We start from the raw sequence: 144,179 nt of genomic DNA on the forward strand, positions 1-144,179 counted from the left end.
AGGCTTAAATTGAAAAAAGTAGGGAAAAGCACTAGGCCACTCAGGTATGAACTAAATCATATTCCTGATGAATATACAGTAGAGGTGACAAATAGATTTAAGGAACTGGATCTGATAGACAGAGTGCCTGAAGAACTATGGATGGAAGTTCGCAACATTGTACAAGAGGTAGCAACTAAAACCATCCCAAAGAAAAAGAAATGCAAGAAAGCAAAATGGCTGTCTGAGGAAGCTTTGCAAATAGCTGAGGAAAGAAGGGAAGCGAAAGGCAAAGGAGAAAGAGAAAGATACACCCAATTGAATGCAGAATTCCAGAGAGTAGCTAGAAGAGATAAGAATGCCTTCTTAAATGAACAGTGCAAAGAAATAGAAGAAAACAACAGAACAGGGAGGACCAGAGATCTCTTCAAGAAAATTGGAGATATGAAGGGAACGTTTCATGCAAAGATGGGCATGATAAAGGACCAAAATGGCAGAGACCTAACAGAGGCAGAAGAGATTAAGAAGAGATGGCAAAACTACACAGAAGAACTATACAAGAATGAGCTTAACATCCCAGATAACCACAATGAGATGGTCACTGACCTCGAACCAGACATCCTAGAATGTGAAGTGAAATGGGCCTTAGAAAATCTGAGCAACAACAAAGCTAGTGGAGGTGACAGTATTCCAGCTGAGCTATTCAAAATCTTAAAAGACGATGCAGTAAAAGTGCTACACTCAATTTGCCAGCAAATTTGGAAAACTCAACAGTGGCCACAGGATTGGAAAAGGTCAGTTTACATTCCAATTCCAAAGAAAGGCAATGCCAAAGAATGTTCAAACTATCGCACCATTGCACTCATTTCACATGCTAGTAAAGTTATGCTTAAAATCCTACAAGCTAGACTCCAGCAGTATGTGGATCGAGAACTACCAGAAGTACAGGCAGGATTTCGAAGAGGCAGAGGAACTAGAGATCAAATTGCCAACATACGCTGGATCATGGAGAAAGCTAGGGAGTTCCAGAAAAACATCTACTTCTGCTTCATTGACTATGCAAAAGCCTTTGATTGTGTGGATCACAACAAATTGTGGCAAGTTCTTAAAGAGATGGGAGTACCAGACCATCTCATTTGTCTCTTGAGAAACCTATATGCGGGTCAAGAAGCAACAGTGAGAACCGAACACGGAACCACTGATTGGTTCAAAATTGGAAAAGGAGTCCGGCAAGGCTGTATACTGTCGCCCTGCCTATTTAACTTATATGCAGAGCACATCATGAGAAAGGCAGGGCTAGATGAATCAAAAGTTGGAATTAAGATTGCCGGGAGAAATATCAACAACCTAAGATATGCAGATGATACCACTCTAATGGCAGAAAGTGAAGAGGAACTAAAGAGCCTCTTGATGCGGGTGAAGAAGGAGAGTGCAAAAGTTGGCTTGAAACTCAACATTAAGAAAACCAAAATCATGGCATCCGGCCCTCTCAATTCCTGGCAAATAGATGGGGAAGAAATGGAGGTAGTGACAGATTTTATTTTTCTGGGCTCCAAGATCACCTCAGATGGGGACTGCAGCCAAGAAATTAAAAGACGCTTGCTCCTGGGGAGGAAAGCTATGGCAAATCTAGACAGCATTCTAAAAAGCAGAGACATCACCCTGCCAACAAAAGTGCGTATAGTCCAGGCCATGATTTTCCCAGTTGCAATGTATGGCTGTGAAAGTTGGACCATAAGAAAGGCTGAGCGCAAAAGAATTGAGGCCTTTGAACTATGGTGCTGGAGAAGACTCCTGCGAGTCCCTTGGACTGCAAGGCGTTCAAACCGGTCAGTCCTAGAAGAGATCAACCCCGACTGCTCTTTAGAAGGCCAGATCCTGAAGTTGAAACTCAAGTACTTTGGCCACCTAATGAGAAGGAAGGATTCACTGGAGAAGAGCCTAATGCTGGGAAAGATTGAGGGCAATAGAAGAAGGGGACGACAGAGAATGAGATGGCTGGATGGAGTCACTGAAGCAGTAGGTGTGAATTTAAATGGACTCCAGAAGATAGTAGAGGACAGGAAGACCTGGAGGAATGTTGTCTATGGGGTCGCGATGGGTCGGACACGACTTCGCAATTAACAACAACAACAACAACTTTCAATCTCTATTGAGACCCTGGGATAAATGTGAGAGAATGAATCAGAATCAGAATAGAGCTGGAAATGACCTTGGAGGTTTTCTTGTCCAGCCCCCTGCTCAAACAGGAGGCCCTATACCATTTCAGACAAGTGGCTATCCAGTCTCTTCTTAAACTTCCAGTGATGAAGCACCCACAGAGTCTGAAGGCAAGGTGTTCCACTGGTTAATTGTCCTCACTGATAATTCTCCTTAATTCCAGGTTGCTTCTCTCCTTGATTAGTTTCCATCCATTGTTTCTTCTCTTGCCTTCTAGTGCTTTGGAAAATAAATTGATCCTCTCCTCCTTGTGGCAGCCTCTCAAATACTGGAATACTATCATGTCTCCCCTAATCCCTCTTTTCTCTAGGCTGGCCATACCTTGCAATCATTCTTCATATGTTTTAGTCTCCAAGCCTTTAATCATCTTACTCATTCTTCTTTGCACTTTTTCCAAAATCTCAACATCTTTTTGTAATGTGGTGACCAAAACTGGATGCAGTATTCCAGGTGTGGCTTTACTAAGATTTTATAAAGTGGTACTAATACTCAGTTTATACAACCAAGGGTTGTATTAGCTTTTTTGGCTGCTGCCACACACTGCTGGCTCACGTTTAAGTGATCACCTACTTAGGACTCAAAGGTCCCTCTCACAGTTACTGTTTTTGATCCAGGTTTCACCTAATCTGTGCTTATACCTTTGGTTTTTCTTGCCCAGGTGTAAAATCTTGCCTTTCTCCATATTAAATTTCATTTTGTTGGATAAGGCCCATTGTTCAAGTCTGTCAAGATCTTTTTGGATTCTGAGCTTGTCTTCTGGGGTGTTGCTATTTCTGCCAGCTTAGTGTCATCTGCAAATTTGATGAGATCCCCTTCTATTCCCTCATTTAAATTATTTATGAAGATATTGAAGAGTAATGGGCCTAAGACAGAACCTTGTGGTAGCCCATTGCTTACTTTTCTCCATGTAGATGTACTATCATTAAGGACTACTCGTTGAGTACAGTTTGTCAGCCAGTTACAAATCCATCTGGTGGTGATGCTGTCTGTCCCACATTTTTTTACCTTACCATGAAGTAGATTGTGGTCTACTTTGTCAAATGCCTTCCTGAAGTCTAAATATACTATGTCCACAGCATTTTGCTGTCTACTAATTTAGTCACTTTGTCAAAGAATGAAATAAAATTGGTTTGGCATGATTTGTTTTTAACAAACATGTGCTGGCTACTAATTATAACTTTAATTGTTTCTAGATGTTCACAGATCTGTTTTTTTATTATTTTTGCCAGTATCTTCTCAGGTATTAATGTTAGGCTGATTGGTCTGTAGTTTCCTGAGTCTGTCCCCCCCCCCTTTTTTTTCTGAAGATCAAAATATCAGCTCTTTTCCAATCCCCTGGTAGTTCCCAAGTGTTCCAAGATTTTTTAAAGATATGATACAATGATTCTGAAATAACATCTGCCAGCTCCTCCAGAACTCTGGGATGTAATCCATCAGGGCCCGATGATTTATATTCATCAACTAATAAACTAATCAAGGAGAGATGCAACCTGGAATTAAGGAGAAACTTCCTAACAGTGAAGACAATTAACCAGTGGAACAGCTTGCCTTCAGACTCTGTGGGTGCTTCATCACTAGAGGTTTTTAAAAAGAGACTGGACAGTCACTTGTATGAAGTGCAATACTAATTGAAATTACTTAAAAAGCACTAATAAGGCTAGCAGATAATGATGTGAGATTTATTCTGAAAGAAAGTCAGTCGCAAAGATTAAAGGTTCTAAAATAGACCCTCCTAAATATGAGCATTTGCAGAAGGTGTTTGAGACGTTGTATCTAGGAGTACTTTTTTTAACCATTAGGAAAAATTGTGAGAGCGCTGTAGATGTAGGGGAATATTCTTTATATGCTGTCATTGTGTCTGTTCCTATATCCTATTATTATTTAAATGAGTTTCTGTGTTTATTTGCTTATTCAATTTATAAAGCAACCCATTTCACAGCAAAGAGTCTGGGTAACATACAAAGATTAAAATCATCATAACAATATAACTACATGACATATTAGCTAATTAATAACCTCTAAAACAAAATCACATCATCTGCATAGCTCACCTAACTGCCTGGCCCCAAAGTCTGGAGGAACATCCAGATCCTAGAAACCCTACAAAAACTAAATTTATCTGGATCTCTGGATGAATAAATGCTGTTCCATAGGGCAGGTGTAGCCACAGGGATGGCATACTCAGGATCCAATAGGATAATATTGTTTGATGGAAGGGATATGAAACATTCCTCCATGCTAAACATGATAAGATAGGCAAAGGCAATGGAGGACAGGCAAAGGCAATGGAGAAGAAGTTGTCCAACAAATAGCCTGGTTCTATACCATATGAAGATTTTGAGGTTTTACCAGCAAATTGAATTAAATTTGATAGCTTACTAGTGCTTTGTGGATGTATCATGAAATGCCAATAACTGTCCCTGAAACTTATTCTGGATCAGCCTTAGCTTCTAAATACTTTAAATAGTCCCTTTCAAAGTGATAAGTGACGAAGCATAAGTCACTGGTAGCAAGAACTGCTGGGGCAAGAATAAGCAACTGGTACAAGAGAAGAACCTGTACAAAGCCTCTCCCTGCTATCATCACCGTAACTGCTATCTGCTTTTTGATCAGGATCTATGAGTCCATAAGGATGCAGTTCTGACTAGAAAGTTCACCCTTCATCAGACATGAGATGAAAAATCTCCAGAAGCATCCCACACAAAGCAAAATGCTTTGGTTGAACTTTCCACTATTAAAAAAAAACTGTTTGGAACAGGCCCTGGGAGAAAGAGAGCCTTTGTACATCATAACTCCTACTCCTTATTTCCTGAGATGGTCTGGAAGGCTCAATGGTATTAAAGCAGTGGTTCTCAACCTTCCTAATGCTGCGACCCTTTAATACAGTTCCTCATGTTGTGGTGACCCCCAACCCCCCATCCAGCTGGCTGGGGGGGGGCAGGAAGGCCGTTCCACCCAGCCTGGTTGGAGAAGCACCATTCCTCTCTCTCTTTCTCTCTTTCTCTCTTTCCTCTCTTTCTTTCCTCTCTTTATCTTTCTCTTTCCACTCTCTGTTCTCTCTCTTTCCTCTTTCTCTCTCTCTTTCCTTTCTCTTTTCCTGTTTCTCTTTCCTCTCTCTCTTTCTCTTTCCTCTTTCTCATTCTTTTATTTTTCTCTCTTTCTCTTTCCTCTTTCCTCTTTCTTCTCTCTCTCCCTCTTTCCTCTCTTTCCCTCTTTCCTCTTTTTCTCTTTTCTCTCCCTGTTTCTCTCTCTCTTTCTCTCTCTCTCTTTCTCTTTCCTCTTTCTCTTTCTCTCTCTCCCTTTCTTTCTCTCTTTCCTCTCTCTCTTTCTCTCTATCTTTCCCCTCTCTTTTCCTCTGTTTCTCTCTCTTTCCTCTCTCTCTTTCTCTCTCTCTCTTATGACAGCATCGTCAGGATCCCCGCCGCCCCCGGCCCGGCCTCCGCCGCATCCTCAGCTGAACAGGCGGGGAGGGGGAGCAGGATTGGAGGCAGCAGTTCTGGTGGCAGTGGCCACTGCTGCATCGTCAGGGGTTCCTGCCACCCCCGGCCCAGCCGCCGTCCCTGCTGGGACTCTGCGCTGCCCAGCCTCATCCTCAGTCCATAGATGGAGCTGTGGGGGGGGGGGCTGGAGCCATGTGGCCCACCAACCCCTCTGCCAGCCCGGCTGCTCTCTCTCAGGCACCCCAATTCCTCCTGGCGCCTGCCTGAGCTGTCTTGGGGGCAGCAGGAAGAAGGAGAGAAGGGTGAAAAAAACCGCTGCTGCCACCCAACTGGGACTCCGCGCTGCCCAGCCTCACCCTCCACCTATCCGATGGAGCCACGGTGGGGGCTGGTGCCGCATGGCCCCTGCCAGCCCCTCTGCCAGCCTGGCTGCTTCCCCCCCAGGCACCCCTTTTGTCCCAGCACCCGCCCAAGCCATTTTGGGGGCAGTAGGAGGAAGAAGGGGAGGAGGAAGAGGATGGCAAGGAAGCTGCCACCAGCACTGGGCCCCAGGAGGCAGATCTCCTCTTCTACCTTTGCTGAATCTCCTTCTTCCTTCCCAGCAGCCTGGACTCTGGCGCGTCTTCCTGGCCAGCCGGTCCAATGGTCGGGCCGCGGCTTGCAGGAGGGCTGGCCGCTCAGCGGAGCCTCCAGTAGGCCACTCCCAGCAGGGATCCCGGGGCTTCCCCAGGTGGCTCCAAGGCCACAAGGCCCTGGCTGCACTTCTCCCAGGGGGTGAGGCACCCGGGCGCAGGGCCAATCAGGAGCCCTGTAGGAGGTAAGTCCGCCTGAGAGAGAGAGAGAAGGGAAGCAAAAGAGCCTCTCTGTCTCTCTGTCTGAAAATGGCGGAGGAGGCCATGCAGAGACGGATGCGAAGTGGTGTCTCAGTTCCTAAGACCATAAGAAATATGTGTTTTCTGATGGTCTTAGGCAACCCCTGTGAAAGGGTCGTTCGACCCCCAAAAGAGTTGTGACCCATAGGTTGAGAACTGCTGTATTAAAGGCTGCTCAGAGATCATGGTCAGCCAAGATGGATGCACTACCCTCATCCTGAACCTACCAAGCATGATCAGTGTCATCTCAGGACTATGGCCAGGCCTGAATTCTGACTGAAACATGATTCTGTTTAAGAGACAAAAGGAACATCTCACCCTCACACTCTTTTCAAGACATAGTTTAGATTTGAGACTTTCCTATCTTAATTTATTTATAAATAAATATAGTTTTTACTTCATTTATTTAATGCAATCAGTATTTGCTATAAATGTCAGGTATCATTCACTATCCATTCAAATTCATATTCTGTATCCAAGGTAATTATATTATGATTAGGATATTTTAGTTTCTTAGCACTTTTTAGCACCTTGTTTATATCAGGAGTATATCTTCTAACAAGGAAATCTGTTGAATTAAAATTTCCAGCCTCTTAAAATGGTGATGTGAACATGGTGGTGTTAATGCTATGCATTGACATCAGGCACAAGTAAGTTGCAGGTTTGCATCATTCTGTCAAGATGCAGATTTCATCACTAACCTTTCTCTACATACCCCAATGGACAGAATGTCTGTGCCCAAAGATTTGAAAAAATGATTGTACCACTTTTGACAATTGATTATTCTGATATTAATATTCTTTGCAGAGAATGTTGATTAGTCCATAGTAAAGTTTGCAAAGAAAAGTTATTTGATAGCTAAAGTTTTAAAGATCTATTTGCTGAAAAATGTGAAGGAAAGAGATGGCTTTACTGATCAATCCAAAGAAATAAAATATCTGATACTTTGACAAATTGCTAAATTCCTGAATAAGGCAGTAATTGAAAAATAATAATTATGGTATTATCAATTCATTATTATTTGTAGTCATTATTAAAAATTAATAATAGTATGCTTGTCCAAACTGAATGTAATTTTGAGGTTTGAGAGTTACATTCTGTGCCACATTATTCTGTTATACAATCTTTCTTGTAATTTGCAAAATACATATATCTAAATACAATATGTAGTACATTTATGCATGTATGCATGTATCTATGCAGAGATATAGAGAGACAATATGTTTGGGTTAATCATGGACAGTTAAGCAGTTAAGTGCTGAAACTAGAAATAGCTGAGATAAAAAACTGTTAACATGAATTGTGGCTTGGGAAGAGGGAAATATAAAATATGATGCTTAGTCTCCTTCTGTTTCTTAAGATATTCCTGAATTCACGTTTGTGCTTTTTATTAGTTTTGCATTCTAGTAAGGCTTACACTTTCATTTGTCAGAAACTGACAACTATCATTCATGGCTCTTAAAACTACTTCAATATACACATCACAGATTCTAATTAGAGCAGCACTTGGGTATCTAAATTCTAAATGTTTCATAAGTTCACGCTGGAATCTTCCAAAATAATATAAAAATGCTTTGAAACTCCAGGAAGAGATCACCTTGTATGAACCTTGCAAACAAGTTTTCACATTTTAAGAAAACTTCCAGGCTTCATGGTTGGGGAAATAAAAATTGTATTATTGAAAAGAGATAACAGCATTTTTCTAAAATAATGCAGGAATCAGTTGTACTGAGATAAGTTACTTTTAGCTAACGTAATGATCAGAAAAAAAAACTTTCTAGTTTCAGATTTGTTCAATATGATATGAAAACTCAAATCTTTGGCTTCATTCCTATCCAAATAAGCTGAAGTTGGAATACATTTTTTTTTTTCTGCATCTCCAAGTCTGGCTTGCTAAAAACAAAACAAAACAAAACTACCAATGGAGAAGTCATACTGAGCAATTCATAGATGGGACATATCTGGTTTCTCCTATCAGACATCTGACACAGGGTAATATCCAAACTCAGTCTGAGTGTCCAATGACCATATCGTTTATATATTTATTGAGAGAGAAAGAGAGAAATGTGGATGATTTGCTAAAGATTTGAAGCAATTAAATGTTACACTCTTGTTAAAAGCCTTCAGTCAAGAGGCACATACCACTTCATGAGATAACCTATTCAAGTGATGAATAGTTCTTATAATGAAGAAATTGGTTCCAACATGTGATCTAAATCTTCTTTGATTTTACCCCTTTTAGTTCAGATCTTGTCTTCTATGATGCAATCTAATGGCTCTTTGGTATAATATTTTTTAAAAAATATTTCTACTTCCTAATATATATCTCCTTAGTTTTTTTATCTTCAGGCTACACATGTCTAGAACCTGGTTTCCAGAACTATTTTGGTAAGTATCCTTTGAACTCACTTGAATTAAGAGGAATTCTTGTATTTTTTAGACTATGATGCTTAGAACTGGATAAAATATTCCAAGTGGTAACTGATTAAGGCCCAGAAAAATGGAGCAATTTCTCATCAGCTGGACTTTGTGTTCCTGTTAAGGATCTCAAAATAGTATTTGACTGTTTTAGTGATTACATCACACTGTTGACTGTAATTTAACTTGTGTTCAACTTTCATTAGCACTCAGATACTTTTCACAACTTATGCTTGTGCCCTACGTTTTTCCATAGATGGTGTTTAAGTTTTTAAATTAGATAACTTTTATTCTGTAAATTTAGGCACACTATTCAACATGTCTAGTCCCTTTCTGAAAAAATCTCCTGTTCCAAAGTATTAGCCACTCCTCTTAATTTTATGTTATCTCTCTATAGATAGATAGATAGATAGATAGATAGATAGATAGATAGATAGATAGATAGATAGATAGATATTTTCTGAGGTTTTCGTGGGTGTTTGTATATAGGTCTTTGATTATTCGGGTTTTCTCCCGCATAAAATTGGAAGTGTCTTGGCGATGTTTCAACGAAGTCCCATTCATCATCTTCAGGCTGGTGTTTTCAGCTTCGTGCTTCGAGGAGCAATTTTACGCGGGAGAAAACTCGAATAACCAAAGACCTACGTGGATAGATAGATATAGATATAGATAGATATATCACCTATCTTAAAGAGCACAAAGGCAAAGACAGAGACCTTTGGTACTTTCCAAGCAGAGGGGTAATTTTAGACAACTCTCTAGGTACATTCACTCATCTGATTTGTTTGCTTAAAATGTTTATTTATTTAGCAATTCATCTTTTATCAAACTCTGGGCAGCTATCAAACAATAGTTAAAACAACTGTTCAAAATTTAACATTTTATTAATAAGTCAAAGTACACCATATCCCTGACATTCCAATTATCTATTAAATTAGTAAAGCTGTCAAAAAAGGAAATAAGGTTACACTTCACTTTTTTAAAGATAGGAACATTTGCTTTTTTCAAATTATCTGAGGCTTCACCAGTTCTCCAGGAGTTCTCAAAGATTAATATTAACAGTTCTGCAATCACATCCTCTAGCTTTTCAGTACCTATATGTAATTTCATTTGGCCAGGGAAAGTATGTATGTATGTTATGTATGTATGAATGTATGTATGTATGTATGTATGTGTGTATGTATGTATGTATGATCAGACTGCCTATATCCTGGCTTTATTATTTTTATAAGTATACTAGCAAACATATCTTACACACCTTCCTTATACAATTTTCCCCACAACAACAACCCTGTGAGGTGAGTTGGACTGAGAGACAGTGACTGGCCCAAAATCAACTAGCTGGGTTTCATGGCCAAGGCTTGACCTGAACTCATAGTTTCTTGCTTTGTATTAAAAAACTTTATATAGAGAATTGTAACTGTTTATTGTTATGACATATATTTTTTTCATATTTTCACTTTTTTTCAGTACTTTTTATGTTTTTTCCTTTTTCTTTGACAATGTATGTGTGTCCATTACTATTATCTTTCTGTTTTGCTCCCTTTCTCTCTCTCTATCTCTGTCACTCTTTGTGTATCTCTCTCTCTCTCTCATTATTAATTAAAAAGTAATTTAGCCAGGGAGTTTATTTAAATTACTTAAGTATTCTTTCACCCTCTGCATGCTTTTCCTGAGTAACATCCCCATCCTTCCTCTTGCACAGATATGGCCAACAATGTAAAAAGAAAGAAAGAAAGAAAGAAAGAAAGAAAGAAAGAAAGAAAGAAAGAAAGAAAGAAAGAAAGAAAGAAAGAAAGAAAGAAAGAAAGAGGCATTCTGCTTTCTCATTGTCACACTTTAACAATTCAATCAAGACATAAATGATCTTTGCATTTTTTATGTATCCTTCCCTCTCAACAAAGTTCTCTTTTCTTTTCTCCTTTCTCTTTTGTTCTTGGGCATTTCTCACAAGCCCCAGAATTTCCTGATCTTTAGCTCAGAAATATATAACTATTTCCTTGTATCCTCCGTTGATTATGCAGCCACCCTTCTATTTCCTCTATATGTCATTTTTGGTTTTGGTTTTTTGTTCAGCAACTTAGAAAACCCTGTATTGATACATACTATTCTTTCATTTTCTTCCATTCTAATAGGAATTTGCAGTCATGCTTCAATGTCTAGCTTGGTACAATGTCTAGCTTCCCCATCCTTCTCAAGCTGTAGGATCTGACTTGCCTTCCCCATGCATTCACCAAAATCTGCCCTTCTAAAATTCAATAAGCAAATTTGACTCTTCTCTACTTCTCTTCATTTTGATACCATTGGCATAAGGATAATATGAGTTCTTTAGTAATTGGTCAGCCCTATAAACTGAATTCATTAATATAAGAAAATCATCTTTTTCCAAGATTCAAGTCACCTGGAATCTTTCAATTGTGTTTCATTTATTTTTCCAAGTTTGGACTTGTAGATCTTGTTCTTAATAACCACCAACCCAAAAGGCATGTCTTTAAAATATAAGTGCATGATGCAGAAAAGCTCAGTGTCAGTTTATCTGATTTCTTGCCCAAACAAAGAAGGCAAGATAGTTGTAATTTAACAAAAGTTGTGATAAAATAATAAAGAAAAAGATCAGTTTCAAGCTACTAGTGGTTTCTTCTGAAGCTGTCAGCCTGAGCTCCTTGACCTGGACTTGTCTCCTTTTGCCATTCAAACAATCAGGATTCCCTCCCCTTTTATTTTATTTTCATCATCTCAATAAATGAGGTCAAGCACTGTGACTGAAAAATAATTGCTTAGGGAGGATCTTTCAAATCAGTTCCTTTCTTAATTTTCCCAGTTGTTGATATTAATTATTCAGATTAGTTGTTGAGACAGATTTCCACCTATGCAAACTGCTACTTGAAATTAGGGTCATTCTGATCAAATTAAAATACTTCACTACCAGCCTATTTAATTAGAATGCTAAGGATCCTCAGCTTTTATCCTCTTTCTTTCTTGAAAGATAGTACAGCAAATTAAACCCTATTGTCAGAACCTTGACTTGTTATGTTATGCCAAGTAATTTCAAAAGGAAAATCTGGTGGAAAGTGATGAATTAGGGCTTATCAAAAAATTCAGATCTATTGACCATGCTCCATATCAAATTAATGAGGCTTTTTTTAAAAAAATATTATCCCACTGATGGCAATTAGCTTAATAGTGCCATGATATTTGACTTAGCATCATCATTGGTTTTTGAATGGTCAATGCAATTTTTACCCTTATGTTTTAATGTAGTTATAATGATCTGTACTTCTTGTGCTCCATTTCCTTCTGACTTCAGTGTGTCTCTTTCTCCCTCCCCCCCACACTATTTTTCAACAGACTAACATTCCATGCATGTGCAAACAAGAGGCATTTGCATCTTAGCTGTTGTATCTTCTAATTTTGATGGATGGTGATGAGTGTTAATGTCTTTACCTATAATGGCAAGACTTTAGGTATTCAAGTGTTTATAACAGATTTCCAGGATAGACTATTTAAATGAGTGCATATTGGGAAAGTTGATTTCATTCAAATGTAAGCATGAATCAACATATATATTTCAGGCCTGTACTATGTTTCAAATTCAAAGATAAAAAGTATATCAGAACATGCAGGTGTGCAAATACAGCATTAGTCTGCCACTTCATGCAATATACATACGTACATACATTCACATTGTGTTCTACTCACTCCAAAGCATCTTTCTATTGTCAAATCTGAATCACTGCACAGATGCATCTTGTAGCAAAATCAAAGCATCAAAAGTATAGCTTGTCAAAGTATAAAAAGTATAGAAAATGTGCATATTAATAGAATACACACAGAAAGATGTATATTTATGGAGAATAGACAATCCAGATCTAATTATGCTTTGTATGTACACTTTTCTTTAACTTTATCTTATTAACAGACAAAATTAATAGAAGAGAAGGTAATAGAAAAGATAACAGAGATCATACTTTAAAAATAAACACAATTATTGTTGCATAAGACTTCATGGATTAAAATCCCCTTAATAAAAATCATGGTAAATAGTCTTAAATGTCTGTAAAGAAAGTTGTTTGAATTTAAGGAAGGGAAGAGGGAATAGTAACAGGAAAAAGTACAGAAAGATATTCTAACATACTGTAATTGTTGGGCTAGAATATATAAGATTTAATACTGATGAATTCTTTTTATCATACTATATGAACTCTGAATGCAAAAATGCAAAAACTGAACTATTGCTTTGTTAATGTTTAGAATTAAAATTAGGTTATTCAGTGTCTCCCCTGTCCTCTTTTTTCATGTATACGACAGGTAGACATCAACACAATACATAGGTCCATTGACACAAATACATGGATTTTATGATATTACTAGGAGTTAAGGTCAATTCAAACAATACAGATAGTCTTTGAGATATGACCACAATCAAGCCCCAAATTTATGTTGCTAAGCAAGATAGCTGTTAAGTGTGTTTTATTACCTTTCTTGCCACAGTTAAGTGAATCACTGCACTTGTTAAGTTACTAACACTAACAGTTGTTAAGCGAATCTGGCTTCTCCATTGACTTTGCTTGTAATTAAGCAAAGGTGATTACATGATCCCGAGGCATAAGTACATGCCAGTTCCAAGTGTCCAAATTTTGATCATATCCATAGGGATACCACAAAAGCCACAAGTGTAAAAAACTGTCATAAGTCACTTTTTTGCAGTGCTGTTGTAACTTTGAATGGTCACTAAACAAATAGTTGTAAGTCAAGGACTACCTGTATATCATACCATGCCAGATCTCATGTCAGAATACCACAGGACTTAACACCTCCCCAAAGTTCTTTCTCAGGATCACACCCCTTGCATTAAACCAAAACAGATTTTTATTGCAGCCATAAGATCAGCAATCAAATATACAAATAAACAAAGCATATGCTTACATAGTGTGACTGATTGCCTGATAAGTAAAAGCTTATAGAATAATACATGTATTCTCCGTGAATGAATCCGTGAGTAATATTATAAGTGATCTCCATAACATTAAGAATAACAAATATACAATAATCAACTCTTTATACATAGAAAACAAAAAAGATGTATTACAGAACTACAACTTTTATCTTGATGAAATTATAATGTTAAATATTTAGCATAGTTCAAAGACATAAAAACCTTCAGTATAAATAGCAGAACAGTTATCATCATAGTACATACACTGTAATTAACACTGAGGTCTTAGATATCTTGACTCTATTCCAGTGGTTCTCAACCTGTGGGTCGGGACCCCATTTGGGGTCGAATGACCATTTCACGGGGGTCGCAAAACAACACAGTCTGCTATTTTTTTCCCCTTTTCCTTAGTTGTGCTACTCCCTTTTATTCTATTGGCTTTTGAAAGCCAATAGAATAGACTCTCTTGAATAGAGTCTAATTCTATTGGCTTTCAAAAGCCAATAGGAATTGTCCAGGCTGTCTCTGCCCTGCTGAGCCCGCCAAAAGTCCCATTCTGTAAACGGTGCTGCACCAGTTGAGTAGTCCTCGACTTATGACCGGTTGAGTAGTCCTCGACTTACGATCAGTTGGGGGTCGCAGCATTAAAAAGGTTGAGAACCACTGCTCTATTCCATCTCACGTGTCTTGACTTTTTTCTAAAGTTGGGCTGAGTAACAGCAAATAGCAATTTATTATGTACTGTATCTTCAGTTATATAGATGGTACTGTTTTTTTTTGCAATGGCAAGAAAAAGTTATGTATCTGTATATGACATTGTATCAAGTAATTTGGTTCTGGAAAAGTTCAAGTTCCTTTGCAGGAACCAATTTCAATTTCTCATGACAACTGAGAAGCACATACAGAAAATATTGTAAGCCTTATGCTGAGACTTTTACCAGGATGCTGTAATGATACTATAATAAATCACATTCTCCATACGTTTCAAGGAATCTAAAATATTGAATTGGTTCTATAGGGTCTCTTCTTCTTTTGTTTATTTTGTTGACGACACTTCCAGATGTCAGCACTTGAAAGAAGAGAGGCTTTTTGTTCAGGAAAATGTGCATACTATGGTATAAACAATGCAGAGATGTTATAGCTTTAGGAGTGGAAAGGGGTGGGAATTTTAAAGAAAAGGATAACCAAATTTGGACTGGGATGAGGACATTATAGGAAAATAAGTATTTAATATGTTTAGACATTGAGAATGTTTCTCTATCACTACCATATTTGTTTACCTGTTTATGTGTTAACCAAAAGCTTAATCCTTATAATGTCTTGATTTTTTTGAGAAAGGGGCTGCATTTGAGTTGCTGAACTGAAGGGCCTGTCACCCACTGATGTCGAATACAGATAGTCTTCAATTTACAACCAATCATTTAGTGACCATTCAGAGTTACAATGGCACTGAAAAGTGACTTATGAACCTTTTTCACACATACAACTGTTGCAGCATCTCCATGGTCATATGCTCAAAATTTGGATGCTTGGTAACTGGTTCATATTTATGATGGTTGTAGTGTCCTGGGGTGATGTGATATCTTTTTGTGACCTTCTGACAAGCAAGTTCAATGAGAAAGCCAGATTCACTTAACAGCTGTGTTACTAACTTAAAAACTGCAGTGATTCACTTAACAACTGTGGCAAGAAATATTGTAAAATGGGACAAAACTCACAATAAATTTCTCACTTAGCAACAGAAAGTTTGGGCTCAGTTGTGGTTGTAAATTGAGGACTACCTGTAATATAATTGTAATTGCTGGTGTAAGTTGTTTCCTGTTATAAGTTTTATGTAAACACTGGATTTTAAGATGGAGTTTATTTTTATTATTCAACTTTATATATTTATTTTTCCTTTGACCACTCACAACTATATTTGCTAGGATTAAATTAATTAGAAGCATTAGTTAATGAAACTTGCAATTATTTTTATGTGATAAAAAGCAGATAAACACAATTTTGTGTTACCTGAGAATGAATGAAAACTTATCTGGGAGACTGATCATTAATGTACATTGCTATCTTAATGATGCTGGAAACCTGTTCTTGGATTTACTAGATCAATCCATTTCTTACATTTCTTCTTGTCCTATACATTAAAAACAAATACAAGTTCCTTTTTTTCCCTCTAGATAATGAAAATAACCTTGGTTATAGAATGGCAACTGCATTTTTCTATAAACATTTATGAATGTATAATGTTAAAGGATATTTTCCGTCAATCACTGGAATATCTCTTGTTCATTTCAGTATTGTGACTAGTGCTCATTACTTAAGTCTTAAGACCATGTTTGTATTTTATAAACCATTATTGCTAACTGTTATCACTGAAACTTGCATGAAAATTAATACTTCAGAATTAGCTTAAATAAATAAGTTATATTTAGAAAACATTATGCTGCAAAAATGTTGGCCAGGAATATTCTTCAGGGATTTTAGCCACTCATCTAGGGTTAATAGAGAAATTAATTTCATTAGTTACATATTATTAGATTTATAATAAATATAGGAAGTAATAGGGTTAGGAGATAGTGACTGGCCAAAAGTTGCCCATTTATCTTCTATGACTCTGTATGGATTGGATGTTATATTTTTCTGGTCCTATATCATTACATCATGCTCTTTATCCACATTCAGTTTGCAATTTTCAGATGAAGATAGCAAACAGGCATTGGTAACAAAAACTTCGCCTTTCAGAATTTCCCAACATAGTCTGCAACTAAAGTCATTTCTGTTAATAATAAGGAATATAACACATGATTTTTTTCCTTATTTGAAAGAAACTGCTTTCCAAGATAAAATCTCTCTAGAAGACTTTACTGTAAAGTTACAATAATTTTGTAGTAATTGTTCAAGAGACAGGCTATTTTTAGGATGACAAGATGAAAAAGAATAATGGAAGCATGAAAAGGTTTAAAAATCAATTTGGTCCTTTAACATTTCAAATATTTTTTTTCAATACCTAAATCATGTTGAAGCTTTGCCTGAGAGGCCAATTTTACATATTTTAATTACCATAAAAAGTTAGAATAAACATTAATAACCACCCCATCCCCCTATCTGTTAGACATGCTTTGGGCTACTAATTAAGAGCATCCCCTGATAATGATTGAAATGCATACCATGTACACAAGCTTTTAAAAAGCACTCTGAATTAGCTTCAACATGGTGATATGTGTCTAATACTGTATTTCACTGACATTTGGAAAGGCAATTGAAGGGGGCAGTATGTTGCCCAAATAACTGCATCATTCAAAAACTGTTCCAAGCTCCAGCTGATGGTTTGAAAGAAACATTGGTGATAGATTTGTAGAGAAGATGGAAGACAACTGACAAACCTTTTCTGTCCCCAAACAGAGTTTCTTGCTGATAAATAAGACTTATCTTCCAATTAGAAGCAAGAATCACACAACCATGTATCAAGATACAGACTGAAAAAGTTATTCCTCAGGAATGTAAATACTAAGTAGACTAGTAGAATTGATTTAATTCTTCTCTATTTATCTACTTAGTTATACACTGTACAGCTGTCAAGGACAATTTCTCATTAAGGCCAAGGAAACAGAGGTGCAAATTTATTCTGAGCCAAATACCTTATTTCTCTCTGAATGACTTTTTTAGGAACCATAATCTCTAAAATGGACAAGTCTCACTTTTCATTCCATTTCCAACACTTGCTTTCATTTTCTTTTCTATTTAACTGAAGTGGAATATAAATATGATTAGTCTCCAGTATGTAAATAATTTCCCCCTTCTTTTACATTAAAATATGTGTCTCATGCACTTCTGTGCAGTGGTGGGATTCAGCAAATTCACACCACTTCAGCAGAACCAGTAGCTATTTTTTTGTTGCCCAGGCCCAGAATGGACTTCCGAAAGCAGCATCCACACAGAGAACCAGTTGTTTACATATTTGAATCCTGTTATTCAGCTAATGATTTTAATCCTATTGTATAAGCTACCTGGAGTCATTTTTTGATTGATGCAGCATATAAGTTCATAAATTAAACAAATGAAAAGATATTCAGTGTTAAAACAACCTATGAAGATTTGAGGGCTGTGCCCAAGTTTCCTGCTTGGCAAATGTAAGTCTAGCACCTCAGGTTGCACATTTCTAAAATAAGGACTATATCCTGGGCAGTTCTTGTCCTTTCCAGTCTGTTTTAATGTGTAGAATATTAAAAGCAATTCACAGACTACACTGGACATTTTTTTTCTTTGGTTCTCTGCGTCTTCTTCTTCTTCTTCTTCTTCTTCTTCTTCTTCTTCTTCTTCTTCTTCTTCTTCTTCTTCTTCTTCTTCTTCTTCTTCTTCTTCTTCTTCTTCTTCTTCTTCTTCTTCTTCTTCTTTTTTGAACACTTGGTAAAAGAAGTAACTATTTTCCTTCTCTTCATAATTGTGTAAAATTGTTTGGACATAAGATGGTACTTTTTATCCATATACTATTCTGTATTGAGATGGTTGTTTTCTATTCAGTATACAGCCCTACAATGCATTGCATTTCTCATCCAGTCATAAGAAAAGTAAGTACCTGCTCAAGATGCCCCTCCTAACTGGAGAGGGCATCACTGGAGAGACACATAAATATAGGCATTCTTTGTGGTAACTTTTGCTATAGAATAGCAAAACTGGAGAACAGTAATGACCTCTTTCATAGCTCCAGCATTGGTTATGACTTGGTTATTTGAAAGGTTTTAGAAGGTCAGATTGCTACTGAAAAATTACTGTAGTAGGGAAGATCCAGTTTCATAAATATTAGATCACTCTACATTAGGATTACTTATTGTTCATGAAAAACTATTTTATGATAGATATATTTGTATTTCTATTTTATTACCTTAAATGATTTAGAGCTAAATATGATTGAAATAAACTAGAAGTTGCACTTAATAAATAAATGTTTACACTGCTCAGATTAAGTGAAAATTCCTATATACCATAGATAATCAATCGATTTTCTGTACAAGTGACCAAACCACATATTCAGATTCATGATTGTTAAATGATTCTTTACATTCTCTCTCTGTAGTAGATAGATAGATAGATAGATAGATAGATAGATAGATAGATAGATAGATAGATAGATAGATTGAATATGTAATAGTTCTTGAAAGTCCATTGGTACAGCCATAGTATATAGCATGCACTGCATTTTTAAGCAAACGTCTATAGCTCTAAAGGAATGAAGTTTTCTTTTATACAGTCATTGGTGCAAGAAGAAATGTATTTGGAAAGCAACTTCATATTTCCTCATTGCTGAGTTTTATGGAATGATGGTAAATTGAATTGTTTGGAAGATTGCCTCCTCTTACTAATAGCAAAAGCCTCAAAAATGGGACTTTTGATTACTTGGTCTGTTGAGTTTTGTTGGGTTTGAAGAGATTTTCTATTGCAAAGAAATTTTGAAAAAACTATTACTTAGTAGAAAAAATAGAGATTATTGTTCATACTTTAAAAGCTCATTAGAAAGCAGCAGGGAATATTAGTCTTTGTAATTAATTTACCACTGACACAAGAAAAATACTCATTAATAATAGTGTGCAGATTATGACCATAATCCTAAATTACTTTCATGTGAATAATTCATCTGTACAAGTTTGGGACTATTTGAAATTCAGTCATTTTTGAAGTACAGCCTTTAAGTATTCTAATTAACATAGCAAAGTATTTTCCATTATCAGTTCCAAACCACTGACTGAGATTCAGCCCAAAAGATTTCCATACTGAAATAAATTTTAGCAATATCAAAACCTCCTTGCGGTAAGCTTTCACTTTGTCATCCTGAATAAGGCCCACTACTGTTGTATCATCTGCAAACTTCACAATATGGTTGGTGGCAAACCTAGCACAACAGTCATGAGTCAACAGGGTGAACAGCAGCGGACTTAAGACACAGCCCTGAGGAGAACCTGTGCTCAAGAAAATGGTATTAGAGATATTTGTTCCAACTCACACATATTGGGGCCTGTTGGTAAGAAAAAAATAGGAATAATATGACAAGATCAGGAGCCAGATTGAAATGAGTGTCCCACAAGAAGTGAGCAAAATCAACTGGCACCACTAGATTACCAGTACGAAACATATCATTTCTGGATTCTTTTTGTATATACTTCAGTGCTGCCTATATTGTCTGCACATTGTGTTTTGAGGAAAGCTATTGGAAAAATAATTTCAGAGGTTAGCTCTTTAAAGTGTCCTAGCACTGCCTCATCTGTGGAAAAATACTGAGATATGATGAAGATATGTATGCCCCCTTGTGGTTGAAAAATTGAATGATTGAACCTACAGCCTGAAAAGCTTTGAAACTGACTAGCCTGTCCCTGATTTAACTTGAATAGTTGAAAGCACAATAAAAATATTCAGCATTTGTGGTTCTATATCCTAGCTGCCTGGTCTGTGTGATTCATAAAGGAACAAGCCACGTGAGAGATATACTGTATACTACATGAAAACTCACACAATTTTCACTCAAATGATACACAATGGGGTTTCTAGTCACCTAGAACTGAGGTAAGATTCAATCATCATCACCAGCTCATGCTTACCATAGCTTCCATGGACTAAAGTTATTTGAGACCTCCTTTTTGGCCCAACTTGGTTATTCATAATATTAATAATAATACTGTGGAGAATGAGGAAGACACAGGCATATGGAAGAACTGCTATATAATCAAAGAGAACTGAAACTTTATTTAAGTCCTGAGAAGCAGGTATTTGGAAGCAAGTGAGTCAGGTTCCTCCTGATTCATTAGGATATAAAAAGGAGGGGAGATAAAGCACAATGAGGCTTGAAAGATTGATATCAGCCTCACTAGGTAGACTAGACCAGAAAAGCAACTCCACAGAATGACTAGAATTGTTCTTTATTGAGGCTATAATAGCAGAATCATTAACTTCTCATTTAAAAGATTTCGTACTTAGGTAATTAAAATAAACGAATAAAAAGGGCAAAATGATTATTTTCAAACTGTTCAAATTCTTATATATTCAATATCTATACAAAGAAAGACCTTGCCTTTGAAGCCTTTTGAGATGGATATTTTTAGTGTATCATCATAAGCTAGCAAGAGAACATTTATTTTTAAACTAAAGTTGGACCACACAACCCTTTAAGTAAGGAATGTCTTCAAACAGAGATTAGTTTGTCTGGCAGCCTTTCAAACAAAAGGAACACACTATATAAACTAGAATACTAAACCATATTCAGTAAATTTTCTCCTTTATGTTAAGCCCACCTTTTGAAGGTAACTGCAGAAGTTAAGTTACCAAGACTTTGAACTCCTTCAGTTTAATCAGTTTGGGAAATACATTGTTGGTGATTAATCTGTCTCCTTACTCCATGCTAATCCTTTTTAAAAGTCTGTGTAAACAGTAACTCAAATTTCTGCCAGATATTGATCCTTGATATTTTATAGTTAAATGTGTGTGCAAATATAGAGTAGGATTAAAAACATATTCAGATGGCTGTGCAATATGGTGTTTTGATTTGAAAAAAAAAACTAAGCAAAAGCTGTTGTATATTTCTGGGAATACATTTACACTTTATGTACAATATGTTATATAGTGTAGACGTTCTCTACAGGAAAATATCACTTATATGAGAACATTTCATTCGTATCATAGACTTCATATTTAATGATTTACTCTCACTGAAGTGTAAGTATGGTGCTATTTAAAAATCATTTTCCATAGAAACAGTTGTATTTGCCATTCTGCACTGAGTAGGTTTCCCATGGTTTTCTACTGAACTCTTTCTTATTTTCATTTTGAATGGATAGACTATTCTAATATGGAGTGTGATGCCTGCTAGACAACCAGTTAGCTATTCAATGCCTATGTCATCAAAATTAAAGTTTATGCATGACAATTTGTCATAGAAGCAACATTTTTAGCTGAAGGACAGTGGCAGAGAATGTCTGAGGTTTCCCATCTTCCCACCCTCCATGAGGTTAATCTCTCAATGAATTAAAAGTCTTTGTGCAGCATTTAGTACAACTAAGAAGAGATAGACTATATTAAATTTTAAAACAAAGCATAACTGTATGATATATGCATTTTCCACATGTTCAGTCCATTTCAAATACACACCTTAGGATCATGTATTATATTTTGGAAAAAGAGCTATTAATTTTTGATAAATGTAATAATATTTATATTCTTGTCAGCATCACCCTAGTACATCATTTACAGCCAATGTATGTTTTGTGTGAGAAAGAATGCATGGTCTCTGGAAGCTAGAAGCAAAAAGATCCTTATGGTTATACAATTTAACTGGTCTCTAATTAAGAAAGCCTGTCATTTTCTGCAGAATTAAAAAATAGGAAACCTGTCAGGTTCCTTTAGATTAAAGCCTAATGCCAAAAAATCCTTGTCCAATCCTGAAGCATTTTCATTTTTAACTGGTGTGTTAGTGCCTAAATCTAGAACAACTTACATTAACGGTTACTTAGAATTATGACTTGCACTGTTTAATCAATCACTATCTGCTCAGTTAAAAAGAAAAAAAGATCAAGGATTGCCCCACTGTGTTTTCAGACAATATGCATACCAATTAAAAATCATCAATCAATCAGAATAGAGCTAAAAAGGACCTTGGAGATCTTCTATCCAACCCTCTGCTCAAGCAGGAGATCCTATACCCTTTCTGATAGGTGGCTGTTGAGTCTTTTCTTAAAAACTTCCAGTGATGAAGTACCTACAACTTCTGAAGGCAAGCTGTTCCACTAATTAATTGTCCTCACTGTTAGGAAGTTTCTCCTTAGTTCTACAGTAGGTTGCTTCTTTCCTTGAATAGTTTCCATCCATTGTTTCTTGTCTTGCCTTCTGGTGCTTTGGAAAATAAATTGACCCCCTCTTCTTTTGGCTGCCCCTCAAATATGGGAATATTGCTATCATGTCACTCCTAGTCCTTCTTTTTTCTAGACTAGCCATACCCAATTCCTGCATCTGTTCTTCATATGTTTTTGTCTCCAGACCCTTAATCATCTTAGTTGCTCTTCTTTGTACTTTTTCCAAAATCTCAACATCTTTTTGTAATGTGTTGACCAAAACTGGATGCAGTATTCCAGGTGTGATCTTACTAGGATTTATAAAGATTTACAAAACATCTTGGGATGTTCTGTGGATGTGAGAAGTTTCAAGCCTTAAACTGAATTGTAGTTTAAGATTTGGGAGATAGAGTGTTTAAAATGAAATGTTTTTTTCCTAAAGGTTTAGTTCTTTACTATACTTAATTAAAAAAAAAAAACTTTTGAGACTAATGTTGCTAGTATGTACCACAGGAATTAATAATTTGTTGGCAAAACTTCATTATTACGGAAAGTCAAAGGTAAAACCATAGGCTGGGTAATCTATTGATAACCATGATTCTTCCTTAGTTTTAGATATGAAAGCTTTTATGGCTGGATAAACTTTATACCAGAAATAAAAACCAGAAAAGATAGGTAATATCTTAGCAACAGTAGACCCCCAGCTGGAAATGTTGGTGTTGCTGTGCTTTCTTCTGTTTCTTGCTTCTCTGACTTCTTTCTTCTTTTATGAGCTATGATAATAGAATTTTAAAATCATTGCAATCATAATCTTTTTTCTGGAATTTCTCTTGTCTACTCAACCATTTTACTGGTTCCTGTCCTGTTAGCCATAGTTACAACTGTATAGAAAAGAATTGCTGCTATTGTGCTTATTGCTTCATTTTTTTCTCTGGACTTTGCAAGAATTTTAATATGGTTCCTTCTGTAATAAAACTGTGCAAGTTGTCCTATAATCTCAGATGTCTAGGCATATTCTGCTGATTGATAGACCCGTGACAGAAGGAGCTGCCAGGAAGATCATATGTGCAATAACTAAAAAGGCAAAGGCTAATTTAAATGCTGTCTCTCTCTCTCTTGCATGTGTGTGTTCTATGTTGTGTACTATATGCACATACCATGCTTACATATTAAGCATTTTCTTTTTAGAACATTGATGAACTACTATTTAAGAATGATAGATTCTTGAACATTAACTCCTCGACATTAGATTGACTTTGACTCTACTGGCCTTTTGCAAATACATGGTTCCATCACCAAGCTTGGGGATTTGATGGTTGGCTGAGTCCATGCAATGGTTATACAGTATTTATTCATTGATGATGGCTTTGTTTTCACCTTGGCTGCTGATTATGTGTATATTGTATTTACTGATGTATGGTTCATGGTGTTTTTAGCTATTGTTAGTTGCCTAGAGTTATAAATTTGAGATGGGAAACCATATGTATTGAATAAATAAATCACTCCACTTTGATTTATCAATAGGGGAAGCCAGATTATAGATGCAGCATGTAATTCCACCAATTCAAGAAAAATCAACAGCAGCTCTATCCTATGAAAGATTTAGGCTCCACCAATAGGCCTCAATTCCCTACTGACAATATGCCTCTGCATTAATGTTGTTACCCTCAATATGCAATCAAATGGAGCAAAATAATGTGAGACAATTTTGTCTTTACCTTTTCAGATTTATTTTGCTTGGCTTTGAAATGGCAGGTGTGGTCTCCATACTCATTGGTAACAGAGCACAAAGAGCGCTAGTTGGGAAAGTGTGTTCCATATACCATTGCCCATTCTGAGTGAACATTCCATTATATCTTTATATTTGACATCCTGCAATTCAATTTTCTTTTTTTTTCATTTCTGGTAAGCATTCAATCACTTTAGCATTAAATTTCATATTCAGAATTGTCCAGGGTATTATCATCTTCAGTGATTACATTCTCCTTTAACCTCTCTCTCTATATCTTTCTGTCTCTCTCATATACCCAGACATATGTCTCCTCTTCAGTGTTTAAAAAGCATAAAGCAATTTCTTACATATATTAACTTTAGTGAAGCTGTTTAAAATGGTGTTCAAACTATTGATGTCCTCCTTCAAATTTTTGAGAATGGTAAATGTAATGTATTGGCCACAACTGTTTTAAATCACTTGCTTAATGTCTGACCTACATTGCTGTATTGTTTAACAGTTGCTGGACCGTAGCCAGCTGAGAAGGCAGTTCCGTTCCTTAGATGTATGGGCTGTGGAGGCCACCATCAATGTGCGGATTGCTGATTCCAAACAGCAACATGCCAGTCCTGTGGCAAACCAGGCCACATTGCCGCCATCTGCTGAGGTCGTCAGAGGGACTGTCCGAAAGAAGATGCATTCAGGAGAGGTACTGGGGACCCGGGTCAACACCGAGTAGGGTTCTGCTCCAACCGAAGTAGCCTATTCCGATGGTGCCCATCGCCTCCTAAAGCAGAAGCTTAGACTACAGATCAAGCTTCAGGGAGTTCCATGCAAGATAGAACTGGACATGGGTTCAGCCATGACCATCATTTCACAAGGAACATTCAGGCACCTATGCCATCATAGCAACAGATGGGCCAAGCTCTGGCCGTCTAATCTACTACTCACAGACTTCCAAAACTCCCGCGTGGTGGTCAAAGGCAAAGCCACACTTCTGGTGGAATTCAATGGGTTCAGGGGGCCACTAGATGTTGTAGTGGTGGAAGGCCAATGCACGAGCCTCATAGGGCTTGATTGGTTTGATGCATTGGGCATTCAAATAACCGGCATTCACCGAACACAAGCAGCAGATCTGTCTGCAGTCTGCCAAGAGTTCGTGAATGTTTTCAGTTCTAGTCTAGGGAAGTACAAGTGTCCTCCGATCGCCCTCAAGCTTGATCCTATGGTAACTCCAATACAGATCAAGCCTCGTAGAGTGCCTTTCGCGTTAAAACCCAAAATTGATGCAGAGCTTGCTAAGCTAGTGGAACAAGGGGTATTGCAGCCCATAGACAGTGGGGTGTGTGAGACTCCCATAGTAATGCCATTAAAGGCCAACGGAGAAGTGCAAATATGCACTGACTATAAGTGCATCCTCAACAAGGCACTTCAACAGCATGTGTACCTGTGCCAGTTGTCAGTCATATTTTGGCGTCATTGCAAGGAGGCTGTATGTTCACCAAATTAGATTTGGCACAGGCCTATCAACAACTGCCCATGGTCGAGGCCACGGCAGGAGCCCATACCATTGTTACCCGTGGGGATTTTAAGGGTAAGTGCCTACAGTTCGGAGTGAGTGTAGCCCCAGGGCTGTTCCAGGAAGTGATGGAGTGCATGCTCAAGGGAATTCCAGGGGTTTGCTCCTACTTCAATGATGTCCTCATTGCTGGGGAATCGGTTGAGATTCTGGCTGAACGGCTTAAGGCCGTCCTTCAGCGGTTCCACGATGCGGGACTTAAACTAAAAAAAGAAAAGTGCAAGATTGGAGTAGAATCAACTGAGTTCCTTGGTTTCCGCATCGATGCCGAAGGTATTCATCCGGCGGAGTCCAAATTAAAAGCAATCCAGCAGGCCGCAAGGCCAAAGTCAAAGGGAGAGCTTCAGGCTTTCCTAGGCCTTTTGAATTTTTACCATGCCTTCCTCCCAAACAAGGCTGCAGTGGCAGAGCCATTACACCAGCTTTTGGATAGATAAGCTCAGTGACAGTGCACCAGTGTTCATGAGAGAAGTTTCCAAGCAGTCAAATCACTGTTGTCATCGAACTCAGTTCTCATTCATTTCAATGAGCAGCTGCCTGTCTGTATTGCCTGTGATACATCCCCGTATGGGGTTGGGGCTGTGTTAAGCCACTTAATGGCTGATGGGAGGCAGAAGCCATCGCATATTACTCCAGGACCCTATCGTCCGCAGAGCGCAACTATGTGCAAATTGACAAGGAGGCTCTGGCCATTGTGGTCAGAGTTAAAAAGTTCCATGACCTACTTCTATGGCCACCAGTTCATGGTCTTCATGGACCACAAGCAACTCCTAGGGTTGTTCACCACAAAAAAACAGACACCTCAGATTCTGTCTCCTCGGATGCTAAGGTGGTCTATTTTTCTGTAGCCTACAGCTACAAGATGATTCACAAACCAGGCAAGGAAATAGGCCACGCAGATGGCCTGGGCAGGTTGGACCTGCCACAAGTGGAGCCAGATCCAGCTCCGGCTGCACGCATCCTGGCTATCATGGATTTGCTGGAATCTCCCCTTCATGCTGGGGACATAGCAGCTGACAAAACGCTGAGTCGTGTTCTAAACTGGATACACACAGGATGGCTGGACAAATGTCCAGGGCCAGAATTTCAGAGTTTCTTCATGAGAAAAGATGAGCTTTCAGCTCATAAGGGGTGCATCCTTTGAGGAAGTAGGGTCATAGTCCCGAGCTCTTTAAGATCCAGGGTCCTAGAGTCTCTGCATGAGGGTCATCCGGGAATAGTCCAGATGAAGACACTTATGAGGAGCTACCTTTGGTGGCCATGGCTAGATAAAGGCATCGAGGCCCAAGTACATGGTTGCTATACGCGCCAGCAATCCAGACCGGAGATGCAACAAGCCCCTTCCACCGATGGGAGGACACACACACCATGGTCAAGAATCCACATTGATTTTGCCCGACCCTTTCAGGGACAGCTGTTTCTAATAGTGGTAGATAGCCATTTTAAATGGTTAGAGGTCGCACCAGTCCCTACTATGACTATTGCCAGGACCATCCAGGAACTGCACAGAATCTTTGCAACACACGGACTTCCAGACCTGTTAGTCTCAGACAATGGGGCTCAGTTTACCGCTTCTGAATTCCAGTCTTTCCTCAGGGCATGTCGGCTCCCTTTCACCCTCGAATGGCCAAGTGGAATGGATGGTCCGCACGACCAAGGAATCACTAAATCAGATTGTCACAGGGGATTGGCACCACAGACTGGCAGATTTTCTACTCTGCCAATGCACAACTCCCTGTACCGTCATGGGCAGAAGCCCTGCTGAACTCAGATGGGGCTGACGTTTGATCACCAAGCTGGACAGGCTGCACCCTGACCAGGTAGCCTCGGACTCTGCTCAACCAAAGGCACCTCAGAATTTGCAAGTGGGTGACTGGGTTTCGACCCGGAATTATGGGCAAGGCGCTTTGTGGGTGGCAGCCATGGTTGTTAAGGTATTGGGACCACTCTCTTATGAGGTGGTCCTAGAAGATGGGCGAGTCATTCACCGGCACATTGACCAGCTGCGTCAGAGGCTAGAGAACCAATCGCTGGCTCAGGCCTCTCAAGAGGGCCGCATCCAAGGGCCACGTGACAGCAGCCCAACAGAGGAGCTTGCACTCTCCAACAGAATTCTTACTCAAGGAGACGGGGGAAAGGCCATAGGAGAGCTTCCCCCAGACAGACAGATAGTATCCGCTAAACAGAACCGGCAAACTGCGCTGAGGGACAGCCCTGCAGACTTTGCTGCACGATTGGACTTTGGTTTGGGCTGACCAGGACTGATCAGCCAAAGGGACCTGTATCAACCTGACTTCACTGGACCTCAGAGTCCTGGTCTACCCAGCCGGGCAGGTGAGCAGGTAGACCGGGAGACCCCTGTAACCCCTAGACGTTCAGAACAGTCAAGAAGGCTGCCTAAACATCTGCAGGACTATGTCCAGCAATTGAGAGTTTGAGCCATCTAGGGGGAAGGGGTGTAATGTATTGGGAAAAACAACTGTTTTAAATCACTTGCTTAATGTCTGACCTACATTGCTGTATTGTTTAACAGTTGCCGTTACTGAAAACCAGACTGGCTGTCTCCAAGCTGATAATGAGGTTTGGGATGGGAACTGTTACTTTAAACCTATTGGTTGCCACCTAGAGGCTAACTGTATAAATAGCTTTAGGGCTGCTTCTGTTCTGGGTTAATAAACTTGTTTGCTGTTTCGACACCCTGTCTCATTCAATGCCTAAAGAACTGAAGATAGAACAGTAAATATGAGTTACTATTATCACAAAAGCCCAGGGGCTCTAAATCATCTCATAAGACAAAAGGGAAGGGGAAGGGGAAAGAGAAGGAAGGGTGCAATATATTGTAACTTTTGCAAATAATGGTATCTATGCAGATGAAACTATTTGCTCCAAAATGTCTCCAGAAATGAAGAAGGATCAAGGAAATCCTAGAATTCTTCATCCATGTTGGGGTTTCTTTTTAGCATCTCTTTGTACCTCTGGAGAGAGATTGTGGTAAACCACAAATATCTTGTCATTGGAATTAATATGATTACTAGTTAGATAGGCTGCAAAATGCAGTTAAGCAGCTTCTGAAGAATTACCAGTTTACTGATCCTGCCTTTAAACTGACATTTTATTTATTTATTTAATGGTGAAATAAGACTCATACTTCAGAATAAGTTATGTGGGTTTAAGTGGATCTCTAAACTTTTAATATTTTTATTAAGCCCATATTTTCATCTCCCAAATGAGATTCTCTACTCTCAATGACTAGAATAATACAAGATCTATTAGTGGTCTTGTTCTCAGATGTAAAAGCAGGAAACAATAGTAGAGGCTGGCCCACAATTAAGTAAAGCTGTATATAAACTGAATATAACAGCAGGCTATGGTTCCTCCTGTAGAGAATAGTATATTTTCCTTCCCTTTTATCTCAGTAGGAGGAGAAAAACAGTTTCACCAAGTGATATCCGGGAAGCTGACCACTTATGAAACACAGCAAGGTTGCTTAAAAATTTTTAACTATTCATTTGACTGGGTTTATCTGAACAGAATAAAAATGCTGTTTTTTTAATGTGGATACAATTATCTGCTGCTGAATTCTTATAATATTTAGCACACAGTACAGATGAATAGTCTAAAGGTGTAAACAATGGCCAATATTATCTTATAAATATACAGTATTCTACAAGTGTAAATGATTTTGTAGTATGTACATATTCTTCAAACAGGCATTGCAAGCTTCATTTTATTTTCTAAACTATACCACCTCAATTCTTTCAAGGGAAAAATGTAGGTAGTCCTTGATTTACAAAGATTTGTTTTAATGATTGTTGAAGTTACAACAGCATTGAAAAAAGTGACCTATAACTGTTTTTCACACTTATGACCATTGCAGCATCTCCACGGTCATATGATCAAAATTAAGGTGCTGGGCAACTGGCATATATTTATGATGGTTGCAATATCCTGGGTTCATGTGATCACTTTTTACAACCTTCTGACAAGCAAAGTCAATAGGAAAGCCAGGTTCACTTAACAAGCATGTTAGTAACTCAACAAGTGCAGTGATTCACTTAATAACTGTGGCAAGAAAAGTCATAAAATGGGGCAAAACTCACTTAACAGCTGTTTTGCTTAGCAACAGAAATTTTGGGCTCAGTTGTGCTCTTAAGTCAAGGACTACTTGTATTGTGGACCTTAACTCCTAGTAATATCATAGACACCCAAAAGTAAAAAAAAAGAAAAAAGAAAAGAAAGTGGTTTGCCACTCCTTAACAGAAAGTTTTTTAAAATCCCAGTTTAGTGGACAGCCTGATATTAATGATTTTCCATTCACCCTACTTATCTTTTGGAGATCAGTCAATCATTAACAGAACATTCAGCTAGGGTCTGTCTCATCTGGGTAGATAGTTTTATTTAGTTTCCTCATTAATTATAGCTTTTTAGGATTATTTATATCCTCTCATTCAGGATTATATCAAACTTTTCCTAATGCAAGAACCAATGCTGTACTATGTAGTCCTCAATATTGTCACTAGAAGGTATAATGTGTCTATCAAAGAAGTTCCTTATGATTCACTAAACTTTTTGCCCTACATGTTTTTATTTTATTCTAAATGCTTTCAGATTTTAAAAAAAATGAATGGAAAGCCATCAAGATATATCCAATGTAATGGATTTTCAAAAATGTCTCTGGGACTTACATAAATGTGAAGTGAAGCTATTTTCCAAAGTGCCTGAAGGCAGAACAAGAAGCAACGGATGGAAACTAGTCAAGGAGAGAAGCAACCTAGAACTAAGGAGAAACTTCCTGACAGCTAGAACAATTAACCAGTGGAACAACCTGCCTCCAGAAGCGGTGAATGCTCCAACACTGGAAGTTTTTAAGAAGAGACTGGACAGCCATTTGTCTGAAATGGTATAGGATTTCCTGCCTGAGCAGGGGGTTGGACTAGATGACCTCCAAGGTTCCTTCTAACTTTATTATTATTATTATTATTATTATTATTATTATTATTATTATTACTACTACTACTACTACTACTACTACTACTACTACTACTACTACTACTACTACTATTACTATTATTATTGCTTTTTTGTCACAGAACGTCCAGAACGGAGTTCCGGCACCTTTTTTAAATGGAATCTTGTAGAGTAAGCAAGGCGGGTTGTATGACATGTGTGAGTTCCCGCACTTTTTTTTTTTTTTTACAAAATAAGCACTGATTATTATAAATAAAACATTCCATAGCACAGTTCAATGTTTTGTAAGCATTATTTTATATATTGTGCTTGAACCCATCAAGACAACTCTCATTATGTGAGAGTGTCCAAAAGAGGTTTTCAATATTTCCAATGTCTCATTGACCCTTCCAAGCTGGAGTTTCTTTCTTTATCACTAAGCTATATGCCTTCTCCAAAGAAACATTGATATTTACCTATTTTATTACTCCATTTTCTACCCAAACAGATACCACAATTAAATATATTTTTGTGAAGTACAGTATATGAAAAATACAAGGCATAGCATGCTAACAGCTTTAGAGCAGTGTTTCCCAAACTTGACAATTTTAAGGCATGAGGACTTCAACTCCCAGAATTCCACAGCCAGCAACGCTGGCTGTGGAATTCTGGGAGTTGAAGTCCTCATGCCTTAAAATTGTCAGGTTTGGGAAACACTGCTTTAGAGTTTTAGTCTTAAATGCCCTTGTCTCAAAGTAAATTAAAGAGATTGACTTGAACACTGGTCAGAAACTGTGACAACTGCAGAGAAGAAAACAACAAAAAATAAAAAAGGAGCTATCAGAAAAGAAGTATACCTTTATCCAAATATATTTCAGCTGCTGGGTTAAATTGGAAAGCAGCTGCATGCTGGGCACTTAAGAGTTCTGATTTTTTTATTATTATTATTAACAGAGTGGAGTCTTTTAATTTTATTTTTAAATTTTCTTTAGGTTGCTTGGAGGAATGGACTATGGCCAAACACACAGTGCAAATCCCTTTTTTGGTTCAGACAGAACAGTCATTTCATTCTTAGCGCAACAATTTTTTTGTCTCTGATGTCAACAGTTGTGTTTGGTTCTGTGAAACATTTATTAGCTTTTTACTTTGCTACTTATTGTTATGTTCTCTTGTGCTTTTAATTATTCTCTTAATTTATTGCAAGACATAGCAAAGCATTTTTAAAAGGACAAAAACCATATACAAATATATTTATCAGGGTAGAACAGATTGGAATGTTGGATTGCATGAATGAATGAATGTATATATATATATATATATATATATATATATATGTGTGTGTGTGTGTGTGTCTGTGTGTGTGTGTGTGTGTGTGAAAGAGCCTGTGGCCTAGAGGTTAATACAGCTGCCTAACATGCACACAGCCCAGGTTCAAATCTCAGAAGGGTATGTCTGGCTGAAGAGAAGCTCGAAATAGCTTCTCCCTTTATTCTTTGTTAGCAATCTAAAAAAATGTATATGTAAATGATGTCACAGTTGGTGACTGCTGCCTGCGGATGGCTCCAGAATGCAGTAACATTTTAGTGTTTTTCATCAATGCACTAGTTCTAGCAAAGGAGGCATGGTCTGTGACCTTTCTATAAAGCAATAACATTATTTTTTACTCCAGAATTCTATCTTCACTTTGGCAATGCCTGCCTTATGGACCAGATATTATACTTACATATAATATCATGACACAAGCATAAAGGTGGAATTTGTATTGTAATTTCACAATACAAATTTCACCATTTTAGCTTAGTAAAGATAAGTCTTAAAAGCCTATCTGTAGAATGCTATCTATTTATATCACAAATGATGTAAAGGTATTCTATTTATGTTAGTGATAATATGGAAACATATCAATTTTAATTAAATTGAATTTGTATAATAATTACTAAATAATTAAAATAAAAAAGAACAAAATAAACTTGGGCAGCCATTGTGGTATACATGTTTTATTTGATTTTTGTAACTGCACATTTCAACAAGGCACTCTGAGCATCTGAGCAAGAAGAAAACAAAAATAGTGATTGCTTTCCACATTGCCTGATTTTCTATTTGTTTTCTCCTAATATGACAGGTGTCAGTGTGATATAATGGGAGGCAGGCAATATTTCTGTTAGGATGTTACAGAAGTGTAGTGAGAAAGTTTTCCTCTCATTTGGCAGCAGTGTGGCTCCTTCTACCCAAAATGAGCTAGCATTGAGGCTGAGGGTATAGAGGAAGAGATAAGATCCCACCTTCATCTGAGGCAGATGCTAGTTCCATTGTAACAAGGCCATTACAATTCATGATGTGATTATGGATGAACAGGTGAACCTAGCAAACATTAATGAAATCTGGCCTCAAAATCAAAACCAGCACCATGAGAGAGCATTGAAATGCTACCTCTGAATTTTCTGAATGTGCATATAATGTTGATGTCTTTACAACCAGCACTGATACCATGATGTTTCACCCACTGTTATGCTGATTTTGATCCCTGTAGAAAAAAGATTTTGAGGAGCCTACTGATCAAATCAATCTTTCAATAGGATGTTTATGTACTTGCTTCATCTCTCCTCAATGGAAACTTTATAACTTAAGAGCAATGGTGTCAAAGGTCACATGTGACAAAAGATTACATAGGCTGCCTGGGGAATTCTGAGAGTTGAAATCTATTCATTTTAAAATTGCCTAGAAACACTGCTCTATGGTAATCTGTGTCTTCTCCAGTAAGAAAGCATTCATGTATAAATCTAAAATAGTACAGTGCTGCAATTTCAGGCACAAGAGTTTTTCAGGAATTTTTTAAAATAAAATCAAATTGGTGGATTTGTTATAATTTGTTCCAACTGATAAGAAATACAGGTAAGCCAAGAAGTTATTTAGTACAGGCCATATTATCAAACTTTCCCAGAACCTGAGCTATGAGACTGCTGCTTACTTCAAAGTGAATCTCCTATTCCCAGGGTATCAAAATCCTAACAGTTTGCAACAAAGATACCAAGGTGATCAGCAGGTCTCTATTTGTGAGCAAGAGGTTAGGTTACAGAAATCAGTATATGTATCTTCACTCTCATTTATCAGTTATTTAATTAAAGTAAACCCATCTTATGGCTTTGAGTTTCTTTCTAACTGAGTCTTGATTTAATAGGAAGTTACTAATCTTGTATGTGATACCACATAAATGTTCTACCTGTTATAGTTTTATAATAATTTTGAACTTCCAATTCATTCAGGGTCAGAGAATTCTATCAACTCCTGAATGTCATATTGTTCTCTTTTCTTTTGTTACACAATGCTTTCAGTTTAACATTATTGTTTTTAACCTTGCATCTGGGTGACACAAATCTTCCAGCTCTGTATGAAATGTACAATTTGGATAAGTCACTGTTCTTCCATTTTTAACCATATTTAATTTTGGTTATAGTTTGGTTTGATTAATCTCTCAAATTGATGAATAGGTATGAAGAAATAATCTAGCCCCAAGGTTCATTTCTTCTTGAACTGGGGCTACAGTAAGGAGAGAAAAATTTAGCATTTTCTTGGCATGACATACCCATTTGGAGACATAATTTCCTAATCTATGTTACTCTGATTCTCTACCTTAAAAGAGGCTAAATGCAGCCATCTAGAAGCTTTTAAAAGCTAAAACATAAAAGAGACTGCGACTGAATAGGTTGTCTCCAAATATGCCTTATTGCTCTGAAGCAGAAAAGGGAACAAGATGTGATCTGTGAATGGCCCTTAATTGCTAATGATAATGCATTGCTTTTATGGAGGAACAGGGCAATGGCTCTTGTCTCTCTAAATGTGCCAAGGTTTTCCCATGATTCACTCAAATGCTTTGCTTTTAAAAAGAAAAAAACAATTCTTTCAAGATTAGTTGCCATGGCTGGTTAATATTTGCTTTAGCCAGTCCTTGTTTCCCTTTATTCTGCAATAGTTAACACTAGAGCAGGTCTCCAAAGTTTATTTTACTCCTTTTAGGCCCAGAGGATGACTGTTAGTCATTTCTTTGGTTTAATGAGGTAAGGTATAAAATGAAATTTTATAAATGCTATGTTTTCAGATGTATTATCTTATTAAGCCTTTATTGTCTTGGCCCTACCTTGGAATAGTTTTTCAGCTTAAACTGAAGGCATAATTGCTGTCTGAATCTTTACTATAACTCCTGTCAAGTAGTTGTTCATATCCTTTTCCATCTTCCTATAATGCCTCAATATTCAAAAGGGCTGTCTGTGGAGATTTTCAGTCATCCAAATCATGGTTGTCCCAAAGGTGCTTTTTCAAGATAAAGCTCCAAGTGGCCTTAATGACCACTTGGAGAGCTAACAATGAGATGACTGCAAGGAATATAAATCCTTTCATTCTCCACCATTCAGTCAGAACTGAAGAAGCTTCTTGGGTGAGAAGTGAAACATTTTTAAGAAAAAACAAAGAAAGTACAGTTGCCTTTTGAAAAAGCACCTTTGGGACATTCAAAATGGCTTCCTACTCTTTGGTGCTAACTTGCCTCGTCTGTTCCACCTTGACTAATTTGCCTACCTTTCATATATTAACATTTGTATTCTCATATTGACATACTGACATCTAGATCAGCCAGGGTGTTAAAAACACTAACATCTATTTGAGTTTCCATAATATTGTTACTACTGTATGAGAATATGTTTGGTCAGAAGGACAACTCTTTCAGTAAGTTAGATAATACAATGTCATCTACGTATAAACTTGGGAGTTTAAATTCAGGTTATTTAGAAATTTGTAATTTGATATATTTCAGGATCATTCCCCTAAGGCAGGCATGTCAAACTCGCAATGTCATGTGACATTGTGCGACGTATCGTGACTTTCCCCCCATTGCCGGAAATGGGGTGGGCGTGGTTTCAGTGTGATGCATCCGGCCCACGGGCCAGCAGTTTGACATGCCTGCCCTAAAGATCTAGGTTTGCCAAGCTTAATGAGATATAGGTTCATACTGTTGTATAAATAATGGTTTTGAAAATCCTTGGAATTTTATTTTGGCAGGGTATCATTTAAAGCTGCCTGTCTGCCAAGATCACCAGTAATCTTAGTATTTGAAGCTGACATTTTCTGTATTGGTCTTAATCAAATTTAAATTTCACATCAACAAAAAACTGAATGAGCAGACACATTCTTCTAATAATAGAAGTTTTCCAAAATGTATATTGGGATTAGGAATTTGGCTTATTGGCAGGCAGGTTATCTCCAGTTGAGGGAATTGTACTTTACTAATGTTCTTTGCTAAATGTTTTATTGATTAATCAATAGGGCCTTTCCTGTTTTCTAAAAATCTGTACTGTGAAGTAAGGCAGGCAGTCTGGATAGCAGCAACCATAACAGTCATTTTTTTCAGTTCTTATTTTCTTGGTAACTAGCCCACAAACCTTAACTGCAATTCCATGCTTTAGTAGAATGTTACACTTTTGTTCTAAAACTGCCAACGGAAATTGCAGTTCAATTCAGCTCTCAGCACTTTTATAGGCTTATAGTACTAACCAACCCATGGATATAAACTCTTGGGGAAAATTGTGCTTTTACAATCTGTGTGACAATGCATTTTCCACATTATCATGACTTAAGGTCTCCAAAGCTTAAGTTATCAGGCCTTCACCTCAATATCCATTGCTTTTATCAATCAATCAGAACAGAGCTGGAAGAGTCCTTGGAGTTCTTCTAGTCCAACACCCTGCTCAAGCAGGTGACCCTATACCATTTCAGACATGTGGCCGACAAGTCATTTCTTAAAAACCTCCAGTGATCAAGCATCTACAACTTCTGAAGGCAAGCTGTTCCACTGGTTAATGTTGACTATATCCATGGGTTTATATGTTCCTGTCTCTTTGTGATAGTGTACTTCACTGTGCCAGCTGCTTTTACTAACTAGAATATTGCCATCAGGTAGGTATCTCAGCAGAAAAAACAAGAATTTACTTCTGAAATTATTTTTGAAAATTATGATAGTTACAATAAATAATGAAAATACTTTGTCTTAAAAAAAGAAAAAAGAAGTATCTTTGCTAAACAGTTTGCTGCACAATCTCTTAAAAGAGATGTAGGAGGCATTGTTGTGATAAAACTCTACCTTATAATTAGCTGAAACACAGCACAGTTTATGTCCCACAAAAGGGTGTCCTCTGCCTGCTATACCTACAATCTGGCCAAAACAAACAGACAAACCAGTTTCAGGCATTGGGAACTTTACAATCTATGGACTAATCCTTAACAGACAGAATATCAAAATTGAAAGTAGATCAAATTGAATCCAGTGGTCTTTTCATTTTGAATGTTCTGTTCACATTTTGAATTTTAATAGATTCAGTAGATAGATTCAGGCTCGATGCCTGATTAACCTCCAGACTGTGCTTAAGCTAGGAATCTGAGCAAAAAGGCTGTCCCTAGCCATGAAATTTGAGCAGGTCAATGGGTCATTAATTGGGGGAGGGATCATCCACAACACACCTAACTGAACCAGTACAGCTGGAAATAGGACAGCATTGGGAGATTATCTGGTCTGTAGCGATCCTCAAAATGACTGAGACTGTAATCCTGGGGCTGGCTTGGCTAGATAAGTGGCAACCTACCATATGGTGGGAAAATGGGGTGAGAACTATAGCTTAGGGATTGGGCCCCTACCTCCTTCTTATGAAGGACAAGAGAGAGAAGCCATCCCCACTGGAGCCGGGCAGGAACCAACTGAGACCTTGAATATAGTCGCTGAGCAGTTGCCCGGGATCCAATTTATCCCTACTGAATACTGGGACCTAGCTGATGTGTTCATTGAGAAACAGTGTGATGTACTCTCCCTTCACTGAACTACTGACTGTGCAATAGAAATCTTGCTGGGAGCAAACCCCCCCCAAGACAAAGATGTATTCCATGACCCCCAGAGAGATGAACAAACTATGAGAATACATTGATAAGAACCTGGCTAGGGGTTTCATCCAGCCAGCAAAATCATGTGTGGCTGCCCCTCTGTTGTTCAAAGAAAAAAAGGATAGGACTCTGAGATTGTGCGTAGATTTTAAAAGCTTAAACGCTGTTAGCATGGAGAACATGTACCCTCTTCTCCAGGTGGGAAATGTTAGCCCATCTGGCAAAGGGGAAGATATTTATTAAACTGGAGCTGGAGAGGCTTACTACTGAGTAAGAATTAAGGAGGGGGATGAATGGAAGACCGCCTTTAATTGCCTGCTGGGAAGTTTCCAGTTCAAAGTGATGTCTTTTGGTCGCCAGGGGGCTCCTGCAGTTTATAGCTTTACTTGTCACTCTTTCAATAAACTGTATCTCAAGCACTGTGTACAATTCTAGATGCTGAATCTTTAAAAAAAAAGTTTAAAGAAACTAAAATAGATTCTGAGAAAAATAATTCAGACATGTTTTGCAGGGTTCCAGAGGGCAGAATGCAAAATAATACGTTCTAGCAAATAACTTTTTAACTGAATGTGTGTTAAAAGAACAAAATAACAAAAACTCCTCTTATGTAATAATAACAAACAACAGTCTGATAGTGGAATAATGCTAATCTATTCTTGTACATTAGATATAGCCTTGTACATTAGATATCTGTCAGATATATTTAATTTTTATTATTACATGCCTTGTGAGAATGGACTCAGTCCTAAATTGCTCCTTCCATCTCTATGATTCTATGAATTATGATCCTATTTTTAATACAGTAGAACTGTGCATCACTGTTTTCCTAGCAAAATATGTTTGATGGGAAAATAGGAACAAAATGAATATAACAATGAAAATAAAATTCAGTTAAAGATCACGTCAAATAAAATTGTACACACACACACACACACAAACACCTCTTTATATACTATTCATCTTTTTTGCATCTTTTTACATTAGTCCTTGATATAAATATTATTCTTATATATTACATTAGCTTAATGATCTCAAATCCATTCATTGCTCTTTCAATTTAGCTCACTAAATTCCATGAATTGAATAAAAATATTAAAAAATATAAATCAGTCTCTGCTGAAGTTCATTCTTTTTCATGTTTGAGGGGAAACAAGTGAAGGGGATCACAAAGCTAAATAGCTAATTTAAATTAGGTTAAGCCATCTTTATGACTTGGTAGCAGGCATAAAATAATTCATACATAATTTAGGTCAAATATCTTCATTTAGATTAAAATTATTTCTTTTATATAGCAAACATGTTTTATCATTCATATTTGTTCGGACGTAACTGATGTTCTGATAAGTAAAAGACAATATTTGGCCAGGCAATACTGATGAAGTCTTTTTGACACAAGTTTGTTAAAATAAAATTGAAAGTGGCATTAAAAAAAAAAGCTGGATCCACAAGTGGGCCTTCTCTGCAGAGCCAAGCAAAATTTGTGGCTGACTTTCTAAACTAGAGATGGCAAATTTATGGCCAGTAATAACATTTGTAGATACAGTATGCAAGCTAAGATAAGGCAACTGAGAATTTCATGCTTTGGAAGCTAAGCTGATTGCCTGCAGGAGGTCAAAAAAGCTATTTCTACTATTTATAAGGCAATTAATCAGCTCAGTACTTAACTAAAAGAGGTGTTAGTACAGCAGAACATAGAAGCATGTGTTTATATTGAAGCAACTTTTTAATACATTCTTGGCTTACCTTTCAATCATTTTCATTTGCCATTTTTCTTAGAAACATTTGGTGAAATTATAGAAAATCTATAAAGGGAGTGGTGTCTTATAGGAAAATGTAATCAATTATTACAAGTTATATATAAATGGTAAAAAAATGGAGCAAGTTTGGGTAACCTGGTAGAATGTTTACTGAAGGTGAGCAGAAGAGACATTTTAAGTTTGCAAATGTTGGTAGAAAGCTTTTGAATAATATGTCATTCATTGCAAGGAATATTTTTTTTAAAAAAGCAAAAATACAGGAAGCCACTGAGTGAAGTCATCTATCACTACAGGATAAGATATCATCAATATGCTGATAATACCCAGATCTACATCCTGGATGAAGTAAATGATGCTGTAGACACCCTTTCATACTGCCTGGAGTTTGGGGGTCTGGATGGGGAAAATAGGTTTCAACGGCACCCTAGTTAGACAGAGTGTGTATAGATAGGAGGTTCCCCTGTACCTCGTAGTTTACTATCTTAGGTCCTGAATAGGATTGTACTGCCCCAGAGGGATTCTGTGCATCATCACTAATCCTCCTGGACCCATGGTTCTTACTTGAAATGCAAGTGGCAGTTGTGGCTAGGAGCACCTTTGCTCAGCTTCATGTTGTGTGTCAGTTATGCCTTTTCCTGAAAGCATTTTTTTAGTTACTCACTCCATAGTCATCGGCCATATGGACTAGAGTAATGCAGTCTACCTGGGGCTACCATTGAAGAGTATCCATAAGCTGTAATTGATGCATAATGCAATGGCAAAAGCAGTTCTGGTGCACCTTGGGATTCACATGTAACAGTTTTGCTACACTAGCAGCATTGGTGCCAGTTTGCTTCTGAGTTCAATTCAAAGTGTTGGTTATTATCTTTAAAGTCCTTCATGGCATGTGACCAGGTTCATTCCAATCACATTGTCTCATGTCACCCAATCAGACAGGGAGTGTATGTTGTGGATCCTGTTGGTTAAAGAATTTTGACTGATAGGATCCAGAAGGATAATCTTCTCTGCCATTGTCCTCATCCTTTGGAACATCTTATCCCAGAAGTATAGTGGGCCTGCATCCTTTCATCCTTCCAAAAGTATGTTAAAACCTGGCTCTACCAATTGGCATGAGGGTCAAAGAGTGGTTTGCAAATCTGGAGGTATTGTTCAGTGCCTTTTAACTTGTAATATCTTAATTTTAACTTTGTTCTTAACTTGGTTTTAAATTATTTGTATTTATGCTTTTATACAACTTTTAATATTTTTATTGTAAACCACCTAGAGTTTACCCTGCTTGTAAGAATCTTCTCTCTCTCTCTCTCTCTCTCTCTCTCTCTCTCTCTCTCTCTCTCTCTCTCCCTCCTTCCCTCCCTCCCTCCCCCCTCTCTTATGTATACCTGCATGTTTCTGGATCACACATTCAGATTCTCTCCAGACATTCAGGCATTCTTAATCCTAATCTTCTATGTTGATCAGTCTAAAAATGTTATATTGAACAGAATATAAACTCTAATTATGTCCAAACTACAGGAATCAGAAATACAGGATGGAGAGACTTATTCCCAGCCACCCACCCACTTGTATACATTATTTGCCCATAAATAGCTTAGCACATCATCTACTTTGGAGATGATGTTCTCTAGTTTAAGGATTGACAGATGATGAATATGTATCTATACATATGTTAATAGCACTTAATTAACTAAAAAAATTGAAAGATATACTTCTTTTTACTGATAAAAGAGAATAGCTGTAGCTCAGACCTCCCTCAGCTATGGGGTTCTTGGTGCCCATTCAGCTCAGAGAGCATCAAGGATCCAGCCTACTTTTTTGGGGGAGTCCACAAATTTTCATAAAAACATGCAGTGTCTATGATATTCTGGCAAATAAATATTTTGGTTCCCCAAACAAACTATGTCAAATAAAAATATGCCTCAATCCTTCTTGGTATTTATTGATATGAATTGGATTACAGGCAGAAATGTGCTTTATTGCTTAAAGTATTCATTTTTTAACAGATGATAGTTGTCCTAAATGGAACTCATTCATTTCCAATGGGACTTAGTCATTCCAATGTGAATGCATACCCCTCTTCTTAGATAAAGTGACTGCTGGCTCATTCATTTACATTCAGATTCATTTCTAGTTAAATTAGGACTAGTAAAAATGCATTATTTAAGAGCTTACAGAACCAAACAATGCACAGATTCAAGACTATGTGAGAATAGGAGATTATAACTCAACACTTTTGGAGATATAACTGAGTCTCTAAACTGGTTGTTTGCTACTAGAAAGAAAACACATGTTTCCTTTTAAGACCAAGGGAAATTTCAGGCTACTGACCTGAGTAAGCTAAGTCTACTACTTCAAGAAGAGAATAAATACATAGTTGATAGTGGCATTTCCTGGGTCAGAAAGTGGTTTCATTATGTTATGGTCCTTTCATCTTTATATAAAATTTAGAATTGCTGTATGTAACAATTGTACTGCATTTGACATCATTCCATTCTAGACTATAGATGCTTCACAAGAAAATTTATTTTGACATTACTTTGACAAAAAAAAAATCACTTCTGTTTTATTTGTTATAGGTATTCTGATGCATAGGGATGCTTAACATTATAAACAAAAGCAGTGCTTTATTTAGATATTATAAGTAGAAGTAGTGTATACCTTTTTTTAATGAAAATTATCAGCACTTTTGATCAGTGACGTCATCAAAGTAAACAAACCCACGTGCTGATTACGTCAACAGGGCACAGCCCTAAAAGGAAGTGACGTGCTCAGCCCCCACCCTCCGGATGTGACGTTTTGGCCTAATCCCATCAAGATTGGCAGTCAACCCTCTGGGTACATGATTAGGTTAACCCTAGACTAATTCTATGGACATTCAAAACCAAAAGAGCTAAGTAAAGTGAATAATTAGCAGAGGCCTGTGTTTTTGGGGAACAAGCCCTACTTTGGGGAGCTGTTAACCCTAGACTATTTCTATGGACATTCAAAACCCAAAAGAGCTAAGTGAATAATTAGCAGAGGCCTGTGTTTTTGGGAAACAAGCCCTACTTTGGGGAGCTGTGAAATAAAAAATAAAAAAAGGCTTTTTATTTCTAATCATTCTAGCCTAACGATGCTTTTAATTTTTGTGGAGTTTTAAAAATCAGTGCCTCAAAAGCTGGGGAAAAAGAAGCCCCTGAAAGGCAGCCAGAGCCTGCATTTAACCCCTTTTTTCTAAAAGATATTTTTTTCTAAAAGGTATTTATGTCTAGGTGGTTTTAAAAGCATTTCCTCGAATGCAGGGGGAAAAACAAACAAACACAGCCCCTTTTAAAACCCACAGCTGGTTTTTACCTTTGTAAAAAATCTAAACACACATATTTTGCCATTTGTACCCCGAATAAAATTTATTCTGCCCGCCTTCCCACTATAGCAAAAGACAAGGAATATTAACAGGAATTAAAATGCTCACAAGAGGCAAGCAGCCAACCAGGCTCACAAGAGGCAAGCAGCAAGCAGCCATGTGTGTTTCTTTCTGTCTGCTAGTAAAAAAAGGGGGGTTAGGCCTTGTTTGGGACATGCCCGGGCATGTCATGCTCCCCGTGATCTGGGCATGCGCAATGCTCAAGGGCGTGTCATTGCAAGGGGCAGGGGAGTTTGCTCCCCGTGATCTGGGCATGCGCAATGCTCAAGGGCGTGTCATTGCAAGGGGCAGGGGAGTTTGCGCGGGCAGGGACATGCCAGGGCATGTCATGCCCCCCGTGATCTGGGCATGCGCAATGCTCAAGGGCGTGTCATTGCAAGGGGCAGGGGAGTTTGCTCCCCGTGATCTGGGCATGCGCAATGCTCAAGGGCGTGTCATTGCAAGGGGCAGGGGAGTTTGCGCGGGCAGGGACATGCCCGGGCATGTCATGCTCCCCGTGATCTGGGCATGCGCAATGCTCAAGGGCGTGTCATTGCAAGGGGCAGGGGAGTTTGTGTGGGCAGGCCTGAACAGCTAGCGATTTAACCCCAGCAGTCTTTTGAAGATGGCAGCCTCTGATGGAGATTTGTTTGATGTAAATTTGACCCCCAAACCACCCAAGCGTGGGCGCAGAATAAGAAAAGGACCTGAGTTATACAGTTTCATTGAAGAGAACAAACTTATAAAACCTTGTTATTGCAGATTCTGCAAAACATCAAATGGTAAGTAAATATATATATATATAATTAAGAAAACAGTATTTTGATTGGTTGAAACAGCTAGCCTAAATCTACCTTATTTCCTGCTTTAGAAACGGCGGAGTCTCAAAATGTCAGCATGCCTCAGATTCTGAAAGCGTGTATTATTAAAATATTACACCACTGTTTAATGGGGTGTCTACAATCAGATGAAGACCACGTGGATGGTACCAGTGAAACAGAACATATTAAAAGCTTATGCTTTAGACTTTCTATGCCTCATGTTCTCTGGATCATCATCAGTATTTCTGACAAAATGAATAACTTATATTTCACCCAGGGTTCCCTTGATGAGGTCAAGACATTCATACAGCGCATCGAAAAGAGCCGTAAACCACTGTCATTAATGTCAAAGATTGAATCTGAATTGCCATTGTCTCTGAAGAGGCTCATATGCCAAAATGTAACAGAAATTATTACAAGAATCTCTTAATGCTATGAAATTTATAATAAAATGGGTTTTACAAATCACATGAAATATGTATTATGTTTTTCTTTTGCTGACCCCTGTTTAACTTTGGCAGATGTTAAACACAATTTAATCAAAACTCAAGGGGTATTATTCAATTGGGTTTTCCTGATGAGGCGGGGCTGGCCAGATTTGCAAAAGTTGTGAAAAGCACACCTCCTCTGATGTGATTAAGTTGTGACATCACCAGCGTATACAAAAGCAGGGTCCATACTGGTCTAGTCACATTTGCTGGTTTCTGGCATATCTGTACCTCCGGAGCCATTTGATCTGCTAAGAAGACCCTTTTCAGAATGGAAGCCACTATTGTAAGTAGTTTTATGGCTAATTTTTGAAACACTTAGATGCAAAATGGAGTTTTAGAATATTCTTGTCTGCTTGCTTTTTGACTGATTGATTGTTTTATTTCACTAGAATGAATTGACAGACTCAGAATGTTTGATGGCTTATGAAGGTATTTGTCTTTCATACTTTTCACACATTTAGATTCTGGTAAACATTTCTGCAACAAATCTGACCATAGGATTTCTCTTTTCCTTCAGAATGGGAGGATGATCAGCTATTTACTGGAGTAGTTATTGCTATTGAGAACCAATTGACAGACTCAGAATGTTTGAGGGCGTATGAAGGTATTTGTCTTTCATATTTTCATAACATTTTAGATTCTGGTAAACATTTCTGCAACAATTCTGAACATTGGGGGGCTTTTTTTCCTTCAGAATGGGAGGATGACCAGCCCTATGTAGACCTTACATTACCCCAGGAGCCCCAAGAGGCCCGGCCATGCACAAGCTACACAACACGAATGCTGTTAGGAGGTATAATATTTAGCATTTTATCCAACTACAAAATCATTAGTATTATTTTTTAGAAACTAAAGGTAGGGGAACGGTATTACATTATTAGGAATGTTGGTGATAGCCTTTTGTTTGTTTGTTTAACCAGAGCCGGCCTGCAAAAAAGCAAAAATGCATGGAGGTGGACTTCCCGCATCCCCAGCAGACAGTCATAAATGTGATTTCATGCCAGCATCTCAACCAGAAGGGGAGATATGTCATTCTACACCACAGCTACAAGCCCCTAACTCTGCAAACTCTCAAAATATGAACAATGTTTATTTGGATATGGTACAGGAATGGAAGAAGCCTATCAGGAATTTCAGGGCTGTGGAATATTATCAACGCTATAGATTTATTAATCTTGACCGAATCCAGTCTTTTGTAGATGCTATAGAGGCTGTTCATAATGTGATACAGCCTCTTTTGAATAATTTTGCTAGGGACATAGGTCCAAACGATTTTGTTCAACTACGGCTGGATGCAGAGGGGTTAAATCATCCTCTCTTTTCTCTTAGGAGGAATATCAATGATTTAAATGCTGAGGATTTTCTGACCGGTATTGAAAATCTGCTGCAAAGTAAGGCCGAGATATTGTGGGGGGGGGGTGATTTGCAATTAGTGGTTACCGTCGTGAAGAACAAGGAGGGGGGAGGTCTTAGGAAGTTAAGCACTGTGCTGCTCACCAGAGTGCTGGAGAAAAAAAGGCAGCACCTAGTATATTTCAATGTAGGAGGTGAATTTCTATGTTTTGCTAGCTGTTTGCTCTGGCTGATTGGCGGGGATGTTAGAAATCAAGAAATTATTACCAGGGCCAGGGAACTTCACAATAGACTGGGTGTTTCCACAGAAAACAGAATTGACTTTTCTCAGATACACCTCTTTGAAGAAGCTTTAAGGGTCACTATAAAGATCTTGTTTTATATGCAGGACGGTTGGCGGTTTTTTGTCACAGGTAGCCCCCAGCAAGAAAAAATAGTGTTTATATTGTTACACGACAAGCATTATTATGGCATCAAAAATATCAAGGGCTTCCTGGGTGAACGCTATTTCTGTAAATTCTGCCACACAGCCTACCACCACAAATTTAGTCATGGCTGTCAATATATCTGCAGAGCCTGCCTCACCCAAGAATGCCAGCAGGTGGTGGGGGAGAAGGCGCGCTGCTGTAGGTGCAAAGAGTTTTGCCGGTCTAAGGTGTGTCTTGAAAGACACACACAGCTTGCTATGGAGGGAAAAGTAGACTGTAAGAATAAAGAATATTGTGAAATGTGTGGGGTTTACGTCTTTAGCCCCCACAAAAAGTGCAAGGAAACCAAGTGTGGACAGTGCTCTGAGAAGGTTGAAAGTTTGGAAGGGCATTTATGCTTTCTAAATTCGTTGGACCGGCCGCAAATTGGCAAAAGATATATTATTTATGATTTTGAATGCTGTCAAAAGACAGGCATCCATATACCTAATTATGCCTGCGCCAGGGATATGTTGAAGGATGAGGATGATAAAGATGTTGTGAGGTGGGGTTGTTATGGTGTTAGATGTCTGGAGCAGTTTGTAAAGAATTTTATAAATCATAAGTTTAAAGGATGTACTTTTATCGCTCACAACTCCAAAGGTTATGACAGGTATCTAGTACTGAAGCAATTGATCCGTGAAAAGGTTAGGGTTCAGCTTATAAATCAAGGGGGAAAACTTTTGTGTATCACCCTGCCAGATTATAAGATCCGGTTTATTGATAGCCTCTCATTTTTGCCCCTTAAATTAAGCAAATTACCCAAAGCTATGGGGTTTCAAGGCAGCAAAGGATATTTCCCCCACTTGTTCAATACAATGGCCAATCAAGACTATGTGGGGCCACTCCCTGAAATCAAGTATTACAGCCCTGAAACCATGATGCCCGGGGAGAGAGAAGAATTCATGAAATGGCACTCTGCTAATACAGGTACTGTGTTTAAACTAAAGAAGGCTCTGGCTTACTATTACAGACAAGATGTAGATATATTAAGAGAGGCCTGTATTCGATTTAGGGAACAGGTGATGGAAATGACTGAGCGAGAGTGTTTCAGGGGGGTCGGGGGGATATTGTTGAGGAGATAGCGATTCGAGACATTGACCCCTTCCAACATATCACACTGGCATCTGTCTGTATGGCCCAGTACCGGTTCATGTATTTGAAGAGCTATACCATTGCATTAGCTCCTTTAGACAATTATCACAAGATACAGAAAAGGTATTCAGCTCCAGCGATTCAATGGTTGTTGCATATAGAGCACACTGAGAATCTCAATATCCAGCATGCTCTGAAGGGGGGTGAAAAGCAAGTAGGCAAATATTTTTTGGATGGTTTTGCTGTCATAAATGGAACTCCCACAGCTTTTGAATTTCGCGGGTGTTTTTTTCATGGGTGCCCTGTCTGCTACTCTGAAAAAGACTTCAACAAATTACTTGATTCAACATATGGAGGCCTGCACAATCGTACTAAGATTAAAGAAGAGTACCTCAGGGGCCAGGGGTATGCTGTGCGCTGCATCTGAGAACATGAATGGAGGGCCATGGTGGAGGATGACACCTCTTTGAAGCAGTTTCTAGTTGAGAATAAGCTTCCAACTCCTTTGAATCCTCGAGATGCTTTTTTTGGTGGTAGAACAAATGCTACATGCCTGTACTACAAACCAAAACCCGGTGAACAAATCTTATACTATGATTTCACCAGTTTGTACCCATTTGTGAATAAGACCAAGGAGTACCCAATTGGCCATCCGCAAATCATCTACCAAAACTTTGGGGACATAAAGCAATATTTTGGGTTGGCCAAAGTCAAAGTGTACCCACCAAGGAATCTCTATTTCCCAATCCTACCCCACAAATCAGGGGGCAAATTAATGTTTAGTTTGTGTGCAACCTGCACAGAAAAACTGCAAACCACCCCCTGTAAACACAGTGATGAGGAAAGAGCTCTGACTGGGACATGGTGTACCATTGAATTGAATGTAGCTTTAGAAAAAGGTTACAGAATTGTTGAAATCTATGAGATCTGGCATTTTGAAAGAACATCAAATGAGCTATTTTCAAGTTATATGAACACGCATCTCAGACAGAAACAGGAGGCCAGTGGTTACCCTGACTGGTGCAAAACAGAGCAGGATGAAGAGCAATATATTCAGGATTATGAAAAGATGGAAGGTGTCCGGTTACGACGTGACCACATTGAAGTAAATCCTGCTAAAAGACAGATTGCCAAGCTGTTTTTAAATTCGCTGTGGGGCAAGTTTGGTCAGAGCACCAATCAGCCGACCACATCCGTGGTGACAAACCCTGAGGATTTATTCAAATACCTTTTTGTGCCCTATTATGATGTTTCCTCATGTGAGTTTGTGGATACAGAGACAGCTGTTGTGACATGGAAAACAGCCAAGAACCACCCCACCAAATCGACATGCACTAATGTATTTATCGCCAGCTTTACTACTGCTTATGCCCAGCTTGAATTATACAGACTACTGGATGGGCTGGGCGATAGGTGCCTGTACCATGACACCGATTCAGTCATTTTTGTAAGTAGAGAGGGGGTGTGGACACCTCCTTTGGGTGATTATTTAGGACAGCTGACAAGTGAGATTCCACCAAACACTACGATAACAGAGTTTGTTGCAGCTGGTCCCAAAACGTATGCTTATGCTTTGTCCAACGGGGAAACGGTGCTAAAAGTGAAGGGGATCACGCTAAACTGTGGTAATAGCAACAAGGTTAATTTTGACAGCTTGAAAGATTTGGTAGATGATTATTGTGTGTCTGGTGCAGAGAGAAAAAAGGAGATCGGGGTAGAGCAGTTGGGGATTGTTAGGGTTAAGAAAAATTGGACCCTAGAAACACGGGTCCTCCGAAAAACTCTAAAAGTAGTGTATAATAAAAGGTTATTAAAGAGTGAGGATTACTGTACGCTGCCTTACGGTTATTAAGGATGGCAGAAAACATTGCACAATTTGTACATCCTTTCTCCTGTATTATAAGCGGCCCGTCCAATTCTGGCAAATCTTTTTTTATCAAACAAATGTTAGAACATGGTGATGTTGTGTTGTCTCAAATGCCTCAAAATATTGTATGGTTTTATAGTTGTTGGCAACCTCTGTACAAAGAACTGCTTAATAAAGTTCCTTATATTAAGTTTATGGAGGGGCTTCCGTCTTCTTTTGAAGATGATGATTTGTTTCCGCCAAAACAAATCACTCTAGCTGTGATAGATGATCTCATGGCATTGGCCGGTGACAGCGATCAAATAGAGAAGGCTTTTACACAGTACGTCCATCACAGAAACCTGAGCATTATTCTCATACTACAAAACCTGTTCTTTCAAGGTAGGAAAATGAGAACAATAGCTCTGAATTCCAAATATTTGGTTTTGTTCAGCAGCCCCCGTGATCAGATGCAAATTGTCACATTGGCCAGGCAAATGTATCCCACTAACACAAAGTATTTTTTAGAAGTATTCCAAGATGCCACTCACAAACCACATGGGTACCTTTTGGTAGATTTGGCAGCCACCACTCCAGAATCCTACAGGCCTCTTCCCGCCTGATTGGCCTACTGTTTACATGATGAAAAAGAAGTGTAAAAAGCAGTAGCTCAGTTACCCTAGCACTAGTTCATTTAAGATGTCAGAGAGGGTACGTAGAAATTGGGGGCTTTTAAAAATCTTAGTAAAGGCTGGACCAAGACAGAGAAAAGCCATCTTATGCAATGCTAACAATGACCTGGTGGGGGCAATAGCAGAAATAGCTCTGAACACCCTAAAAGGAAACCTTCCTCTGAAACCTTCACAATTCCGGTCTCTAAAGAGAAAGAAAGGTGTCATTAAAAAGTTGAGTGATAGAAAGGTCTCACTAAAAAAGAAGAAGAAGATCATACTTCAGTCGGGTGGTTTTATCGGGCCCTTACTAGGGACAGCTATTCCGCTGTTGACTAGCCTGTTAGCTGGATAAACCATGGATCATGCCGAGAAAATGTACCTGGTGTCGCGTCATCAGATGGAGCAACTACAGGGTAGGCCACCTACTATGGGGGCTATAGCCACTAACCGGTTGGATGATGAGATGCGTACCATTCTTCAGAGAGCTGATTTGTCTGAGGATGACAAGATTAAGCTCTACAATTCTACACTGCAGAGGTATCTAAGACTGACCAGGCAAAATGAATCTGAAAAGGACAGACTGAATCTCATTTATCCACCGGAAGAGCCTCGACCACTTCCAACTTTACCAGAACAGCCGCCACAGCCATCTCCGTAGGACACAGCGATGGATGAGATCCTAAGGGGTGTGAGCACCTGTTACAGGAAAAATGCAGAACTTTTACTGAACAAAATGAAGCAGCATCAGGACGTCTCAACCTGGGATGATCGTGGTACCTTTTTATACAAAGGGGTCCCTATTCCTGGTACTAATATTTTAGACTTGGTAAAAGGAGCCTCACAACACCGAGCTCCTACTGAGAAGCGGAAACCTAAAGGCTGGGATGACTTTATGAATGCTATGGCCGAGGTGAATGTTCCAACCTCTGTGTTGGGATCTACAACTGTTAAAGAGCAAATAGAAAAGTTGAAAGATTCTCTGGTTGTTAAGGATGAAGCTGCTACTAACCCCGTCTCTGTTATGACACCCCCTTTTGGAACTCAGAAGCCTCTGATTACCGGTACCCCCTCTAGCCCTTGGACATTAAATCCTAGAAGTAGGTTCAAGTTTGGTGACTGGCTCAATTTGTAAAATGAATAAAAACACAGTGAAACAAGTAAAAACGTTTAAGTCTTCTTCTTTATTTTACAATAAGGCATGCATGTCTGCATGCATTGGTGACGGTTACAGGTTCCAAGCCCCCTTCTCACCTTTATAGTTTTTACAAACAGCTTTACCATTTGATCATTTTTAATATCGGCTTTGGAGTACATCTTTAAAATATTTTCATAGTCCACTCCTTTAGTCCGGTTCAGTAGAAAAAACGCACAGTGTTGCCCGCAGGTCACAGCGCTGGGGTGTTGCAGTTGACGTTGGTGAAATGTGTACTTCTCAGCTTGCTGCTCTAAAAACATCACTATAGAGCCAGGAAAGTCAGGGCTATCCGGCGGTCTTCCATAAGAATCAAAAAATTCCCCATATCCAGGAGATGGGAAGTAGAGGGCCAGCCAGTGTTCACCAGGCAGAGTGTGAGGGTGAGTATTTACAATTAATCCAAAAGGTCTTTTGGAGATATGTCTCTGGGGTAGCAGATCACAAGGGTAGACCCCTAGAAAGGCAGTATTTCCAGAGAACAATTGGAGGAGCTGCAGTGTGTCCATACTCACATATAATCAAAAAGCACATTCCTTGTGTGACTTATTTCAATAAGGTTTTCAAAAATTGCATAGAGAATCATGTTGACGGTGTTGGGGAGGGGTTGTGCAAATCTAATTTCGGCTCTGAGGTTACCATTCTTGATCAAAGAATAGTGCTCAGAACACCCCTGATCAGGACTCAAGTCAAAACAATACAAAGTATACCCTCGGTTAAACTCTTCCCGGCTGATTATCAGTGGCCTGTCTTTCATGCCTTTGCCCGTGGCTTGCACCATCTGCATGTACTCTCTCACAAAATGACCGTGTTCATAATCAGGCTGGAGAGGCTTTGCAGGGATCTGCTCGCCATCACAATACAGGGCGCAAAAATTGACATTGCAGTATTGAAAATTGAACGGGTTTCTTTCATAATCCCCACTAAAAGATGCATTGTCCACAAACCCAATCACTAATTGTTTAGGTAGCTGCCCCAGAAATAGATTTTCCTGATTACACACAAGGCTCCCTGCAGGAATGCTGTAAACCTTCATCCCCACTCGATCAATGGGGTATTTGGCATTGGAGGTGAGCAAAGCTTCTGCATGCCCAAGGCGCACTCCCGGGGCTATTTTTACACGTTTTACAAAGAGAGAAGCTGCCAGGAGTTGCACTTTATAATTCTCATTGCCGTCCTTCATCACACAAAATTCATTTCTGCTTCTTGTGAGTTTGACTTTCACATCAACGCCATTAATCAGCAGTCTGTCTTGAAAAAACAGATCGCTATGCAGAGGCCCTAGCAAATTTACAACTACCGGCCGTGTGTCTTGCTCTCGCTTTGAAACCGGAGTTCCCAGCAGCTGTCAGTAGAGTACTCTCCATGAGTTCTGAGTCATCTTTGTAAAAACCCCCAGCTGTAAATTGGGTACCCAGTGCATCACTACCAAAGTTCAGAATCAGTTCAATCATGGCCCGATAAGAATAGCAATGATGGCTCTGTGTAATGAGCCGATCTCCCAAAGTAACATCCAGCTGGTTAAATAGTGATGCTATAGGGTAGTTGGTCAGGCCCACCCTTGCCCCATCATCAATATCCGTCCCATCCGCCTTTACAATCTTGCAACTCACATACAGCAGAGTGTTGTTTAAATCCGTGTAATGCTCACCATGCCCCGTGATAAAAAATTCCAGGGGTGCGTTGGGTGTTAGCGCTGATAAAGGAGGGATCTCGACATAGGTACTGTTTTCAATACTGGTCTGTGTAGGCGCCAGTTGAAAAAGATCCAGTTCTGATTTAACACATTCCTCTGAAGCAGAATGAATAAATGACATATTGTATTAGAATATGTCTTCCTTGTCACAGAGCTTCCTCTTCTGCGCACGTCTCCTCTTGGTATGACGGGCCTTTTTCACAAGTCTTCTCTTTTTAAGCGGAATAGGCGGGCCCGATGCATAATTCTTCCTGGCTATGAACAACCCTGATCCAGCCTGCCCCCTATCAACAACTTGGGATACAAGATTCCCCGCAACATCTCTGACAATGTTTTTGGCAGCAGATTTCACATGCGGCTTAATGATTTCTAACCCATGCCTCAAAAAAGGCATTGCTTTTCGAAAAAGCCCACGGAACAGACCCCCTAACCCTGTCCCGTACATAATGGGGGCTCCTCGGAAGCCTGGAAGGCCTCCACCGGCTTGTGCCCTGTAGTAAGCCACGTAGTCTTGAGGGTTCCCGTGCTCCTTGATTACAACCATCCTTCACTTTTCCGAGGCCTAAAATGAAGCTTGACAATCACCTTCCCGTTATAAAAACGCACGTTTTTGTCCTGGTCGGTTTTGATTTCTATAGTAACGGTATCGATGTGATGTTTGCTGACTGGTACATAATGTGGACGGTCATAGGTTATTGTGATGAAATCATTGTCTTGCCCTTGCACAGGCACACAGCGCAGTAATGGCACATAGTAGTCACCCACTATCTGGAGCTCTACAATGTCTGTGTAAACATATAAGGTGTTGAATCCAGGGAACGTACTTAACAGATGTCCAAGTTCTCCGCTAACTAGAATGGTATGCGGTTCATCACCTTTAAGGTTAATTTTTCGACCCACTGCATCATACTGTAGGGTTGTCTTAGGGCCGTCCTTGGCACTTGATATAAGCTTGTTCATATTTTCTAACAGTTGTCGGATGCTAGTATAGTATCCGCTTCTCAAAGAAAAATGCCATCTCTTTCTCTCATTAGCAATTTCAAAATATCCAGGAGAAGTTAATGTGTGCCAACTATGCGGATACTGTATCTCTGCTAGCCCTACTTCCCATGACCCTGGAAGATCCAATGATCTTGCTAATTGTATAGTAAAATTAGAATTTCTGTTTTGGGGGAAAATTGCTGCTGACGCATTGCTGGGAAGGGTGATGTAAAACTCTGCCATATCAAAGATGTTGTACTTCAGTCTCCTTAACCCAACTGTTGAACTTCTCTGGCCATCCAGTCCATTTGACTAGAAATTCTCTGTGTCTCCCCCGCCCTCTTTTTTGGATAATTTTCTCTATTCTGTATATGCGCTGTTGGTCAGCAGGAACCTTTTGGAGCTCCTCAAAGTAAAAAGCCCCCTTTACAGGGTCACCAGTGTAATCATTTAATCTATACACCGCTCTTTCCCCCCTTGTCTGCAGTTCTTTGATGATGAATATCTCATCCGTATAGGTTTGCTGATAGCCCTTTTCAAACTTACCCTTCAGTCTGGATACCCTGACATGATCCCCCATCTTAAGACATTTTTCCTTTCTTTTTCTTTTTAAAGTTGCCCCATAAAGCCTCATCCACACACCCCTTTCGTTAGACAAATTTACGGTGTTAGGAGCAGTACCGATGCTACGATGGTAAGAGCTATTGTACCCCTGAATAGTATCTGCTAAAATGTCCACATACCGGTGGGTATTTCTAGCTGTGAAATATCTCCAGAGTTTGTTTTTTAGGGTTCTATTAAACCTCTCTATAACGGCTGCTTTAGTTTCGCTATGAGTGACAAAATGATGAATGCCGTAACGTGCTAAAAGTTTCTTCAGTGGAATATTCAAGAACTCTTTACCTGCATCTGTCTGTAATTTTCGGGGTGCACGTCCTGTTTGAAAGATATACTGGAAAGCGGATGTAACTTCCCTCCCTGTTTTATCAGATAAAGGGGAGGCCCAGGCATATTTAGATAACACATCGATAACTGCTAAGATGTACTTTTTTCCATGATTCTCTTTAGAAAATTTGGAGACATCTATGAGGTCAGCCTGCCATTGATGATCTAAGCCAGACACTACTGTTTTATTTCTAGGAAAATTAATTCTTGCAGGCTTATGAAGCGTATAAGCGTCTTCCCCTGACAGCCACGTCTTGACTTGCTTCATGGTCAGGTTTTTATCATGTTTTCTAGCTTCCTGAAAAAGGGCATTCACACCTCCATAACTCCCTACACACCCCGGAGTATAATAAATACGACTTAAAAGCTTTTCATGCATCGTTATACTGAAAGACCACTGACAAATGTTCAAGTGTTGACAGTCTTTTATTGGTTATACAGAATTCAGAGGGTGCACGGCTCCGCCATCAGAAAAATATCCCTCATCACCACTATCAGAATCAGAAGATAATACTATTTTATAATACTCTGACCCGTCTGAGCCCCACAAATCACGTCCGCAGTCACATGCAAACCAGTCTTTACACAAATTGCAGCTCTTTAACTCACAAGGTAGATAGCGTGGTCTCTGGGATAGCTCATAATCCCTGTTACAGTCTAGATCAGAGAAATCTGCAGAAGCTTTCTGACCATGGCGATTACCACAGGAATCTAAAAGCGGGGTGTCTTGAAGTGTTTGCTGTCTAGGTATTACTAATTCAGAGTCTGCAAAATATAAAGCACATCCTGTTAGCGGTGTATCCGCTCCAGCACCATTTACATTATCATAAATAAAAACATATTTACTTACCATTTGATGTTTTGCTGAATCTGCAATAACAAGGTTTTATAAGTTTGTTCTCTTCAATGAAACTGTATAACTCAGGTCCTTTTCTTATTCTGCGCCCATGCTTGGGTGGTTTGGGGGTCAAATTTACATCAAACAAATCTCCATCAGAGGCTGCCATCTTCAAAAGACTGCTGGGGTTAAATCGCTAGCTGTTCAGGCCTGCCCACACAAACTCCCCTGCCCCTTGCAATGACACGCCCTTGAGCATTGCGCATGCCCAGATCACGGGGAGCAAACTCCCCTGCCCCTTGCAATGACACGCCCTTGAGCATTGCGCATGCCCAGATCACGGGGGGCATGACATGCCCGGGCATGTCCCTGCCCGCGCAAACTCCCCTGCCCCTTGCAATGACACGCCCTTGAGCATTGCGCATGCCCAGATCACGGGGAGCAAACTCCCCTGCCCCTTGCAATGACACGCCCTTGAGCATTGCACATGCCCAGATCACGGGGAGCATGACATGCCCGGGCACGTCCCAAACAAGGCTTAACCCCCCTTTTTTTACTAGCAGACAGACAGAAACACACATGGCTGCTTGCTGCTTGCCTCTTGTGAGCCTGGTTGACTGCTTGCCTCTTGTGAGCATTTTAATTCCTGTTAATATTCCTTGTCTTTTGCTATAGTGGGAAGGCAGGCAGAATAAATTTTATTTGGGGTACAAATGGCAAAATATGTGTGTTTAGATTTTTTTACAAAAAACGCCCTGTTGACGTAATCAGCACGTGGGTTTGTTTACTTTGATGACGTCACTGATCAAAAGTGCTGATAATTTTCATTAAAAAAAGGTATACACTACTTCTACTATTATATACTTATATTTCTCCAGAGGCCTAGCTAGCTTGAAGTGAAATGTTAGCATTTATCTGTCAATCAGTTCTTTAGAGGAAGAAAGCAGCCATCTTGGCAACAGAATTCAATTAGAAGTACATATTGTTCAAGTTTGATTACTACAAATACATTTTGTTTCAGATTGGACTGTGCAGTGTTAAATTGCCATTGTTATTTGTTACACCTATCCCCAAGGTTCATCTGAGGATGATTACATTTCAACACTCCAGAATAGTGAAGAACTGGCAGAACTTATAGATTTCAAAAAGAAAATGTGAAACTACAAGGGAGATTAGTCACTTGTGACTCAAGCTATGAATTTCACATAGACAGAATATCTTTAATGTAAAAAGTTATTGTTATAAAAACTTATAATAATATAAGTTATATAATGTATGACATGAAATTATATATTCATTTCCTTCTTTTAAAAAGTAAAACAGTACACTATGCTTGTTTTATTATTGTTCTTTTTAAGCTTATTATAATTATTTTATTTAAAACAATAAATGCATTGGCAAGTAAATTATTATCCATCAATTGACTGATAATTTCTTGATGTGCAATCATTACCCAATATAAAACTAGTAAAGGTTCAAGTCTGAGTGTATTAAATTATTTTTATGATATAAAAAGTATAACATTTTAAGTTCAATTCCAAAATCTACATTGTACTATTGTGTTTGTGTGTGTATTAAAAACATTATAAAAATATTTTCCTGGGGACTATCAATCATCAAAAACATGAGGTGAGAGACTCTGATTGTTGTGTATTAACCCAATTTCATAAGGACTGTTATAAAATGGTTAACTAAGATGTTTAATTCAAATCCTTAATTGTCGTATATATTACAAGCCTGTGTTTTAGGCAGGAATGTATGCTTTAAACTCATTGGCTGCCACCTAGTAGTGGTCTGTATAAATATGATTCAAGCAGCTGCTAGAGCCACTTCTGTGTGGATTGAATAAACGAGCTGTTACTTTCACTCCTGTAACTTCAATGCCTCACCATTCCCAGTTTACAACAGTGGCGACGAAGGTGGGATTATGCTGCTAAGGAAGAAAGGGCTGGAGGACTAAGAGCTAAGAGTCACTAAGGGGTAAGACCAGGCATCACTGCCCTGGTAGGAACAGCATTCCCCCTTCTGCCTGCCAGCAAGCCACACTGGAGGCATCACTATCCTAAGGGATCCTAGGATTCGCACAGAAGCCCTTAGCAGCATAAGGCATTGAGAGACGCAGTAATAGCCAGCTATGCCCAAAGTTGGCAAGCTATCCGAATTTGACGTATTGCACCCAGAACAATGGAGTTCTTATGTCTCCAGGATCAAAAACTACCTGAGAGCGAACCAGGTCAGGGAAGACAGACTAAAGGCTGCAATCTTGCTTTGGGTATGCGGCCAGGCAACTTTTGATATAGCAGAGAATCTAGTCGCTCCTGCTGCATTGGAGTAAGTTACCTTCACTGACTTGAAAAGAAGACTTAAAGAACACTTCAAACCAAGACTGTCCATCATCACATGGAGACATGCATTTGAGCAGAGAGAACAGCAGCCCAGGGAGTCCACTGCTGAATTTGTGGCTGCCCTGCAACAGGCATCCAGACTCTGCGAATTTCCAGATTTAGAGGATTAGCTCAGGGACCGACTGGTATGTGGCCTGAGAAGCAGAGACTTACAGCAGAGGCTGTTTGCAAAGGAGACCTTGATGCTCCAAGACACATTGAAAGAAGTGATGGCAGAAGAGGCCACAGGTGGAGCCGTCAAGGCTTTATGTCCCTCAAAGAATTCCCCTAGCCAGATAGCTGTTCATCATGAAGATTTAGAGAGAGCAGATGACCAGGATGAGGACATTGAGATCGACTGGTGCAGAAGCTTCCAGGAAGAAGGCAGCAGCCACTTGACAAGGCAGCCTTCTTCCCTAGCTGTGCTGGCAGTGGAGGATGACACCAATGCTCAGAATGCAGGTTTTGTACGGCTATGTGCCAAGCATGTGGCAAACAGGGCCACATCGCCATCGTCTGTAAAGATTGCCAGAGGTATTCTCCACCAGAAGACTTCCCCAGCAAAGGTAAATGGGCCCCGAGGCAAAACAGAGGAGGATATTGCTCGGGAAGGAGGAGCATCCTTAGAACAGGAGCCCATCGCCCCCTCAAAGAAAAGCTTAGACTAAGTGTCAAGCTACAAGGAGTTCCATGCTCAATGGAATTGGACACCGGGTCAGCCCCGTCCATAATCTCCTAAAAAACCTTCAATTACATCTGCAGACATGGCAGGAAATGAGTCAGACTCAAGCAGTGAAATCTAGTGTTGACAGATTTTCAAAATTCCTGTTAAAGGCGAAGCTACGTTAAAAGTGAAGTTCAAAGAGTTTGAGGGTCCCCTCAACATTGTGGTAGTTGAAGGCCAGCACACAAGCCTGATCGGCCTAGACTGGTTTGATGCCCTGAGCATCCATGTGACTGGCATCAACAGAACCCAAACAGTGGATTTGGCAGCTGTCTGCCAGGAATTTGCTGATGTATTCAGCCCCAGCTTAGGAAAATACAAAGAAGCACCAATTGCTCTCCACCTTGATCCAACCATAACCCAATCAGGATAAAGCCTCGTAGAGTCCCTTTTGCCCTTAAACCCAAGATAGATGCAGAGTTAGACAAGCTCGTTCAACAGGGAGTAGTTGCAACCTGTTGACAGCAGTGTGTGGGAAACCCCTATAGTCACACCAGTTAAGCCTAATGGAGAGGTGCACATCTGTGCTGATTATAAGTGCACTATTAACATGGCACTTCAGCAGCATGCGTATCCAGTACTTATAGTTAGCCACATCCTGGCATCATTTCAGGGAGGTCGCTTATTCGCAAAGCTGGACCTGGCATAGGCATATCAGCAACTGCCTGTGGATGATGCCACTGCTGAGGCACAAACAATAGTTACCCATAGAGGGGCATTCAAGGTTTGTTGCCTGCAGTTTGGGGTCAGTATAGCCCCAGGGCTCTTTCAGAGCGTGATGGAACGCATGCTCAAAAATATTTCAGGTATGTGTCCTTATTTTGACGACTTTCTAATTGCCAGCAGAAATATTAGCAGAATGTCTAAGGGCTGAAGCTCAAAAGAGACAAATGCCAAATAGGAGTGAATTCCACAGAGTTCCTCGGTTTCTGGATTGATGCTGCCGGAATACACCCCACTGACTAAAAGCTTAAGGCTATTCTGCAGACTCCCCGACCTAAGTCAAAGGGGGAGCTGCAAGCATTTTTAGGGTTACTAAATTTCTACCATGCAGTCCTTCCTCACAAAGTGGCATTAGCAGAGCCTCTGCATAGGCACCTGGATAAAAGGGCACCATGGCAGTGGACTAACATCCATAAAAATAGTTTCAAAGCAGTCAAATCACTGCTATCTTCAGACTCTGTGTTAATACACTTCAACGAAAAACTGCCTATCAGTATTGCATGTGATGCTTCATCGTATGGGATACGACCAGTTTTGAGCCATATAATGGCAAATGGACAGCAAGCACCCATAGCTTATTATTCAAGGACACTTTCCCCTGTGGAAAGAAATTACACACAAATTGACAAGGAAGCATTAGCAATAGTAGCTGGAATAAAAAAAATTCCACGATTTCCTTTATGGTCACCCATTTACGGTCTTTACAGACTACAAGCCTCTTCTGGGTCTTTTTATTACAAACAAGCAATCCACTCAGATCCTTTCTCCAAGAATGCTGAGGTGGTCAATCTTTATGGCAGCCTACAATTACAGGCTAGGCCATAAGCCTGGCAAGGAAATGGGCCATGCTGATGCATTCAGCAGGTTGCCCCTGCCTAATTCAGAACCAGACCCCGCACCTGCTGCACGCATCCTATCAATTCAGGATATGCCATAATCTTCCCTTCATGCAGGGGATGTGGCTGCTTAAACAGTCACTGACAAAACACTCAGTCGTGTTTTGAACTGGGTGCTGAGGGGGTGGCCAGGAACCAGTCCTGAGACAGAATTTCACAGCTTCATCAGAAGACAAGATGAGCTATCTGCATACAAGGGATGCATTCTATGGGGAAGTAGGGTTATAGTCCCACACACATTAAGAGCAAGGGTCTTAGAATCTCTGCATGAGAGACATCCTGTAATAGTCAGGATGATGGCACTCGCGAGAAGCTACCTGTGGTGACCAGGGTTGGATAAGGAGATAGAGGCTCAAGTTAAAGGATGCCAGGTTTGCCAGCAGACCAGACCTGAGATGCCTCAAACCCCAGTACATCGCTTGGAGATCACGCAAACCCCTTGGTCTAGGATTCATATAGACTATGATGGACCCTTTCCAGGACAGGTGTTCCTCATTGTAGTGGACAGTTAGTCCAAGTGGCTTGAGGTAGTACCTGTCCCTAACATGACTACTGCCAGTACCATCCAGGAACTGCGCAGGATCTTTGCCACGCATGGCTTACCTGATGTAATTGTATCAGATAATGGGGCACAATTTACTGCTGCTGAATTTCATTTCCTTCTTATGGACTAACATGATTAGACATGCTACCTCTGCACCCTTTTACCTGGCCTCTAATGGTAAAGGAGAATGGATGGTCAGGACAACCAAGGAAGTGCTTACAAGGATAACATTGGGTGATTGGCATCATCGGTTGGCAGACTTTTTGCTCTGCCAACACACAACTCCATGCACTTCAACGGGCTGTAGCCCAGCAGAACTGAGATGGGGACATTGGCTGACTATGAAGCTGGACCGTTTCCATCCGGACTGAGTAGCAACAGAGACAGCACAGCCCAAGCCCCCGAGGAATTTGCAAGTGGGTGACCAAGTTTGGGCAAAGAACTACGGTCAAGGGGCACCGTGGTGGTAGCTGTGGTTTGCAAGGTGTCAGGACCACTGTCATACGAAGTGGTCCTGGAAGACGGGCATGTTTTGTGCTGCCACATTGACCAACTGCATCAGCAGCAGGCTAATCAGACCCTGTCTGCCAACAGAGAGCAGAACCGGGAGCTGCCTGACAGCTGCAACATGTCTGAGTCTCCTGGGTCTAGCAAGACTCACAGAGAAATGCTAGGTGACTCAATCTTGGTTGAGTCATCACAAACGGGAGGGACCATTCCCACAGAACAGAACTTGCTTGTGGACTTGTTCCCCAGTCTTTCTGAGACCACTCCATTCACAGACACGAGCACTGGTCTACCCGGCCAGATCAGCTGAAGAGACACTGGTCTACCCAGTCCATTCAGTCCAAGAGAGACTGGTCTACCTGGCCTGATCAGTCAAAAAGACTGATTGGCTGCCACCTAGTGGCGGTCCCTATAAATATGAGTCAAGTGATTGCTAGAGCCCCTTCTGTATGGATTGAATAAACAAGCTGTTACTTTTACTCCTGGGTCTTCAATGCCTCACCATTCCCAATTTACAACATTGATATTTCTCTTAACTTTGAACATCTGAGTGTCTGTCTCTCTCTCTCTGTGAGTGTGGCCATTTCTTTGAGTCATTGCTTATTCCTGGTGACAGCCTGTACAGGTTCTGTAGTTTTCTTGGCAAGATTTTGGAAGTGTTTTGCCATTGCCTCCTTCTATAGTCAGGAAAGTATCTTATATTTTACTAGACAGTTGTACATAATTGGATTATTTATAACTAATTACAACCTACTTTACTATGGCAGTGAGTTAATAAACAATAGGTAATATATAAAATAATATCAGAACAGAAGGGCTTTTGTTTCAAAATTAGCTAGCATATTTTAATAACACAAAGGCACAATATGTATGGATTCTTTTCATCTCAATCTGCCTAGGGCAATGCAGATTTACTATCCACTCAGTTTCATCTCCTTCAACCTTATTGAACAGTGAGAGATTTCTGGGATATAATAACACGTTCCAGAATTTCTTGTAAGAAACTGTAAAGCAAAGTTTTTATTTGTAACCTCAATGATAGGCTTAAATTAAATCACACAAAACATGAGTCTTACCAAATCTCCATACTGCTTCAAATGGCTTAACTCAAGCTGGTTCAATTTTGAGCAATTTTCCTAGCAAATGTTATTCTCAGTAGTGGATATTCATTTGTCCTATTAGGACAATGAAGATTCTGTAGTTAAAAGGCAGTAATGTGACAAAACTCAATTATTCATACTTAGCTACCTGAGTAGTTCGAAATGTATAATGTCTGACATCAATCTACCCTTAGGGTCATGGAGATATAAAATATAGAAAGTAAAACATTGTTATGTAAGGCCTACTTATAAGCATCATTATTATAGACCACTTATTGTGACTTGAATGCTTTGTATTAAGTTACTTTATTTTTAAAATTTGTAAGTGGTTTTAAAATTTCAAAGAAAACACAATATATGTGATATGTAATTTATGCAGAATAAAGGTGACTATCAGAGAATGACACAAATTCTAAAATCCTTGGATAATTTTTCCGCCTATGTGTGCATATATTAACAAAACCTATATATCAGTTACAGAACAAAATAAAAATACGATTAAATAGAGTTTCATCTTTTTTTAAAAAAAATAGATCTGTAATAAAATTGCATGATTTTAAATATCATTAAATATGACATTGTTGAGAAATACCTTTGTTATCTTAACTGATCTTTCTATTTAAATTAATCAGAATATTGTTAGATATACATTTTATATTATAGTTCTTTGACTATAAAATTCATCAGTCCTTATTGTCTAAATTATTCAAAGTTTAAGACTCTCGCTATACTAGTCCTGTCTAATCCAATCAGGACAGCCCAGAGTGAATGCAGCACTGACACAGGCACCCCATAGAAATCAGGATGATGTTTCACATATCATTATAGGTTCAAACAATATAAATTATATAATTATAGTATATAATGTATGCATTTCCATGATGAAGGGATGTGGCACCACTTCGCCCATCATTTCCAACACATATCCATTAACAGTGATATTTGTTACCAGTGTTTATTGTTGCCAAAGGTTTTTTACCTTTCTTGCAGCTAGGGGTATAGTAGCCAGGCCAAAACAAAGAAAATATGTCTACCTTTCTGATAAATGAAAAGCACAAAATATTCCATTTGCAGAAATCTGTGCTGTGCAAAGTGTGCGACCTGATTTACAAAACCCAGGGTACATCAAAGTTTTATTCTTAAAATAATATTTACTTTATTAGAAAACTCACAACAGCAAATGAAAAAAACCAGGGACACTGGGCATAGAGGAAATGCCTTAGATTTCAAGAGCAGGTATAAACAAAAAGGCTAATGAGAATGCTCATTGAAAATGGAGATTGAGGCTCAGGGAACAGAGTTATGAAAGATATATTTGTAGTATATTAAAAAATAAAATAATTTCTATAACATAGTTTTCTTATTGATTACATCCAGAAATCATGTGTGATTAATAGATTTTCTTTCTTAATTTCTGGAGTAGTAACTTTCTAAACTATAGTCTATGCCTTTCCTTTCTTTTCCTTTCCTCCTAGAGCCATAGTGGGAAAACTTCAAACACGTTTTTGTCTGGCTGTTTAATCCTGGGACACATAATCATCAGCAAATAAAGTTTCTGTCATGGTTCCGATAGATGAAACCCATCAAAAGAACTTCGAGACAAAATTCTTCCTTAAAGAACATTTTATTCAGGAAACAAAGTATTGGCACTACATAGTTGAACCCAAAAACTAAATTCCCTTCCCCTGGATACAAAGTAACAAAGTGCAATTCCCACCTCCAATAACTGTCATAAATCACGTTCCCCAATTAGCTTAAAGCGCAGGCTTTCTCCCCAGCTCCTCAGCCCGCCAAAATGTTATCAGCTTGTCTTTGGGTATCCACAGCAGCGCTATTATTATGGCTATCTGAGCTTTCACCCCTGCTGCACCTGAATTCTATAAGTAAGAAAAGGCATGTTAATGGAGAAGAGAAAATGGTTGCTTTTTCATGAGTTGGCAAAGCAGGAACATCCAATGTTAGCAGCGTTGACAGCTTCTTGATTGACTGTATGGAGGCGCTTTGTCAAATGCCTTTATCAGGTCAATGAAGATGGAGTAAAGAGGCTTGCTTAATGTACTTCTTCTTGGTTTGTCTCATGGCAAGTATCATGTCTGCTATAGCAGATACTGTTTTCTGGTCAAAATCCACAATGCACTTCTAGGAGGTTCCCTCCTGAGACAGTAACTAATCTGTTCAGGAGAATGTGGGCAGATGTCTTATCTACAATGGACAGCAGTGAGATATCTCTATAGCTTCTGAAGATGGGTTTGCTTCCCTTATTTTTATAGAGAGCCACAATGAGGGCAACACAGAAGTCATTGGGCATCTCTTCTGTGGAACAAATGCCTTCAAAATGTTTTGAAACACCTGCAAGACATTTAAATCTAGTGCTTTGAAGTTCTCAGCAAGAATACCATCCTACTTTGTTTTATTTGAGCTCATCTGTGAGATCACTTTCTTGATCTTGATCTCAACAGTAGAGGGAGGTCTAGGGCATTTGACAACTGAGGAATGTGGTGGAACACATCAGGAGCAACTGTGAATAGGCTAGTGAATATGCTGAGAAAGTGTTCCGCTAAGAGGTTTTTCAATGCTTTCTGGTCTCTGATCCATCAAATGACAGTAAGGGGGGGAGGCACCCTGATTTAGAAAGATCATAAGCTGACTATGGCATTGAAGAAGGTTTTGGCAGCATGCAAGTCTGCATAGTGTTCCACATGGTCATTCCTTCCCTGCCACCACTTGCCTTACATTCTATATGATGAATATGCATAAGCCTTGATCTTGAACTGGTTTTGCTGAACTGGTTTTGTGGTTTTCATCACCAGTCTCGATGAGCCCTGGTTTTCAGTTACATTTCTACACCACTCATCTCATTATTGCAGTCTGTGCAATATCATCTTTAAACTGTGTTCATTTTTGAAAACAGGTTCCTACAAGTGATACTTTGCCAGAGAGTTTTTCATTAAGTACATTTTGGTAACATTGGATTTGGTCTGGTCTTATAGTCGCTGACATTGAATGAGTTTCTGACAATCCTTGATTGCTTACAATATGAAGGAACTATGTGTAGGTTGAGGACTGACTTGACCAGTCTGTGAGCTGCCCAGCACTCAGCACTTACATGATGTGGGTAATGGTGACTTCTTTAAGATCCCATTGACATACTATGACATAGTTAAATAGATTCCAGTGATTGGACCTGAAGTGCATCCAAGTAGCTTTTACCTTGTTTGCATTTTTAATATTGTGATAGTGATGCAATATACCAACTTGTGTTTGGTATATTGCTATTTAGTTTTCTCATCTCCTGTTTAGTTGTTGCTGTCTGCCTCCATCCTAGTGTTGAAATGGCACCCAGAATATCCCCACCCTAGTGTTGAAATGGTGCCCAGAATGATGAATGCCTTGTTGGTGGCTGTTGTTTGAATAATCTGGTACGGGTCCTCATAGAAACTTATTTGTCTTTATCTGGACTCATAAGAGTTGGTACATAAGTATGACAATGGTGATTTACTAGGACCTGCTGAGAAGAAAGTGGAACTTCACAATGAGTAAATTTATTTCAGTGGGTAGATAGGGATGTTATTGATCTGTAAAGAATTCTCTTTCACCAGACAGAAGTACTCTTATCCATATAACTGTTTTCTAGGTGAAAGCCAAAGGAAATGGGGGGGATTATATATCTAATGTGTTCCCACAATAAAGTTTAGCATTATTTCTAGAAAAATGCTGCTCTGTTTATCTGCTTATCAATATGTAAACTTTCATTACAAGCAAGACTGGAAATAATGACAAGAAGCTTATCAAACAATGCACAAATACACATAATAGATCAAAAAATAAATCACTGTTATACGAAATATATGAAGTCAAAAGATGCATAGGGAACCATAAAACTGACAAGAAAATACAGACTGTGAATATTTTATCAGCAAAAACTATTTTGAAGGTAAGCAGGATAATATTCAATGTGGTTATTTCTTAGAGCAATTCTTTAACTGGCCACAGAGAAGCAACAGTCATGATGGATTCAGAAATATGCTCATATCTCTATGGGTTACTCTATTCATAGCAAATGGTATCAAAACTAAAGAAGCTAACCCTTATTTGGAATATAAGTAATAAAACATGTTCAGCTGATAAGAGGTCCTATAGTCTATGGTGTCCCAAAATGAAAGACTGACAAGAGGCAACAATCTTGCCTTATAAATTATCTACATACTTTTTAATGTTTATTCATGTTCAGCCAACATCATTCCACTCAGACACAACTGGCGGTATCTGTAGTGATGACATGACTTTAATTACACTGAATCCCTTGGGAGGCAATTTCCACCAAGTACCTTTAGAGTTGCTACAAATAAAATGAAGAGAGGGAGAAGTATATTGTCTTTTCAGTGATAATAGCAAAATGTTATGAGATAACAATGGATCTATTCAATTTGTTAAGTTCATTCTTCTGAAATAACAGATCAGAAGTTTTATTTATTATTTATTCATCACATTATGTACATTGGTTTATAATGATAAAATATAACAAAAACCTAAAAATTAAATGGTCACAATAAAAGTCTGTCTATAATTGAAATAAACAAACCTGACTGAACCATTAATCTGCAAAATGTTCCAGACCACATATCAGTGCATGCATACATACATATTTATATTTACAGGTAATTCTCAAGTTACAAATGTAATAGAACCTACCAATTACATTTGTAACTTGAGATTCATTTGATTGAATCATGTTAAATGAACATGATCACGCCCTGCTTTCCCCACTGCATTTGCTAATTGAATGTGCAGGTCATTAAATGCACTTGAGGTTTCTCAGGTGGGGGGAAGACCATGTGAGGCCTGGTGCTTGAGCAGACTACACAAGGCCTCCCCCGATCTATTGAGATTCTTCATGCTCCCTTGGGATCCCCACAATTGCATCCCCCATTATCCTGCCCCACTGGATCTCCACAGACTGGGCCTGCTTTGCTAGTGTCCCAGATTCCACTTACTTCTCCAGACCTTATTTCTCATGGATTACTTACTTTCTCCAGAGCTCCAAAAGAGGCTGAGCCACTGGCAAAAAAGTCAAAGTGTTTTATTCAGATGCCGACGAAGCTGTAAGAATGTGAAATCTAAGAAAAACATTTTTGTCAGCTTCTGAGTAAAAGACTTTGACTGTGGGTCATGCGGCCAGCAGGTCTCTGTTAGTAGAAAAGGCCTGGGTGGGGCCGCAGCAGCCTCCTGCTTCAGGGCAGCTTCAGGGATTGGGGAAGCAGCATCAGCCAATCAACAAAGAGCTGAACTGCAAGTTGATTGGTTGCTGCTGCTGCCCCAATCCCGGAAGCTACTCATTCGAACTAGCCAGTTAATAGCAAGCAAGAGGCTGCTTAGCACCCACAAGTCTAGTCCCAAACTAAGCCTGCAGGCCTTCATGGCAAAGGAGCTGGTCTTTTATTCAGATGGGACAAAACAGTTTTCCTTATATTTTACATTCTTACAGCTTCACTGGCTTCTGAATAAAAACACTTTGGCTTGCCTGCCACATGGGTCAGCCTCTTCTGGAGCTTTTTGAAAAGTAAATACAGTAAAGCCATGGGAAATAGGGTGGAGAGGAGTAAGTGGAATCCAGGATGCTAGTAAAGCAGACCCAGTATGTGGAGACCTGTTGGGGCAAGATGGAGGGGAAATAGGCAGGGGGCATGTTGCAGTGTCTCTGTGGTCAGTTGTAAGAGTGAATGAACACTGTGGTGCTGCCACATGTAACTTCAGGACCAGGTCATAAATACTCTTTTTGTTGTAATTTTGAACTGTTGCCAATTGAACTATCATAATTTGAGGAATATCTATATATAATTGCACATTAAATACTGGACCTGCTCTGACAAAAGAGAAATCTGAGACCAACCAAAAATTCTGATGGATTAACAATAACTGGGAATATATGCTGTGGATTCTGTCAGTTAAAGAATTTCAACTGATGAGATCTAGGAAGATGGCCTTTCTACCATTGCTCCTGCTCTTTGGAACATTTTACGCCAGAGATAAGGCAAGTGTCCACTTTTCTGACCTTTCAGGAAAGTGTTACAATCTGGCTCAGATTGTGTGTGTCTAAGATATTATGCAATCCTGATGATGGCTGGTGACTTGAGGGCACTTCCTCCACCCTTTTAGCCTTGTGATTTCTTAACTGTGTTTTTTTTTAACTTGTTTTTAATTCTGTTTTTAACTGTGCTTTTAATCATATTTTACATTATTTTATTATTTTATTTGTAAGCTGCCCACAGTCACTTAGATGCAGAAATTTGATAAACAAACAAGCAACTCTGTTTTCCCAGAATTCAGCTTCATCTTTTTTTCATCACATTTAAACCCTCACAGCCTCCCTGTTCTGTATTAAGACTTCCACAATGCCATCAGCATATTTATGTTATTCCAATATAGCAGAGGATTTAAGCAGATATTAAAGAATAGATGGTAAAGAATCAATCCTATTCACACACTAGGTACAAGTAATAATTTCACTATGAAAGGACCAGAATTACTAAAAGACAGTGTTTCCAATTCCTAATCATCACAAGAAGTCCAAAAGTTACTGTGGTTGATAGTAGTGAAGTCAGCTATAGTAGAACCAGAATGGATGCACTCGTTTATTCAGGTTCCTACATCAGTTTGATAAGTATTATTTCAAACCTATGTCCAGGACTGTTCAATAAAGTAATTGTGAAGCACAAAATAAAGACAAAGGATTAAATTTTAGACTGATACAAATACGAATTTCCATTAAAAAAGATTAATTGCATCCTAATGTTCTAAAACAATTGCTATTGCTCTTGCCATATATATGAGAATACTGAAGAATGAGTTTAAAAAAGAAGTATCCAAGCAACTATTGATTAACAATATGGCATGGATACTTGGGGAAAAAATAGAACAATTAAAAACAAAAAATAACTATAAAACACTTCATAATCATAATTATTTAAACACTCTAATGTTCTGTAAAGAACCACATGAACAAATTCCTCATGTTCAGAATCTTTTAGACCTGTTTGAATGATTTCTTCCATCAAGACTTTCATTTAAAAGCTGTACATTTATTTTCAAGTGACTCAGCTAGTTTATGGCTAAGCTGATCAAACATATGTTGAAGTAAATCCAATGGAATTGATTTCTCTGCCAGTTGTTCTAAAGAGCCCTATCTATGCTCCAAACCTGCAGTTTATGTATTGTCAATCCAGTGTAAAAGTGTTAAACAAGGGAAAACAGAAAAACAAACTTTTCCTCCTTTTGTTCTTTCATGCTGTAATTATAGCCACATGTCACATTCGTATGTTCATGGTTATAGTCAACTACTCAGTCTACTAAAGTTACCTTTATGTTTTGTTTTGTAAATCCCACAATTTATCCAGTCTTTGATAAAAATCAAAGAACATTCCCACAGAGGTTTTTGAGTCAATTGCCTAATTCAATTATAGTTTCTTCAATGTAGTTTCATAAAATTAAAAAAAAAAAACATTTACTATATATGTTTTACACATTCTTATATCATTCCTTAATAAGCGTTGAATATGAAAAGCTTTGAATCACTTTGATTTTGATTTCACTTTGAATCTTTTGATTTTGTAATCTAGAAAAAAATCACCATAAGAGTATATATATGTTGTAAAGAAAACCTATCTCAGACTGTGAAGAAACTATTTCCAAATATCACTAAGAAATTAGATTCAGCTGATCTTACTGTCCTTATAGGCTGTACCACAGCTGTGATTATATATGGAATCCTGCCCTTGTAGACAGTCTGCAAGAAAATGGCAAAAACTACTGTTTCTGTAGCTTATTTATGGAGAGAAGCTGTTCAAAGAATGCATGGATTATTTCACAATCTCTGGAAATTTTGATGTCCAGTATTGGCTCCTGGATGCTGATTTCTGTAACAGTGTTGTCTATGCTCTTCCAAAGACAACTAGACAGCCTTTAATCTTCACTGGAAGTCATGTCTATGATTTTCAGTCATCCAGGTCATGGTTGTCCCAAAGGTGGTTTTTCAAAGACAACTGGACTTTCTTTGTTTTGCTTGAAGGTGTTTCACTTCTCATCCAAGAAGCTTCAGACACCAAGAAATCGAAACTGAAGAAACTTCTTGGATAAGAAGTGAAACATCTTCAAGCAAAACAAAGAAAGTCCAGTTGCCTTTTGAAAAAGAATCTTTGGGACACTGGAAGTCATGTTACAATAATATTCTCCAAAATGTTAATTGCAATATTGTTGAAATTTCAGAGAGGGAGGGAGGGAGGAAGGGAGGGAGAGGGAGGGAGAGAGAAGAGAGATTTAAGTTATTATAACTCTGAAACAGAATGTGATATTGTGCTCTTGAATGCATGTACTCTCTCACTAACGAATTAAGCTCTTTGAAGGTTCAGAAGATTTTTATTAGCTGTTAATATAAGTGAATAGCAAAATACACAAATGTATAGGAACATAAATAAAACACACTTGTATGTATTTGATCACTGATTAAATGAAATGTTCATGTTCTCTTCTTCATAAATTTGAATAAATTGATTTAAATTAAGGCCAAAGACTTCATTTTGTGCAATAAGCTTGAAAACAAGAAAAGTAGTCATTTATAAGCCCTAGTTGGAGAAACAGCTTCTGTCTATGATACTATACACGATTAAGTTCTCTTTGCTTCCAGTCTGTATGTTTAAGTTTGAAAACATTTATTTCACCGTTTTTCAATATTTAGCATTCATTTATTTTCATTGTTCTTTGTTTTGTTTATTTTAATTGTTTAGCATTTTCCAGACTTACAAAGAGAGTATGGCTTAATAAGAAGTTGACAGAAATACAAAGATCCAGGTCTATAGAGCCTGCGTCTTGAGCATACTCTTGTATTGCAGTGAGTCTTGGACCCTGTATGTATGGCAGGAGAGAAAGCTGAACACCTTTCACATGTGCTGTCTCCGATATATTTTCGGCATCAACTGGCATGACAAAGTCCCAAATAGCGTAGTCCTGGAATGTGCTGGAATTTCTAGCATGTATACATTATTGAAACAGTGACATCTACGCTGGCTTGGGCATGTCGTGAGAATGGCTGATGTTCGGATTCCGAAAGATCTCCTGTATGGAGAACTAGTGCAGGGAAAGTGCCCCAGAGGGAGACCTGAGCTGTGATATAAGGATATTTGCAAGAGGGATCTGAAGGCCTTGGGAATGGACATTAACAGCTGAGAATTCTTGACCTCTGATCGTTCAGCTTGGAGGCTAAAGACGCAGCATGGCCTTCTTCAATTTGAAGAGACACTTGTGCAGAAGGCTGAGGCAAAGAGGCAATCCCAGAACCAGTGAAATTTGGGGGCTGGACAGGGAACAGATTGTATCTGCCCACAATGTGGAAGGGACTGCCGCTCTTGAATTGCCCTTTTTAGCCACACCAGATGCAGTTTTAGGACCTCTTTCCAGAGCATGATACCATAGTCTCTCGAGACTGAAGGATGCCAATGATAAGAACTAATTTTATTTTCCTCTTGTAAATATGGTAGTATTATGGTTAAACAGTACAGATCAGAACTAGCCTTTCTTCCTTCATGCATTCCTGCTGTAAAATTTTCCTTCCCCTCTCTCACATATTTTGGCTTGTCAGGAATATCAAAATAATTCTTACTACTAGATGGGGTGGGGGAAAGAGCAATTTCATTTTTTTCATGGATTAAATAATTGAAATTCATATACATGAGCATCTATAGGGAGAATCCCACAAGACCATTTATGTCTACGATCTAAAATTGCCTATCTATGCAATTTCTTCAGATTGCACTTTATAAAGAAGAATGAGTGGGCCAAAATCTTATCCATCTAAGCTTCCAAGCATGAGGGACTAGTTTCATTTGATATTTAAGAAGCTCCAAAGTGAATTGATTTTAGTAAATTAATATCAATGATGTATGAAGACTGTCTGGTTATATATATTTTAGGTTTGAACTACATCCATCCAATGATGGCAGACTGAAGACTGCTGCATGCATCAGTAATTGCAGTTTTCATGAAGCTGATTGCAGTAGAAAGAAGAGCACTGAAGGTATTACATCTATGTCAATTATGACTACTTAAAATTGCTGAGCTTGAAAACTACAGAACTAAAAGCCTTTGAGATTTGAGCTCTGTGCAATGGGTAAGCTCCCGTTACTTGCCCCAGGTCATGCGACCTAGCAGTTTGAAAGCATACAAATACAAGATAAATAGGTACCACTTTGGTGGGACAGTAACAAATTCCATGCATCTTTTGTGTATAGCCATGCTGGCCACATGACCACGGAAATTGTTTTCAGACAATTCTGGCTCCTTGGGCCAAATAACAGAGATGAGCACTGCCCTCTAGAGTCAGACACAATTAACAGAGAAACCTTTACCTTTATGTGTCTTTATGTATACAGTCAGAAATAACTGTATTCTGTTTAAGCGTTTCATTTTATTTGTGCCTAATTGTTCTAGCACTGCAGAAAACTCCTTTGGCCATACATAAGATTGGTTGACTAATAGTTTGAACTCCTCCATACTACAGCTCTATCTACAATCTGCTAATGAGCTCTGGAAACATGACTATAATATGAACTTCACTTCTCATAAATAATATCAGTTCACACCTTGTATGAGTTGAGCAAAACACTTGGTGACTTCATAAACACTTGTTTACTGCATAAATACTTATCTGTAATTCATACTGAATTTTCATAATTACATTTGCATAGCCATTAATAGGCTAGTGAGGGTGGTGCATGCTGCCTACATTCACAGTTCACTACATCCTTTTTACAGTCCTCTATGTTAAGCACGGAACAAATGTTCTTACCCAGGAAATGGAAAGCTTGGACTTGATTTGATCCCAAGTCTAAACTTTAATACTACTCAGTAGCATCCCTGATAGAATGCATTTTAAGTAATCTACTTGACCCTGGGAACCTAATTATATTGGACTCCATTTCCCTGATAGTATCCAAAGTCACATCAAGTGATATGGGCAGCTATATAAATTGAGTAAATAATAAATACATAAATAAGTGTCACTTCAGTTTCAGCCGTTTTGGATTCAAGATCTGCCTTATAGACATCCCTTGGAGAAGCTGTGAATAATTATGCCTCATCTCCCATTAACAGTTATTGATGGCTTTGACATAAATAAAGATATAATAAGTAAATAGATAAATAAATAAATCTAATATTTTCCTACTTTCCATTTGATGGAAGATAGTGTTATCTTTTACAAAGTAATTTCATTTTTTGTAATTTTCTATATTGTGACTGACAATAATATATTTGAAAAACTTATATTTTCTTGAACAGATTTCTTAAGAACTGTACTGTATTCTGCAACTTGTTTGGCTTTGCAAACCTTAATTAAAGCTTTCAGGTACGACTACATCATGAGGAAATTATCCCATGAGTTTTTTTTTTTTAATTCAACACTAAAAATAATGGGGAAAAAAAGAAAAACTATGTGCCCAATCCATAATGATATCCATTTATCTCTACAATTCCCAAGCTTCAACCCTATATTCTTAGTGACTGGTTTTCCCAATGTCCAAGTTTTTCAACTTGGAACTTGCACATTAGCAGTTTGTGATCTGTTTGTTAATCTAATTTATACTGAAGAGTATCTGTGACATTTCATAAGTGTGTTGATCGATTGAAGGTGGTGTCTAAGTGCACTAAAACTAGTTGGAGAAAGGCATTTACCAAAGCATTTTATTCACACTGCTATATACAGACAGTAAATATCTATATGAGGTCAATCTTGATAAGGTAAATGTACATCTGTGTTGGACAAGAATGAACAATACATAACAAAATACACATTTTTATTTTTTTAATGGCTGAAATTCAAATATATATTTTGTTCACATTGACATGGGCATCAAAATATTCCCTTGCAGGTCAAGATTTATAAGTTGTAACAAAAATATAACTATCTAGTTCCCAATATTCACATTTCTATTAAGGTGTTGGACCAGGGAAGAAGTTGGTTCCTCTTTTTTGACTGAGTTCTTATGTTCTTCAATGCGTGCACTTATTCTTCTGTTGGTTTGTCTAATATATGTGGTGGGACAAGCGGTGTATGGGATTTCGTATACTCCTTGAATTTCTAACTCAATTTTGTCTTTGGGGTTTCTTAGAATGGTGGATATTTTTCTGTTTGTGCAGAATGCTGTCTTGATGTTGCGTTTGTGGAGGATCTTGCTGATTCTGTCTGTGGTGCTTTTTATGTAAGGGAGGAGGGCTTTGCTGTTTTCTTGTTCTCTGTCTTGGATTTTAGTGGGAGTTTCTTTTTGGATTAGTTTGATAATCTTATTCTTTTGGAATCCATTGGATGTAAGTACATTAGTGAGAGTGTGTAGTTCGGTTTTTAGGTGTTGTTCATCAGATAAGCGTTTTGTTCTAGAGATGAGTGTCTTGGCTACAGAGTTGATCTGTGCTGGATGGTGGTGTGAGAGAGCATGCAGATAGCTGTTTGTGTGTGTTTTCTTCTGGTAGATGGTGTGTCCTAGGGAGCCATTGGATTTCTTGTAGACTAAGACATCCAGGAAGGGAAGTTGGTTATTAGCTTCTATTTCCATGGTGAACTGTATTTTGGGGTGAAGGCTGTTGAGGTGTGTGAGGAAGTTGTCCAGTTTTTCTTAATCTGGCCACATGGATCACCATCTCTAATCCTCCTGCAACTCAGACTAACCTGAGCACAACAAATATAACTATCTAGTTCCCAATATTCACATTTCTATTATTATAGCTCTTATCTTAAATGATAATATCTGAGCAAAATTCAGACCTTGCTTAAGCAGAAAAAAACACTTTTAAGTTATACAAAACCCCAACCTGTTATTGTTGCATTATCAGATACAGCAGACATGAACAGTTAATTTGCTCCAGTAGAAAATGAAATAACTCCTCTGGAAACAGGTCAGTTGAACTACTGAAAGAAAAGGTTAGGTAAATAATTTTTAATGGCTATCTTTGAATATTGAAATCAAAGAGAATTGGACTAAATTAGCCATTTATATGAAAAATTTATTTGATTTTACTGCAAGAGATGTAGAAAGCTATATATAGTGATTCTTGAATCTCTCTCTCTCTCTCTCTCTCTCTCTCTCTCTCTCTCTCTCTCTCTCTCTCTCTCTCTCTCTCTCTCTCTCTCTCTCTCTCTCTCTCTCTCTGTCTCTCTCTCTCTCTCTCTCTCTCTGTCTATTTATTGTTAAAGACCATTCTGGTCTCAGTTATTAAAACTGTCTGCTGCTATCAATATGGACTTCATATTCTCATGTGTATGAACCATTTGTTTTAAAAAAACCTAATAGCAGGAATTGTACTATATGAATTTACAGTTATGTCAACATCTGGAGATAAAAGAAATACTGGTTTCTAAATATAATGAGTAGTAGTTACTCTTATAATGTTCATTTATTTTTTAACTTTGCCTCAAATAAATAAATTTCTCAAAAACCATCTGCCCATGAATTAATACGGAAACATTTTGTATTGGCTCCACCTTTTCTTTTCACTTTCCTCATGGATATTTCATTTTTCAATTTCGCTCTGATTTCTAATTTTACTAAAAAGAAAAAAACAACTGCTTTATTTGTATCATGACAATCAGGACATTTTAAATTATGGTAAGGCCTAGCATTTTCTGGGCACTTTTTCTATAATTCATAATCAATCTGATGAACAATAAATTGCCTTTAAAGAAGAAGGGAAATGGCATGAGGCAGTGTGTTTCTTTAAAAAAATGAACGAGCCAGCCACTTCGGAGTGTGTGTGTGTGATACAATTGTCAGGCTTTTCTTGACTGCCAAAGAAAATTCTGCATGTTCTCTAATTTCCTAATCATGCTCAGATAGATAGAATTATTTTGCCCAAATTATGAAGCCATTGCAAAAGAATTTTAGTGACTGCTGAATATCAGATCTGTGCTCTATTTATAGTACAATCACTATTCAATTTCTTGGGGGTCTATTTTATCTCCTCGTTCTACATAAAGAGGTAGAACATATTATGTTTTGAATGGAAGATAGTTTCCATATGTTTTTTGTTTTTGTAATGGACTCATCTACTGTATGGATGTTTATTTTTGGATGTGTCATTACTAAGTCTTACACCAATTATCTTTCCCACAAGGATTAAAATGAAATCTGCCAGAATACTAATGGAAGTATTTATTTATTCTTAATTAAATGGAACAAAAAGAGAAAGAGAAGGCAAGCAAAAACATTGGATGTGCATGTGTATGTGAGTACATGTGTGCACAGATGTATAAAAATATACAGGTTGGGTGATGGGTCTATGAGTCTGTGTTACGTATATGTGTACATATATACAAACAAATCTGTATCGTGTTTTAAACAATATCAGTAAAAGGTGGCCATATTTTGTCATATTTATTGTTAACTCATAATGCACATCTGTAAGCAACTTTTCATAAGCAGCAAGTAACTTCAGGTCAGGTTTTCAGACACTAAATAATTGGTATTAGAAATTTATCTTTGTAGTTTTGAACCATCAGTCTCTTAGCAACAAGTAAAGTGTTGCCAATTTCAATTTGGCTGTCCAGCTGTCAGTTTCCATATAATATGTATGTAGTTCTCCCAGAATATGATAATATTAGGACATCAAAAACCGTACATTATTTTTGTTACATTTTCAACACAATTAATTTAATTTCTGTATAAATATAGCAGAGTCTAATAAATCTGAAATATTATATTTTGTTAAATAAGATTAATGAAAATAAACTATTTACTTATTTATGTCACTTTTATTTCTCTTATCTGCATCTGAAAAATTGAGGAAGTAAATTAGAGGACCTCTTACAATTTTATCTTCACAAAGATAATCTTATCCATAAGTTCAACTGAGAAAGTGCTAGAATGGAGACTTTCATCTACATCTTCATATTCTCCTAGAATTTTAATAATGACAGATACTAATAAAATCAAAACCAGTTAGTATTTTTCTTCCTCCACTTTTTATAAAGAAATCATTTTTTTTAAATGTTAGAAGTTCAGCTACATTAGATGCTATACAAGGTAATCAAGAAGCTCTTTCTATTTTATAATGCATTAAAAGCTTTATGTGTTCAGAACAGAACCATTCTTTAATATACTACCTCCCAGCCCTCAACTGCTTTACTGAATTTCTTGGTGGAATTTACATTTAAAAAATACTGGAGAAACATAGCAATGACAATGCAGAAAATATTTAAGATACAAATATTAATGAAACCTGAAGCCTTTCATTTGGGTATTATGGACAAGCCAATTGAAAAACAATTTGGGGTGCTATTCGTTCACATGATGATGGCTGTGGAGATTGTTCTTGCCAAGCACTGGAAATAATAATGGATGTCGACTGTTAAAGAATGGATATTAAAATTGACTGAATTAGCAGAGATGGTGAAATTAACTGCTTTCATCAGACATAATGGACTGGACAACTTTATAAAAGACTGAAACTATGTATGGACTTTCTGTTAAATACAATAAAAGATGGTTAACGGAGGGATTTGAAGATTAGTGTAATGCTTAGCTTAACCTATTATATATAAATTGTATTTCACAGAAAATAAGACCCACCCAGAAAATAAGTCCTAGTATGATTTTTAGCGTGCACCTAATATAACCCTACCTCAAAAATAAGCCCTAGTTAAGAGCCCACCCATTCTATCCTACCATCTGGTTGCTCACTGCAGCAACGGGGCAGGAGGCTGTATGGCACACCCTGCTGCCACCGCCACAAGACAAGGCAGGTGGCTGGGGTGTGTGGAGCTGTCCCATGCACCTCAGGCTACTCCCCATTCAGCAACTTCCCCCCACCTGTTCAATGACCTGGCTGCCCACCTGCCTCTTCCCTTTCACTCCCTTCCTGAGCCAGACTGCCATACTACAGAGGATGAGCAAGGAAGACTTGGTCCCCTTACCTGGTTCTCCTCCACCATTTTGGATCCCAGGGGAGAGTGAGGGCAAAAAGTCTCTGCTACTGCTATGCAACAGCCATGTCCACCACTGGAGGGGCTTTCTTCAGTCCCTGCTGCCCCTGCTTCACCCCATCCCATCCCACAAATCACCTGTCCAGCAGCAGCCATCACCTCCTCCACCTGCCTCACACTGCCTGCTCCCTGTTCACTGCCTGTATTGCATGATTTTAATGGTGGCAGCTCTGGAGGCTGGTGGTAGGCTTTCTGCATCTTCCCTGGGTTAGATGTTTTGGCCCCCTGGCCCCCTTCACAGCTCTGCCTACACAGCCATAGGAAGGTTATACTAGGGCTGGTGGCAGGGGACTTCGAAGACTGCTCTGCCATGACTCCATCCACAGCCCTGGTATAATTCTCCCTGGCTCTATGGCAGAACCATGAAGGGAACCAAAGAAAACCCTTCCTGCGACAGATGCAGTTATTCTGCAATGGTGGACTGTGGCTGCTGCCAGACACCTTCGACCCCCATGCGTTTGCTGCTTCCTGGAAAAATAAGATGTCCCCCCAAATTAAGCCCTGATGGGTCTTAATATGGGCCAAAAATAAATATAAGACCCAGTCTTATTTTTGGGAAAACATTGGTTTGTGTGTGTATGTGTGTGTGTGTGTGTGTGTGTGTGTGTGTGTGTGTATTTGGATCTCCTTTTTCTCTTTTTGCACATTATTTTTTTTTGTTGTTGTTATTGTTAGTGCTGGACATATGTTTTTGTTTTGTTTTGTTCCGTTTGTTTTTTTATGTTTTGTATTTTACCTTTTATGATGAAAAAAAATAAATATACTTTACCAATAAATAAAAAAGCTTTATGTGTTTAGAACAGAACCATTCTTTAATATCCCATCTCCCAACCCTCAGTCTGGATTGCTTTTCTGCTTTACATATGATGTACTAAATTTCTTGGTGAAATTTACATTTTAAAAATTGAACAAAAAATTAGATAGTTTAGAAATCTACCCCTAGTAAAAAATAAATAAAATAGGGTGGAATTTTGCAACCAATTTTACATAACATCTGAAGCACTTGATTTAATATGTTTCAGTGAAACCCCAGTGAAACTTTTCCCATGTTTAAATTCAAATTGGGAACTTTGTCTGTCAAAGAAATCACAAAGTGATAGAGATATGTATAATAAAAAAATAAATTAGCATCATAGTAAAGTCAATATGCCTTCAAAATAAATATAAAAAATCCTAATGAATGTTTTGCTGAAAAGCCAATTTGCTCTAGTGATTAAGAAATCAGGCTATAAACCAGGAGACTGTGAGTTCTAGTCTTGCCTGAGGCATGACAGCTGGATGAATGACTTTGGGTCAGTCATTCTTTCTCACCCCAAATCATGTCACAGGGTTGTGTGGGAAAAATAGGAGGAAGAAGGAGCATTCATTATGTACACTTCTTGAATTATTTACAAAAATAATAAAAATGGGATAAAAGTACAGAAACAAAATTAGAAAATAATTTAGAAAAATTAGAAGGAGTAGAACTGACATGATAGCAATGTTCTAATATCTAAAGGGCTGGCACATATAATATAAGAATAAGGTAAGGTAGGGTAGGATAAGGTAAGGTAAGGTAAGATAAGATAAGATAAGATAAGATAAGATAAGATAATATAAGATAAGATAACCTTTATTATCATTTTTTTACTGTGGGCACAATGGCACACATCAAAAATGAAATTTAGTTGCCCGCTCTCAAGTGAAACACATACATGACACACACCTAAACATACTATGAACAACCTATGTATAGACCCACATCCCTACATATACATAGCAAATAAATATTAAATACTGTCCATCTTGGATATATAACGGAAGGAGGAAGGAAGGGATCAACCTATTCTCCAAAGCCCTGAAGACAGGACAAGAAGCAATAGATGGAAACTAAACAAGGAGAGAATCAACCTAGACTTCCGGTTAGGTGTCGCGGTGTAACAGATGCAAAAAGATGGGGCTCCATATTTCATATTCGATTTCGCTCTGCTGGGGACCCTAAAAAGGATTGAAAGTTGCCTCGGAGAGGCAACAAAGAAGAAGGTGACCCTCGTCAATCGCAGAGGAGTGGTGACCCTTCTGCTGGATCCTAGGAAGCCCTCCAAACTGGCAGGGGAAAGACTGGCTACAATCAGAAGCTACTGACAACCAAAGATAAGCATTAACTAGCAATTTTTGAGCAACCTGGATGGAACTGGGTGAGACTTTATCCTCTTTTTATGACCTTAATATTCCTTTCTTGGAAAAAAGAATGCCCAAAGGAAAGAATTTTTCCAGATGAGAGAGAAAAGGAAAGTTTTTGCCCCACTCCCTCAGGAAAACAAAACCAGTGAATTAATTGCTTTGGGGAAAAATAGAGAAAACTACAAGATCAATTTGGAATTAATACAGCTTTGAAATTTGAGACTTTTTTTTAGAAAAGATATCTGAAAGTCTGTAAAATAGGCTTGGATTTGGAAAGCTGGAAGATGGTATCAATGACATCTAGTGGCAAATCATGGCACTGCAATTTATTATGCTTAAAGGAAACTTGGCATGAAGTCCAGACTTAGATAAGACTCTTTATTGTTCCTGGAAACTTTCAATTTTACAGACTGCAGCTGGGAAAAGGGAAAAAAAACTTTGAGGACCTATTGGACTCTAAATACAAATACATACAAATACAAAATGGGTGTTCCATCCTTAGCCACAAATAATAAAAAACCATCTTTAACATTTGTCTCCGAAGCCCCCAGCTTGATATACCAGCAAGAAAATGTTAATGAATTTCAGAAAGAAATTCTTTCTATGTTGAAATCAATCCAAGAAACAATTGTCTTATTTCATGATGAGACTAAAAATAATGCAAATGAGATAAAAGAACAATTTTCTAACCTAAACTTACAAATCCAAACAATGGCTATAAAGAAGGAACTAGTAACCCAGAAAACAGAAGAAAAATTAGAAGAAACAGATCCAAGATGGAGAACCTAAAGGAAGGAATTAACAGAAAGATACAGACAAATGTCAAGATCTCAGAACACATTTAGGATAAGGAAGAAGAGCTGATAGAATAGATGATAAAGCTGTTAGGAGAAAGGCTGAATTTTGACAAACAAGAAATGAAAAGAAAAACTGAAGGAGAAGGAAAGAGGCTGTTTAATGAATATAAATGGGTTGAGGGTTCTTCCAAAAATACTTCAAAAAAATTTTCTTCCTCATTCCTAACAATATATACAAAAACAATGGAAGAAATTCTTGAAGATTCAAATGCACTGACTTGGAAAGTTATTTGGCAAAGGAAGAAAGCTAGAGTAAGACTGAAGAAAATAGAGGTTTTGACCTATTAGATGGGATATTATAACATTAAACAGATGTTTGAATATGGTTAAGAAAATAGATAACTGTTAGAAATAAAAGTATTATTATAATTAGAAGGATAGGATTTGTAACTAGAACACTATACTTTTTTATGAGATGGGAAATATGAACATTTTAAAAGGGTTTGAATAAGGGAAGCTTTTGGTTACACAAATATCATATATGTATGTATGTATGTATGTATGTATGTATGTATGTATGTATGTATGTCTTTGGTTATTCAGGTTTTCTCCCACATCAGATTGGAAGTGTCTTGGTGACATTTCGACAAAGTCTCATTCGTCATCTTCAGGCTGGTGTTTTCAGCTTCGTGCTTCTAGGAGTAATGTATGATCATAGCTGTTTCTTCCTTTTAACTGCCAGAGGGGGTATGAACTGATTGGATGAGAGCTTGGCTGTGTTCTGATTGGGTGGAGGTGTGTTCTGGTTGGTTAGGAGCTTGGCTGTGCTCTGATTGGATGGGGGGGTTAGCTGTGCTCTGATTGGTTGCGGGAGTGTTCTCTTTGGGTGGGGGCTTTGTTGTGCTCAGATTAGTCTGAGTTGCAGGGGGATTTGACATGGTGAGCTGTGTTGCTGTTGTTTGGCTTCACGTTCATGGTCATGCCTCATCTTCATGGTGGGTGTCAGTTTGCTTCATGTATGGATTGGAGGGGTTTAAAGTGGCTAATGATGCAGCTGAGGTCTGGCTTCTGGTTTGTGGTCATGGCATATCATCGGTGTGTGTTTGGGTTTGCTTTTTGCATGGATGTGTGGTGGTGACATCCTGTGTGGTTTTTGTGAGTGTGGGTCTGGTGTCATTCTTTGTGTTAGGGACTCATTTGTCAATAAGTGTGGGTTTCCAAATGGCTGGTAGGCGGGAGGTATCATCTCGTTTGTTCATGCTATGTGAGCATTTTTCTATCTCAATGGCTTCTCTGATGATTCTGTTATTAAAGTGTTCAGTTTTGGTGATAGTTCTGGTCTTTTTAAAGTCAATTTCATGTCCTGTGATTTTAAGGTGTTGGACCAGGGAAGAAGTTGGTTCCTCTTTTTTGACTGAGTTCTTATGTTCTTCAATGCGTGCACTTATTCTTCTGTTGGTTTGTCTAATATATGTGGTGGGACAAGCGGTGTATGGGATTTCGTATACTCCTTGAATTTCTAACTCAATTTTGTCTTTGGGGTTTCTTAGAATGGTGGATATTTTTCTGTTTGTGCAGAATGCTGTCTTGATGTTGCGTTTGTGGAGGATCTTGCTGATTCTGTCTGTGGTGCTTTTTATGTAAGGGAGGAGGGCTTTGCTGTTTTCTTGTTCTCTGTCTTGGATTTTAGTGGGAGTTTCTTTTTGGATTAGTTTGATAATCTTATTCTTTTGGAATCCATTGGATGTAAGTACATTAGTGAGAGTGTGTAGTTCGGTTTTTAGGTGTTGTTCATCAGATAAGCGTTTTGTTCTAGAGATGAGTGTCTTGGCTACAGAGTTGATCTGTGCTGGATGGTGGTGTGAGAGAGCATGCAGATAGCTGTTTGTGTGTGTTTTCTTCTGGTAGATGGTGTGTCCTAGGGAGCCATTGGATTTCTTGTAGACTAAGACATCCAGGAAGGGAAGTTGGTTATTAGCTTCTATTTCCATGGTGAACTGTATTTTGGGGTGAAGGCTGTTGAGGTGTGTGAGGAAGTTGTCCAGTTTTTCTTAATCTGGCCACATGGATCACCATCTCTAATCCTCCTGCAACTCAGACTAACCTGAGCACAACAAAGCCCCCACCCAAACAGAACACTCCCGCAAGCAATCAGAGCACAGCCAACCCCCCATCCAATCAGAACACAGCCAAGCTCTCATCCAATCAGTTCGTACCCCCTCTGGCAGTTAAAAGGAAGAAACAGCTACGATCACACATCACTCCTAGAAACACGAAGCCAAAAACACCAGCCTGAAGATGACGAAGTGCCAAGACACTTCCAATTTGATGTGGGAGAAAACCCGAATAACCAAAGCCCTACATACAAACACCCGCGAAAACCTCAGAAAACATATATTGTCTGGATCCATTGGTAATTCAGGAAAGAATCAACCTAGAAATAAAGAGAAATTTCCTGACAGAACAATTAATCAGTGCAATGACTTACCTCCAGAAGTTGTGGGTGCGCCAACACTGGTGGTTTTTAAGAAGAAATTGGACAACCATTTGACTGAAATGGTATAGGGTTTCCTTCCTGAGCAGGGGGTTGGACTAGAAGCCCCCAAAGTCCCCTCCAACTCTGTTATCACAATTTTATTTTGAACATTAATTCAAAATATAAGATTCTTGAGAACCAGATATCTTTATGATGGCTGTAAATTGGTGATATAGTCTTTCTTTTGAAGTGGTATCTATAGTAGAAAGAAATTCTTCCTGTTGGAAAAATTGGTGATTCCATTCCCTATCCTGATTAAAAGGCTCAGGTATAAAGGATACATTTTATTCAGTATGAGGACACTAAGATAAATCATTTACATTGTTTTACATTTTTCTTCCATTCATGCTGTAGCAATAATCTGTTTTAGTATGATTTGCATTTTTAAACAAACATGTTAAATGCAAAAATCTATTGGTTGCCACCTTTACTATAATTGCAAATTTGCAGTTCCATGCCCTATTACATTACTTGCCTTTTGTGTTTTCTGTATTCATGTCCTTTGAAAATGCTGCACACTCTACCATAGCTCCTGAATGGTTCAAGGCTAAAGAGTAGGCATCTTATAAGCATATGCTGCCCTTGATTTCCAAAGAATATAAAGCTTTATGTGGACTTCTTTCACTTAATTACTTTTAGGCAAACAATCCATTCAAAACCACAGGTGCTCTGAAAGCCAGTTGCTGCTTTTCTAAACAGGGAAAATATTTAGTTGTAAAATTGTTTAGAAAATATTTCAGATATAGGAACTGCATAAGAATAAAGATGGAACTATTTCTCTTTCTTAGAAGCTTTCTTTTATCTGCAATGTATAGACAATTGTTTTTTTTTTTATTTCCCAAACAAGTCATAATCATATATAGCACTTTAAGTTTGTTTAATATTTTTCCACATAACTATTTTATCCATAAATATTTCCTTTTTATTTATCTCTTTATTTAAAGGAGAAGAATGAAGGTGGTACTGTCCTGTTCTTCTTACCCTCTTATCAGTCTTCAATACCATCAATTATGATATCTATCCAACCAACTTGGAGTGGGCGTTGTGACCTATGCTGATCTATGCTAGTTTTCTCTTTCCTCTAGGGTCAATTCCATTCAGTGTTGACATCAGGAAGATGTCCAACCCATGACTCCCATTTTGAGAGGCACCACAGGTTCAGTGCTCTGTCCTCTCCTGTTTAGCATCTATAAGAAGGTGTTAGATGAGGTCATCTGAGGCTTTGGGATCTCAAGTTATTAAGGATCTCAAGTTATTAAGGTTCTGAACTTGATACAGAATACAAATTGTTTTTATATGCCAATAATATACAAACACTGTATAAAGAGGAATTCTAATGTAAATCTCAATTAGAGTTTTCATTTTTGGATTAATTAATATTTTTGTGGTAGGTTAAAAATCCTCAAATGTCTTTGGCTAAATTAAGGTTGTCTAATGATTAAGATGGCTTGGCCTACCAATCTTTTAATTTTAACTTTCACTGTTTATTTTAACAACTATATTACTGTGGAATAATCATTTTATGAGTATCACATGCTATTGGCCCATTTGCAGTGTTAATCTACAATCTGTCTGAAACCTTGGCATTCTAACAGTGATTCTTATTTCCAGCCTTGAAAGCTCCTAGGCATATTTTGTGATTAATAGGTAAGCAGATAAGTTTTGACCAAGAATCACAGGAGAAACTTACATTGTAGAATAATCCATATTTGAAGGTAGCAGATAAAATGGTCTGCTGGAATGCCTGGGACAATAAATACCTTAAATCAATTGATTTATAATGTTTGATACAAAGTTTTTGAGAATTTTCATTCTGAATATCATTTACTTGTAACATCTGTATGGAAATACACAGTATACACTTGAAATATGCCTTGACAAAGTGATATGGCCCAGATGCTTAAGCAGCTATCTGGAATTTTAGGATGTGTAAAAGATGAAGAGCCTGAAGAGCCCATAAAAGTTGAACAGCCTTTTCCTGAAGGCCTCCACCAGTGAAATGGAGACAGGGTGATGATGCACGCGTCAATCTGGAGCTCCATTCTGGGCTGCAGAGGCCTTTCCTGAAGACCTCTGCCAATGAAATGGAGGCTGGGATAACATGCCTGAGCCATGGTGAGCAGCTGCAGAAAATGTGGGCTGGCAGCAGCCATGTGGGCTTCTGCTGGATGGGGCTGTCGGTGCCTCTGCCACAAGGCAAGGCAGGTGTCAGGACATGGGAGACCTGGCTGAGGCAGCCCTGAGGTAAGTAGGTACAGGGCTCATGGGGAAGTGCCACCCTTCCACCCCCTCCCTAGCTTGATTTTTATCTGTGTGCCTTGTCCCACCTTGTGCAACCAGGCAGTGGAACAGAGTGGGTGGGGTTTTAACTAGGGCTTATTTTGGAGGTAGGGTTTATATTAGGGACACACATAAAAATCAAGCTAGGGCTTATTTTCAGGATAGATCTTATTTTCAGGAATACACAGTAGTTAAATAATGAAATGTCTGCAAGCAAACAACCAAGATCAGACAGCATGAACCTGGAAATGTTTTCCTTTATGTCTAGGTATTTGTATAAATTCAGTTATGATATGTGACTACTGTAGATTACTTATTCTATTTTTCTCTCTTATTAGGATTTTTGTTGATCAAGTGTGGCCCTTTTCTATTTTTCAGAAAGTGCAGTAAAAAGCTGCCCTTTATGCCAGAACTGTTGTTAAGAAATTAGCCTTTTCTTTCCAGCAAATCATCTTGTTATTCTCAGCTATGGAGCCCCACAGTCTGAAATATCTCTAACAACTTTGCTTTATTAGGACAGCTTGATTGTCCATCTGTGAGATGCTGGCATGGACCCTAACTTTCAATGTTCTTTGCTAGTTTAGTGTTCAACAGTTCCGTAGCACCCCAAATATCAGCAACATATTCAATGGTGTTAGGCTATAAGTGAAGTGATTACTTACTCTATGTGATTTCATATAGCTGTAGCTAAAAATGCTCCTTTGGTGAGCATTTTTGTTGACTGCTAGTTATAAGCTAGATGAAAACTGGAGAAAGATAGCTTTGGCATCAAAACTGCAGCCAGGAAAAGAAAAAGTGCTGTCCGTTTTTTGCAGTTTTCAGGATAGAAACAGCCTTGATGAATATCATTTGCTTTAAGCAACTACTACTTCCATCACAATGATGTTCTGTACATCCTTAGATTGTGTGAAGATAATTTAAGCTGTTATTAAGTAGCCAAAGTCAATTAAAGATACACATAGTAGTATGTCCTACAAGTGGGAGGAAAAGTATATCAAAAATAACATAACTGAAATAATGATAATGCAATTTCTCCCCTTTCTTGTAGGATCTTAATTTATTTAAATTAATACTTTATAATTTCCATAAAATACAATTATAGCTACAATGGCCAAAAGAGGAACAACAACAACAAAGACAGAATCGATTTATTTGACCAAGAAACCTACAGTGAAACACTCCTTGAACCTTTTACTTCTTTGGAAAACAGAATGAAACTGTAAGAATAACCAGATTTTAACATCAAGAAACAATAATTAACATCAGATACATAATTAACCATTTAATTATGAAAGAACTGTTCATATATAACATTTTAAAAAAAATTTGTCTTTGTTACATAGACATATTCTTTCTCCTCTGTAGTATTTACAATAGAATGAGAAAAAAAAAATCTGGTGAACTGTACCAGATAAATTTCTTGTTGGAGGAGCAGACTCATGAAATAATAGAAGCACAGTGGCACAGTGGTTAGAATGCAGTATCGCAAATTAACTTTGCCCACAGTCTGGAGTTTGATTATGATAGGCTCAAGATTGACTCAGACATCTATTCTTCCAAGGTCATTAAAATGAGGACCCACACTGTTGGGGGCAATATGCTGACATTTGTAAACTGCCCAGATAGTGCTGTAAAGCAGTAAGGGGCAGTATATAGATCTAAGTGTTATTGCTTTTGCTATAATGATGGAAACTGATATATGTACATTGGCTCTTAATTCCAATTCCAGGTTTAAAAAGGATGTGTTTTTCATGTGGTATTTTATGATAAAAGCAGAAGGTCTGATGCACATATTGTTTAGCTAAAATAAGTTTCTACTCTTAGTGCTTCTAACATCTAGGTAAATTATAAGTTATAGTATGATGCTTTCATCTGTTATCACAGCTGCCTGTTTCATGAGATCAGAAACACTAAGTTTGACCAAAAAGGTCAACATCATAAATCAGAAGGTTGTATTCCAGGCTGTGCTCAGTATGAGATCTTAAATTCATTTGATCATGTAACTTATCTTGTATGAGAATGACCAAAGTTCAGCTGCAGAACAAATACATGACATCTTCATATTTTTTAAAAGGTAGCAGATCATGACTACAATTCTGTTTGAAGCCCTCAAAAGACAACCTTGGTTATTATAGTAAATGCTTCTCCAAATAAACATATTTTATTTAATTTTAATAGCAACCACAATTTTATTAAAAATTGCACTTATAATACTCAAAAAGCTTGTTTTAGCAAACAAGATAAAAAGAAATAAAAAGAAAAAAGATACAAAAAAGAAAGAAAATAGAAAAAACAGGAACCTAGTTTTCTTTTTTAAGGCACCAACCATGGCTTGAGCAAGATGGTTATTCCCTTGTCTCCTAAAACTGTAATCCACTAGAGACCTCTCTGTTGTGGTTTCCTCTTGAGGAGGAGCACTTGTGGACAATCTGAAGCCCTCTCCTTATCTGGAAAGCATTAGGGTTAGAGCCAGTCTGCTTGCCCATTGTTTATTCTGTCACAATTCTTGGCAAAGCCATCTTCAGTTTCTTTCCCTTGCAGCTGGAGTGTAGAGTGTAAGTTAGTTAATTTTAAAATATGCCTTAAATTATGTCATTTTAAAAAAAAATTCTATTTAATATCAACGAACCATTATTCTGAATCAATTGTAGTTTTACATTTAAACTTCCAATTTATTTCAGGAAATATGCAAAGCACAGTTTCACTGCTTTTTATATGGTTTTTGCAATATTTCTTAAAACAACTGGCAGGAAAGCAAGGAAAACTAGATAGGAGGAAAAGGAGAAAATTATGTGAAACATTGTAAACACATTAGCTTAGAGACATTTTGAAATAACTTTGGCAAGCAATGGGTATTTAGAGGCAGAAAGCTATCTTCATTAAATTAAATTTTACTTTCACCTTGCTCATATTACTTCTAAACTAGATCTATGACTAAGCTTTTCCTCTAAACAAAATAAATACCAATTCAGTAGATAATATCTTATTAAATTAGGACATGACAGGTTATGCTATGCTTCACTGGGTTGCTTAACACTAGATTACATATTACGGTAATGATAGCTAAGGGATACTAATATAAAAACTAAAATAATGAATACAGAGAAGAATTTGCAATTCAGCCAAAGTCACTTAACTTTCTTGCATTACTTCCAGATGTTGCAACAGTAGCTTCAAATCTATAGAAATCTAATTGTCATTTTGATTTTGCTAACCTTCAAAATAATTTATATTTATATATAAATTATTTATATCTGTTGTTCTTTAATGCTCACTTCCAAGTGATTAAAGAACTGTCACTGGGAGCCAAAGAACTTTTGATTTAGAACCAGACAAGCATTTGCTATGATAAATTTATTCAGTGTGAAAGGGTCTGCAGTTTTACTGGGACAAGGATAGCTCACATGTGTCTATAAATTTTTAAGCCTAGTATATAATTCGTGATCACAAACTTCTTTATTTGCATTGCATTGGCTTTGACATAAATTGTACTGGTGTTGCTGTTGCTAGTGATGTTTTCATATGAAGCAATAGTGAGCTCTTTGACTCTATTGATCATCTTTCAAAAGAAATTCCTTCCTTTTTCACTTCAAGCCATCAAAGAAATGTCATCAGCATGTATGAGATTGTTGATATTACTCCAGGTCTTTTAATTCTTATTTCTTTTTTCATTTGTTTTGATGTTGTTGCTATTTTTAATCTGGTGTCTCTCATGATTCATCACAAAAACCTCTTCAATAGGCAGATGAAGTGGTCTGATTCACCTATATTTTAAAGGCAAACCAAAAATTTTACAACTCTCAGTGGTCTATGCTTTTGTATAAACTATAAAACTATAAATATGTATAAACAAAAATAGACATTTTTTAAACATATTTACTTTTTTCCCACTATTTACTGGATGTTATCTACATGAATTTGGTTGTACCTCCTATATATTATTATGGCAAAATCTTGACATTATGTTACTAGCATGTGAAATAAATGTAGCATTGTTGATATGATTTTTTTAGCACTGTCATTACTTGGAATTGGAACATAATTTTCTAGTCCCTAGGCCATTGCTGTGTTTTTCATACCTACTAATAAACTATATGTAACACTTTTAACCGTATATTCTTGTAAAAATGTAATTCAACTCATTATGGTCCACAGTTGAGAAAGAAAGGGAATAGTCGATTCAACAGTAGACTGAAGTTTTACCAACATGCATATATACCCAGTGGTAGCACTTTGTGCTACCTGCTATTTTTCTTCCCTTGCCCCTCCTCCAGCTAAACTGCAGATGCACCTAGTTTAGCTATATTTTACCAAGTCTTCTAGCTCTCTTTTTAGACCATATTGGCTAAGGCCCAAGTAACTTTACTTTCCACAATTTCTATCTGTAGTTCAATATCAAAATATTAGCATGTATCAATAATTTTGTAATACTTTTTGTATAGCTGTTCTGTGTATTTGCACCATTTTCTTATTACTTTTTTATTTCTCTAGTAGAACTTTGCCCTCTTAAATATTTTGTAATGGTTTGAACAATTTCTCATGATTTCTGTAAAATATCTTGTCTTTTCCATTCATTAATTATCCTGCCTGTTCATATTAGATATCTATAAATCCTTGACTCTTAAAATTTTGAGTTTATGGGCCTAATTCTTCACTGTTGGCTTTTGATTTCTGTTTTTCTTCAGTTATTTTAACTTGTCAACAGCCATTTTAACTGCATTTACTTTTTGTACTTTGCTACATTTTTATTTGTTTCTTGTTTAATTATGTTATAGCTTTTATTCAATAGTTCTTCAGGCACTCCATCAAATTGAATCTGTTAAATCTATTATTTATCTTCATTACAAAACTAAATGGGGTAGCACTAAAGACAAATGTTTTTGATCTATTTGTTTTGTTCTAGTGTAACCAGTAATTTTTCAAGATGGACTATGTGACATGGTAGACAGGTATTCATTTATGTGACTGAGTAATTCTTCTCCACCTTTGTTTGCACAGTATATATAGACAATTTGATTTTGGTATAGTCCCACTATTGATCTCTATATATACAGTTTTGTTTTCAAGGTTTTCTGTGTTGTTGTTGTGTGCTTTTGGTTTCTTCTTTAAATTGTTATTTGCTATTGGCATTGAAGATTGGCAGAATTCTGTCTCCTATACTCCATCTCTGAAAATTCTGAAAATCAAGTACACATTTTCTCATTATGCCAGATGCTATTTTACCTCAATTTAACAAGTGATTATTATGATATTGTTTTTAAAATATTCTGTCAATAAGGCACCATAGCTCATCATAAGATTCTTCAACTTCACCTTCCTTTGCATCTATAATTAGAATATGGGCAGATGTGAAAAAAAATGATTGGTTTGCCTTGAGTTTAAATTGAGATCATTTATCATTTTGTGGGTAGTATCCAATCATTGATGTCAATGGTCCCTTTTAAATAGTGATGCTATTCCATTTCTTCCAGTAGTCATCTCATGAATGGACTATTGCAATGTGCTCTGCATGGGGCTACTCTTTGAGACTGCTCATAAGCTACAGCTAGTCAAGAATGTGGCAATAGGGTAGTAAGTTAACCATATGACACTTGGTTTCCAGGTGCATTTTATTACTTATAAAGTGCTTCTGGCAGAGACCTGGTTATTTGAAAGACTGTTGATCAGTGACATCATATATAGCAGTGTTACTCACATTTCAGTCTGCTTTTTCTAAATAGTTCATTGATTCTTTCAAAATTTTTAATTAAGCACAATTCCTTTATCACAATTCCTCAGACAATCTAATATTTAAAATACACAACTTATATATTCATTCATCTATCTTAACAAACTAATAAAACAATATAATATTCTTATTTCAATATTTATATTTCTAAATTTTATATAACCAAAATTTTCTTTATCTCAAATCATTACAATATCTTGTGTTCAGAATACATATTCTATCCATTTGGATATATTCTATCTCATGTGTAAATCAAAACCCCAATCCTTTTCACTCTTATTGTAGCTTTTTTTCTTTGCCAAGTCATCTTTTGTATCTTTGCTTTTAAATCATCAAAAAGATCTCCTTGTATTGGCTATTGTTTGATGTTGATAAAAGCATCCAGTTAATGTTTTCTTAAGAGGACTAGTTGATTTAGCAGGTCGTCTCTTTGTTTTTCCAACTTCAGTTGTCCTGAAGTATTTATCTTCTCTTTCATCCATTTTTCTTTTTTATCTTCAAATTCCTTCTGGTTTATGAGAAAAGTCCTTTACTTGTTCTCTATTATCAGTTTCTTTTTTGTGTTTTCCATTGTCTGTATTTGTTGAGTATCTAAGTCTTCTGTCATAGCATTTGGTTGTTTCACTTTCTCTAAAGAATTCTGTATAGATGATTCTTTGGTTGAAGTCATAGTTTGAGTTTGCATATCCAGACATATAAGAGATTTTGGATAATCATGTTTAACATACAAAGAATTTGTTCCTGTACTTCCTATGTAGGAGAAATCCGTTCCTGTTCTTCTTCCATTGTAGTATATTAAACTAAAAAAAAAAAAAAAAACTTACAGTCAGAAAGTCCACCAAGTGAGGGGCTGAGCTGAGTTTCTTGCAGCTGGTACTTCAAGGTTGCTTTATATCTTATCTATTTTCAAAGCTATCAACAAGTCTCTCTTAAAGAATAGCAGATTACAGTCTCAAATTTAGCCACCAGATGTCATCTCAGAATTAGTTGGATCTTTTCAGGGTCCCCCCCCTCTATTTTAAGGGGAAAAACCCCAAATCTTTAATAATAGTTAGAGTAAAAATCAGAGGAAAAAAAAGACAGTAGAAAGTTACAAGTCTTATAATCCACCAATTTTAGGAAATAGAATTCCAATTAGGATCCCAGTATTTTTCCAATGTTTTAAATTCCCCTGAGTGGTCAATCGCCACTGTTTCTGATGGGATGGCTAAATTCCCCCTTCCCTCACCACAGGGGGGAAGGTACTTTAGCAGCTTATGCAGGTAATTAAGTAATTAGGATGTAAGAGAGGCAGATCTCACCTAGTCTCTTCCATGCTGCTTTAAAGTTGCCAGATGGTAATGCGACTTTGGCTGTTAGCAGCTTAGGGATGAGCCATATTTCTATGACCGGTCCTTTTGTCCACTGGTTTGGAGGGATCACCAGCTCTAATGGGAGAGTTGCTGCTCTCCCACGATCTAGCGAAAGCCCCTCCTTGCTGGTCACCTCTTCGGAGTAACTTTTGGCCCCTTTCAGGCTCCCCCAGCAATGCAAAATTGAACGGGGGAGAGAGACCAAATCTCACAGCTGTCCATGGCGGCCACGTGACAAACCAGAAGCCCATTTTGACTTGAGTGTTTTTACAACTATCTAACATTGGGGACACTGTCTGAAAACAATTCACACATCAGCACTTAAGAGAGCAGATAAATGTGATGAACTGAACCTTTAATAGATCAATGGAACTTTCCGTGAGAAAGATGCAGAAAGGAGAAACAGAACCAGGATCTTATAAGGAGGGACCAGTTAGTACTCATGGAAAACGCCAAATGGATGCAACAGGATATTTCTTCCAGACCTTGGGAAAAGGGTAATAGTAGTGCCTCCTGCCTTTGTATGTGGTTTATAGTTGGTGTCCTGCTGTCCCAATTTGTTATGTGTTCTTTCTATAAATTTTTAAATTATATATGAGCCACAAGAATCATTGTAGAATGAGGTGGCTTCAACATTTGATTAAATAAATAAATATGTAAATGAATGAATGAATGAATGAATAAATAAATCTAACTCACAAGGATAATTAGTAGTTTTGATCAATCTTAAATGAAGTAGGTAGGACCTACCAGAGTTTTAAGAAGTATAAAATAATGAAATATATTTAAGTTTTTTTTTTTTTTTTTTTTATTAAAATTTTTCAAAAGTTTTACAAATAAGAATCCACCCCCCCTCCCCAACCACCCCACCCCCCCCCGGACTTCCCAGAACTGAATATAGGATTATTTAACAAATATTTTAAAAATAACATTTGCAATTTATAAAATAATTAATAATAATAATAAAAATCACAGTAATAATATATATAATAATAATATGCATAACATAAACTTTAAAATGAATAATATATACTAAAAAAGAAAAAAAAAATAAAAAAAGAAGAGAGAGAGAGAAAGAAGAAAGAAGAAAGTAGACGAAGAATAAAGCATATATATATATAAAAAAAAAATATATGAATAATAATACGTAAAAAATGTATATATATAAAAAAGAAAAAGAAGAAAGAAAGAAAGAAAAAACAATCATTACAAATTATAAAAAGGCTAAATAATATTTTTCCATATCCAAATTATGTTGTATAAAATTTATCCATTTTTCCCATACCGCAAAAAATTTTTCTTGAGATTGCTCCTTTAGGAAAGCCGAAATCTTTGCCATTTCTGCCAAATACGAAACTTTATGAAACCATTCTTGTAAAGTAGGCAAAGATTCCTTCTTCCAATATTGTCCTATTAACAACCTAGCGGCTGTAATCAAATTTAACATCAATATAACCTCCTTAGCATCACAGTCAATAACAATACCTAGTAAAAATAATTGCGGAGTAAATTTTACCCTCCTTTTAAAAATTCTTTGAATATTCCACCATATCTTAATCCAAAAAGCTTTTATATGCTTACACGTCCACCAGAAATATATTTAAGTTTAACAATGAGCTACTGCAGTTAGTTTCCTTTCCTCTCTCATCTTAATATAATCAATTTCATGCTTTTAGTCCTACTGCCCCCCTAAATTTAGCCAACAAACTCAGTAAATTTTGTTGTATTTTGAAGCATATTAACAATTTCTACATAAAGAAATTGCCTAGCTTCTTGTAATGCTTGCTTGCTTGGCTATTGAAAAAAAAACACCATTGAACACTTATTTCACTTTTAGCAATTTTCTTTATGCAGTTTGCTAAATAAATAAATAATAAACAACAAATAAATAGATAAAGCTACAGAAAATATGCTGTAAAAAGGAATGCTTCTGAAACAAACAGCTGCTAATTTTTAAAAAAAAAAATAGTAAAAGTGTTTCTTAAAGATAAGACTCTCACTAGTCTATAGCGGTGAGCCCAAAGAATAAAAATCCCAGCTCTGCCCACAGCAAGTTCTGTAATTGCTTTCAGGACTACAGTAAGGATTTCCTCCACTCCTAGAAAAAGTGTTATTGTCAAGAGGCTTTCTTGATGCTTTCAGTAAGGTTTATTTTTTAACATCAGATGCCATGGAGAAAGTTAAGCCATTGAGTTCATAACTGGTATACATATCTATATTATGCAGTATACATATTAAAACTTTTTTATGAAATGTAATAAAACTATAAACAAACCTGAAATGTAATAACTTACTTGATATGATAATTGTCCATTTTTACTGTTAAAATTACTATTCTCAAAGTTATATGATTCTCATAACAATATTATTATACAGTAGAATGCTACTAGTTTATTAAACCTAAAAGAAACTTTGCAATCCAATCACATATATACATACTACAAGCATACACTTTGTGTTATTCTTTTTTCAGTTATATCAGCTTATACAAAGCTTTAAAGCTTTATATAAAAAGCTTTAAATTTAGCTTGCATCAACATAATTGCAAAACTTTTCTATATTTTTCTTTCCAAATCATCTTTGTTTCCAACATACCTTTTCATTAATTCATATGTTCCCTTTTGATTCTTAAATTTATATCTTCTTGCAGATCAGATCTATTCCATCCAACAACTCCATCAGCAAATTATATCTACATTCAGACATTTTTGCATATGTATGTATGCAAATGTACTTCTACACAAACACGCACATGTATATATATACAGACATATACGTAAATTGAATATATCTATATATATAAACATAACCCTTGACTTACAATCACAATTGAATGCAAAATTTATGTTACTAAGTAAAACACCGGTTCTCAACCTATGGGTCGCGACCCCATTTGGGGTCGATCGACCATTTCATGGGGGTCGCCAAACCACACTGTCCGCCATTTTTTCCCCTTTTCTCTAACTGTTCTACTTCCTCTTATTTGGCTATAGAAAGTGCCGTTCCTGCCTCCCTCCTCTTTGCGCATGCGCAGCTTTTTTCTATTTAAAGTTAGGAAGTTTCGGTTTCGGAGCACATGGAGGAAAGCAATACAGAGGACAAGCGAGAGAGAGCAAGCAGCGGAAAGCAAGAGAGAAAACAACTAAAAACAGTAAGTTTCCTCTCTGGCCTGCCTGGCTGGCTGCAAAGGAAGCAGCCACTGCTTCTCCATGCAAGCCTTTGTGGAACAAGAGTTCCGTGCAGCAAAATGCAGCAACCAATCGTGCAAGAAACATCCTGCAAGAGAATGGCTTCCCCCTCTTATCCAATAAAGCGGACAAAAAGCTTACCATTTTTGTACTGCATGGCATTCTACACACACGCAATCTCCCAAAATGAGAAACTGACCGCAAACAAGTTTGCAAGCCAACTTCTCCTAGGGTCGGAAGGGCAAAGGCATGCCAATGTGCCAAGGCAAGGGGTTTTTTTTTGTTTTTTGTTTTGTATCCTATCGTAGAAATCCCCGCATCTTCCCTGCTTCTCCGGCTTCCCAGCCGCTTCTCTCTTTGTTCCGGCCTCTCCCCTCGCCGCCTGCTGCACTCTCCAGACTACTGTTTTGGGCTCATCTCGCCATAGCCCCCTCCCTCACTTCTGAGCACCACCTCCGCCTCCGGAGCCGACCCTCCCCTCCCCTCCGCCCGCTGCCCTGGTCAAGTCCCTTCGCGCGCTCCACTCACCACTCGCTTCTCTCCATTCAGCGCTGTTTGCACTCTGCTCCTCATAGCCACCGACGCCGCCTCCTCGCCATGTCCCAGCGTGGTGCTCCTGCTGGCGCACGCTCCACTCCCCGCTCGGCTTTAGGTGCCCTCCATCCCCGAGGCGCACGCCAAACGCACCACAAGGATCGAGTCTCTCGAGCTCGACCTACCAGCAGGAGCGCCGCGCTGGGACATGGCGAGGCGGCGGCTATGAGGAGCAGAGCGCAAACAGCGCTGAATGGAGAGAAACACTTCTCTCCATTCGGCGCTGTTTGTGCTCTGCTCCTCCTAGCCGCCGATGCCGCCTCCTCACCATGTCCCAGCGCGGCGCTCCTGTTGGTAGGTCGAGCTCAAGAGACTCAATCCTTGTGCGTTTGGCGTGCACCTCGGGGATGGAGGGCGCCTAAAGCCGGCCATGGAGTGAGGAAATGGGGTCGGGATGATCTTCTGGAAGCTGAGGCAGGCAGGAGCCATGGAAGTGCAGTCGGTATCTGAGCCGTCGGTGGCAGCGGCGGCAGGGGCAGTGGCCCCCGGCACCAGTGCTCTCCCCAGAGGCGAAGACGTCAGCTGCGTCTTCGCCTCTGTGTCCTCAACCGAGCAGGATTACGTGGGCACCCTGCGCTTCCTGCAGGGTGCAAACGCCGGGGCTCCGGAGGGTATGCCTGGACCCCGGAAAGGGGAGGGAGTCACTGGGGCGGGCGAAAGGTTGCGTCGAGGAAGAGCAGCTGTGCATCTGCTGCGGCGATGGGACCCGCGGCGGCCACTTGGTGGCCACGCCCACTTGGCCACACCCACTTGGTGGCCACACCCACCCGGTGGCCACACCCACCCGGTGGCCACACCCAGTTGGTCACGTCCCTGGGGTCACCACAACGGGGGGAGCTGTATTATGGGGTCATGGCATTAGAAAGGTTGAGAACCACTGAAGTAAAACATTTGTTAAGTAAGTTTTGTGCCATTTTAGACCTTTCTTGCCACAATTGTTAAGTGAATCACTGCAGTTGTTAAATTAGTAACATAGTTGTTAAATGAATCTGGCTTCCCCATTGACTTTGCTTATCAGAAGGTGGCAAAAGCAATCACATGACCCTGGGACACTGCAACCCTCATAAATATGAATAGAATAGAATAGAATAGAATAGAATAGAATAGAATAGAATAGAATAGAATAGAATAGAATAGAGCTGAAGGGACCTTGGAGGTCTTCTAGTCAGTCCCCTGCTCAAGTAGGAGAACCTATACCAGTGATGGCGAACCTTTTAGAGACTGAGTGACCAAACTGCAACCCAAAACCCACTTATGCATCGTCGGGTGCTGGGTGGGTGTGGCCCATTGGGTGGGTGTGACTGGGGTGGTAACGGCAGACTGGGTGGGACTAAAAAATTCAATCAATCAATTCCAACTTTGCAAGATCTTTTTTTTTCCTGCAAGAAGTTGAAATTGATTGATTGATTGAACCTTTTTTTTTTTGTACACAGCGGCGGAGGCTAAAGCGAAAAGGTTTTATAAAACTCAGCTGAAGGCCTAGGACTGGGGCAATGGCACATGTGCCCACAGAGACAGCTCTGAGTGCCGCCTCTGACACCCGTGCCATAGGTTCTCCACCACTGACCTATACCGTCTCAGACAAGTTAATGTCTAGTCTCTTCTTAAAAATCTCCAGTGATGGAGCGCCCATGAGTCAGTTTCCAAGCATCTGAATTTTGATCACGTGATCATGGGGATGCCGCGGTGGTCATAGGTGTGATAAACAGTAGTAAGTCTCTTTTTAACCACATGTGTATATATATATATATGTATGTGTGTGTGTGTGTGTGTGTGTGTGTGTGTGTGTATATATATATATATATATTTATATAATATATATATATAATAAAATTTGGATTGCTAACAAAGAATTAAGAGAGAATGGAATAGCTATTTCAAACTTTTTTAGTTCTCATCAACCAGACATACCCTTCTGAGATTCGAACCTGGGCTGTCTGCATGTTAAGCAGCTGTGTTAACCTCTAAGCTCTTTCTCACTTTGTCAGCTGTGTCAGGGAGGGAAGAGACAGGGGGAGGAATTACCTTGAGTGCTTTTTGATGCACCCTGTCAATCCAAGTATGGGACAAAGAAATCTTTTTCCTTGTATCAGCTCAAACTAGAGCCATCCACAGGCAGCAGTAGCAACTGCGACATCATTTATATTATAAAATTTGGATTGCTAACAAAGAATTAAGGGAAAATGGAATAGCTATTTCAAACTTTTTAGTTCTCATCAACCAGACATACCCTTCTGAGGTTAATACAGCTGCTTAACATGCAGACAGCCCAGTATGTCCAGTTGATGAGAACTAAAAAGTTCAAAATAGCTATTCCATTCTACCTTAATTCTTTGTTAGCAATTCAAATTTTATAATATAAATGATGTTGCAGTTGCGACTACTGCCTGTGGATGGCTCTAGTTTGAGCTGATACAAGGCAAAAGATTTCTTTCTGCCATATTTGGGTCGACAGGGTGCATCAAAAAGCACTCAAGATATAGAGGCAATCAGGAAGAGTGGCCCTGTCATGAGGGCAATGAGTAGGCAATTGGATCAGCAAGGGGATAAAAAGAACTTCCCACCCCCTAAGCCCCACTCTGAGGATGCTGGCAGAGGACCAGCGAAAGCTAAGTTGTTTTAATCTTGTATATAACTGTTTTTATTGTTTTAAATGTTGTTTTAACAATAAATAACTGGAGTATACTCTTCCCGGAGATCGAAGATTGCATCATTGAAGAAATATGCCCGGGATTCGTATTTTTATAACCATTAAGGAGATATAGATATATATACACCCAGGAATCATTCCTTTATTTTTAGCATTGTTCTTAATATATATATGTGTGTGTTTTCTGAGGTTTTCGCGGGTGTTTGTATGTAGGTCTTTGGTTATTCGGGTTTTCTCCTGCATAAAATTGGAAGTGTCTTGGCGATGTTTCCATTTGTCATCTTCAGGCTGGTGTTTTCAGCTTTGTGCTTCGAGGAGCAATGTGTGGTCTTAGCTGTTTCTTCCTTTTAACTGCCAGTGGAGTTATGAACTGATTGGGTGGGAGCTTGGCTGTGTTCTGATTGGGTGGAGGTGTGTTCTGATTGGTTAGGGGTTTGGCTGTGCTCTGATTGGATGGGGGGTTGGCTGTGATCTGATTGGATGTGGGGTTGGCTGTGCTCTGATTGGATGGGGGAGTGGTCTGTTTGGGTGGGGACTTTGTTGTGCTCAGGTTAGTCTGAGTTGCAGGGGGATTTAAGATGGTGGGCTGCCTTGCTATTTTTTGACTTCGCATTCATGGTCGTGCCTCATCTTCATGGTGGGTGTCAGTTTTCTTCATGTATGGATTGGAGGGGTTTAAAGTGGCTAATGATGCAGCTGTGGTCATGCCTTATCATCGGTGTGGCTTCGGGTTTGCTTTTTGCGTGGATGTGTGGTGGTGACATCCTGTCTGGTTTTAGTGAGTGTGGGTCTGGTGTCATTCTTTGTGTTAGGGAGTCGCTTGTCAGTAAGAGTGGGTTCCCAAATGGCTGGTAGGTGGGAGGTATCATCTTGTTTGTTCATGCTGTGTGGGTGTTTTTCTATCTCAATGGCTTCTCTGATTATTCTGTTATTTAAAAAATCAGTTTTGGCAATAGTTTTGGTATTTTTAAAGTCAATTTCATGTCCTGTGGCTTTAAGGTGTTGGACCAGGGAAGATGTTGGTTCCTCTTTTTTGACTGAGTTCTTATGTTCTTCAATGTGTGCACTTATTCTTTTGTTGGTTTGTCCGATGTATGTGTTGGGACAAGCGGTGCATGGGATTTCATATACTCCTTGATTTTCTAACTCAATTTTATCTTTGGGGTTTCTTAGGATGGTGGATATTTTTCTGTTTGTGCAGAATGCTGTTTTGATGTTGTGTTTATGGAGGATCTTGCTGATTCTGTCTGTGGTGCCTTTTATGTATGGGAGGAGGGCTTTGCTGTTTTCTTGTTCTCTGTCTTGGATTTTAGTGGGGGTTTCTTTTGGATTAGGTTTGTAATCTTATTTCTTTGGAATCCATTATATTATATATATATTGGAATCCCAGGTATGGACATTTATGGTATGGTTGTTAACAAAAGCTCAGCAATTAATAAAAAAAGCCTTTCACCTTACATCCCAGAGCTCTTTATTTTTATTAAAGGAATGATTCCTGGGTGTATCCATATTAAGCAATAAAACGTGATCACCCCCCAAGGACACACAAGAAGAAAGTAATGGCAGACTTCCCACCTTAGGAGTGACCACACGCTCTCGAAGAGCAGCACAACAAATGGAGGAAAGTGAAAGTATGGCCACTAGATTGAGATCTGCGTCGAGCCCTACGAGGGGGAAGGGCGAGGGATATCGACTGGGTGGGGTATCGAAACAGCTACCCCTGAGAGCACCTGCTGTCTTGGTGATTGGACAGCAGGAATTATGGATCAGTCCCCACAACGGGTTAGGGGCCATTAAAAGAAAAAAGAGGAGGACAGATGCTGCGAGAGATAGTGGTGGTGAGAACATCAGAAAGGCAGAGGGGGAAGGAGTTTTAGGCAGTGAGAGTGTATGCAGGATACTTGGGGTGGAATCCCAGAACAGGGAATATGATAATGATGATGACGGACGTCAAAAGGGTGGAGGGGGGAAGAGGCTTGTCCACATGGAACAAGAGAAGGGGAGGAGGAAACAACCCGAGGATGATGAATGTATTCTGGACTGGAGAAGGACGAACCACCGTCCTGACTTATGGGCACAGGGAAATGGGGGAGTAAGTGTTAATGCATATATGGATAAGGGAAGCAAGGATAAACTAGCTAATTTTATAGGGATTACGACGGGGACAATGATTGGCCAGCCAGGACCCGTCACAAGGTAGAGGAGTCAAGCGCAGATGCTGTTTCATCTATAAATAGATTCTCCCTTTAACCTGTATGATGTTGGCAGTGGCCAACGAAAGCTTGGTCTCTTTTTATTAAAACTTTTATTGTTTTATACTTTCCTGGTGATCATGTTTTATTGCTCTCTCTCTCTCTCTCTCTCTCTCTCTCTCTCTCTCTATCTATCTATATATATATATATATATAGTTAATTTCAGAAGTATTGCTATTTTCCCCTTTCCTTTAATTTTGAAACCATATAAAAAAATTTTCTTTCTTTCTTTCTTTCTTTCTTTCTTTCTTTCTTTCTTTCTTTCTTTTTCCTTCCTTCCTTCCTTCCTTCCTTCCTTCCTTCCTTCCTTCCTTCCTTCTTTCTTTCTTTAATTTTGAAACCATATAAAATTTTCTTTGTTTCCTTCCTTCCTTCCTTCCTTCCTTCCTTCCTTCCTTCCTTCCTTCCTTCCTTCCTTCCTTCCTTCTCTATATTCACCTTTTATGTTCTCTAAATTGCAATCTTGCATTACCATGATAGCCCACAGATGGATTTATTAATATTCATTAATATTCACTTCCATTGTTTATCATGTCTTTGATCAATTGAAGCATTCCTATAATGAACATTTATTATAAATAAATTCATAATACAAGGCACTTTCTGGGCTCATTGTGGTCATATATTGAGGACTACCTATATCTGTATGTCTGTGTTTTTCTTATTTATCATCCACTTTTCAAAATAACTAGAATGTCTAGAATGTTTTCAAATAAATAAATAACTTAAAAGTCTCTTTTATTACATTTTGCAACATAACTTTTTCTTCCTATATATCAGCTATAAGAAACCATATTACAACTAGTGGATAAGCTTATCATTTTTTAATTTTTGTAGACAGCGAATTGCCAACAGTTCTTGCTCAATGTCCAATGTATCTATGATGATTCAATGGAACAGATATATGTTTTATAGCAGTTGTTACATTAAATAAAGAGTTCACTCTATACCTAGAATTGAATAATGGTGCTAAGTAGCACTATAAATCACTAGTAAATAATGTCAAACTCTTACACTATCAGTGGTCTTCTAACAACTCTTCAAAACACCTTGTATTCCTTAAACATTTATCAAGAACCCTCAGTGACACAAACACTTGAAGAATAACATGTCTGACATTTATTTCCCCCTGGAACAAGTACAGAAACATAATAGAAACAGTCTAACTATAGAATGGAAAGAAGAGGTTTATACTTCTAATAATACTACTGTTTATGATAGTAGATTTGAAACAGAACAATTGTAAACAATTATGATATATCTGCAGACGACTAGCTTTTTATAGAATAAAAGCCTGGAAATACTCACCAGTTCTCTCAGCTTGAAATATGCACAGGAAAGTATTATTCACACAGTGCTATTCTTACGTATTAATGGAACAGGCATGTGTATGGCCCACTTTTACATTTATTATTCAAGTCCTGAAGTTAATTTACCATTTCCATGACAAACATGGTAAACAGTTTTTATCAGGTAGTAAGAATGATATTTATACAAATCAGAGTTAGGCAGCTATAAAAATTGAATAAATAAATAAATCTATGTGTTGGATCTAAGCTTAAATAAATTTTAAATTAAAAACATACTTCTGCTTATGTACCCTAAACCAGTTTTGGAATAGATTTGTCAGTTTGAAAAATAGATTGGTTATGGCATTCTTAATTATAAAATGATTTTATTAAAGGTAGAGTCTGCTGAGATTCTATTAAGATATGCATGGAGATGGTAAAACAGTTCTACTTTATGTCAATGGAAATGTCAAAATAAGTGAATAAAATCATGCCAGTGTAAATTATAATACAATTAAATGAGTTACATTAAGCAATGGAGAAAAATCCATAAATATAAATGTGACAATTTTGCAATTTTGACCAAATAGTGAAAATTAAGATTAACTCATCACAGAATCCTATATATATCATGCCCAATTTTCCTTGTAAACTATAAGTGAAATCTGAAATATAAATATTTATTTAAAAACAAATGTACTGCAGTTTCCATCTTTGCAATGAATGTTCAATATATAGTCAAAGCTGACAGCTTTATTACAATAATTTAAATTTCTCTTTTCTAAGGAAAGGATACTCGAAACAGCTAAGGATTTTTTTAAAAAAATCAAGGTGACAAAGTTAATAGTATAAATAAGCAATGAAATAAAATATAATATATAGTTGATATTATTAAGCAAAACACTATATACAAATTAAAATAAAAACAAAAATGATGCATGTCTTCATATAAGTATGTGGCACAACTGAGAAGAAGCTCTTCACAAGTCCCCAGGTAGAGGTGAGTTTCAGAAGTAGTTCTTGAATGAGTATGAACACACAGGGCTAGGAACTGATAAAATGTCCAATTTTCAAACTTTATATAAGGAATTTTGAATAATTGGTTTTGTATCAATGTACATCATTAATTTTATGGAACAGATCTGTGCTCATAAACTCATAAGGCAATAAAATAATTATTTTCTAAAATACTCTGTCTCTGTGTAAACCTGAATCTCTCTCTGTGTCAGGGGTAGGCAACCTTGGCTCTTTTATGACTCGTGGACTTCAACTACCAGAATTCCTGAGCCAGCCATGCTGAGGAGAAAGGGAGAGGTTTCCAAGCTGAGCCATGCTGGCTCAGGAATTCTGGGAGTTGAAGTCCACAAGTCATAAAAGAGCCAAGGTTGCCTACCCCTGCTCTGTGTGAATGAGTGTATGTGTGTACATATGCTCAGTGGGAATAGGCAGTCATTATTTTAAGATCTAAGATCTAATTATTTGAACCCCAATCCAAGAACCCAGTCCAAAAACTATTTCATTCATTGTAAATTCAAGACTGAGGAAAGTCATTTAGATAAACTAGATATCAACAATATTGTATGAAATAAATGTGTTTTTAATGAATAATTTTCAAAAAATACATGAGACCAGAGTTATGGCTTCAAAAATTTCATAGCAAGTTTAGGGTACTATATGTATAGTTCTGACTTAAAAAAAATTGCACTATTCCTAAATTTCAGTGTTTGATTTTTTTATATTTTTTTTGGGCCAGGCTTTTAGGAATAAATCATTTGAACAAATAGGTATAGACTCTATATTTTACTTCATGTAAGGGTGAAGGTATTATGATACTAATCACTATTTTTTGCTATTTATGACCCCATTTATTGCAAAGTAGCATTAAATTAACTATGCATAAGCCTGACATAGAAACTCTGTCCTCCACTTTGACAGAGTATAGACTGTTTGGAGACCTACATATGCATGATAGTTAGACATAATAATAAGGAAGAATCAGATTCATGAATTTGATTATTGATCATTTCAGTTACTCTATATCAATTTGAATTGTATAAGTGGAACTGCAACTATTCATTCAATCTGGATTTATTTTCTACTCATCTTTATTGCAGATAATGGCCCTGCAATATCTATGGTATCAAGCTTGATAAAAGGAGAAAATAATTTTAAACAAAAGTACCAAGAAGATATCAAGAAAGAAACCACAGTTGAAATATGCCTATGCAGGGCTTTTTTTGTCATAGAACGCCCAGAACAGAGTTCCAGCACCTTTTTTGGATGGAACCTTGCAGGGTAGGCAAGGCGGGTTGTATGACATGTGTGAGTTCCGGCACCTTTTTTTTGTTTTTTTGTTTTTACAAAAAGAGCACTGTGCCTATGAAATCCAAATGGACATAGACTCTCCATGCAAATATGGAGGAGTAGAAATTATCACATTAATATTTTTGAGACCTTATTTTATTTCCATTCCAGATACTTGTGAAGTTCCATGTGCTTGTTTTGGGGAATGTCAGTATCTAAATTGGGTATGAAGGTATAATTTCTATGTATGACTACTATATGTGATAATGGTTGTACTGTCTTGAAAATACAAATAGCATTACTATATAGATCCCATGAAGAGACAGAAACTCATATAATTAGGACTTTTGTGAATGTTGCTAGATTCTCCAAAGTGCTGGTAGACTCATTTTTTGAGAGAAATTAAATGTTTACAACAAACATTAGATGCTACCTTGAAATAATGGCATGTACAAAATATGAGCAATCTAAAACCTTCATGCTCCATGTGCCACTAAAGACATTTTGTTCAACCAGTATCAGTCTGATGGTTGATCTGACCCTCCATGGAATATAATCATTAGAACTTCATACTTGGAGGATAACAATAAATGAACCCCACCTCTTCAAACAATGGAGTCCCCATTGTTGAACCCCATTCCCCCAAACAATAAAAATTAATTTGTCCTAAAAAGCTTTGAATTTGTATAGTATATAAATACTGTAAATGAATGAATCAGACTTATTTTATTTAATCTACTTCCTTTTTTCAGCCTTACAGAATTTTTACTTATGCACAAATCAAATAGATAAGGAGTTATATAGAAATACAGTACTGCAATTTTAAATTGAATTTTAAAATTATTCTGGTAATATTACTGATGATGATAATAGGCCTGGAACAAAAGCCAGTAATAATACTGATATAGTGGTAATGATCATAATGTTATTGAAAATAATACATGTAATAGTATGATGATGAAGATAAGTTAAATAACATTGATTATTGCAGTAATGGAAATTTTTACCAGGCTCAGTTTTGACCCCCCATTTTTTTTAACTTGATCTACTTTTTAAGAATAAAAGGCCCAGAATGATTTTGAATGTAACTTTCAGTAAAAAACACATTGTCTGTTTCTAACATACATGAAGAAGAAAGAAAATGGGAGGGAATCCACAAATGTAAATATTTGAAAAGTGGGATTGTATAACTAATACTGTCTTCTGTATTGTGAGTCATTATTATAATTAAAGAAACACTAAAATATAAATTTTTGTTTTGCATGAAGTAACACATTAAATTACAGTATATGTTATAAATGTTGAAGCCAGCAAGCACACATATTTCATCTTCTGTTGCTGATGAAGATAGAGTACTTATTTATTTATTTTTTTAAAAAATAAGTCCTGTATCCCAAGACTATTTAATTTATCATTAATTTGAACCATAAAGCAGCAGAAAAAATTGGCTATTTAAAGTTCTATATGCCAGATCAGGGTATAATAAATCTGACCTCATCCATGACTTAATTGTGGATAAAGGCTCTAACCTGTTGTGTACCATATCATGACCCAATGAGGGTGTTACACTCTTAGAAAAATATCTTTTGCATCATTCAAGAGCCCATTTATTTATTAAATGTACAGGTCATACAATACCCAATGACTTTTTTCTTTCACAAATAATGCAATTAAAAATGAAAGATTACAAAACTAAAGAGAAATGAAAAAGAAACAGACCCATACAATGCAAAGAAAATATCCTTGTCAAAGATCTGGACCAAGAATAAGTCTTTAAAACACTGGGGGTGGCTATTGGTGTCTATGAATTGTTGATAGCTATTGCTCTGCTCCATTTAAACAGATGTGATGCCCTTTGGTTAAAGTTGGGCCTTCAGGAACAGCTGGAATTTCTGTTGTTTCCCCCATCTTACAAAGTACTATCCCTGCTTGAGCTGCTAGATTTCATTACTGGTTTAGTGGTAGAACCTCAGGGCTAATAATTTGGGGACATTTAATCTGTTGGGTTTTCCTGAGGATGTGATGGGAAGCTGTACCAAGGTATTGGTTGCCTCAAAATCCAAATAACTACACATAAATGTCTGTAGAAAGAAGGAATATGCATCTTGTGGATGGGCCTTTGTTTATTTGTGCTGACTGGCTGCTGTGGCATGCCGCGGCCTGGTATTGGTCCACAGACCGGGGGTTGAGGACCCCTGCCCTAGAAGATCTGCATGAAGGAACCCGAGAGGCAATAGCCTGGATAGCTGAATTGGACATTTACAAGTTAACAGCAGTTGAATTAGCACAAATGAATTAAACCATTTAGATTCAGAAGTTTCATTAAAAAAACCTAGCAAGTGAGATGGTCATATAATTAAGCAGTTTAAATATAATAAATCATATCTACCTAGACTGCAAGAGATCATTTTTTTTCTTGGTGGAGGAATCAGCAAAGATTTGCTGGTTGAAAATATTTTGGAAGAATTATTCATGTTTAAATAAATGTTGATGTTGAGTGACAGGCTGGTTATAGGAATCAAATTTTATTCAAGTCTGGCATATACTCATTTTTTAAAAAAATATTATTTATGAGTTGAATGTACAGCTTGATTCTCTATGCACCTCTTATACATACAAATTCTGCTGTAATGTGCAAATTGATATTCTTCTGTTCTGAACTTTACTTGCTATTAATTCTAACCCACTTAATTAGTGAAAAGAGATGGTGCCAAGTTGTGGCCTAAACTTTTAAGTGATACCAAGTTGTCTCCCTCCATTTTGCTACCATACATATTTCATTCATGGATACTAAATTGGGAGGCAAATGTTAACCAGAAAACAATATTAAAGTCAAGTAAGACAGAGGTCCTCTTTTGGGCACCAGGGACTGGTTCCATGAAGAGAGGTTTTTCCATGGACCAGAGGGAGCGTGGTTTTGTGTGCTGCCTGCATCCCATGGATGGGCCTTTGCTTGCTTGTGCAGACCAGTTGCTGGCGTGCCGCGGTCCAATACTGGTCCACGGATGGGGGTTGACGACCCCTGAAGTAAGAGAAAAATCAATACATACCATTATATACATACCATGAACAAAATTACTTTTTACATCCAGAGTCAGAATCAGTTGAACATTTCATAGGTCTACTGTGAAGACACATCTTGAATTCCAGTATCTGTCTTCAGTACTGGGCCCTTTAGAATTTATCTAAAACCCAAATTTACATGACCGTAGCTCACATGTAAATTCTTGCTATTGATTTGGCATGCAGTTGCTACAGAATCTGGATCAGACTGGGTTGGAGTGTTTAATTATACACCAGGGTTGCAAGGCTTACTTTGTGAGGCTAATGGACTACTAGGTTTGTTAGTATTTGTTGTTAAACAGCCCAGGCTGAACACAATGTGAATGGAGGTGGAGATAGACCTGAACTTCCAGGGAATAATGAAAATGAAACAAAGTTTCTCTCACTTGCCTGCCAGGTCTGTGAGATTCAGGAAGAAGGAAATAAATCTCTCTGGACCAAACTTGGATAATAGGAAAGTTTTATTATTCTACTTAGTTCATGACCAGGGGAGTCTTACCATGCGTATTAGTCCTACAGAGATTTGCACAGCATGTACTTGCTTATGCATGTTGCTTTACAGGAAGTCTTTGATTATACAACTGTAATTGAGCCTGAAATTACAGCCTTAAGTCATGGCAGTCATTAAGCGGGTAACCCATGATTTTACAATCATTTTTGTGAGGTCTGCAGTTATCAATCAAACACCACAATCATTAAATGGATCCATTTTCCCCAATGTTTTTTTTTTTTTTTTTTTTGCCATAGACCAGAAGTAAATCCTGGAAACAAGCAAAAACTGTCAAAAATCCCAATCATGTGACCATGGGATGCTCCAAATGGCCATAAATGTGAGCCCATTGCTCAGGCACCCAAAATGTGATTAGGTTGTTTGAATGGTTGTTTATTGGTTTTTAGCGAGGACTACTTATATATGGAAGCCATATTTTTTTCTCCTATGAAAATTAATGCTAAAATATGTGTGTCAACAAGACGCAATATCATTTGAGAGTTACTGACATAAATGTCTATGGACATAAAACTGACATAAAGCAGAAAAAATATGATGAAGATACAGTAACATCATCTCAGTGAGTGATGAAAAACAGACCTTCTGAATTTTGTTGAAGAGTTTTTAAAATGTTTTTTATAGGGAAAGTAGTTGGCAAGTTAACTTGGAAGAAAGAGAAAAATAAATACTGCAACTCACTCACCTTTTCTATTTTGCTGCTGAAATATTTCTACATCATGAGTCAGAGGATGGTTGCTCAAGTTCATAAGGATGTGAATGAGCATTATAAGTTACCTACCCTTGATACAAGGAAATCCACAAGGTTTTTTTTTTTTCATTTAGTGAGGCCTTTGAAGTTTTTAAACACAGTCATGAGATATTGGTTCTTAGCTAAGGCAAGAAATGGAGGAAAGTTGCTGGAAATATTGTGGTTTTGTTTGTGTGTTTTTCTAAGAAGTCTCCTGCATTTCAAAATCAATAAATATGTTATCATCACTACTTGCAGTCACAACAGAAAGACATGGAGACAAAAGCATCACCTTCTGAGGAAACTGCTAAAATTGTTTGCTATTTATAGTTGTTATTATTTTCCCCATTTCAAGAAAAGGTGAGAATTTGGTTTGCTTTCCGTTCTTAAATTTGAAAAGGATTTCAGGCAATTATCAGACAAAAGGCCTTGCAGTTCTAATACTTTACTTGCATTTAGTTATATCCATATGGATCAAACTTGCTTACAGGCATAATTTGAAAAAGGTGGGCCTTCAAGATTTTCAGTCCCTGGCCAAGAACAGAAATCTAGTATATAACATCTCCACATATTCATATTATATTTGGATTGGAAGGGACATGTTAAGAAAAAGTCCCATTAAAACAATTAAAAAAAGGGATCCAATTCAAATCAATAATACCTCTCCCAAATTCCTATGATATCAAGAAGTCAACATCCCCCTCCATACTCCTTGTAGCTTTGAAGGCAATAAGCAGCTTGTGTGATGTTGCATAATTAAGCATATAATGACTTGAAAACACAAGCTTTGCTTTTAAATGAAAAACAATTTAAATTAGCTTGGAACGATGTGTTATAACTTGTCCTGGGCTTTTGAACAATTTTTGAATGTTTGAACCATGTTTTCTCCCTAGTGAAGTGCATAGTTTCTAGCTCTCATCCTCCCTATTTTTCCAGAGAAGTGTCTCTATGCTTCTTGTTTCCAAAAGAAAACCTATGCCTTAGGAAATCTCTTCTTCCAGTTTTAATTTTCACATTTTGAACTGCAAGCTGTGCATGCCATTTGCTACAATCATTTTTCTTCCTTTTCCTCAGTATTAGTCATATGTATGAAAAAGGCCTGCCCAAATATAGTAAATATTACATTATCTGGAAGTATAAATAATTATAGTAAAAACCACTTCCAGAATTCTCAGATTATTACATTCCACAGGATAAACATAACATTCCAGAAGAAAAATATACTGCTCCTATTTTACTTTACATTTCCTGCTTTCACATTTGAATTAATTGCAATTCTTAAAGGAATTTTGTAAGATGAATCAATAGTAAAACACATATATGCACCCAACTCCCATATTTAAGATACAGTAACTTTAAGAAAATATGGTTTTTCAAAGGCTTTTAATGAGTTCATCGCAAAGTTAAAATTGAAACTGGGGCTTGTACATTTAGCTATTGCATTACATGAGCTGTCAAAACTAATCAACAACACCTTTTTTTCTATGAGATTTCACAAACAAGTTGGTGCACTGATAGAAGTGTATAAAGCAAACCCAGGGTAAATTGAGTATCAAGATCCCTTTTTGTGTAATTTTTTTCACAATTATGCATTAGTGGACATCAGAAACAATGCACAGAAAAATAAAGAGAACATTATATCAGGCTATGTTCAATAGATCGCAATAGAGAAAGAAAACAAAACTCTGCACAGAACTAAACATAAAATCTCCAATGCTGAAAAAGGATTTTGTTAAAAAAAGTGGACAGAATGTAGCTACATCCCTTTTATTAAATGAAAGTGTTGGGTGTTGAAAGCATTGTGTTTCCATTTTTATATGTGCTTATAACTGTACAGATAGTACTTGAATTACAACTATAATTGAGCCCAGAATTAGAGTCATAAGTTATTTCCATCATAAGTTGAGGTACCCACGTGTTTGGAAGTAAATTTCTGGCCTTTTTTTTTTTGTGATTAAGCAAATGTGGTGGCGTTTAGTGAATGCCACAGTCTTAAGCAGTCACATGACAGTGATGGTGGTGGACTCATCATTTACAACGGTCAAATGGGCTTTATGGGTCATTTCTGTTCCTTGGCCATTGTAACTTTGAATGCACATAAAACAACTGGTCATTAATCGAGGACCACCTGTTTAAATTGCAATCTACATTAAAAATGGAAAAGTAAAAAGTGAATAGCCTAAATAAATTAAGATACTCTTTCTACATATAATAAACAATAATACTAACCAAAACACACATACCATCACAGCTATGGTCCTATTGTAATCCTCTCCATCAATTTGTTTGGACATTAGAAGAAACATGTTTATAGAAAGAATCATTTATTTTCAAATGCTAATATGTTCTAAAAATTCCATTTATGTCCTTGATCTGTATTGCTAAAAGTGTTACACGGAATATTAAAAATGGCAGGCAAAGCAAATAAGAATAAGATCTGAAATGGCTAAGAGCTGTAAATATGAAGAAAGAGATAGAAGGGCTAATTCTGATTGCTTAAGATCAAGCCTTAAGAACAAATGCATACAAAACCAGAATTAAGAAGACAGCAACATATAGCAGCAAGTACTATCTTTGCAAAGAAGCTGAAGAAACAGTGGACCACCTGATTATCTGCTGCAAGAAAATCCCACTGACTGCAAACAATGGCATGAAAAAGTAGCAACAGTGGTGACTGGAAGATCAGCAAGAAACACCATTTGCCTAGCAAGTAAGAACTGGTGGGACCACAAAATAGAGAAACTAATAGAAAATGAAAAAGCTAAAATACTCTGGGACTTTAAAATTCAAACAGTCAGGCACCTGCCACATAATATCCCAGACTTAATAACTGTCACTAAGAAGGACAAATAAAGTTTGATATTGAATGTGGAGTACTTGGAGACAGCAAAACAGAGAACGAGTTGGAGAAGATAAAAAAGGAAAAATACATGGAAATATAAATGGAACAAATGTGGTAAAAGAAAGCAAAGGTAGGACCAATAGTAATAGTACCAATAGTAACAGGTGATTTGGGTGTACCAAGCAAGAATTAATCAGACCACATAATAGACAAAGTTGCTTTATGAGCAAGATGGGTGACCTAAATATATAAGTAATGAAAAATTAAGATAAAATACTTTGGGACTTTATAATTTAAACATTACAGTCCAGACTTAACAATAAAAAAATCTTGCTAGTGGATGTGGCAGGACCTAGACACAACAGAATAGGAGACAAAAGAATTGAAGAAAATCAGAAAAAAACAAAATACCTACACATGGCAAAAGCAAGCAAAGGTAGTACTAATAGGAATAGGCACCTTGCATCCCATCCCAAAACATTTGAAGCACCATTTAGACACCATCACCATTGACAAAATCACCATCAGTCAATTGGAAAACTTTACTTAGAATAGCTTTCAGGTTTTGGTGACAATATCTTTAACACCATCAAACAACATCTGCATATTGAAGGTCCTTGGGAAAGACTTAATAAGTGGATAAAAATGCCAAATCCAGACTAAACATTTTGCTGACTGTGTGACCAACCATAACAGTCATAATTAATTTAATCCATTATTTCAATAAAAGTACTATTAAATAGGACTGAATTTTCCTTCAAAGAGAGTGTTATAAGGCCATTATGAAGTGGCTAATCCAAGAAGGGAAAGAATGATGGGAACATGCTTATTTTTATGCATAAAATCATGTTTGATAAAACTTTTCCTAATTCTACTTGCACATAAGTTATTTTAAAGAATGAGTAAACTGCTTGCTCTAACAATGTGGCTCTAACAATGCAAAAGAGTAATATCATTAATTCATGAAAGAATCTTGTAAGAAAGACAGTTTCAGTAATGCCTGAAATTTCAAGTAACCACGTTCTCCCATATCTCTACTGCCTTTCATTTTGCTGGTCAAATTTGCTACAGAACGTTGCCTGAAGTGACAGTGATGAATTAAGCTATATTACCCTTCTTATGAAATGGAGTTTTGGTAATATAATACATTTTGACAACATTAACTAATTCACCAGTGAAAAAGGTGACAATGAGTACTATATATGAAATTAAAGAGATACTTTCACGTGTAGACAATTTTTGGAGAAGCAATACAATCTCAAGATGGCTATTTTGTCTAGTTTCAATAATACATGGGTATAATAGTTACTCAGTTTTCTTTCCCTGTTGGGTGACCAGTTTTAACTCACAGCTAAAGATACGAGCAGTGCAATTAGCAGATAAATGTATGAGCAGTGTTCTATGTTCAGTAGAAATAATAATAATAATAATAATTATTATTATTATTATTATTATTATTATTATTATTATTATTATTTATTTATGAGACTTATATACAGGCTTTCTCCTATCGGGTTAGAAGGCTTTTCCGAATACGAATGACCGCCATTATTCCAGAGTCACCGGGACACCCTTCTTTCTTCACTGCCTCTCTGGGGCAGCTTGGACCCATTAGAGTCTCCAGGCAGGATGAAAATTAGCCGTGGGGGTGCAGTGGTCTGCAAGCTCATGACTAGTTGTTACTGCGCAGGATCGGAAATCTGTTTCTCATAATCTTGATTACTCTGTCTCCTAAAAGGGTTACAGGTATTTTGGATTTTTAAACAATGATCAGAATGAATGGTTAAAGCTTTATTCCATGGCACTATTAGAAAAGAATATAATGACATTTATAAACATTGAATATAGCATAGTAATAATCATAAACTGAAGAATGAAATTAGAAAGAAAAGGAAAACTTTAGGGCCTTTCTACCACTCATAAGAGTCTGAAAATATGTCAGAGGGTGGACCTTCCATATTACAGGGTTTTCGATCAACTTATATAGATTCCAAATCATAATTAATTATACCTCTATAGAGTGGCCTCATCTCTCATGATTTTGCCAAAGATAAAGAAGACAAGTTTATCATATTTTATTATTGAAATGCCTTCCCCACATTATCAAGTTTGAGACTAAGGTTGAGGAATAATGAAGATAAGAAAAATATCATGCTCCAGATAGGTGTTCTATGCCAAGAATAAGACAAAAGAGAGTATAACACTCTAGTGATTAAAATAAATGTAAAATTCTGTATTATCTATTTGTGCACTATATGAGAAAATAAAATTCTATAACCTTATTCCCAATGGTAATGGGGATATGCACTACTATCCAATTCCTCCTTGACAACTACCATTATAAATCTTAACTGTTGGCTCATCTTTAACCTGTTTTCTACTCAGATGCCCAGACCCTTCTCACAAATACTACTTCTAAGCTATTTATTATCTACCTTGTACTTAGCAATCTGTTTTTGTTTTTTTGTTTTTCATGCCAAAATACCATTCAACTGCATTTTATTGAGTAGAGCCCAATATTCAAGATGCTACTGAATCTTAAACTACAAATAATAATGTTAAATGCCTATACATCTCCAGCACTTGAAGAAATAATTGTGTTACCTCTGTGACAAGAAATGTCTCACTGAGGCAAATTCAAGCTCTTTTGCACACTCTTGAAGCCTACCATCCTTCCAGTTCCTCCCTCTCTCTCCTTCCCTCCTTTCCTTCCTGTCAATATAAGATCTCTTCAAATATTTTTATTATTAAAACTTGCACTATATAGTTCAACTGATATTTTTACAAATATATTCTGATTAACTTCCTTGATAAAACGAGAATAAAATTTCTGCTCTAAATATAATCTTTATAGTCATTAATTACAAAATACTGGACTTTAGATATAAATCTCAAAAAGATGATAAGTTAGAAATTCAGGAATAAAATAAATGCAAATGCATTCTGAAAACATTTCAGTTCCTACTTTTCCAGTTTTAGGAACGATATGAAGGTTTCTTCTTGCATGTATTTGAATCTCAATATAATTTATTCATTTTTAGAGTTTATGGAGCCTTATTGTTAGGTTAACTGAATATAGGTAAAGGTTATTTTAGATTTTCTTCCAAATGTGAAAAAGTTGAGGACAGAGGAATGAAGTTACGGACATTGTATGTACCTTATTCTGCTCCGTCTTTCATTTTTCACATGACAAGATTGAAATACTATCCAAGGTTTTTATATTAATAGTAGAGTCACAGTGGTTCAGTGGCTTAATGACGATGGAGAAAGTCTATACTTCAGTGGTTTGAACCCTACCATCACCTGATGTGATATAAATAATTATATTCATATTTTATTCATACATTTATATTAAGAATATATCAGACAGAAGTGTACTTAAATACATAACAATACCCAGAAAGACATATTAGCAGTTAAATCCTAGCATTTTAAATTGATTAGTCATCATCTGCCCTTTAAGTGATAAATACATTGATTAAACACTTAAAATGCAGATTAACAAATTCTCAGTGTTGCTTATTTTTGAACACTCAGAGAAAAATAAAATAATTTATAGCTATTAAAAAGAATTATTGCTCATAATTTAAGGGAAACATTATTTTAATATTTTGTTCATGCTTTCATATTAGGATAACATACAACACAAATCATAACTTCATGATTTAGTTTTTAAAACTGATTATCCTTAGAAAAACTCGTCTATGATTATTAAAATTGGCCTTGAGTTGATCAACAAACAACTTGACTGGCCTGTGCAAAGGTTTGGATCTGGTTTTGAAAGAAAAGGAAATAGTTTGGAATCTAAAAACAAAGTATTCATGTTGCTTTGTTTCACTAACTCTGAATTTGCCAGTTCCATTAACTGAAGAAATTCAGTTCCAGCACTTGAAGAAATAATTGTCTTATCTCTGTGGCAAGAAGTGTCTCACTGAGGCAAATTCAAGCTCTTTTGCACACTCTTAAAGCCTACCATCCTTTGAAAGATAACTGAGGGTACTTTAAAATATTTATGGCTTCTTTTTCTGTGGTTGCATTCAGCAAGCAAAACAAGTAGAAGCCATCTACATTGGGGAGTAGAAAATACTACTAGATGTATTTAGGTTTGAGCTGCTGTGCAATAAATTATTGATCCCTCGAATATATCATGACTTTATTTCTAGATATATATTTGTTGGTAGATAGGACTGTAGTAAGTGAAATATTGCAAAAAGTTAAGAGACAATTAAATTGACAGTAGGGAAATGAGTCTTGATGATGATGGCAAGGAACAAAATGCACTTGTTACAAGTTCTGCCTGGCTTTATTTAATTTCGTTTCATTCTGTTTTTGTAAGAATTTTATAAACTCCAATCAAATAACTTATGGTAATTATCTATTGTAATTACCATTAGTGATACAATCTATAGATATATTCTTTGATCGCTTGGCTTTGTTAGTTTGACAGTTCAACTCAAATAAACATTGAAGTTCATGATATGTAAACAATACAAAATAACCTAGAAATCAAAACATTTTGCTGTTATTTTGTTGTTTATGTAGAACACAAACATGCCTATGAAAATACAGTTTGTATAAGTTTTTAATATAAAGTGATATCCAAATATTACAGAGATCACTGATGATGATGATTTCAGTTTTTCTTATGTATGTAAGTTATATATATATTGTATCTCATGAATGTTCGCTTTCCCTATTGTTGCAAACAGCTCATTAACACATAAGAGTCTAGCTTCTATACATTTAAATATCTTCCAACTCAATTTGAATATATCTTTCAAGTGTCTTAATGTCACATTGGCCCTTAGCTATTACAAATCTGGGAAACAAGGAGCATTTTACACAATAAGAATAACTAATTATTCCTTTTCACACCATCTAGCGGAGGGAGGGAGGGAGGGAGAGAAGGAAGGAAGGAAGGAAGGAAGGAAGGAAGGAAGGAAGGAAGGAAGGAAGGAAGGAAGGGAGATTTCCAATGTTTTTTGTCAGCTTCCCACAAAAAAACTCAATAGGGAAGCTGGCAGGAAGTTAGAAGTTGCTTCTAAGTCACTAGTTGTCGTGTGTGTGTGTGTGTGTGTGTGTGTGTGTGTGTGTGTGTGTATGCAAAGACATATATGCCTCCCACATATGCAGACATGCATATGCACACACACACACACACACACACACTTCTCTCCATCTTATAATGAAGATAAAGTTCATAAAACCTTTTTATTTTTTTATTATTTTGCACAGTAATTCTATTTTCACTGTCAACTACAGAAAAACACTTTTACTCCATGCAGCTGGAGATGATGATAGATAGATACAGTGGTGGCAGTGGTGGGATTCAGCTGGTTTGCACCACTTTGGCAGAACCAGTAGCTAATTTTTTGTTGCCCATGCCCAGAATGGACTTCCAGAAGCGGCATCCACACAGAGAACTGGTTGTTCACATATTTGAATCCCACCACTGGATGGATGGATGGATGGATGGATGGATGGATGGATGGATAGGTAAGTAGGTATGTAGGTAGGTAGGTAGGTAGGTAGGTGGGTGGGTGGGTGGGTGGGTGGATGGATGGATGGATAGATAGATAGATAGATAGATAGATAGATAGATAGATAGATAGATAGATAGATCTTAATGCTAGAAATCACAGTAACTCAGTGTATCAGTTTTCTTACCTGTCTAATAATTTTATTCAGATTTCCAGATTTATTTTTAAATTGTTACTATACAGTAACCTCTGTTGCCCCAAACCATTGGCTAGTTTTGTTATGTTACAAGGGAATGCAATATGTATAAAATGAGCTTTCCCACTCAAAGTTATTTTCTATCCCTTTTTATGTTGTTTATGTTTTATTTTGTTATGATTCACAGAGCTTACATAAAATTCTCCTTTAGAGTATCTTTAGGAGAGTATGTAAACTATTGAGTACTAATTGGCAGTTATCACAGAAAGTCTGGGATTCATATCACTGATAATGACTCAGTTGTAAAGCACAAATTGCTCCCCATTGTGAAACAGCATAGCCCTCAACTGGACAGAAGGTGGGGCAAGAGGCTCTGAAGGGAACTCCCCAATTCTTCAGGCTATAAAAGATATGGGGGGAAGATTCTGCTCTCAGACTTGAAAAATTCTGTCGCTTTGTAATAAAGTAGAATTAGCTCATCTGGCTGTGATTTATACCTGATTATCTTGCAATTTCCAGAAAATTCTGTCTGACATCCCCACTGCACATTTTTAGATTTCAGTTACGAGTTACCTGCTCTAGCAAATATTGAAAATTCAGTCTGCTAATTGTATTTCATCTGATGCTATGCTTTAAAATATTTATAACATCATGAATCAGGCTTGGGCCCAGTATTATTCAACATTTCTATTAATGAGCTGGATGATAAAATTGATAGCTTGCTTATCAAATTTGTGGACGACGCACAGTTGGAAGATTGGCTATGCCAAGGATGACAGAATGAGATACTCTAATCTGAAGAGGTTTGAAAGACTAAGGAAAGAGGAACAAGTTGTCCTTTAATGGAGAAAAATATAAGATATTACTTTCATGGAATAAAATGTAGACACATACATGTTCTTGCATAGAAAATGCAGATGCGGGATTCATAACTTGCAATTCTACATCAGAGAAGGAAGCTAAATGTAGCTAACAGTGTTAAAGAGCTAAAACCAGTGGTGGGATTCAGTTGGTTCGCACCACTTCGGCAGAACCGGTAGCTAATTTTTTGATGCCCAGACTCAGAATGGACTTCTAGAAGCGGCATCCACACAGCGAACCAGTTGTTCACATATTTGAATCCCACTACTGGCTAAAACAATTCTGAACTCCTTAGAAGAGGCATTGTATCAAAGGCTCCTGACATAATCATCCCTCTCTCTTCAACATCTGGAGTACTTTGTATGATTTGGATATCACAGAATAATACTGAGAGGGTTCAAAGGGAAATGAAAATGATATAGAGACTTGAAGACATGCCTTAGAAAGGTAGTCTGAGAATGAACAGGGGAAAAAAATAGATTTATGGGGGGGCATGTTAGCTCTGTAATGGGTATATGATCAACAACAATTTTCCATGATCATAGAAGCCACAATGATTTCATTTAAATATGTGGAAAATCTTTCTCTTATTAAATTCTGTATAACAGTGAAATGATCTATGGAGGTTGTGGTTTTCATATCTAGATAATTTCTAATAGTAATTTTATTAAAAATTATAACTACAGTAATAAAAATTAATACAAAATTTAAAAAGGGAAGAATAAAAAGAAAGAGCAGAAAGTGTGACTTTCATTTTTTTAGTCTGTCGTTGGTAATCTGCTTTCAATTCAGTCTTAATCTTATCAGGTAAAACTTATTTCTTTTCCATATCTTTTATACAAGGTGTCTCCATGGAGGCAGATGTTGACACTATTATACCATCTGAGTCCATTTTCCAAAATTTTATATTTTTTGGAAGTTCCTCAGAGTTGATTATAAGATGGACAGCTGTATAAATATGTTATAAAACATATGTTATAAAACATATAAGGAACGGTTGCTGGAATTGGGTATGTCTAGTTTAATGAAAGGACGAGGGGGGACATGATAGTAGTGTTCCAGTATCTCAGGGGCTGCCACAAAGAAGAGGGAGTCAAGCTATTTTCCAAAGCGCCTGAAGGCAGGACAAGGAGCAACGGGTGGAAACTAACCAAAGAGAGAAGCAACCTAGAATTAAGGAGAAACTTCCTGATAGTTAGAACAATTAACCAGTGGAACAATCTGCCTCCAGAAGTGGTGAATGCTCCAACACTGGAAGTTTTTAAGAAGAAACTGGACAGCCATTTGTCCAAAATGGTATAGGGTTTCCTGCCTGAGCAGGGGGTTGGACTAGATAACCTCCAAGATCACTTCCAATTTATTATTATTATTATTATGGATCATCGCACAGTCAGCCAGATGTTCAGACTGGATTTGGCATTTTGTCTACCTATCAAGTCCTATATTCAGGACCTGGGATAGGCAGATATGGATGTTTGATGGTATTACAGGTATCGTTGCAGGATGGAAGCAGTTCCTAGTAAGGCCGCCTTTTGAAATTGACTAATAGCGAATTTGTCAATGCCAATGGTGTTCAAGTGGTGCTCCAGTTGTTTTGGGATTGCACCCAAGGAGCCTATTACTATTGATGCTACCCTTGCTTGCTTTTGCCACAGTCTTTCTATTTCTATTTGTAGGTCTTTGTATTTTGTTATCTTCTCCAGTTCTTTCTCTTCTATTCTGCTATCTCCAGGCACTGCCACGTCCACTATCCAGACTTTTTTGTCTTTCTTATCGACAATTGTTAAGTCTGGGGTGTTATGTTGCAGGTGCTTGTCTGTTTGAATTCTGAAGTCCCAGAGCAGTTTAATTTTATCATTTTCTATGACTTTCTCTATTTTATGATCCCACCAGTTTTTGCTTACAGGCAAATGATATTTTTTGCAGATCTTCCAATGCACCATTGTTGCTACTTTGTCATGCCGCTGCTTGTAATCAGTCTGTGCAATCTTCTTGCAACAGCTTACCAAGTGGTCCACTGTTTCTTCAGCTTCTTTGCATAGGCGGCACTTACTGTCTGTTGCTGTCTTCTCAATTTTGACTTTATATGCATTTGTCCTTAAGGCTTGGTCTTGTGCAGCCAGAATTAGTCCCTCGGTCTCTTTCTTCAATTTTCCTGCTCTTAGCCATTGCCAAGGTCTTGTTATTATCTGCTTTCCCAGCTATTTTTTAAATGTATTGGCCATGTAGTGCTTTGTCTTCCCATGCCTCTATTCTGTTCTTCATTTGGTCTTTCTTGTAGGCCAGTTTTGGTCTCTCCAGTAGTTAGTAAGCCTTCCTGATATACTAATTTCAGTGCATCTTCATCATTGTTCTTCAGATATTCTTCCAAAGCCATTTTTTCTTCTTCAACCATCTGATGTACTTGTAGCATTCCACGCCCACCTATTTGCCTTGGTAGATAAAGTCTATCAATGTCACTGCGTGGATGAAGGGCATGATTCATTGTCATTATTTTTCTGGTCTGCCTATCCATTGCTTTTAGTTCTGCTTGAGTCCAGTCCACTATTCCAGCTGTGTACCTAATGACTGGGATTGCCCAGGTGTTGATTGCCTTTATGGTATTTCCTCCATTGAGTTTGGATTTTAAGATCTTCTTCACTCTCTTGATGTATTCACCTCTAATCTTTTTCTTGACTTCAGTGTGCTTGATGTTGTCAGCTTGAAGGATACCCAAGTATTTGTAGTACTCTTCCTCATCCAGACTCTTAATGTTATTTTCGTGGGGCATCTTGATTCCTTCAGTTTTCACTATTTTTCCTTGTTTGATAGTAAGTGTGGCACATTTGTCCAAGCCAAACTCCATTACAATATCTTGGCTATATATACGGACAGTGTTGAGCAGCGATTCTATTTCAGATGATGTTTTTACATACAGCTTCAGATCATCCATGTAAAGGAGGTGGGATAGTCTGGCAGATGTTTTTGATGTTTGATAGCCATGTCCTGAGTTATTCAGTATTGTTGACAGAGGAAACAGTGCAATAACAAATAGTAATGGTGATAATGAATCTCCTTGAAATATTCCTCTCTTGATATTAACCTCTCCCAGTCTCTCACCATTGATCTGCAACTGTGTCTTCCATTGTGCCATTGATCTTTGCACAAATTTTCTGATGTTTCTACTGACTCCTGTTATTTCTAGGCACTTAATTATCCAGTCATGTGGCAGAGAGTCAAATGCCTTTTTGTAGTCAATCCATGCCACATTCAGGTTGGTCTTCCTTTTCTTACAGTTTTCCAAGATCATTTTGTTTATTAGGAGTTGATCTTTTGTTCTTCTGCTATTGGGGTGGTTTCCTTTCTGCTCAGGTGGAAAGAGATTGTTTTCAACTAGATGCTGTTGTACTGCATCAGCTACCACACCAGTTAGTAATTTGAAAGTTGTTGGTAAGCAGGTAATTGGCCTGTAGTTGCCTGGTGTTGCCCCTTTTGCTGGATTTTTCATTATTATTATTATTATTATTAAATATTATAAATAAATAAATAAATAAGCAAGCAAGCCAAAAGCTGGAAAGTGTTGCTTTGTTATGTAATTCTAAGTCAGGTTTATGCATTCTTCTCTTTTAATTGTAAGCTTTAGTTCCCGCTAATGTCCAATTTTTAAAATCTTATTTTTTTTTCAAAAAAACATCAAGACATTTTCCAACAAGAAGGATTAATTTCAAAATCTTATTTAAAATTATATGGACCTTAGTTCATTTATAACTTTCTTAAATCAAAACTTTAATCACTCTTTTGTTGTTTATTCCAATATTTTTAAGTTCTTAAACTTGCAATTAAATTTCCCTTCTCTAAGGATTGCATGTAATTCACCCAGTGCCATCAAACCTGAAGATCCAAAGATTTCTAAAATAGCAATTACTAGCAATTTCCAAACATAATTAGAACAGGAACTATGCACATTTAATCCCCTTTCAAAGAGACCAACCATAGTTTGAGCAAAATAGCTATTCTCTCATCTCCCAGGGTTCTAAATCCTCTGGAGATTGCTATCTTACAGTCTTCTCATAAAGAGCATGTGTCTAGATCATTTGTGGGTGTTTGAAGCCTTTCCTCTGGAGAAGTCTAATTGCTGGCTCTTAATTCTACTGTGATTCTTGGCTCTGCTTTCAACAGAATGATCTTCAGCCTACCATTTCTTTGTCTAGAAGTTGGCCATTTCTAGAGGTTATTAATACAGCTATCTTTTACATTTTCTTACATGTTGTTGAGAATTGGACTAGATCAGGGATCTCCAAACTTGGCAACTTTAAAACTTAATTCCTCAGCCAGCCCTGAGGATTGAAGTCCACAAGTCTTAAAGTTGCCAAGTTTGAAGACCCCTGGATTAGATGGTCATTGTGTTCCTTTCCAATTCCATGGTCTTTGAGCTAGATTAACAATTTGTTTTTATTAGTAGTTTTGAGCTGTTATGCTTACTCTAATGACATAATGCATTTGAAAATATTTGTGTGTATGTTTGCATGTGTGTATAAAAGATGGCTTCTAGACACTGTGGACCCTCAGCCCAGCAAGTGTGGTAATGAAAAGAGATTGGGCCATTCAAATGGCATTACAATTTTTGCAGGTCTGTGAGTTAGAAAAAAATATCTTTGCTGGCATGGCAAGTGCCAACGCTGCTAATATTGAATATTCTTGCTTTGACAAATTATGCTGAACTGTCTGGCACTTTTAGAGTTAATTCAGAGAGGAATGAGGGAGGAGGGAAAAGCCCTCGAAAGAGGACAAAAGAGAACCTTTACCCTTCAAACTAATTGGAGAATGTAAATCATGACAGCAAAATAAGGGAGGAGAATGCTAGCAAAAATAACTGCTCAGTGGGTGGGAATTTCAGATCTTAGCATTCCTTTTCATCATGCCTGTGCTGACATTTTGTCACATAAATAAAGAGACTTTTTAGGATAAAATGCCTGGAAGTTCTTTGAAGTGTTTCATTAGTCAGAATCATGACAGCGAGTTTCTAACCGTTTCAGAACTGTCAATGAGACTGTTAAAAGTCGTTGGTGCTGTTTGATATTGTTCTGCTACCAGCAAGATCTGATTGCTGGCCTAGCAACAGATTCTGTTGCAAATTAGGGCTGTTTCCAAAGGAGGCAGAGGAGGAGATGTCTCAGGGCTTATGCAGCAAAGGAACTGGAGGAAGCTGTTGGCAGGCCCAGAGGAAGAGAGAGGCTTTTGGAGGAGTTGGTGGTAGTGGCACCGTGCTCCAGGGGCAAAAAGAAGCAAGGCCTCTTTAAGGAAAAGGTGGAAGAGTCAGGATCAGAAAAGGAAAGGAGCGAGGTTGTCATGGAGGAATACAGGCTAATTTGAGGGATAGCTCCATTTTCATCTGTCCTGTTTGCCATCATTCACTCCCTAGAAACTAAAATTGACAATCTGTAACCTGAGCTGGCACGAACAAGGAGTGTATATCGGAAGTGGTGACCCTCTGAGAGCTGTATGCAACGAAATTTCATTTTGATGTATGCCAATTGGTGTACATTCAAAGCAACAATAACATTGTTGTTGTTAGTATTATTATTATTATTATTATTAGTAGTAGTAGTAGTAGTAGTAGTAGTATTTATTATCAACTTTGTCTTGCAGTTGCAACATTATTCTTGTTGGAGTCAATAACATCCACTGAAAGGTATTTAAATTCACTCTGTAAAAATTAATATTAACAAAGTAAGCAATAATAGCAAAGTTGTCCTGCTTTACATAAATATTTTAGCTTATTAAACCAAACAAAAATATTTTGCCAGAATATCTTCATGTGGCAGGCTGGGTTCTGTTTATACACTCAACTTATTCAAATTCTTAAGTGGCAAAGCAGAAAATAAACTAATAACTGAGATTAAAAAAATAAAATAATTAAGTACAAGATTCTTATATTCGTATTATAATATCTAAACTTAATGAATTTATTGCTTACATGTACAACACAGAATGACAGATGTACAAAATATACCATTATATAATGCAAACAAAACAGGTGTCAATTGATGCATTTTTAAATGATATAAATTTGATTCTTCATATAATTTCAATGTCTAGATAAGACAAACGGATTTATTATCACTCTGATTTTCTTATCATATGTATTATCAGTAAGTCTAAAGATTTAACTTCTGTTCCAAAATGATACGTTTCTGATTTTGAGTATATCTGCTACAAAACCATATCTGAACTGATTTTTTTAAAAAATAATGTTGTTGGGATCAAATCTCAATCTATGTTCCTAGTTATACAGGTTAACAGATGTAGTGTTGCCTGACATAATCCATTGTTGTTTAATGATAGCTTCTTTTAATGGGTGAATTTAATGTCTTATTATCTATTATTTTAGTTATATAAATTGCAAGATCTAATTTCCTGTGATTTATAATCTCTTATGGATGGTTATTGTACAAAAATTAGTTTTTTGATATTTAAGACCTCAAGATTTTTATATTTGGTTTACAGCCTGCAACTCAGTGGTACAGTATTTTCTTTTATTTCTAAAGAATCTCCATTTAAAGGCTAAGATAACTATTGACTAAAATTTAGAAAACAACTACCGATACATACATATTTTTATTTCAAAACAGTTTTTTTCTTAATTGTTGCTATACTTGGGAAAACTTTCAAAGTTTAGAAGAAAGTAACTAGTTGAACATAGTACTGAAGAACTATAAAGTATGGCAAAAAGATAATCAAATATGTATATTTTGTATATTGTTGGAATACTTGCCAATTGGCTATTAGAAATGTAAAAAAAAAGAACATGCATTCATAATAAAGGCACAATAATGAGGAAATGGAATAAAATCAATCAGTTGTAGGGGAAGCAGTACAGTATTAGCCTAATAAAGTCCTAAGGGAAATTCTGAAAATGTATCTTTTGACTTAAAAGTAAAGTATCAAATATTTAATTACTGTGAAAAAGTATATAAAATCTTTGATAAATGCAATGTGTTGTGAACATATTATTTTGAGAAGATACTAAAGGTCCATTTAATCCAGCATCTTGAAACCAAATTTATTTATTTATTTATTACATTTATTTGCCACTTATCTTGCCATGGGTCTACTCCAGGTGGCTTACAATAATAAAGGGGGGGATTGATAAGACATATAAACCAAAGTAAAGTAATAGTGTAATAAATGATAAAGGAACACAACGAGAATAAATACATCAATGGGATAACTAAAAAGAGAGCAACGAGGAGCAGGTGTAATCTGCCATCAACTAAGCAGTCACCTCCAATGTGGAAGTCCCTCATTTGGTCCCCAGGCCAACCAGCAGAGCCAGGTCTTCAGATTCTTGTGGAAAGATTGGAAGGTGGGGCTGGAGCTTACCTTAGAAAGGAAGATATTCCAAATGGTGGGCACTGCAGTAAAGAAAGCTCTTTGCTTCAGCAATACTTTAAGAATATTCACAAATTAAAAGAGTCAGTTTTTCTACTAGGTTTTGCTGCTAGTACTAGTGACTGATGTTCAGTGGTTTATTGTTTGAAGGTTAACAAAATTTCCAGTTCTAAAAAGACAGATTGTTGGTAAATTAATGAGTGTCACCCTTCCATGGAAGCCATTTTCTGAACAGGAAAACTACTTGCATGAAGCCATTTCTTGAGAATAATTTCATGTGGGCTATCTGCCTGCAAAGGTTGCTATTTCTGACTGCCATTTGTGATCTTGTGACAATATATTTCATGCATATTATATATAGTATACAGCTAAATGCCAATGACATTTCCTATCAGTTAGAGAAAAAGAGGAAAGAGATGTAAACAACTGAGTCACCTTGACAGAAAAGAGCAAAACCTGATAATATTTTTCTCAGCAATTGGTTCTGTCCTTTTAGGTCAGAATAAGAAAGCTAATGGCTATGCAAGGATATCACTGCTTCTATTATTTGCTATTATTTGAAGGAATGAAGATAACAGGGCCAATAATGGCTATCCACTTCTTATTTAGAATAAGAGAGCTATTATCTGAGAGAGGAAGCTGAAAATTCAGCTATGTTGTAAGACATAGGTGTTACATTCCCATTCTGGGTTAGGGACTAAAATGTAGACATTTATTTCTTATTTTAGCACTAATTCACTCAATTGTATGTGTACATTTTAAAAGCTGGAATTATAGCATTGCAACATTTGCCTAAAACAGAATAAATGGATAAAAATTTAATTGAATAAGTCAGGACATGGTTCTCAGGATGATAAATCTGCCATTACAGATTGTCCTTGATCTACTACCAGATTTATTTACTAGAATCATCCCCATTGAATGAAGCAGTTGATAAACAGGATACCACATAACTGTTTTGCTCATTGACTGCAATCCCAGCATTCCTAGTTGCAGTCATTAAGCAATCTCATGGGGCTAAAGACCTCCAACAGACATTATTTTCAGTTTCAAAACTTGCTGAAAAAGGACCATCCCAAAATCCAAGCAGGATTAGGGTTTAGGTATTTATAGCCAGTTCCCAGAAATAAGAATTCTGCTTGGATTTTGGGATAGAATTTTTCAGCCAGTCTCTTTGAGAGTGAAAGGGCTGCTTGGGATAGGGACTCCATCTCATGAACAGCCAAATCAATCTGGTGGCAGCCCTTTTGCTGTTGCTGAGAAAAGCCCATTCCAAGATCCAAGCAGGATTTTGGCATGGGTAGTTTTGCAGCATGGGCATTAAGAGCCAGCCTAGCTGTAAATACCACTGCTGCAAATATCCCATGCCAAAATCCTGCTTGAATTTTGGTAGGGACCTTTCTTAGCCAGCCCCACTGCAGAAACCAGAGGAACCCTCTCAGCAGATGGCAGTGGCTTGCCATCATCTGTGCCAGCTTCCCCACTGATTTTCTGGGAAAGCTAGCAGAGAAGATTGCAAATGGTAATCACATGATTGTAAGGTGCTTGGTAACCCATTGTAAGTGCAGATAGGTTGCCATGTGCCCACATCACAATCATGTGACCTCAGGGACACTGCAAAAGCCATAACTTTGGGGAAGGGTCATAAGTTCATCATAATTTCTGAACTAATGGTCACTAAATGAGGACTACCTCATCTGATTCTATCCATTCAAAATTTCCTTTGAATTAAGAACCCATCATGAAACCTCTATATCTGCGAAGACAGCATACACGCAGTGACATACCTTGTTTCTGCATAGTAGATTGCTCAGAAATGTTGGCAAAACCTGTGACTAAAAATATTTGCTCTCTTCCCCATCATTTTTTGTCTGAGCAAAACTCACTGCAAACACTAAGCTACTAGGACAAAAGAAATGCGTCCCAAATAAGATCTCAACCCAGACTCTTTCTTTATATGTATTAATAACAAATTGACTTGACCTTGAGTATGGCATAACTGTTGACATACCTAAATGGGGCAACTCCATTCTTTAATATTATTTTCCATTCTCCACAGTATATTACAGAAAATGTATTGCACAAAAATAATGACATTGAACATTATGGCAAAATGAGGGAATGATGCTGACATGCATAAATATGCCAATTCATCACTGACTATACAAAAAAATTACATAAATTATCTGTAAAAAGACTGTAATAAATTCCTATTTTTCTGCAAATTATGTTATTACTTTGTCAACATTTTTCTAATAAAGTGCCATAAGGCTTGTGAGGTTAATAACAAAACTTTTGTAGGGGGGGGGGGGGCAGGGCAGAACTAGCTCAACTGGACAACAGATGCTGAATTTCTGCCTCCTCTGGACCATCACAGAGAATTGATTAAAAAAATATAACACCCAATTAAGGCCTATGAAAATTTAAGAGATTATGAAACATGAGTTACTTCCCTTGCTTTCCTCCTGAAGTTTGGATTGTATTTGGACATTCTCCCAAGAAAGCTTTGAATTTGGATGTTCAGCTTAGAGATTTGAGAGGCTTTTGAAGGCTGATGAGGAGAGGAGGGGCCCTATGGTTGAAGACTAATAGAAGAAAGAATTTGGAGAGAGTTTAAAGGAGTATAGCTAAAAAGATAATAGCTGATTTATAAATCTACAATGTGAAGGCCCCTTACTCTTTCCTTTCAGCCAAAGTGTTGAGATCTGGAGAAAGTGAAAATATTAAACAGCTTTAAGACAGAGCCTTGATAAGGCATGTGTAATAAAGATAATTGCTGCCTTGGATTTATTTACTTTCATTATGTTTGCTTTCACAGAGATAAGTTGATAAGGACAAGATAAAGGAAGGAAGTGACCTGTATGGACTATAGACTGTGTAAAAGGTTAAGAGCTCTTTTTGGTGGTTGGATGTCAAAATGCAGCCAAAGTGCAGAAAGGGTTTGGGAAACACACAAAACAGGCCTTAGACCTTCAGATTTAAAAATATAATAATAACGATAAAGTTGGAAGGGACCTTGGAGGTCATCTAGTCCAACCCCCTGCTCAGGCAAGAAACCCTATAACATTTTAGACAAATGGCTGTCCAGTTTCTTCTTTAAAACTTCCAGTGTTGGAGCATTCACTTCTTCTGGAGGCAGGTTGTTCCACTGGTTAATTGTTCTACCTGTCAGGAAGTTTCTCCTTAGTTCTAGGTTGCTTCTCTCTTTGGTTAGTTTCCACCCATTGCTTCTTGTCCTGCCTTCAGGCGCTTTGGAAAATAGCTTGACTCCCTCTTCTTTGTGTCAGCCCCTGAGATATTGGAACACTGCTATCATGTCCCCCCTCGTCCTTCTCTTCGTTAAACTAGACATACCCAATTCCAGCAACCGTTCCTTATATGTTTTAGCTTCCAGTCCCCTAATCATCTTTGTTGCTCTTCTCTGTACTCTTTCTAGAGTCTCAACATCTTTTTTACATTGTGGTGACTAAAACTGGATGCAGTATTCCAAGTGTGGTCTTACCAAGGCATTGTAAGTGGTATTAATACTTCACGTGATCTCGATTCTATCCCTCTGTTAATGCAGCCTAGCACTGTGTTGGCTTTTTTGGCAGCTGCAGCAAACTGCTGGCTCATATTTAAATGATTGTCCACTAGGACTCTGAGATCCCTCTCACAGTGACTACTATTGAGCAAGGTACCCCCTATACTATACATGTACATTTGGTTTTTCTTGCCTAAATGTAGAACCTTACTTTTTTCACCATTGAATTTCATTTTGTTAGATAGTGCCCAGTGTTCAAGTCTGTCCAGATCCTCCTGTATCCTAAGCCTGTCTTCTGGAGTGTTGGCTATTCCTGCCAGCTTGGTGTCGTCTGCAAATTTGATGAGTTCCCCATCTATCCCCTCGTCCAAATCGTTGATGAAGATGTTGAAGAGCATTGGACCAAGAACAGAGCCCTGGGGCACCCCACTACACACTTCCTTCCATGTAGATGTGGTTCCATTGAGGACCACATGCTGAGTACGGCCACTCAGCCAGCTATGGATTCATCTGGTGGTGATGCTGTCTAACCCGCATTTTTTTATCTTATCAAATAGTAGGTTGTGGTCTACTTTGTCAAATGCCTTACTGAAATCTAAGTAAATTATATCCACAGCATTCCTCTGCTCCACTAATTTTGTCACTTGGTCAAAGAATGCAATAAGATTTGTCTGGCATGATCTGTTTTTGACAAACCCGTGTTGGCTTTTAGTAATGACTTTGTTTGCCTGTAGGTGTTCGCTGATTCATTGTTTGATTATCTTTTTCAGAATCTTCCCAGGTATTGAGGTCAGGCTGATAGGTCTGTAATTTCCTGGGTCCTTCTTTTTTACTTTTTTGAAAATGGGAACTACATCAGCTCTTTTCCAGTCCTCTGGTAGTTCCTTAGTATTCCAGGATCTTTGAAAAATATAGTTCAGTGGTTCTGAAATCACATCTGCCAGTTCCTTAAGAACCTTGGGGTATAATCCATCTGGTCCTGGTGATTTGAACTCGTCTAGGGTGGACACTTACCATTTTCTTGCCTATCTTAACTTGTATTTCTATTTTGTTTTTTATGGCATTATTTTTGATAGGTTGGTCTGTTTTTCCCTTTGTGTAAAGACAGATGCAAAAAATGAGTTAAATTGTTCTGTTTCTTCCTGTTGCTTGTCACCTTCTTGCCACTTTCACCCACTAATGGACCAATCGTTTCCTTCACTTTTTTCTTGTTCTTTACAGGTTGAAAGAAGCTTTTTTTGTTATTTTTGACTTTGGTTGCAAGCCTTAGTTCATTTTGAGCCTTAGCTTTCCTCACTTCGTCTTTGCAGGCTTGGGCTATTTGCAGATATTCTGACTTAGTTATGTGTCCCTCTTTCCACTTTCTATACTTATCCTTTTTATCTTTCAATTGATCAGAGAGTTCTTTATGCAGCCATGCTGGTTTCTTTTGAGAGCTGTTATTTTTCCTCTTTGTTGGTATTGTGCTAGACTGGGCCTTTATTATTTCACTTTTCAAAATTTCCCAAGCCTCTTGAGTTGTTTTCCCCTGGAGGATTCTCATCCATGGAATCCTTCCCAAACCCTCTCTAAGTTTATTGAAATTAGCTCTCTTGAAGTCCAAGACTCTAGTTTGACTGTGTTCTATTGCTTGTGCTTCCATAATGTTGAATTCCAATATTGCATGATCACTTCCTCCCAAGGTTCCTATGGCTTCAACACCTTCTATCATTTCATCTCTGTTCGTGAGAATTAGGTCCCCTAGTTCCCTTCTCTACTTTTTGGGAGACAAAGTTGTCTGTTAGGTTTGTCAGGAATCTGTTTGATCTTCCACTTGGTGCAGAGTTTGTCTCCCAGTTGATGTTAGGGTAGTTAAAGTCCCCCATTATTATTGTGATGTGCTTCCTACATACCTTAGTTAGCTGACTAGCAAAAAGTTCATTTATTTCCTGTGTTTGGTTGGGTTGCCTATAGTATACACCTATGGCAATGTCGCTCCCCCCCTTTTATATTGACCCATATGCATTCAGGACAGTTTTCATCATTGTTGTGCTCTATTTCTGTAAAGATGTAGTTATTTCTTAGATAGAGAGCAACTCCACCTCCTCTTTTATTTGGTCTGTTTCTTTTAAATAATTTAAATCCCTCTAGCTGTGTGTTCCATTTGTGAGTTTCGTCCCACCATGTTTCCATTATGGCAACAATATCATTTACTTCTGATTCAAGTGGAAAAAGCCTTAGAAATTGATGTGAGGAAAAAATTGCCTGAAAAGTCACTGACTCAACCAGAAAAACTTGATATTCTCTTACAACAGTTAAGAGAAATGAATATAAATATAAAAGAAATGAAGACAAATATAAAGGAGGATTTGAAACAAATAAAAGATAAAATGGATAATATGGATATAAGAATAGCAGATCTGGTGAAACAAAGTCAGGATATGACATGAAATATTACAGAGGTGAAGACTTAGATGGAAGAACATGATAAGGTGTTAAAAAGCCAGACAACTATGATGCATCAGGTGAAAAAGTATTTGATTGATATATGTGGTTGTCAGTGCCGATCAAATTTACACATATCCAGAGAAAAGTGAAAAAAATGAAGCAAAATTGATTCAAGCAGTACTGGATTGGGCTATCTTGATCCTGCCAGATGTCCCCTTTACAAGATATGATATTGATGCAATACATAGAGTTGGTCCAAAAAGGTTGGGAAGAAAATTGCTGAGAGATATTGTGGTACGACTCTGGTCATATGCAAAAAAAGAGCAATAGATGCACAAATTGTGAACCATGTCATCTACAAGTTTTTCCAGATTTATGCAATGAGACTTTACAATGGAGGAGAGAGATGCATCAAGTTTGTCAAATATTGAAGAAAAATAAAATTAATTACAGCTGGGGATATCCAGGTTTCTTGAGATTTTCTTACAGTGGAAGATTTTACAGAGTTGAAACAAAGGAGGAGGTGATGGAGAAATTAAGGGAGCTTGGAATCATCAATAAAGAAGATCTACAGAAGAAAGGCAAGCTGGATGAAGCAACTGGAGTTACACGTTCATTACAGAGATAGTATATAAGCATTTGTAAAGTTATAATATATGTTTGGGTGTAGAAATTAAGGGTAAAGATGGTCAAGTGAGGTGGAGTGGGTGACCAAAGTCCGTGCAGGGATGGCTCCTCTTCCCCCCCCCCCCGAAGGCCTGATGCGGCGGAGAGAGGAAGATCTCCTGAAGAAGGGAAGGGGGACAATATCTATGTATATGGGTTGGTAAGAGCTTATTTATGTTTTGGGACAATATTCTTACTTTGTAGTTTTAGTTTTGTAAGACTTATGTTAGAGCACATATGGAGACCAAAAGGAATATGTAATATAAGGAATAGATGGGAAAATCGTTGAAGGTAGCTACATGGAATGTACATGGCTTGGGGAAAAAAATATAAACAAGCAAGAATTGAAAAATCAATTAACAAAGAGAAAATAGATATTGTCTTTTTATAAGAATCACGTCAAAAGAAAAAAGGGGTGAATGAACTAGGTTATATTGAGCTGATGTATATGAAAAGGCATTCGATATATCAAAAGCAAGAGGGGTAGCAATAATTGTAGCTAAAAGATTTGAATTTAAGATAAAAGCCATAAAAAGGGATGATATGGGAAGATTTCTTATAATTCAAGGCTTGATTTATAGACAAGAGGTCACTTTAGCAAATTTGTATGCACCTAATACAAATCAAAGAGAGTTTTATAATAGAGTATATAAAGAAATAGAAAAAAATAAAAAGGTTATGTGATAATGGCAGGTGATTATAATATGGTTATGGATATAGGAATTGATAAATCTAATCCATCAAAAGCAGAAATAAAGAATAATAATACAGATTTGAGAAAATTTATTAATAGAAATAGATTAAAAGATATTTGGAGAGAATTACATGGCAATCAAAAGTGTTATACATATTTTTCTAGTAGACATAAAATTTTTACAAGAATAGATTATATATTTGTAACATTGGAAATATTATCTCAAATAATGAAAGCAGAGATAAAATAATTAAAATATCAGATCATGCAATGGTAACTATGGAAATGGAAATAGATTGTGATTATCAACAGGCAAGTAGATGGAGAATGGATTCAAGGATTTTTAAAAATAAAGAGATTTTAGAGAAAAGAAATATGGACTATAAATGAAGAAGGAGGTATTAATATAGATGTAATATGGGATGCAATGAAAGCAGTGGTAAGAGGTTTAGGAATAAAATATTCTTAAAATATAAAAAAAACAAAAAGAAATATATAAAAAGGTTGGAGGAGGAAATTAAAAAACTAGAGAGTAAATATATAGAAAGTAGAGAGAATAGGATTGTTAGAATTATCAGATAAAAGAAAAGAGTTGCAAAATATTGAGCTACAACAAAGAAATCTAATTTATTTAAATAGGGAATTTTATGAAAATAGTAATAAACATTCTAGAATGTTGGCTAGAGCCACACAAGTTAAAAAGGCAAAACGCCTGACTGGAGTAATAAAGAACGATAAGGGAGAAAGTTGTAACATGAGAGAAAAACTATTGATATTTCAGAAGTTCTTTGAAAAGTTATATAAGGGAAAGGAAATAAATGTGAATGAAAGTCAGGCATATATAAAAAGAATTTAAACTGTAAAATTCGAAAATATGATAAAGAAATAATGGAATCACAAATAGAAGAGGAGGAGATGCTGGAAGTTATTAATAAATTAAAAATAGATAAAGCACCAGAGTTAGATAGACTAGGTGCAGAATATTATAGAAATTGTAAAGGACTATTGGTGCTGAAGATGAGTTTAATGTTTAATAAAATAATGGAAGGTGAAATTAGTCCAAGTTTCAGGAAGCAATCTCTGATAATATTGATAGCAAAACCTAATAAAGGTCTTACAAACGCAGGATCATATAGACCAATATCCCTTCTTAATCAGGATGCTAAGATTTTTACGGCAATATTGACAAATAGATTGAATACATTTATAGAGAATTATATTAAAAATGATCAGTGTGGGTTTATAAGAGGCTAACAAATGTCAGATGTAGTAAGAAGGGTATTAAATATAGGTTATTATATAAAGAATCAAAAATTAAAGGCTAGTTTATTAGCATTAGATGTATTTAAGGCCTTGGATTGTATGGAATGGCCTACAATGAAGACATTAATAGAGAAGTTAGGCTTTGGAAAAAAATAGAAAGGTGATAAATTAACTATACTCAGAAAATAAGGCAAGAATAGTTATAAATGATGGTGTTACAGAGACAATAACCTTAAGCCGGGGAACAAGACAGGGTTGCCCCTTATCCCCAGTTCTATTTGCATTATTGATGGAGGTTTTGGCAAATGCAATCAGGAAAGATTCATTGATTGAAGGAATTGATGTATAGAAGAAAACTAAAATAAATGTATTTACAGATGATACATTACTAACATTTCAAAATCCCATAGCTACTATATAGAGGGTATATTCACATTTGAATGAATTTGGGAAATGTAGTAGATTGCAAATAAACTGGGAAATATCAGAAATGATGTTATATAACCATAGTAAAGAAGAAATGGATGCATTTAAAGAAAAATATAAATTAACAATAGTAGATAGTATCAAATATTTAGGTATTGACATCACAAAAAATACTCAAGAATTAAAGAAGATATATTATGAGAAGTTAAAGAAAGATATAAAAGATAAAATAGATAAATTCTGCATATTAACTCAGTTCATTACCAAACTGTAATGTTGTTATAAGAAAAATACAGTCCAAAAGCTAGACAGCTGGGGAGAAGAAGAGGCTATCAGTTGGACAATGCGGGGACAATGTGCAGACTCAATAAAGATAAGACTCTTTTGAAGACATCCACATGGATGTCTCCATATAATTTTCAGTACAATATTGTGGAGGTGTTTTGCTAGTACCTTATTACTTCATTATTTAAAAGTAATAAAATATTACTTTTTATTACCTTATAAGTAATCAAAAGTGGCAAACAAACCTAATATTGCTTTCTCATCCTATTTTCCCTGCCTACAACAATCCTATGAGGCTACGAGAGAATGACTGACCCAAGGTCACCCTGCCAACTTCCATGTTCAAGGTGGGACTAGAATTCACAGTCTCTTCCAGGCCAGCATCTTAATTATTACCTCAAATTGGCTCTACAGTTTTACTATATATAATTATCTAATTTATTTATTATCAAGTTTCTTGTGATCAACCAAGATATTAGTAATTTTATCATCATCATCATCATCATCACCATCATCATCATCATCAGTCACGATATCAATGAAGATATAACATTTAGTAGAATAAGATTTCATGGTATGGCTCTTCTTTAGCAAGAGGGGAAACACAGGTTTCCCTGGATACAAGCTAATGTTTTGTTTAACAATGTTTTCCATTATTGTTGTACAATGTGTACAATCTATGCAGATAGACTGCTTTCTCTGGTAACCTGAGAGAAAGAATGTAGAGACACATATTTGAATTCAGTCTTTTGAGTCTGGAAAGAAAGAAGGGCCAATTTGAGAGTCTTCAGCATGGTTGTAATCTGGAGTCAACAGTTTCCAAAACATTTGTGGCAACTCAAAATATGACATAGTTATCTAACAAATATTCATCTGTTAGATTGTTAATTATTGTCATTTAATGATGTAACATTATTATTTAGTATTAAATATTATTTTATACTTCATTATATTTGTAGTTCAGGTTTAAGGTATGTCCTAATTTCAAGATGTGTAACATTAGTTGATCAAGTCAGTGTGCATCAATTGATACCAAGAAATCTCGGGAGATTGGTTAGCTGGTCTTTCTTCCTTTATCAGTCTATGTACCATGCCAATGACAGATGGCTCATGGTGCTTTTGAGATAAATTCTTCTTTGCCCACAGTTCTTTAGCAACAGATGAGAACTTGGAAAATGATGTGATTCCATTTATATTAGTTTGGCATATGTGAATATTGGAAAGACACATGGTAATTCACTGTAATTAAGGCAAACAGCCTGGCAACATTAGAATTTGCAACAAAAATAGGGAACTGGCCTCTTGGAGGTGGTTAATGGATTAGATAGGCCCCCACCTCCTCCCATCTTGGTTAACTGAATTTAAATTATGTCTTTTATTTGTTGTTGTAAATGTTTTATACAGTAGCTGATTGAATGACTGTAAGCCACCTACAGTTACCTCAGCGAGATGGGTGGCATAGAAATTGAATGAATGAACAAACAAATGAATGAATGAACGAACAAATGAATGAATGAACAAACAAACAACAAATTTCACTGGACTTGAGATCATCTTTGGACCCTATAGTTTGAATAATCTTTTAGGAAAAGTTGTGGAGAGGATTGTGAGTTCTCAGTTACAGACAGTTTTGGATGAAGCAGATTATTTGGATTCTTTCCACTCAGGATTAGAGCTGAAATATATTCCTGAGACAGCATTGGCTACACGTGTTGATGACCTTTGGAAGGCTTGGAGTGAGGATGGTGTGTCCATCTAGACCCGTATAGATGTTTCAGCAGTTTTGATAGCATTGACCATGGTAACTAGGACCTCATTATGTGGGGTGCTAAAGAACTTGGGACTCTCTTCCCTCTGATTTGACACCTATATGAAGCCACTGGAAGAAGTCATCTGCTGACATGGGATTCAATATGTGTGGTATGATCATGTTCAGATGCTGGTTCACTGCCTGTAATTTGTAAGTTCTGGATGGAAAGAAACCAGCTGTGACTAGCAAGTTGGGATGGTTGCGGTTTTTGCCCCTCTCCTGGGATCAAAAGGACAGTTCACAATGTTGACTTCCCCACACAAATCAGTTAAGGATACTCTTGGAGTCATGGCTCCTGTTCAAAGAGCAGGTGACAGCCATAGATGGATGAGAGTCCATCTTGTGCATTGGTTGCATCTATTCCTGGACCAGGAGTACTTACTAATATTCACCCATGTCTTACTCAGCTGCAGTTTGAATTACTGTGCTTTATATGGGAATGTTCTAGAAAACTGTGCTTTATACTGTGCTGAATTACTGTGCTTTATATGGGAATGTTCTAGAAAACTATCTAGAACAGTGGTTCTCAACCTTCCTAATGCCGCAACCCTTTAATACAGTTCCTCATGTTGTGGTGACCTCCAACCATAAAATTATTTTCGTTGCTACTTCATAACTATAATTTTGCTACTGTTTTGAATCGTAATGTAAATATCTGATATGCAGGGTGTATTTTCATTGTTACGAATTGAACATAATTAAAGCATAGTGACTAATCACAAAAACAATATAGCAATGCTCGCTGGAGAAGCTTACTCTGCCCTGCTCAAAAATGTTGGGAGGGAGGGAAGGAGAAGGAAGGAAGGAAGATTGAAGGGGAAAGGAAGGAGATGGAGAAGGAAGGAGATTGAAGGGAAAAGGAAGGAAGGAAGGAAGGAAGGAAGGAAGGAAGGAAGGAAGGAAGGAAGGAAGGAGAAAGAGATTAAAGGGGAAGGGATGGAGATGGAGATGGAAGGAAGGAAGATTGAAGGGGAAAGGAAGGAGATGGAGAAGAAAGGAGATTAAAGGGGGAAGGAAGGAAGGAAGGAAGGAAGGAAGGAAGGAAGGAAGGAAGGAAGGAAGGAAGGAAGGAAGGAGAGAGAGAGATTGAAGGGAAAGGGATGGAGATGGAGTGGAAGGAAGGAAGATTGAAGGGGAAAGGAAGGAGATGGAGAAGGAAGGAGATTGAAGGGGAAAGGAAGGAAGGAAGGAAGGACGGAAGGAAGGAAGGAAGGAAGGAAGGAAGGAAGGAAGGAAGGAGAGATTGAAGGGGAAGGAAGGAAGGAAGGAAGGAAGGAAGGAAGGAAGGAAGGAAGGAAGGAAGGAAGGATCTTTGGAGAGTCATGTTTTCCCAGATGGTGATGAACTGCAACTCCCAGCATTTCCTACTCTTCCACAGTGCTTTTTAGGGCTGCTGGGGATGGTAGTCTGGAGCCCCCCATCCTCATCTTGGCACCTCTTGCCCTCTCCCAACCACCCCCCCAAACCTGCCCACTCCTCCAGCCTCCTGAGTGCCATCGCAGCGGTGGGAGCGTGGGAGCCCCTTTCCATGCTGTGCAGCCCTTCACCACCACGACCCTTTCCTGACTCATCACATGTGAGAGGGGCGTGGCCCTGCTCGGAAGGCTCCGCTTCTCCCCTCCCGGCCCATCCGGTTGGCCTCTGATGCACATGCGGGCATCACCCTCTTCCCGCTGTTTGGCTGCTTCTGAGGCCCGGAGCTTGGTGGGCCAGGAAATAGTCGCTCCTGCCCACCAGCCCCAGGGTTGTGCCAGGCGCCAGAGGGCCAGGGCGCCTCCGAGGGTGAGGGAGGCGGGCCGGGTGGCACGGGGAAGCTCCAGTGCGGCGGGGACGGCGGCCAGGGGTGGAGCGCGGCCGTGCAACCAGGAGGTGTGGGGACTGGCTTGGCACCACAGCTCAGCTCAGCCAGCAGTGGCAGCAGCAGCGGAGCAGCCCAGCGGCAGCATTAGTAGCGGCCCAGACCCAGCTCGGCTTGGACTGGGTACCCATGCAGCTGAGCCAGCCCGGGGAGGCATCAGGGGTGCGTGTCAAGCCTCTGGGCTTGCCATGAGCTGGGAGATGGGGAGAACGCAGCCAGAAGCTGGCTGACATCCGCATGGCCCCCATGAGCACCGCCCGACTCCCAAAAGTCAGCTGGGAGTCAGGTCAGCATCCGGACATCAGTGGGGAACTGGTGGGGCCACTACATACCATCTGGCTCCCAACAGCCAGCGGAGAGTTGGCCCAGCGTGCACATGTCAGCTGGGAGTCGGCCCAGCCTCTGCGTGTCAACTCAGCTCCTGGGAATCAACTGGGAATCAGCCCGGCTGCCGGCCAGCAGCTTGGAGTTGGCATGGCCGCCACAGGATGGTGCTGAGGTAGCAGGAGCAGGTGCTGTCAGAGGAGAAGGGCATTCTGGAGGCAGAGGAGCCGGCGGAGGAGGAGGAGGAGGGTGGCGGCGGCGGCTGGATAGAAGAGCAGTGGCTTGGTTCCTAAGACCATCGGAAATATGAGTTTTGCGATGGTCTTAGGCAAACCCTGTGAAAGCGTCGTCCGACCCCCAAAAGGGTCATGACCACAGGTTGAGAACCACTGATCTAGAAGTTTAAACAGTGTACAGTGCAGTGGCACATGTACTTTTTGGTGTCCCATGAGTGCTGCTTAAGCTGCACTGGCTTCTAGTTGCTTTCTGACTGCAATACAAGGTGCTAGGTAATCTTTAAAACCTAACATGGCACAGGGTCAGGTTTTTTATAGGACCATCCCTCCCTGAGGTTATCTGCCCATCCTACTAGATTAGATAAGATAATCCTCTCCCTTAAATATTTTCAGGACCTCAGAGATATGCCTTCCAGTGCTTTGGAATAGCCTTTCACTGGAATCCAATCAACCCCTACTCTTTTAGCCTTTCAGAGGGCTATGAAGCATGGCTCTTCCCCCAAGCATTGGGCTAGAATGGAATTTGAGCTGCAGAATGATTGGTCTGGTGCCTGGAGGTAAGGGTACTTTTTCTGGATAGTTTTGAACTGCCTGTAGTCTTTATATGATATAGGCAGCCAAATAAGTCCTGTAAATAAGTAAGTAAATGAATAAATTTTATAGATGTTTTATTCATGTCTGAATTGTTCTTACATGTTTTAAATTCAGGTCTATATTGTTAGATGCTTAAAATCCAATGCTTTATTGCTGTAGCAATATAGCACTGATAGTCAGGATGAGGGAGCAGCATCAAACATTGATTTTGTCTGTTTCTCACAATTACAGCAATAGCTCTGCTAAATCATTTTTGCTGATAACTTGTTGAGGATTGAGAGTTCTAAGTATTGACTTGAGAGGTGTCATTTATGAGAGTGGTCTAATGGTTACATAGGGAGCAGTCTGATGGGGATTTTGAATCCTGAAAACTTAAATTTTCAAAGTTACAGATGAAGAATTTGGTGAGAATTTGGTTTGTTTTAAGTGAAGACTTGTTTGCTGTCAATCACTGGCTGAGAGGCTTTTCTGCTTTACATTCCTGGAATAAGTCCTTCTCTTTTAAAAAAAACAAAAAACAAAAACTCAAGAGAGGTATTTATGTGTGATATAATTACATTGTGGTTACTGTTTTGTTTTGATTGGTTTTTAATGTCATGGCCCCTTCCAACTTTTATTATTATTATTATTATTCATCGCACAGTCAGCCAGATGTTCAGACTGGATTTGGCATTTTGTCTACCTATCGAGTCCTTACCCAGGACCTGGGATAGGCAGATGTGGTTGTTTGATGGTATTACAGGTATCGTCGCAGGATGGAAGCAGTTCCTAGTAAGGCCGCCTTTTGCAATTGACTAATAGCGAATTTGTCAATGCCAATGGTGTTCAAGTGGTGCTCCAGTTGTTTTGGGATTGCACCCAAGGAGCCTATGACTATTGGTACTACCCTTGCTTGCTTTTGCCACAGTCGTTCTATTTCTATTTGTAGGTCTTTGTATTTTGTTATCTTCTCCAGTTCTTTCTCTTCTATTCTGCTATCTCCAGGCACTGCCACATCCACTATCCAGACTTTTTTGTCTTTCTTATCGACAATTGTTAAGTCTGGGGTGTTATTTTGCAGGTGCTTGTCTGTTTGAATTCTGAAGTCCCAGAGCAGTTTAATTTTATCATTTTCTATGACTTTCTTTATTTTATGATCCCACCAGTTTTTGCTTACAGGCAAATGATATTTTTTGCAGATCTTCCAATGCACCATTGTTGCTAATTTGTCATGCCGCTGCTTGTAATCAATCTGTGCAAACTTCTTGCAACAGCTTATCAGGTGGTCCACTGTTTCTTCAGCTTCTTTGCATAGGCGGCACTTACTGTCTGTTGCTGTCTTCTCAATTTTGACTTTATATGCATTTGTCCTTAAGGCTTGGTGTTGTGCAGCCAGAATTAGTCCCTCAGTCTCTTTCTTCAATTTTCTTGCTCTTAGCCATTGCCAGGTCTTGTTATTATCTGCTTTCCCAGCTATTTTTTTAATGTATTGGCCATGTAGTGCTTTGTCTTCACACGCTTCTATTCTGTTCTTCATTTGGTCTTTCTTGTAGGCCAGTTTGGTCTCTCCAGTAGTCAGTAAGCCTTCCTGATATACTAATTTCAGTGCATCTTCATCACTGTCATTCAGATATTCTTCCAAAGCCATTTTTTCTTCTTCAACCATCTGATGTACTTGCAGCATTCCACGCCCACCTATTTGCCTTGGTAGATAAATTCTGTCAATGTCACTTCGTGGATGAAGGGCATGATTCATTGTCATTATTTTTCTGGTCTTCCTATCCATTGCTTTTAATTCTGCTTAAGTCCAGTCCAGTGTTCCAGCTGTGTATCTAATGACTGGGATTGCCCAGGTGTTGATTGCCTTTATGGTATTTCCTCCATTGAGTTTGGACTTTAAGATTTTCTTTACTCTCTTGATGTATTCATTTCTAATCTTTTTCTTAACTTCAGTGTGCTTGATGGATACCCAAGTATTTGTAGTAATCTTCCTCATCCAGACTCTTAATGTTATTTTCATGGGGCATCTTGATTTCTTCAGTTTTCACTATTTTTCCTTGTTTGATAGTAAGTGTGGCACATTTGTCCAAGCCAAACTCCATTGCAATATCTTAGCTATATATACGGACAGTGTTGAGCAGCAATTATATTTCAGATGATGTTTTTCCATACAGCTTCAGATCATCCATGTAAAGGAGGTGGGATAGTCTGGCAGATGTTTTTGATGTTTGATAGCCATGTCCTGAGTTATTCAGTATTGTTGGCAGAGGAAACAGTGCAGTAACAAATAGTAATGGTGATAATGAATCTCCTTGAAATATTCCTCTCTTGATATTAATCTCTCCCAGTCTCTCACCATTGATCTGCAACTGTGTCTTCCATTGTGCTATTGATCTTTGCACAAATTTTCTGATGTTTCTACTGACTCCTGTTATTTCTAGGCACTTGATTATCCAGCCATGTGGCAGAGAGTCAAATGCCTTTTTTTAGTCAGCCCATGCCACATTCAGGTTGTCTTCGTTTTCTTGCAGTTTTAAGATCATTTTGTCTATTAGCAATTGATCTTTTGTTCCTCTGCTATTGGGGTGGTTTCCCTTCTGCTCAGGTAGAAAGAGATTGTTTTCAACTAGATGCTGTTGCACTGCATCAGCTACCACACCAGTTAGTAATTTGAAAGTAGTTGGTAAGCAGGTAATTGGCCTGTAGTTGCCTGGGTGTTGCCCCTTTTGCTGGGTTTTTCATTATTAGGTAGGTTTTCCCAGTTGTTAGCCACTTTTCAATTTCTCCTCCTTGTAGTATATTGTTGAACTGTTTGGCAACGAGTGGGTGTATAACAGTTAGATGTTTCAACCAAAACCCATGCAGTTCATCTTCACCTGGTGCTGACCAATTTTTGATTTTTCTTGCTCTTTTTTCTACCATTTTTGTTGTTATTACTAGTTCTTTCATTTCAACTTCTGTTTTATTTGCATCCACCTCTTTTAACCAAGCCGCATCCTTGTTGTATTTCTTTGGGTTATCCCATATCTGCTTCCAGAACTGCAGTGTTTCTTCCTTGTCAGGTACTGACTGATTCTTTGCAGTTTCTCCATTGATGGATTGGTAGAAACGTTTCTGATTGGATTGAAATTGGAGGTTCTGCCTATAATTTGCAATTCGAGCTTCATATCTACTGATTTTCCTGGCTATAGCTGTTATTTGCTGCTTTATTATTTCCAGTGCTTCCTTGATCTTCCTTGTTTCTAAGTGGTATTTCTTGATTAGGTATTCTTTATCTGTGACAGGTAAACACCTTTTCTTCCAGTAGTTCTGCAGCTGCTGGCCCTGGTTGCTCAGCCAACAGTCCTGAGTCCTGTAACCCATTTTTCACCAGATATACAGGAACTCCAATATCTAGCGCGGACCTTGTTAACCCGGATAACATCTGAGCCGGTATGGCATTCTGAAATTTACGTCTCACCATATTTTTTATGGGAGAGACGCTCTTTGTCTGACTCTTCTGATTAGACCTGTCCAGTCTGGTTGAACCTCTGGCATAGCTCTCATCTTCCTCAGAGTACACAAGCCCCACAACCACATGCCTCACTGGGGTCAAGTTCATATTGTGTGGCTACACATTATATATTGGTTGGCCCTCATTGG

The sequence above is a fragment of the Crotalus tigris genome, unplaced genomic scaffold (assembly GCF_016545835.1).
Source record: "Crotalus tigris isolate CLP2741 ecotype Arizona unplaced genomic scaffold, ASM1654583v1 scf7180000024115.3125172, whole genome shotgun sequence".
In the NCBI taxonomy this organism is placed as follows: Eukaryota; Metazoa; Chordata; class Lepidosauria; order Squamata; family Viperidae; genus Crotalus; species Crotalus tigris.